The sequence below is a fragment of the Malania oleifera genome, chromosome 9 (assembly GCF_029873635.1).
Source record: "Malania oleifera isolate guangnan ecotype guangnan chromosome 9, ASM2987363v1, whole genome shotgun sequence".
Classification (NCBI taxonomy): Eukaryota; Viridiplantae; Streptophyta; class Magnoliopsida; order Santalales; family Ximeniaceae; genus Malania; species Malania oleifera.
In genome coordinates, this window is record NC_080425.1 from 22,831,884 (window position 1) to 22,976,062 (window position 144,179).

Genomic DNA, 144,179 nt, shown 5'->3' on the forward strand with positions numbered 1-144,179 from the left:
GTAGCCACTCAAGTGAAGGAGGCCATTTTAATAGGAGCCTTGGTTTCCCAAGCAGCCCACCAGGGGAAGTTATAATCTTCCCTATTCAAACAGGCAACCTCCTCTTGTGACATGTGAGAAACTTGGTTTCCCCTGTGAGATATGGATAAACTTTACTCCACTATCAAAATGCCCTTAGGGCACTTGTCACACAAGCAACAGTGCGCAGAATACCACTTGGTTGCTCCAATATCACTTGGCTGTAATGCCTCAACCAAGGTTAGGCTGGGAACATGATAACGCTGCGTACCTGGGATCTAATCCCACTTACATGCATGGGTAAACTTGTTAAAAAATAAGCCAAGTTTCTTGTGGGACAAAAAGGGTACCTGTTGAAAGGATATTTGGCCTTGGTAGACTTTTAGGGTTACCAATGACATCTTATGAGTTTGGACTCCAAACGGCTAACAACAAGAAGCACCCTTAAGTCTGCTAAGTGGGGTCACGTATCCAATCAAGGGCATTTTCCTCAACTATCTTAAGAACTATTCCTTTCTCACAACCTCATTTCAAGTTAATTTAGATCTACCCCTACCTCTTCTAATACCATTAACAATAACTAGCTTGCTCCTCACTAGCACACTTCTTGGTCTTCATTTCAAATGCCCAAACCATCTAAGCCACACTCCCTTATGTTATCTTCTATAGTGTTATTCCTAGCTTGTGGATATGTTTATTCCTCAATTTATCCTTTAATGTTTTACCGCTCATCCATCTTAGCACTTGCATTTCGACAACTTTTACTTTTTGAATATGTTGTTTCCTAGTTGCCTAGCATTTTGATTTATATAGCATGGCTGATCTTATAGTTGTCTTGTAGAGCTTTCCTTTTAATTTCAACGGTTTCCGATGATCACACAGCATGCCTGAAGCACTCTTTCATTTTACCCAATTTTCTTTAATTCTATGTACTGCATCCTTTTCAATTTCTCCAACGCTTACATAATAGATCCAAGATATCAAAATCTATTAGTGCTGTCGATTTCTTGATTATCAAATTTAATACATCTTCAACACTCCTCCTTACATGGCTGGAACTACATTTCATATATTCAGTCTGGTTTCAACATATTCTAAAACCTCTAGATTCTAAGGTTCCCCAAAGTTCCAACTTAGGTTCTACCTCACTCCTACTCTGATCAATCAGAACAATATCATTTGCGAACAATATTGTGAACACATTCTCTTGGATCCGCTAATTTAAGCTGAATCCTGTGGGATGCTATCTTGGATGACTTTGTGTTATATTTTGATTCTCGAATATTGTACAATGCATCTCTTTATGGAAAATTGGATGATGTTATGCAGTTATATGCTTTCCATTTACGGAAAATTTCTCAATGAAGAATCATATATTACTGAATTAGCTACAATTTCGAGAAATAAAATATTGTAAAGGTTCCTGGAATTGGTGATAGGATGTCGGTTTCTGGTATTCCATTGATAATAAAATTACCTTGTTGAAGTTTCCCCTTGTGTTGGTATTGGGCTCTGGTTAATTATATTTTTTTAGGGTGTGAGAGGCAGTACAGCTGTAATTTTTTTGTAATATCATTTCTCAATGTCCAATTGCTGCTTGAATTGTATCCCCTTTTCCCCCATTTTTATGTCTCACATTCTCACATTGAATTTCCTTGGCAGAATTAGAGGATTATTCTGGGTCCTTAATAAAGCTAACTGTGTTCACTGATCTAGTAATTTGTGGAAGATTCTGAGACATCTCCGAAATACTTGCCAGTTCCTCTTGAATTTGTCTCATCCTGAAGGTTGATTTTGCAGGGAGTTCTGAGAGATCTTCCTAAGGTCTCAAGTTTGGGGGGCCTGGATCCTTCTGTGAAGGCATCTGAACAGGTATACTACTTGCAAAGATTTGACTTCTGGTTAGCTTGGTAACTTGAGTTGGGTTGTTTTTGTTTCCCCTTCTTGTAAGGCAGTGATATTTCCTAGATGATTAGTTGCTTCCACCATGATTTTCTAGGCAGGGTGAGCAGCCCGGGAGCAACCAAAACATCTCTGGCAGTTCATAAATAGCCACCTTGTGGGTATTTATGCATATTGTTTATCACTTTGATCATTTATGTTTTTTTTTTTTTCCTCATGAATCTTTGTCAGAGTGATGGTGAAGCTAATTCGTTAGATGCTATAACCACCGCCACTGACATTATCAATGGTGACAACTCAACCTCAACCGTGACTGCCGAACGGGAAGTGAAAAGTCAATTTCCAATTAAATGGAAAATTTCTATGTAATAGTTTTCAGCTTGCCATAACTGAATGTACATATGATTCAGATTGCTCTTACCAACTGTTTACATTATCATATTCTTTGTTTTCATCACTTTTTAGTTTGAGGCTGGTTTGGACGAATCAATGTTTAACTTGTATTGCAGTTGTATCTGGAAATTTTCTTGACGTCTGTTCAGCATGGATATGTGAATATATATTTTCCTCTAAACCCTTATTTTGATGGATTTGAGTGTGTGCTTTTGTTTGTAGAATGAATTTGGGAAAGGTTGGGAATTGGGGAGAGGAAGGAACAGGATATTGAAAACCTTTCTGTTAGCTTGCCCAGTCTCAAGCGCAATATGAGTGGTATTGACCAAGAAAATTTTATGAGTTGTCATTGTTTCAAAGGTAGTGACTGGTTTTGGGACCTGTTTGAAGTCGTAATTTCAGAATTAATGGATTTTAATTTTCCCTTGGGGGGTGGGTTTGGGCTTAGGGCTTGTTTTGGTGTACATTGTTAAGCCGCAAATTGCACATATTATCTTTGAGTGAAAGAACTAAGGTGATTTTTGGTTCTGGGTAAAGTTCCGTAAACTGTGACGTCCTTCCTATTATCCTTACAAAGTAAGGCGGGCGTCGAGCTCTCTAGTTTGGGGATGCTATTTTATTATTACATGCACAAGAAGGATATTTTGATAATCATATTGAAACTTACAGATTTTTATGTTTGAGCAAAACGTGTATTGCATTCCCAAGAATGTTAATTTGAGGGCAGTATATATGTAGATCTTGTGAGCTAAATGACGCTTAAAAGTGCGGTATAGCTGATGAAGGGCACGTGCGCATGGCACCTGCACTGAGTTACTTCGATAACTAGTTGTGTCGTGTTCAGCGCGAACAAAATATCATACCATGCTACTATCTTATTATTTGTTATTATAGTGAAGATAAATATATTTGTTTAATTGTTTCGAGAGTAAAAGATGACCAATTTAATAATATATATATATATATATATATATATATATATATATATATATAAAGAGGAGAAACACCCTTAAATTATGTCCTCTATTATAAATGTCTTCATGAACTTTTGAATATCGTGATATGCTCCATAAATTATTTCTGTGGTTGTAAAAGTTTCTTCTATTAACAAAAAAAATAGTTAAGATAACAAATTAGTGTAATGGTATTACACTTGAATGGTTAATACTGTTTTTTTAGATAAAATTATCCTTATAAGCTTGATGAATATTATTGTTAATAAATTTTATTAAATGAGTGGCAAAAATGCCCAAGAGAGGGGGGGAATGACATTATTTTTTAGGCTTCAATGACATAATAATAATAATAATAATAATAATAATAATAATAATAATAATATATTAAAAATATAGAAACATTAATTGAATTATAATTATAAAAACTTAATTTTGAGAAATTAAAATAATTAATTCTATAAAGTAAAATATGGTATATCTACATTACATGAGTAATACAGAATACATTAATAAAATAATGTTGTAATTTTTACTTATATCTTATAGAATTACATTGTACTATTCAAAAACTCAAATCGAAGAAATAATTTAAACTTAATAAATTAAATGTTTTTTTATTTATTCATGAAAACTAATGCATTTTACACTAAGTGAACAGAAATGATATTTGAAAATTTACAATAATTTGGGCTGTCCTATGGTTGTTTGATTATTGTGGGAAGTTGTTATCCAATTAGGTAAGAGTAAAATTAAAATAAAAAGGTATAAAAGTATTTTTATATTTTAGTTAATAAATATTAACTATATAATCCCTTTAATGGTTTAGGGATCGTTGTTAAGAGTTTAAGGAGGTATTTGTAATGTGTGGTATATTTTAGGAGGATTTGTTTAAAAAAAATAATTAATAAAAAATTAGGAGCCTTTGTTTAAGAAAATAGTATGACAAATCATTGGTTACTAGGTTAAAACAATAAAGAGAGATTTGTAGAAATATGTGAACTATTTTCATTAAAATAATTTTTTAAATTGTATATTTGTGAATCCCCTCCCACCCTCTCTCTCCCCACTCCCCAAACACACACACACACACACACACACGTAACAGCCTAACTACTTGTTCTCATAGTAAGGACCGTGGCTGTTTAATTTCTATTGCCACCATGTGACCTATGCAACATTTTTTTATAAGCAATTTTTTCCCCATATAAAATAGTAAACTGCAATGCATGGAGTTCTAAATTTTATTAAAAAATATATATGAAAAAAAATATTAAATTGATTAAAAAAAATTCTGACCAATTTATCAATATATAAATTTCATCAAAATCAGAAATAAAAGTATACTTTACAACTAGAAAAGTAATTTTTTTTTTTTATTACATAGGAACTCTAGCCATCAACAAATCCTTTGGACCCCCTAGTGCCGCACCAAACTTACGAATCAGCGTCCTCCCCCTAAGTCTCGTTGATCAGGTAAAGTCTGAAATGCGGACACGATTTCTGTGCATCAGTTGGATGTTCGGCCAACTCGATTCTCGAGACACATCTCCATTACCATTCATGGTTCTCGTTGGCTCACAGAAAACTCTCACCATTCATGATTTCTGTTGACTCACAGAGTAAACTTTCATCATCCACAGTCTTCATTGGCTTACAAGGTAAATTCTCACCATCTAAAGTAATATAACATTACCCGTGCCAAAGTAATTCAAATAAATAGATGGTGTTCATATTTCAATGAAATTAATATAATCATAAAACTCTCATACAACAATTCGTTCAAATAAATATCGTACAATTAAAATTTTCAAAAATATAATATGAACACTGAATGGTAAAAGGTGGTGACGAAGCAAGGAAAACAAAGAGATAAAAAAATTCATATTGTTGGGGGATGCAAGTTTGGATATTAACTTCAATGTACATTTTGGTAAAGGAAAGACTAGGGTAACATTTGGTTCACAGTTAGAATTAAAATCAGAATCAAAATTCATTGGAATCGGAAATGAAATGTTAGATTCCTCTCTCATATTTGATTCGACATAACATCGGACTCAAAATTATATTGTAGTGTTTACATAGAGATAGGAATCTGTATAAAAATTTTATTCAATTAATTTAATACAAAATAATAATATTATAAAATAAACACCATAGCATATATATACATATAATTATTTTTAATTTATTTTTTAAACTATTCTCTCTCTCTCTCTCTCTCTCTCTCTCTCTCTCTCTCTCTCTCTCTAACTTCATTAATTTGCTTTATTATTTTTTAAACTCCCTTCTCTCTTTTATGAGACTAAATTTTAAAATGCAACATGAATCAATTTTAGTAAAATAATTTTTAAAATGGGATTCAACTCAACAATTTTCAATCACTTTCTTTCTGGATATTTTTATTATAAAACTAATTTAAATTATTGGTTCATACTTTCTTTATCTTTGGTTTATATTTACATCCACTAAAATCATAAAATTACTTTTTATTTATATTATTTAAAAATATAAAAATGTATATACCGTGTTACATTTTTGTTTATATACAATTTATACATTAAAATTAGAATAAATGATTAGAAATATTTTTAAAATATTCAATAAAATATATACAATACAATAAATTTTCTCCACTAAAATACTAAAATTCTAAAATTTATTTTAATTTATTTAAATCAAAAATATGAAAATATAAATATCATCTTACATTACTGTTTACATACATTACATACATTAAAATAAGAATAAGTTTCGTCTCCACTTTTTTTTACCCCCAGGGTGTGGTTCAGGTGGTAGTGCGGACTGCGGGAGTGCCTTTCACGAGGTCAGGTGTTCAAACTCTCTCGGATTCATTTCCGCCCCTGGATTCCTGAATTTACCCTCCCTTTGGAGTTGTGGGGTCAACTTCAAGGGGCGCAGGATTAGTCACGTGGACCGTAAAATGGACACGTGGATATTCTGTGCGTAATCCAAAAAAAAAAAAAATAAGTTATTCGAATTATTTTTAGAATATAATTTTTCTCACCTACTTTCCAACAAAAGTTTCCAATAACATAATATTACAATTATAGATAAATATATATTTATATATATGAATACATAAAGTTTTCAACTTCCTATATGTTACAAAATAAAGTATTTAAACTTTACTCAAATTTTACATTTTTAATTCTTATTCAATATTAGCATGATCTATGTATTTTATTTTTCTCAATTAATTTTACATTTAGATTGGTATGCTGTAAATAAATTTATATCATATGTATATGTTTGTAACATTTTTGAATTTTATTTATTATATGCACTTTTTATAAATATTAAATTATTTATAAATATTTCGCAATTCAGTTGAACAAAAAATATAAAATAATGTGTTAAGCTCTGATATTATTGTTAAAACTAATTATCAATGCATATATGTATGCACTCGACGCAAAGCTTGGATTGGTTTTACTAGTTATATTTTATTACACAATAGTATTTTATTCTTTTTTTTTTTTACTTATTATATAATTAGTAAAATTTACTATTATATATTTGTATTAATGATATTAATAATATTAATTTTATCTTATTCTAAGGTTCTACATAATAATGTAATAAATAAATAATCATACCACAATTACATCATAGTATTTTATAATTTAATACTCTTCTATTATAATATTATGATATGTAATGTAAATATTTATAAAAATGCTAAAAATATTTTTATATTGTTATATATATATATATTATATTGTTATATATATATCTATTATATTATTATATATTTATATTTAATGATTTCATTATTGTTGGAGTGTCAAGCCTGTTGAAGAATCTAGGCCATCCATTTCTTTTCTCAGATCCAATGGCTGGTGTTATTTCTTTTGCTATAAGGGGCAGTGATGTAATTTACATGAAATGAATTGTAAATAATAAAAGAAAACACAGCAAGGGGCAGGGGTTTTCATCTTCGGGTCTTGGTAGCTTCAAAGAAAAAAAGGGCAGCGTAGGAGATCTTCCCTTTCCAGCCGCGAGTCTTCACCAACGCAAGAGACACCTGCAGCAAGTCTCTTGCAGAGCCGCAGCGAGAGTCTTCTTCACCCGAGCGCAGGAGGGTTTCCGTTCCACAGTTGCGAGGGCACTTGCAGCCGAGGGTTCTTCAGCTGCGCGGGAGAGTGAAGCCGCACGAGAGAAGGAGACGGTAGCGGAGGTTCGGCATTGGGGGGATCTCCAACCTCCAGCGGAGGTACGCGCAAGGGTAAGACAAGGTAAGCTCATATTTGGTTTCTTGGGGAGGATTTCTTGTAGGGAAATCAGGGAAGGATATAGGGAGAAATCTAGGTGCGAAGAGGGGATTTCTTGAATTATTCTTGAGCTGATTTCCAGAGGAGATCGGTAAGACAAGAAAGGGTAAATCTATGTGTACTTGTATTTATTTCCACCGATTTAATATAGTGTCTCTGGAGGTGAGTTTCTGCCGTGGATGTAGGCCAATTTGGCATGTTTATGTTTTGCTAAATATTGGATTGGTGAATGTATATTTTTCTTGTTCAGGCTTAGCATACACGCACACGTTAACATAAACATGTTTTCGTTAGGTGTGATTGTGGTTGATGCTTAGGTAAAGTCAGATTGTGGATTGTTTATAATTAATTAAAATCTGAAATTTAGAATTAGCAATCAGCTGAATTACACACAACAAGTGGTATCAGAGTCTGGCTATGTGATGGAGACTGCTAGGTTTGAAATAGAAAAATTCACCGGAAAAAATGACTTTGGTTTGTGGAGAAAAGAAAGGTGTCTCCACTTCACAAGAGGGGAAACTAGATTTTCCCTCCACCGACAAAGTGAAGCCTGAAATTCTTCAAAAGGCACATAGTGCCATTATCTTGTCCCTAGGAGATAAAGTGCTTAGGGAAGTTGCCAATGAGGATATGGCAGCTGGAGTTTGGTCAAAATTAGAAAGTTTGTACATGACAAAATCCCTAACAAATAGACTCCATAAGAAGACTAGACTCTACACCTTTAGAATGACCCCTGGAACATCGATTGATGAACATTTAGATGAATTTAATAAAATTCTTTTGGATCTTGTTAATATTGATATTAGTATAGATGAAGAAGACCAAATAATTCTTTTATTGAGTTCTCTTGATTCCACATATGACCATATTAAAGAAACTATGATGTATGGGAGAGAGAGGTTGACTTTAGAAGATGTGCAAGCTGTTTTGCACTCTAGGAATTTGCACACTAAGTTTGAGTCTAAATCAGGGTCAGGGGAAGGGTTAAATGTGAGAGGTAGGTTTGAAAAGAGGAACAAGAAAGGAAAAGACAAGAGGTCTAAATCAAAGTCTAAGAGTAAGGCACTAAAATGTTTTGCATGTCACAAGGAAGGACATTTTAGGAAGGACTGCCCTGAGACGAAAAATGGTACAAATGCCACCACCTCTGAATCAAAGGGTAAGGCAGCTGTAGTTTTAGATGGGTATGATAGTGCGAAAGTGTTGAATGTCTCTGATAAAGATTCAGGAAAAGAATGGATATTAGATTCGGGATGTTCCTTCCATATGTGTCCATTGAAAAATTGGTTTGAGTCCTTTACATGCTTAGAAAGAGGTCATGTTATCCTAGGAAACAATAAATCATGTAAAATACAGGGTATTAGGACTTTGAGACTTCTAATGCATGATGGGATGGAAAGAGTGCTAAGAGATGTGAGGTACATACCTGAGCTGAAGAGAAACTAGATTTCTCTGGGTAGCTTAGATAAGACAGGGTACACGTTTAAATCTGAAGGAGGTAGCCTAAGAGTTTGTAGAGGTTCACTGGTAGTGATGAAAGGGGTGCTAAAGAATGGGTTGTACACCTTGGTAGGAAAGACAGTGATTGGTGAGGCTTCACCTATCAATCACAGGGTAGACAATCAGGTTTCCTTGTGGCATAGGAGGTTATGACATGTTAGCCAACAGAGCCTAAAGGAGCTGGAGAAACAGGGGCTCCTTGGAGATAGGAAACTTGAGGAATTGTCATTCTATGAGGAGTGTGTCTTGGGTAAGTCTACTAGGGTTAGTTTTAAGAAGTCCACTCACACCACAAAACAGACTCTTGATTACATACATTCAAATTTGTGAGGGCCTGCTACGGTTAGTTCTCATGGTGGTTCTAGGTATTTTCTGTCAATTATAGATGACTTTTCTAGGAAAGTATGGGTTTATATTCTAAAACATAAAAGTGATACTTTTGAAAAGTTTAAAGAATGGAAAACCTTAGTTGAAAATCAAGTTGGCAGAAAAGTTAAAACACTGAGAACAAACAATGAATTAGAATACTTGTCAAATGAATTTTCTGAATTTTGAATTTTGTAAAGCTAAGGGCATAGCTAGACATAGGACTATTAGGGATACTCCCCAACATAATGATTAGCTGAAAGGATGAATAGGACCATTTTGGAAAGGGTAAGATGCATGTTAGCCACTTCACGTCTGCCCAAGAACTTTTGGGCAGAGGCAGTGACCACTGTTGTATACCTTATTAATAGGTGTCCTTCCATAGTTTTAAATTATAAAACCCCTCAAGAAATTTGGATGGGTAAGCCTATTGATTATCAGGGTTTAAAAGTTTTTGGGTGCGTAGCCTATGCCCACATTAGAACTGATAAATTAGAGCCTAGGGTTATTAAATGCATTTTTTTGGGAAACCCAGAGGGGGTTAAAGGCTATAAGCTCTAGATTATAAAACTTGGAAAACAAAAATGTATTATTAGCAGGGATGTAGTTTTTAATGAAACTATAATGGGGGGCAAACTAGAAAATTCAGATGAAAGTGTTAGGCACTCTAACACTAGTGACCTGCAGCTTGAGGTGGAGCAACCCTCCACTTCTCATAACCATTTAGAAACAGATGCTGCAGTTTTTGAGGAGCAAAATTTAGAAATGGAAACCTCTGAATTAAGTAAAACTTACCTTCTAGCACGTGATAGGAAGAGGAGAGTCATAAGACCTCCTCAAAGGTATGGGAAAGCTGATATGACAACTTTTGCTCTTTCTGTTCTTGAAATAGAAATTGAGGTGGAGTTTAGGGCTTTTAGAGAGGCCATGGATAGTAAAGAGGCTGAAAAATGGATTTTTGCAATGTAAGAAGAAATAAAGTCTCTAAACAAGAATGAGACATGGTTGATGGTACCTAGACCGGAAAAACAAAAACTCATAGGATCCAAATGGATCTTTAATAGGAAAGAGGGAATCCTTAGAGTTGAACCACCTAGGTATAAAGTTAGGTTAGTGGCTAAGGGATTTACACAAAGGGAAGGGGTAAACTATAATGAAATATTTTCCCCTGTTGTGAGGCATATTTCAATTAGAATTCTATTATCCTTTTTTGCTGTACATGACTTGCATTTGGAACAACTTGATGTTAGAACTGCTTTCTTGCATGGTACTTTAGAAGAAACAATTTATATGCAACCTCCTGAGGGCTTTGATACGGAAATGAATAAAAAATCATGTATGTTTATTAAAGAAATCTTTATATGGGTTGAAACAATCACCTAGACAATGGTATAAACGATTTGATTCTTACATGATTCAAAATGATTTCTATAGAAGCAATTATGATGGTTTTGTTTATTTTAAATCATGTGATAAATGTCATATACATTTGCTATTATATGTTCATGACATGTTGGTGGCTTGTGGAGACATGGATATGTTAAATTAAGTTAAGTACATGCTTAAATCTGAATTTGAAATGAAAGACTTGGACCTGTTAAAAGGATACTTGGTATGGAAATAACTAAAGAAAGGAATAAAAAGTTTCTCTACTTGTCTCAAAAGTCTTATATTTCAAAGGTATTAAAAATATTTGGAATGAGTCATGTTAAATCTACTTCTATTTCTGTTGCATAGCATGTTAAGTTGTCTAGCAAACAGTGTCTTGAAACTGAAAATGAGTCACTGTTTATGAATAGAATACCTTATGCTAGTATGGTTGGTAGTGTAATGTGTGCTATGGTATGTTCTAGGCCTGATCTATCTTATGCTGTAAGTCAAGTGAGCAGATTTATGAGCAAACCTGGAAAACCACATTGGCATGCTTTGAAACAAATTTTTCAATACTTGTCTGGAACAAAACAGTAAGGATTAATGTTTGGCAAAAAGGATATGCATTGTGAAATAGGGTTAAAAAGATATGTAGAGTCTGACTATGCTGGAAATCTAGATACCAGGAAGTCTTTGTCTGGTATGGTCTTTTCTTTTTTAGGTAGTGCTATTAGTTGGACTTCGGATTTGATGACTAAAGTAGTACCTAAATCCAAGTTTGAACATTGTTCGAACTTGGTTAACCTTGGAAGCTGTTAGTATTTTTTTTGCAGGAACTGCCATAGGAGATGCTAAGGAGGTGCAAGGATCACAAGCTTGCCAAGGTGGAGAATTGTTGGAGTGTCAAGCCTGTTGAAGAATCCAGGCCGTCCATTTCTTTTCTCGGATCCAATGGCTGGTGTTATTTCTTTTGTTATAAAGGGCAGTGATGTAATTTACATGAAATGAATTGTAAATAATAAAAGAAAACACAGCAGGGGGTGGGGGTTCTTCATCTTCGGGTCTTGGCAGCTTTAAAGAAAAAAAGGGCAGCGTAGGAGATCTTCCTTTTCCAGCCGCGAGTCTTCACCAACATGAGAGACGCCTGCAGGAAGCCTCTTGCAGAGCCACAGCGAGAGTCTTCTTCACCCAAGCGCAGGAGGGTTTCCGTTCTACAACTGCGCGTCTTCACCAACTGCGAGGGCGCCTGCAGCCGTGGGTTCTTTAGCCACACGGGAGAGTGAAGCCGCACGAGAGAAGGAGACGACAGCGGAGGTTCGGCATTGGGGGGATCTCCAACCTCCAGCGGAGGCACGCACAAGGTGAGGATGGTAAGCTCAGATTTGGTTTCTTGCGGAGGATTTCTTGTAGGAAAATCATATAGGAATATAGGGAGAAATCTAGGGTTCTTAGCAGGTGCGAAGAGGGGGTTTCTTAGATTATTCTTGGGTTGATTTCCAAAGGAGATCGGAAAGACAAGAAAGGGTAAATCTGTGTGTACTTGTATTTATTTTCGCCGATTTAATATAGTGTCTTTGGAGGTGAGTTTCTGCCGTGGATGTAGGCCAATTTTTAAGTCGAACCATGTAAATTTGTTCTTGTGATTGTGTGATTGACATGTTTATGTTTTGCTGAATATTGGATTGGTGAACATATATTTTTCTTGTTCAAGTTTAGCACACACGCACACGTTAACATAAACAGGTTTTCGTTTAGGTGTGATTGTGGTTGATGTTTAGGTAAAGTCAGATTGTGGATTGTTTATAATTAATTAAAATATGAAATTTAGAATTAGCAATTAGCTGAATTACACACAACAATTATATTATTTTAGATTTATATATATATATATATATATATGTTCCTGCGTATATTTAATATATAGTAGTATTATATTTTTTAAATTATGTCATTATTAAATTTTATTATATATTTATAATTGATGATAATAATAAATATTTTATTTCTGTTATTTTCTTTAAGATTATAAATAATAGTATAATAAATTAATTATCATACCATAACTACATCATAATATTTTAACATCTAATATTATTCTATTACTTTGTATATGTTATAATGTAATTATTATATATTATACAAATATTAATAATGATGTTTTAATATTTATATTAAAATATATAGTACTATTTTAAATATTAATAATGATGTCATAATATTAATATTATATTTTAAATTTATGTAATATATATAATATCATACTATATCATATGAACTATCATACTATAATAAATACTATATTTATAGGAATCAGGATTTAATTTCAAAGTAAAAGTCATGAATCAAAATGTAAGTAAAGGAAGAATCTCATTCCTATATAGAATAGAAATCTTACTAAGATTACCGTAAAACAAACATTAGGAATGGGAAACAACCATTCTCATTCCAATTTTTAGAGTTAATTTCCAATTATCAAATACCATCTAGGTTATTATTGAAGTAAAAGTATTAGGTTTCGGGCAAACATTGTTAGTATAGTGAAATTCTTTCTTGCATTTCCAAATGGGAGGATCCATTTGAGAGAGTGAACCAAAGCAATAAGAAAAGTACTTTGAAAAATTATAGACTGAAATATTATACTTATAAATAGATTGTGACAAGTATCAAATATAAGTAAAATAGAAAGTGAGTGAAATAATTAAGTAGTAATTAATTGACCATAATGAAATGGAAGTGATTACAAAATCAATCAACAGATTAAACACTACAAATTTTGTTTTAGATAAAACTACTAATTAATTTTTATACTAAGTATGAGAGAGGTGGGGTGACCATGTGTAAAAATAAGTAGTTGCAGATGGTGTAATCAATCTCTACTGCCAGTGATTAACTGAAAAGACTCTACATAGGCAGCATGCCTAAAGAGTTTTGTCTTCTCCTTTTATTGTTTCTTTTTTCATTTATTGTTGTTGTGTATCCCTATTTTAGATTCTAAGAGTAATTTGAATTGCCTAACATAATGTAGCACTCTTACTACATAAGGACTTAAACACTATATTGTTGATTTAGTTTTTAAGGTACATTTTCAAAAGAACATATATCTTGTCACCATTCTTCTTTTAGTTTTATTCTATTTTGAATTTCACAAAGAAGATCTAGCGTTTATGTTCTAATCTTTTCTACACACAACCCATGCAAAGTTAATTTAAAAAAATATATGTTGCATTAAATAACTCACGACCAATATTAGATCTTTTCTTGAATCAATTAACTTGGATTTGAAAATAGAATGGAATTTCTATATTTCTTGAATGAATTTTGTACAGACTAATTTACAATATTTATAATACAATCGGAAGATCTAAATATGGAAACAAACTCTTAATAGAATTTCTCTCAATAATATACAATCCTCTACATATATACTTCCCCAAATTACTCCAAGATACTCTAAGATATTCGGGATTTCTACACTCCCCTTCAATTTGGATCATAGATATTGATCATATCCAACTTGCAAATGAAATCACCAAAGCTCTGTCGAGCTAACCTTTTAGTAAAGATGTCTGCAGTTTGTTCCTTGGTAGGTACATAAGTTATACAGATGGTTCCTTCTTTAACCTTCTCTTTGATAAAATGTCGGTCCACTTCTACATGCTTAGTCTTGTCATGTTGAACTGGATTGAGAGAGATATTGATGACTGTTTTTTGTCACAATAGAGTTTGATAGGGAATTTCACCAGGATTTGTAATTCTTCTAAGAGTTTTCGTAACCACAGTCATTCACATATCCCTTCTGCAACTGCCTTGAATTCAGCTTCAACACTACTTCAAGCCACTACATTCTGTTTTTTGCTCCTCCAAGTTACCAAATTTCCTCATACAAAGGTGCAATATCTAGTGGTAGACCTTCTATCTTCCACTAATCCTGTCCAATCTGCATTTGTGAAAATTTGTACTTCCTTACTTTCACATATCTTGAAGAAGAGTCATTTGCCCAAAGAGCCCTTGAGGTACCTGAGGATCTTGTACATAGCATCTAGGTGAGTCTTTTTCGGTGAATGCATGTGTTGACTTACCACACTTACCACAAATGCAATGTTGGGTCTAGTATGTGATAGGTAGATTAGTTTACCAATCAATCTTTGATACCTCTCGTTTTCAACTAGTATTCCGTAATCTTCGACCCTCTTTACTGTTTCAATCGAGGTTTCACTAGGTTTGCTTCCAAGCATGCCATTTTCGGTTAGGAGATCATGGATATACTTTCGTTAAGAGACATTGATACCCTTTTTTGATCTAACAACTTCCATTCCCAAGAAGTACCGCATTTGTCCCAGGTCTTTAACTTCAAACTCAGCAGCTAGGACTTTCTTTAATCTTTCCATCTCCACTGCATCATCTCTTGTTAGGATTATATTATCAACATAAACTATCAGAATTGTTGGCCTAACATGGCTTTCGAATCCTGTTTTGATGATAAAAAATAAAGATTAATTTAATTTAACAAGCTATTGTTTAAGTGATGATATTTCAGGAAACCTAGTATAACAAAGTTCAAAAGGTTCAAAGAAATGAAAGTCCAAGATCACAAGTACCATAAAGCTATACTTCATCAACAAGGTGATCAAAAGAAAAGCTCAAGAGGACCAAGATGTTTAAAACATGTGGAAGCTTAAAGAATACTCAAGCTCAAGGCAAAGATAACTCAAAACAAAGAAATACATGAAGACTTCAAACTTAGAGAGTTTTTAAGTCTTTAGGAAGTCTTATGTAAGTACCTCATTATAAATATCATTTTGAATGCTTTGAAGCTCATTAGGGGTTGATATGGACTTAGAGACCTTACTTTGAAAACCTCGAAAAATGCTTTTTAAATGTATCAAAGCAAGATGGCTAAGGATTTTGGAAACAAACCTCAAAAATAGTTTTTATAATTGTTCAGGCGACTAAGCTTTAGACCTCAGGCAACTGAAGATTTTCCTGAATTGATTTTGAACAGGCAGTGAAGGTTCAAGCAACTGACCCCTAAATTTTTAGGCGTCTGACCTTGTTTTAAACTGAAATTTTGCAGTGTTCAAAAAGATCTAGCGACTAACCCTCGAATGACTAGTTTTTAAAACAACTTTTTAAATTCAAATTCGAAGTTGCTTATGCCCTAAATTTTGTATAAACTTAGGAAACACACCAAGTAACTTAGGTAACATGAATTTAATGCTTTTTGAGCCTATAAATACATGGTTTCTCAAATCAAACCTATACCAAGAATTGAAAATAAGTTTTCAAGCTATATTGCTCACTCTCTCTCAAAGTCCTCTTGCACACATACTCTTGCTAAGAATTTTTTGAGATAAACTGAGTCTTTGATCACTGATCTGAAAGCAAATCTTCTGAGGTTTGATACAAATCAAAAGAAGAATCCCAGTGACATACTTCTTTGAGCTTCAATTCAATTCTCTTTGATATTTACTTTAAAGTATTAGTTGTGCTATATTTGTACTAACCAGCTCTATCTGAGTGCATCTCTTGTGCACAAGAATTTTTTCTTATTTCCTTGTTTTCTTTGACGGTTCATGGTTATTGGATCATTGTACTGAGCGTGGGGTATGGCTTGGAGAGGAGACTCCACCCTAATTGAAAGAGGAATTGTAATGGTTTGTTTCACCTGTAAAGGAACGCTATATTGGAATCCTTAGGTGGTCTTGCCTAAGGTAAGGATATAGGCTGGGTATAAGCCGAACCTTGTAAAAACTCGGTCTCACTCTCTACCCTTACTCTTTAATTTTTCTGCATATATAAATTGTGTGGTTGTATATCTAAGTGCAGGAAGCTGAAAGTTCGGGATTGAGAAAACTTTTAATTTAAGAGAGTACATTGATTAGTCTTTTGCGGAAACCTTAAAGGGAGTACGTTGATTAATCATTTGTGGAAATCTTGGTTAAAAGGAAGTGCATCAATATTCATATATACATGGCTTTATTTAAACTCTAAGTTGAGTTTTTCAAATGCTGAATCAAGGAAGTGTTGCAGCTCATATAATTGGTTAAGTATCTTGTGGTTGATTGGTTGATTGATAAACATTGTGGACAACATCTCATTAAGAATCATTGGCTTGTGTTAATATTGAGTGTGGATTGTAGTTGGTATAATTAAGCATTAAAAAATTATTCTTGCGTGTTTGCTAAATTTACAAAAAGTTGTGAATCAGTAAAAAGATTTAAAAGAAACTTTTAAAAACCCAATTCAACCCCTTATTGGGACTACACCTTAGTTTTCAATTGGTATCAGAGAGGGGTTATAGACAATCTTAATTAGAAGCTATATAAAGACATAAATGGCACACTTAGGCGTAACGCCCTTTGCCGAGGGTCAATCCTCAATTAGGCCTCCTATCTTTTGTGGACTTAACTATACTTTTTGGAAACAAAGAATGAAAATCTACCTTCAAACCATGGAGAGTTGTCATACATGGTGATCTTATCCCTACCAAACTTGTAGATGGAAAAGAAATGCCCAAAGAAGAAAAAGACATGACCGAAAACGACCATAAGATGTTGCGAGTTAACTCAAGTACTATAAATACTTTATATTGTACACTTGACATAAATGAATTCAATAGAGTCATGGCATGCAAAACAGGAAAAGAAATATGGGACAAGTTAGAGGTAACCTATGAAGGTACCGTTGATGTGAGAAATAATAGAATTGACATGCTTACTAGTGAATATGAAACTTTTAGAATGAATCCGGATGAATCCATCACGAATATGTATACTAGGTTTACTCATATCATAAACTCCCTTAATGCTTTAGGGAAAACTTACTCTACTTATGATACCTTACCTTGATTTAAAAGTATAAGTTTGTGCATTAGTTTGGCATTGAAAAGAAATTAGGTGATTAGAATTCCAGGGAATGTTTGGGAGTTTATATAATTTTTACTTAAACGAATTACAAAGTTATACTGAGAGTTTTGAAGTGCCTTTTATACAATCGATCTAATAGGCAAATGATTACGCATCCTGATCTGAGATGTCCCAGCAGGTATGGTCCTTGATGAGTATGAGTTAACATTGCAAGTTTTCTGTTTAAAGATGAGACTAACCATTGGTAGTTATTTATTTATCATACACCTAGTTCATTGTTTCCCAAAAGAAAGTAGTACTCAGAGATCCAAATGGAGTGATGGTTTCCTTCCAACTAACAAGCTCTCATATTTGACATCTTGAGTGCTTGTGAAAGGATGATATTTGGCCGCATGTCTGGGGATTGTAGTAGCAACGAAAGAAATAGACGAGTTAATGAATCCCTACTTCTTTACCCATAGGTGATGAATTTTTAGATATTCTTTCCAGATGATTTATCGAGACTATCTCCAAGAGGAGGTTGAATTTAATATTAATTTGGTACTAGGAACAGAGCTCATGTCAACTGCTTCATATAGAATGACGCTAACTGAACAAAGGCAACCTAAGGTGCAACCAGAAGATTTCCTCAACAAGGAATTTGTTCAACCTAGTATATAATTATAGGTTGCACCTGTGTTATTCACTAAGCAACATAATGAGACCTTGAGGTTATGCATTAATCATTGGAAGTTGAATCACCTTACATTAAGAATTGGTATCGACTTCCAAGGATTGGTGGATTATTTGATTAAATGGTAAAACTCGAAAAATTTTTAAGATTGATTTGCAATTAAATTATCACTAATTAAGATTTGGGAATTACACATCCCAAGATAGAATTGAGTACATAGTAAGATCACTATAAGTTTCTGGTGCTACCAATTAGGGCTACCAATGCACCTTACATTTTCATGGATAAGATGAATCAAGTTATTCAACCATACTTGGATTAACTTGATATAATTTTTATGGATGATTTTTGGGGTATTCAAAGACTTAAGAAGAGTGAACAACATTTGTGATTAATTTTACAAACATTACGAGAGTATCAGTTATATGCTAAACAGGAAATGTTTGTGTCAGATCTTTGGAAGAGTGGAGATAGGAATTGAAGTTGTTGAGTGTTGGTGCTGAAGTAAGGTGTATTAGGACAAGATGTATAATCCATCGACTTATGTTAGTTATCAGTTCTAATAGGGTGGTTTATAAGATTAACTCAAAACTTGTTAGGTTAACGATGGATTTTACAAGGGTTGTATTCAACAAATTTCGAGGACAAAATTTTTATAAGAAAAGGAGAATGTAACGCCCCAAAAAATGATATGTTTGGGAATGTAAAAAAAAAAATTTAATTAGTTAATTAAATAAATTAAATAATAGTAATTATTAATCAAATTATATAATATGATATATTAATATATTAATATAATATAATAAATTATTATTATTATATATGTTTAAAGTTATTATATGTAATGAGTGAAGATTTCAATTGAAATCTTTCTGCTTCTAACTCTCACCCCCCCCCCCCCCAGTGGCATTTCATCTCTTTCTCTGCGCTCTAGTCTCCACCTCTCTCTCTCTCTCTCTCTCTCTCTCTCTCTCTCTCTCTCTCTCTCTCTTCAATTTTTCAGGCCTAACGAGCTGCCGATCAAAAATCAAAAAATACCTCTTGGCTCCATTCTCCGTCACCGACATTTCTACCGCAGCGGATTTGTCATAGGAACGACATAAGCATATCTCCTGAGGTAAGGTAAATTTTCACTCTTACCTCAATTTTTCTTAAATCTTAAGTTGAATTGACAATCGGACATCACCACGAGAATCTAGGGATGATTCTCTACAAGTCTAGAGGAGCGGATTTCTCATGAGGTCGTCATAAGTATAGCCCCAAAATTAAGATAATGGGTTATTTAGAGATTAATTTTTATTTAATTATTGTAGATTTGGAAATGTTAAAATATTGGGCATTTTGGGATTGAACTAGGGTTATTGAATTCAGGGTTCGAGTGAGCGTCGCGGGTATGATTTTGAGATCCCTGGAGGCGTAGTTCAAGAAACCAGGTAAGGGAATAGATTAAGTCATGTTTTTCAGAAAATTTAACATTTATTATAATTCAATATATATTTCAAAAATGATATGTGATATAATTGGTTTTGGGAAATACTGATGTTGACTTGAGTAAAGCATGATTTTATATTTAATAATATTTTGTCAATAAGTATATTTTCCAAGCCAGATAATATTATATAGAATTACTCACTCGTGTGGCATGAGTATGAATTGAATGTATTAACAGTATATCAGAATATGTTTATATTTCATGGAACAAACATGATCTTACAGTGATTTTAGAAAAATGATAATCAGTATAGAAATTTAGATACTTTTCAGTACATTATGATATGATAGTCGGTGCAGATGCCAAGATATGATAGCGGTGCAGATGTCGTGATCAGTATTATTATGATGATATGATTCAGAAGTTATGAAATGACAGCTTTTATTCAGAAATATGTAAAAGTCAGGTTCTATTGCAGGAATATGAAAATGTTATTTATAAACAGAAATATGTATTATGTGAAATGTATTATACAATATCAGAACCTGAATGGTTACTTTTGTTAAGAGCACGGTACCGTAGCTAACTAGTCAAATCGATGTAGTAGGTATACCCGCTGAGTGCCGACCCCAGTGGTTTTGACGGTGAGTAGGTTGGGTGGATCAGATTGAGTATAGCCGACAGTGCAACCACACTATTTAGAAAGTGTGGGTCGGTGGCCGATTAGCCCGGAAGTGTAGGCGGTGTAGTAGGATACCCACTGTGTTATTGACCCTTAGAGGTTGTCGGTGTAGTAGGCTGGGCAGGCCAGGTTGGGTGGGAAATCATGCATAGTATGTTATGTTTGACTTAACCTGGTAGGCCATCCAACGTTAGGTCCAACCTTCGGACCGCACAACCAAGATCATAAGTGGTGGAGTCATGATACATAGACATCCATGGTATAATTTTCGTATTATACAGATTTAGCATATGATTTAAATGTTATGTAAATTCATTATGATTATGTTTATAAGTACAGATTTCCATGTATAAACAGCTACAATTTAAGTTATACTACAATTAAATTATTTGCAGTATATGTTTATAATATATCAAACTCACGTTGCCACACACTGATATTAGTATATTTCCCTTACTAAGAGGTGTCTCACCCTAACACTACAAATATTTCAGAAAATCCCAACAGACATGTGGAGCAAGCTCCGTGACTGAGGAGTTCGTTGCTTTTACCCAGTAGCAAGGTAAGTAAATGAGTCGGGGACATGATGGATTTGTGGGGTTTATATGTTTATATGTAGAAATAGTGAAATTCTGGTTATTGTATATATGTAAAGTGTATTTTGGTTCTGCTGCTTAGGCGATATATATATATAAACAGGTAAATCTCCAATACCTATGGGTCCGAGTTGAATTTGACTATATATTATAGTGACAAAGTTTTATCAGATTAATAGTGTAAAGAAAAAAAAATGGTTCTAAATTCAAGGCGTTACAATAGGTGTATATCAAGGATCTGCATTGAACCCTTATCTTTTTGTTTTTTAGTAATTAATGAACTAACTAAGATGATTTAAAATGAGATTCCATGGTATATGTTGTTTGCAGATGATATTGTTTTGATTTATGAAACTAGGGGTGGAGTAGAAGTTAGAATCATAGAGAGAAACTTTAAAATCTAGAGGCTTTAGGATAAATAAAAATAAGATAGAATATATGTAATGTAATTTTAGTAAGAGTAGGAGGAGTATTGGAAATAAAGTTAAACTTGATGATGAAAAAATCAATAGCAATAATAGATTTTGATACCTTCGATCTATTATGCAAGTTAAAGGAGAAATCGAAGAAGATGTAATGCATTGAGTTAAAGTAGATTCAATAAAATGAAGAAGTGTTTTAAGTGTACTTTGTAATCGTAGAATATCCTTAAAATTAAAGAAAAAGTTTCACAGGATGGCTGTAAGATTAGCTGTTATATATAGATCATAATGTTGGGCAACAAAGAAACAGCATATCCAAAAAGTTAAAGTTCTCGAAATAAGAATGCTTAAATGGATGAGTGGTATAATATTAAAAAATAAATTAAAAAATGAATATATTCTTTGCAAGTTATGCGTAGTTCCTCGAAAAGATAAAATAAGAGAGGGATGACTTAAATTGTTTGGACACTCGCAACTTAAGTCACATAGTGCACTAATGAGAAATAGTGAATTAGTTATTTGTAAGGGGCAGTAGAAGAGAGAGGGGTAGACCTAAAATAACTTGAAATGAGATAATGAATAAGGATTTAACATTCCTAAATTTATTGAAAAAAAAAATTGTTCCTAATTGCATAAATTAGCGGAAAATGATTCATATAATTGACCCCACCTAGTATGACTTTAAAGCTTGGTTTGTTATTGTTGTTGTTATACGGCTGATTATTTCTAAAAGTATGGTTGATGAAATATAACAATCCTGAGTTTAATGTGCACGTAAGTTTGTTCTACATTTAATTGATATCTTGCAACTATATTAATTTACAAAGTTTGTATCTTTCTTAATGTAGAATTTTTTATTTTATATACTCAAATTGTGCTATCTGTATTCTTACAATGGTAATGATAAAATGATTAAATTTTCTTCTCTGATTATATAGGTAAGAAATTAATTCCTATTCTCTCTTATTATTTTCTCTCTCCTCTCAACGTTTGCAAATCAAATGCACTTTTTAATTACACTTGATTTGCTTAGAATAGAACAATGTGGAAAGTGAATATCTATAATACTATAGTATCTAGAGTGTTTTTTTTTTTTTTTTTTTTAAAGTCAAAAGAAAAAGACCACGTGAATTTAAAATGTAATTAAGATAAAAATATACATAAAAATTATCAAATTTTGAAAAATAATAAAAATCACTAGAAATATATTTTAAGAATTTTCAACTGGCATATAAAATGGGCATGTTCTTAGATAACTAAAGAGTGAGTTTTAGAAAAATAATTAAGTAAAAGTAGCTATAATCACTTTCTATTATTTATTTCCTAATCAGCGTTCATTTGAATTTTCATTATTTTAATTATATTTTTTGTTATCATTTGATTTAAAACACAAAAAAGAAGATATGTTTTATTTTAGTTTTGAAAATATTTACTAAATGTTATACTAAACTTGTTTTTGATGTATGTTTCTAATTTTTTATTTTATTTACGATATTTATTTTGATAATTTTAGCAGACATGAGATGGCTCCTTAATTATAATTTTTTATTTTTTTTCAAAAAAATCTTTTACTTTTTCCCCTTAGTTGTGTTTTATTTCATCCTTTTTTAGCTTATGATTATTGAATTAATAATGCTATTGCTTGTATCCATGATCATCACGAATTCACGTGACAAAATGAAGCCGGATGAAGTAGTAGGCCAAGCTCGCTCACTTCATCCACCTTGGTCTTGCGACATAAACCCATTATGTCATGTGGTCGTGACATTCAGCCTTTTCTGTTTTGAAAAATCCTCGTCTGTGGGTATCTCTTCAACCTCAAGGACTGAGGAAGAGTCTCACAGCTATAACAGCAATTTCTTTTGCCCCTTGAACAATGTGAAGGTGAATTTTGAATTACTCTTGTGAGATTGTGGCCTACCGTTTTAGACAATTTTTGTTTCGTGTTGTGATATTATTTTATTGAGATTGGAATCTCATTATTTTAGAGATCATTTAGTACCACGTAAAAAATTATAAAAATAAAAATTAAAAATTAAAAGCTAAAATCTATTAACCTGTTTGCTAAATTTTTATAAAACTAAAAAAATTACAAACTTTTTGACAAAAATTTGCGAATGATTTTACTGAATATTCGTTGTTATAAAAAGCAAGTACGAAAGTTGAATGGACACCCCATTTTTTTTTTCCAAAATAGTTTGCAAATTTAAATTATCAAAATAGTAGAGGTAATAATATTCATTACAAAATAGAAGGAATAGAAGAAATACAAAAAAATTATATTATATTGTCTAACCATGTCACATTTTGATAAATAAAAGTATCTTTAATTTTGAATGAGTTAAAAGTAATCAATTGAAATCAAACTTTTCTAAAATCACTCAATTTCATTGAAAATCCAAAGGTGTAGTTGCTTATTAAAATGTGACATAGTTAAGCAAGCCAACTAAATGTTTTTCTTAGAAACAGGCCTACATATTTCTCCATTCTCTTGCTATCCCTTGAATCCATGTGGGAAGCATTTTGAAAACAATAAAGATAAATTTGGGACAATCCCCATCTTAAAGTTGGGGACAACCTAATTTGTGGTTGGCTCAGTTGTAAGTCATTTTGTATGCTCGAATTAGGCCAGCTCTTAGTAAGGTCAAATTACGTTTGGTAAACTACAGTGGGCTTATCTAGCCTAGAAATAAAGATTGTTTGGACTCGACTCTTTAGCCCAAATTCCACAAACTAAATACAGTTTAGAGTTCAAGAAGATTGAACTACCGACACAGAAACTTAAGGCAGTGTTAGTCTGTCTCCGTCACCTTATACCTAACAAGACCCTAAAATTCTCTTGCATTTTCTTGATGAAAGGTCCCAAAAAACCAAACCATCCATGAATAACTTGCTACCTGGCTCAATAAAAGTTTGTTCATTTGCATAAATGACAAGCTTGAACAAGAAGTGTTCTACCAAGCCTTATTCAATGTACAACTCTACAATTTTCTGAATTTGGATAGCAATCCAAATGCATAGTATGATTGTACTAGACAATGTCATGCATACTCTGACCATCAAAATAAAGGCATCCTAAGCCTATGATTTGCGAATGCCTATTCCTAAAACAGATTAGTTACAATAGCTTAATTATATATATATATATATATATATATATATATATATATATATATACACTATAACAAGAAAAAACTATTCTCAAGTTTTCACCATGTAAATGTTATTCCTTTCTTAATACATTAAATAAAATAATAAACAAACAGAACATATCTATTACCTGCATCCCCAAAATTGTCACTATATTCCACCTTAAAGAAATAGTTATTTTGCAAACCAAATGAATTGTAAATGTTTCCTCGACTCCCAAATCCAACTAGAATTTCTTCAGCCCTGCTATATTTTGGTCCAACATAATGCACTCAAAAACAAGAAGCACAAAAAAAAAAATATCACTTCCAAGGGCTCAAACTGAAGAAATTAAAGAATTGAAGTCCCAAAGATGCAATAAACAACAATCGTATCGGTTTCAATTACAAAGCCAACTCCTTAAAAGCCCATACTATATACACTGACATATGCCAACTTATTTAGAAAAAAGGTTACACTTCAGTCTTTAAAACAACTAAGAAAAACTGGATATTTAACCAAATAATTTAAGCTTCGGCATTCAATTGAAACCAGTATATACGAATTGTTTTAACTCATCATCCAACCAAAAAATGTGGGGTGCTGGTTACTTGTCATCAACTGATGTCAACGAGGATAACAATGATGGTGATGTCTTTATACCAGTGCCAGCCAACTAGCTTATTACCAGAAGAATCCTCCAAAAAATACTCTCAAAGAGAACTAATCAAAATAAAATATACATAAAACTAATTGGTGCTTCCATTAAAGGGAAAATGCTCGTGTTGTTCCTTCTCGGAGCATCATGAAACAATGCAATTATAACCTATTGTATAGGTGGAGGAACAAAAGCAAATATACGGCGACAAAACAATACCCATTTTCTAACTCAAACGTGATTGTCGAGGGGAATACTACCTCCCATCCAGAAGCTCTGTAAAGCAGATCCAGATGAATTTAGATGGATAGAGAGTGATAAAAAGAGCATAATGAGAGCTCCTCATATTAAGGAGAAAAATGCTTGGACTCGTGCTATTTGAGACGCTTCACAAATCAACCGAAGGATAAAGAGTTGGCATGGAATTGCGTCCATTTCCATTAGAAGCTGCATTAGCATATAAAGGACTCTGTAGCTCACCTGAGTGCGAGCTCTTTCGGGACCTTAAATTCTTAGGGGATGCTGTGTAGGAATCACTTGAACCACTGCTTGTATTGTATAAAGATGATGTTGGTAACCCGTGGATTTTCGGAAGCCCTGTTGGATCAGTACCTAAACTGTAACCTTTCTCAACTGTTTCAGCTTCCAGTGGCAATTCATTCAATGTCTACAAGAACATAACAAAATTCAGAAAAATATCATAAGAAAACAGTCTGTCAACAGTTTAAGGTTGCAATATGGAGGCTGCAAAAGGAAACTTGGGACAGAAATAAAGCAGTTTGGGGCATATATGCTTAGTAACAAAAGAAGTCTCATAGCCTCAAGCATACGAGTGTTACCGATGTGAAAATAAATATACACAAAGCCCAATAAAATTTGCACATGAATAATGCATCTTGTATATTCCTTATAATGAAAAAAGAAAAAAGCAACCTACAGCTTACATATGCGCGCACGGGCAAAAAAAAAATATGCACAAAGATCCCAAGGCCAAATCAATGACGCACAGGACAATCATGCAAGTCATACATCTTCTAGATGGGGTGAAAAAAGTGACATGGATATTTTAAGCCAGCTGTGTGACTGGCTGTTATGAGCAAGCATGCCAACCCCCTTTTAGATGAGCAAATATTCATAGGGTCTGCATAGGTCCACAAAATGGGATTTGGATCATGTTCAGAATTAGATCCCATGGTCATAAATGAAAGCAGATCAAAATAATAAAAGTTAAGACTGCCTTTTGTTTTTCAAAACTTTGGTCAATATTGAAAACGTTGTTGGACTGCTTTGATTGCATCCTACCGAATTGAGATCCAAACTCCATTATCAAGCTTCCAATTCAACAGCGGAGATCCCCTTGTCTGTGGGACTCTGAATGTTCGTACATATAAGAAGCCTTGGCTCACTAGCTCATTATCACTTTCATACATGACAAACTGGTTAGTCCCACCACCAAATTAATAGAGGCTATTCTATTTATTTATAATTTGTATTATTCAGACTCTGATCTTTCCACCAGCAGAGAGGGGCGAAACACATGACCTTTGGGATAAAGCAATAGCTGTAAATGGCATATATGTATGCATGTATGTATGTATAATTCAACACTGGTATAAAAAAACCCAGAGAATGTCGGAGGAATGGAGGAAAAGCATGTTAATATCTAAATATAAATTATAAAAACAAATGCGATATTCAAAATTATAATAACTATCGCGGAATTAAGCTTGAGTCGTATGATGAAACTATAGAAAAGGGTAATTGAACCAGTAATAAGATTAAAAACAAGAGTTTTAGAAAATTAATTAGGTTTTATGCCTGGGGGATGGACAGCATAAGCTATTTATCTTTTAGGAACATTAATGGAAAATTTTAAGGAAAAGATGAGGGACTTGCGTATGATTTTTATTGACCCAGAGAAAGCCTATGATAGAGTACCTCGGGAAGTTAATTGTTTGATTTTAGAAAAGAAGAGAGTATGTGGTAAATATACTGAGGTTATTAAGGATATGTAATGATACAATAACGACTAGCATTAGGATTATAAATGGGTAGTCTAGAGAATTTCCAATCACAATAACCTTATGTTTGGAGAAACCTTGGTTTTGGAGTTGTATTGGGTTTGGATAAGATATAATATAAACTGTATTGAAATTTGTCCAAATCAACCTAAATCCAAATTCAAAATCCAAAATTCATGCTCCCAAACACTACCTAAGTGTACATCAAGGTTCTACTTTGAACCGTTATCTTTTTACTCAAGTAATTGATGAACTCACCAGAAATATCCAAAATGAGATCCCTTGGTGCATGTCATTTGTAGATGATATTGTCTTGATTAATGGAAGTAGGAGTGGAGTAAAATCCAAGTTACAACTATGAAAAACAACTTCAGAGTCTACAGGTTTTAAGATAAGTAGAAATAAGAATAAATATGTGAAATGCAATTTCAGTAATGTAAGGAGAAATATTGGAGGTAAGATTAAACTTAATAATCACGAAATTAATAGCACTAGTAGATTTATATACCTTAAATCTATTATGTAAGTGGAAGGAGAAATTGAAGAGGATGTAATAGACAAAGATAAAGCATTTTGCCTAAAATGGACTTCTTCAGGCATGCACTGTGATCATAGAATACCCATAAAATTAAAAAGCATGTTCTATAAGACAGCCATAAGACCAATCATGTTCTATGGATTAGAATGTTGGACAACTACGAAACATGTCCAAAAAGTACAAGTTGTTGAAATCCAAACATTAAGGTGGATGAGTGCCATAAAATTAAACGATAAATTAAGGAAACAACTTATTTGCAATAAACTAGGGATAGCGTTGGTAGAAGACAAGATAAGGGAGGGGCAGATTAAATGGTTTGGGCATTTGAAACACAAGCCAAGCACTACACTTGTGAGGAAGAGTGAGTTATTTATTGCACCTAATATTAAGAGGGACAGGGATAGACCTACAATAACTTGAAATGAGATAGTGAGGAAGGACTTAATAGTTCTTAAGTAATAGAGGAATATGCCCTCAATTGGGTGAATTTGTGAAAAGGATTCATGTAGCCACCCCCATTTAGTGGGACTTAAGGCTTTCTAGGAATGTTTGCTCATATGAAAAGCCGAGGTTCACTTCCTCATTAAGAACCCAACGTTCACTTGCTCATCAAATCAAAATAAGTTAAAATAGAAAGCACAAAGCAAAGCCAAATGAATCTCTATTGTTTGCTCATTTAAAAAGCCCAGGATCACTTGCTCGCATCCGCAAGCAACAATGCAAATTGCACATTCGACTTGCCGATTGAATAAATCAAAATCCCATATCCACAAGCAACAATGCAAGTTGTACATTTCGAAAAGAAAAGAAAGCAGCATGGATATTTTGGTCAATAGACTCCACCAATATGCTAGCAACGTGTGTGTGTGTGTGTGTGTGTGTCACCAAAGTATGCATTAAACAAGAATGAGGTCAAACAAAAAGCATTAAGCAAAGACAATAGAACCTGCGAAATTTGATTAGAATTAAGAATACTCAGAATTCCTATATCCTCCACCAGACATAGATGTAGGGAATCAGGAACCTACCCGAACAGCCTGTTGAAGAACTTTAAGTTTTTCAATGATGCGTTTTCTCTTCATAGCCACCTCCTCTGGTTCCTGCAACATCTCCTCAAACAGGTTGTCTCTGTTTTGAATCACAAAACAGATACATAGGATCACAATCCACACAAGAAAATGTTTTGAGAAACATGTCTGGTTGAAAACAGTAGCTCAACAGTCAAACATATGCACAAAAAGAGAATGCAAAATGCCAAACTTAAACTAAAATGAGTAAGCATTAGATATTACACTTTCTTTACCTGTAAAGCTTTTTAATGAAGACATTGTGTAGCTCACGTTTCGTGTGGTTTACCTAGAAATTAAGAAAGCCTATCAATATTTATGGAAAACCTTGAACAAGAAGGAAGTTGAGGACAGAACAGCAATAATAAAGAAATAGCACCAACATATCTCATACCATCAAGATACACGCTAATGAATGAGTGAATACAAGGCAGGTCAAAATCAAAATGGTTTTTCCAGGTTCAGCTTTCCACTTTTTTCCTAATTTGTGTGAGCACAAATGCGCAAGTCCCAACACATGCAGGTTACAATTAATAAATCTAGTATCTCAAAGCTGTTAGGTAGGTTCAATTTAAATCTTATTGACCAGCAGTTTCAAGCCTCTTGCATCATAAACCCACCCAACAGGCTGCACATGTCCCTGTATCTAAATAGGTAATTAATTGATCATTCGTTAGACATTACTTCTTGTGCAATGTTTAAAGCTTCAAATCTGGTGTGTGACTAATAAAATATAACAATATTCATTTTCATACTGGAACCAAAAGTTACTATTTAAACACTAATGCTGGCTCCAACAGTACTTTATTTAAAAAAGGAAAAATAAAAAGCAAAACAAACAATCTAAATAAAAAGTAGAACACAAGTCCAAAGACAAAAACAATTACCAGAAAGTGCATAATTGCTTTAGGTACAGAGTCCTCAATATTCTTCCTAACAATGTCATAATATGACCTCAACAGAAGCTTCGTGACTGCAATTTCAATGGTCTCCTGCTCCGAATGGGTTTCTGTGGACCTCAAGACGGTTGGTGGCTTAAATATGTGCAAACAAAAGAATGTCACTACAACATAAGCAAAATGGGTGGATACAGAGCTGTAGTCTACACTGAAGACTTTACGCACATACCTCCCTCAAATGGATCATAGCAAAGGCATGCTCAGTAGTGTGAACAGTTTCCCCATATGGCTTGCTTGTTGAGCTCTCTTTAATGGAGCTACGGTTATCTGTCCCACCAAAAATGGATGAAATTCCCCAACTTGAACTGGTTATGCTTCCTAATTAACCATCAACTGTAGCCAAATTAGAATATTTAATATTTCTAATGCTGCTCGTCAGGCTAAAAGAAAGGTGCTGTCAAGAGACTTGCGCCAAAAAACAATTTGTTATAGGGTGTGCTTGGGAGTGTGGAACTATGGATTTCAAGGATTAGATTTGGATTTGTATGGATTCCAACAAAACTCAAAACAATTTTACATTGCATTTTTATCCGAATCCCACAAATTAAGATCCAAGGTCCAAACTCCAAGCTCCCAAAATGGAAACTTTGGTATTTAACTGCATTTAACATCATGTTCCAAAAATGGTCTGCATTCCCCAAAAAAAAGGCAAATTCAACCTCAATTAGAACTATATTTGACATATACAGAATAGTGTTCTTCAGGCCGCACATTACCAGAAGAATTAACTTTTTCAGCATCTGCCACAGGTCGAATACCCTATGAGTTCCACACATGGACAAAGAGAAAGAGTAGGCAGTCAGATGGATTAAATTGTGATAAATGACTGCAAATTTTCAGTCTATATTTGCTTGATGAGGGAAAAAGGGTAAAATTTGAAAATATATGAAGTGGCCACCTGCTCAGCAACAATGCCATTTACTTGTCTGGCAAGAATAGCTCGAGATTTAAGAGTTCTTTCAGATGCTAATGCCTTATCAGCATCTACACCATCCTAATTGGCATGTTAAGGAGGAAAAAAAGGAGATTAATAAACCAACTATAGCAATATAGATAGAAACCACACTGGATTACAACATGCAGCAACAGAGACTGTATATACCTTCTGCCTAGCAAGGGGTACCGGCAGTCTGGATGACTTGATCTGCTGCAGTGCAACCTCCACAGCTTTGCTCCCACCAATAAAATTTGGGTGAGAAGTATTTATGTAGTCCATCTACAAAATGGAATTACGTAAATAGCCGAAAATCAATGTTGAGAATCAACATAATTTGAAACCAACAAGTAAATCTGCCACAACAAAAATACAATTGATTGGAAGACTAAGGAAAGCAAGGGAATATACTCTGGAATGCAAGGCAATATCATAACCTCACAGCAAAATCATGGCGGCCGTGCCAATAAAACCACTAATGGTAGCAAACACAAGAAAAAAATAAAAATAAAAAACAACTTACGAGAAACATTGATGGGAAATGAAAAGATAAAAATGTCTTCATCACAAATTTAGATGATGCAAATTTAGCACCCAAAAAAAAGAAAGTATTGCAGGACAAAGAACAGAATTCTACTAGCAGATTTAACTTGAGAAACCATGAGTTTGACATGAATGGAGCACATGATCTGCATTTCTTGAAAATTCTTGTATTGCATTAGCTTGTAGATCTTAACTTTAACCCAAGGCTCATTGAAATTAAAACCTAACCACCACAAGAACATAGTAATGTCTTGTTAATATTTAAGCTTCATAATATTAATATGGCAACAAAAATATGTCAACAAATCCATATACAAATAAATACATCGATAAACTCTATGCACTATGGACCTAGAATGCTTCAGAAACTACTGCTCTCAACCCCTGACTATAACTGCTCACTCACTCAACAATCTTGTATGATTAAGACCAGTCATGGTATACAACATATATTTGGCTGGCCGGAGCTAGGCCTGACCGAAGTCCAGTAATAAGTCAGACCTGAAGCTTAATATTTCAAACATAGAAAAAAATAAATATAAAATATCAACCCAATAAGAAAATAATTTAGTAATTATACTAACAAGAACAAAATCAACCATCAAAGGTTAAAATTGCATTCATGTAATTGAGAATTGACGAATGTTGATCAAGTTTAATCAAATACACATCCCAAAAATTTTTTCCATAGACAAGCTTTGTCTTCCTATGCAAGCCCCGTCAAGAAGCTTTTGAAGAAATTTTGAAAATCTTCAATCTTTGAATCACATTTTTTATGATTTGTCAACCATTTCATTACTTCGATAGACTCTGATGACTATTTTTGAACCCAAAAAAAAAATCATTATAAAAAAGAAAAAAAGAACATAATAAACTGGGACAATAAATCCTCAGCAAGTAAAAAAAAAGAAACCAAAAAAAAAAAAACCATGAAAAAATAGGAAAAAGCCTAACCGAGATAACTAAGGGGATGTTTGACAAAATTAAGCATTAAGCACTTTGTACTGAATGCAGTTCTGAATCTTTGAACCAAGTTCTGAATATAATTAGAACCAGTCTTTGAATCTGGATGTTGAATTATTTTGGTTGTTTGATAACTAACTTTTGAATATGTGTATTTTTTTTTTATTTTAACCATAATAGCTTTCAAGGGAAAAACTGTTCGTTAAAAATAACAAGCATGTTCAAAAATCATAGTTTTTTATTATAGCAAAAATATTGTCTTAACTATAAGACATAAAAATATCATTATGTTAAAACATTCTTTAATACAAATGCTATGAAAACTAAAAATATTATATATTTAATAATAAATAAATAGATATAAAATAACAAGAGTCACAAATTAACAATAAATAAGAACATAACATCTACCATAATAAATAATATTTTCCTTTAATACAAATGCTACATACATGCATACATTCTTTTTTTTTTCAAAATGAAACAAAAAAAAAATGCTTATGATATATGTATATATATATATATCCATTTGGATCTCTTCAATACAAGATAGAAATCCCACAGAGATGGTAAGAAGGATTTCACTGAATGGAGCTCAAATTTACACCTCCAAGTCAGATGTCCTGCGATTTTCTGGTAGACACTATCAGCATCAACAAATAACTTTGGACCCAGCATCAGCTGCTAGCATCCGAGTTCGATATGTATTTCACAGCAAGTTCCTAGCCATCGCTGATCTCACCAGTAGAGTGATCGAGGAGTTGTGCAACTGTGCATGAGGACTTTGTGTTGTCTGGCTGTGCATGTTCTTCTGCATGGAGAAGAACACAAGGAAGAGTAGTTTGTGCTTTGTTTTAGGAGCAAATGGGTCAAAATAGGATAAATGCCAACGCCAAATCAGCAAAGTGCCCAATGCTAGTTCGTTCAAAGGGAAATCAGCACCTGTTCAAAGCCCAAAAAACCAAGTAAGTGCAAACAATCTTCTCCTAAATAATACCTTTTTCAACCTCATGCCATCATAATAATAGAGTACTGCAAATTTGCTAATTCTCTGTCCTTTTTTTGCATTACATTTGCAGCCATAAGAACATACTTCTTTGCCTGCCGGGTGGAACAACCACAAACCAATTCTTTTCCAACAGCTTTCGAGCCTCTAAATCCTTCTCATTAGATTCTCCCACATGGGAACCCGGGTTGGGAAAAATATCAGCCTCAGTTTGCTTATTCATCCGTCTTCCTGACTCTTCCTGACCTGTTCCATCGTCCACAAACCAAGAAGCACCCTCTAAACTATCCAACGGACATTAAGGCACATAAGAAATATTACCCAATAACTCAGAGGAAATAAGGAATTTGATACATACCCACATCAATCACAAACTTCATCTTAAAGTAGACCTCCATCACCAAAAAACCACTATCCAACACATTGCCATGATCAGATGCATTGCCCCGTTTCTTCAATTTCTTAATAGAATTTTCCTCACCAATCTTCTTTACTGAATCAAATTTTGACAGCTCAACCTATTCGAATGCTGCTCACAATAAAAATTGACATCAATCTCTTTTCAACAACTTACCTGCCTCCAATGTCTTAAATTTCAATTTCAAATAAAATTTCAAAGCTCCAAAAGTACAGAAATTACTATTTCAAATTTGAAAAAATGGGGTAAATTATTAGAAAACCTAGGAATGGTTTAATGAAACTTTATAAATGGTTAGTAGACATAAAATATAAGTTTTAAGACTAATATATTATAAATTAAATACGTCTATGTTGTATAATATATGTCTTAAACATATTTGTAACATAATTTGTAATAAACATGTTCGGTTAATATAAATGAAATTCATAAATTAACTAAATATTATCTATTATACTAAGACTAATATATTATAAATTAAATACGTCTATGTTGTATAATATATGTCTTAAACATATTTGTAATATAATTTGTAATAAACATGTTCGGTTAATATAAATAAAATTCATAAATTAACTAAATATTATCTATTATAAAAATTAGACATGAATGGTTAAATAAAATGTTGTTAATTTTAATTTTTCAAATAATTTCAAAAGCCCTTGTACTAATTTTTCTTTCTATAAAAATAGGATAAATGATGAGAGAAATTTCACTTTGCATCCAAATCGCACATTTGAAATTCCAAGGAAATTTCATTCTACAGCTGAAATCTCAATAAGTTTCGCTAAAATTTCAAGATTTCGATAAATCTTGGATAATTCTTTGAATTTTCAACGTAAATTATGTAGGTTGAAAATCAACTGCCGTTTCATTTTCAAGGGCTATGGAAAGTGGAAATTTTGACAGAAATTTCAACAATTTCGTGGACGTTCATGGCCGTGCCCGCTTCTGAACTCTCATCAGCAGAGGCACTCCTTTCCATGCCCTTCTGCTGCAGTGTCAAACGAGAATAAATATTTGACATTGCTGTTTTCCCCCACCCAGAGTTTCGCTGCCCCATCTGACCCCACCTTTTCATTATTAAAACCCTTGCTAGCTTGACAACATCCCTGATCAACATCCATAATAGCCTCTGTCTCCCTTGCCTTTCTCAAACTTCTGCACAATCTGAACCGTCAATCTCTCTTCCCCCTTCATCCAGAACACTTGCCAAAAGTTACATGATCATTCAAAATATTATCTCCTGCCAGATAAGGCCTTCGACAAGCCTCAAGCCTTCTCCTTCTTCACATGCACGCTGAGCCTGATGCCAAAACTCCTACACCCATTCCCTTCAAACACCTTTGCCCATAAGCCATTACTGAATCCAACCCAAGGGATATTGCCCAAGTCTCTTTCTACTTTCCCTGTTACAATTCCTCTTCTGAAGTCCCCTTCCTCTTCTTTATCAAAAAAATAGAAAGTCCCCTTCCTCTTTGGCGAAGCATCATCTACCTTGGAATGGTCCTTTAGCTTTAAATCCCTAACATTGACCTCAGAATAAGCTTTGAATGGGTTTTGAATGGATCGCACTACTAATAACATTTGCAAGCTGAGCCTTAATCATGGCCTTACCCACACCCTCAAAAGGATCGAAATCTGTAGTACTAAAAATTTGGCCCAGGTGCAGAGTGATTAAATAATTTCACGCCCAACGCATTCCAAGCCTGCACCAATCTTGGGCTCTTGTACACCATCTTCATCACAGAAATCCCAGCTGCCTGAGACTTGCATGCCCTCACCACCATTCCACCACACAGCAACCATGACCCTCCACATTTGTTGCACTGGAGCACATCCTCGTGGACAGTTGGCTGTGGCTACCTAAAAGCTCCTCCTTTCAGTTCCACAAACCAAGACAACGATTTTGTAGGTGAAGATTTATTCTAGAAACACAGCGCCCGTCTAGCACCATGCATCTTCTCCATCCCATCCCAACCCCCAAGAATGAAAATAGCATACCCCTCACCCAACAATCATAACCACGACTCCAAAAAACTTGCCATATCAATTTGCCTTTATCGCAACCCTGAACTGGACCCTGCCAAACTTCCTATAACAAATAAAGTGGTTCAATCTCAAGAAAGGCAGAGGCAAACAATTCCATATCCAACGTGCCACAAAAAAAGTAATCTAATCCATCAATTCCTAAACTTAAATTTTTCTTCCAAACAGACAACCTGCCTCCCCAACTCTTCAAAATTTCCTTTTGATCTGGACAAGAAGATTCTCCTTGTCCAGCACATGTTAGACATGGTACATACTCCTAACTGGTGTGTCCTGCTAAATATATTGGGGCTATCCATAGTGGATAGATTCCATTTGCTTACAAATACTAAGCACGTTAAAATGTTAAATACAACAGATGTGTCTCAGAAGCAAACTAATGTAGAGTACAAACTGTTTCAGAAATAAATGAATAAAAGCTTGTTAAAATGTTAAATACAACAGATATGTGCAGAATGATTGCCATGAAAACTAGGCAACTTAAAAGTTCATTCATAGAAACCGAAAAAGAGTCCTGATTTTGTCATATTACTACAGTAAATTGATGAGCAAAGAGGCTTTGTTGTGTCATATTGTCACGGTGAATTTATGAGCACTGAAATAATTGAGGATTCTAAGAAATAAAGAGGAAGGTCAAAAATACGTAACTAGAATTAAGAATAAAATTAAATTTCCATGCAATAAATAAAGAGATGCATTATACAAACTAAAGCACAATAATTCATAGTAGTGTTCTCTTGCCTAAGAGCCTAAGACACCAACTACTAATTGAAGGCTTAACCCATTCTTGCAACACTTTAATTTTTTATATGCAAGTCCAAGGATTAATATTCATATCTACAGCCTAAAATCTTGCAAAGTCAACCACCCAAGGCCCATCATAATTTTTTTTTTCTTTCAAGCATTAAATAAAATAGTTGTGTTTTCACCAGCTAAGCAATAATCGTGTTGCCATGACACTGAACAAAAATAAAAGGGAAAATAAGTTTTCAACTGATTCACATTTTCTGCATTCAAATTTCAAAAACAACAAAATATATATATGTATATTCTGATTAAGAGGGTCTGTTGATTCAACCCCAAGACAAAACCCAGGTTTCATCGTCACATGAAAAATCAAACAACATTTCATCAATGGAAGCACAAAAAATATTTAATCAACTGACTGAAAATATCTTGATTATGGATTACCTCCATTTCAATAATGTGCCCAATCATCGTTTCTGATGGTTCAAGGCCTTCTCGCAAAAAATTTCCTGTGACTTCGTCCATGCGCTTTCTCAAAACAGGAAACCGTTGCAGTTCGCTTACCATGCAGCGATGGCTTATCTGCAGTGAAAATTACTTGTGTTCCAGACATATGAATAAAGGTACTTTATGATCAGAAAGAAGCCCAGAAAGAGTTCTCCAAACCTTTATTAATTCATCATATATGAACCTAGCACATTGAAGGCTTGGATCTAACAAACGAGCTATTTGTCTTCGAATAAGAACTTCAAATGGCACCTAATTATTTTGAAATTTCAAAAAAAAAGAAAGATCTTTAAATAAAGAAATGACTATATATATTTTCAAATTTGAAAACAATGCAAAAACAGAAAGTAAAGTATGAACTTAAAAAACTTAAAATAAAAGATAACCTACTTCAGGTACAAATAATGCAGATTTAGGACCAGTTGCGTTCTGAATGGCAGTTCGGATGTCTTCATCAGTTAAGTCTTCACATGGATCCACTTCCTATGCAAGAGAGTCAATCTTATCAGACTTCAGACAAAAATGGGACATAGTCACAATAAGTTAGGCCTAGTACCGATAGACGATAAGATAGGGAGAGGCCACATAGATGCTGTGTGCCTTTGAAGCACAAACAAAGTAGTACACTAATGAGGAGTGAGCTAGTTATTGTTACTGGTATTAGAAGGGGTAGTGGTAGACGTAAAAAAACATGGTGTGAGATAGTGAGGAAGGCTTTAATAGCTCTTCAGCTAGCTGAGGAAAATTCCCTCAATCGTGTTACTTGGAGGAAAAGGATTTATATAGCTGACCCCACTTAGTGAGATTTAAGGCTGCTTGTTTGTCTTGTTGTAGACATAAATGGGACAAGCTGCACAAACGTGACGAGAAGAAAATCAAGCATCCAAGAAAGCAAGTGCTTTAAGAATGGGAGTAACAAAAGCCTAGAAAACAGCATCAAACATTGATATTTTAGTTGTTCATGCAATGCACTGCATCAGAGGAAGGAAAAAAGAAAAAGAAAAAACACCATTATCCAACTTCTAATGCTGAACTAAAATGTCAACACAAACAACATTTCCTGAGGAATTTAGTCTAACAATAGGAATACGCACCTCCAAGCTCTTCACAAAGATTGATTGAAAAATATAGTGAATTCTTGCTCCACCAGAAAGCTCAGATGTTGACATTTCTTCATTTTTCCCCTCTAACATTGAAGAAAATGCTGTTTCCAACATAGATTTATAAATTATTATATCAGCAACAAAACTCCAGCACAAATACAAAATATGGCCTCAAAAGAGAACTATGAAGACTATATAGACAGCAAATTTTATTTTATTTTTTTACCTTCAGAGAACTTCGAAAGAATGTTCAGAAGAAGAGTTCCTTGAGCCGGCTATTGTTTACAAAATTAGAAAAACAAAACAAGGGCAATCAGAACAAACGAAATAATTATATTAAAAAAATAAAAAATAAACAGCATGTAATCAAAAATACTTAATAGGCAGCACAATGAAGTGCAACTAAAGAGAAGTTGCCAACTTTATAAATGAAAAGAAACCTATTCAGTAACCTCAATGCACACAACATTTCATGTAAAAGGAGTGGGACAACTGTTTTGTAGGGCCCATACAAAGCCACAAAAAATGCTATTAACCTTTGGATTTAAAGTTCATCTCATGCCTGAATAATATTGAATTTAGACCACGTCAGATGTCAGATGGGGTAGATCGACTCAGTCAAACATAAGAGTAATTTCAAGCATTTAAAAAAAAAAAACATACACGTAAAATTTTGATTGCAGTGATGGGGGCCTACCCACAGCTGAAATTTGATTACCAAACTAGAGATAAGTTTTCAATCCATCAGCAATGATCATTTTCAATAATGTCACATGGGCCTCAAACCAATGATATATGTAGGAACATTGTGCAATGGGTGTTCATTTACACACGCACACACACAGAAGCGCTTGGTTGTCAGTGCCTAGTGTTTTTTTTTTTTTTTGATAGAAAAAGAAGATTTCATTAATAGGAAGCGAATTTACATGAGGAAGAATGGAATATCTCCGAAGAAAGGCCTGGAACAATCCAGTAAAAAACAACTAATAAATTCCAAAAAATAAAAATCAACATGCCAATAAGTTCCTCCAATCTCTATGTAACTCGTGGAAACTAATTCCTCTGAAAATTCCAAAGCACTGCACCAGAGTGAGGCCAAATACTGAATTTTGTCCCAAACCAAAGCCCATTTAATTTCTTCCCATTGAATATCCTTGCATTATGCTCCAATCGTAACCCTCATAAAACTGCAAGTATTCCACACTTCCATAAAAATTTCTTATCCTTCCACCTACCAAAGCCTATGAAAGAAATAGCTAACAATTAACCAACCAAAGAAAGGTGTACCCAGCTCTCTCCAAAACTACCAAAAAGCATATTCCAAATCCTCCAAGAAAATTCACAGTGCAAAAGTAGATGAGAAGCCATTTCAAAATTTTTTTAACAGAGTACACATACATCGGGAGAAGGGGAGAGAGCTTTCAAGGTCACCTAATTTGCAGCAAGTTACTAGTATTAATGTTTTTGAGCACAACCAACCAAGTGAAAGCCTCAGGGCACATTTGGTTTCATTGTAAAAAACTACGAGAATGAAAACCAGAAACGAAAAACTGGAGAAAAAAAAAAACCAGAAACAGAAACTAAAAACTATAACCTATTTGGTTAATATTTGTAAAATTAAAACAAATTAATATTTTATTTCAAAAAATGCTCATTTTCTTCATTAAATCAAATAGTATTTTTAAAAACATAATTGAATAATAAAAGTGCCAAATAATACAAATTAAAAATACTACAATAAAAATTACAATGACAAGCTTATTGTACATGATGATTAAAAAATAGTAAAATATTTTTGTAATTGACTTTTTATTTTTATTTTTTTTAAATTTATGTGTATTTTTATTTTAATTATATTTAAATTCATATGATCATTTCATTTTTTATTTTAATTCAAATTTATAAAATGAATGATTTTATAAATAAATAATAAAAAAAACTATTTCTAGATAACTAATTTTTTTGGCAACAACAATTTTATGGTTTTCAATTTTTTCGCAAAAAGCTGAAACCATCAATAGGAACATAAAATTGACAACATAAACAAACGTACTTTTAAAAACAGAAAACATCAACAATAAAGAAGCCCTTAATTTTTAAGAAGCCTCGGCCTTCTAGATGAAAAGATAGAGTGGGAAAGACAAATTGGAGTGCATCAAGAATTCAAAAAAAGTGGTAAGCAAACAGTTTCAAACATGATATTTAGATATTTTGTTATATATTTTTATTTAATAAACAAATTGATAAAGTATTATCATATTAATTTATTATAGTAAAAAATCTTATAAGTTTAAATCCAAAGGTTTGAAGTTATCATAGGAATTTATATTTTATTTACTCCTATAAAACTACAACAATACAATACAAAATTTTATTTACGCCTATAAAACTACAACAAAACAATACAAAAATAATATGACATTTTCCATTAGAAACATCAATAGGTTTATTTAATCTTTTCAAAAACCCAAAGTGGTAACAATCTTCTTGTATAATTAAGATTTTTTTACGAATAAAATAAAATGCCAAAGAAGTTTCAAGCATTAAAAATGCAAATCTAAAATTATAGATTTGCTTACAAAATGTCATATGCATGTTGGAGAAGCATGCAAAGAATCTTGATATTATGGTTACGACATCAACACCAAAAACCACTCTATAGCAGTGTTGATGTTAGATAGTCTTGTAAAAACTATAATATGCTAATTATAAAACATATTACTAAAATCATATTTGTTGGCCTTACAAGGCTTAAAACCTTGTTATCTTATTTTGATGCTAACAAACAAGTGAAATTTAATATATTTGTGTGAGTAATGATATTTCAGGGCTCATATATGAGAAAGCAAAGGTCAAAGTGCTCAAGAGGATCAACTGAAGCTTAAAAGAGTCCAAGCATGGATTTAAAGATGATATATTAAATCTTGAAGAATATGAAGACATGAATGAGTTGTTGAAAGCGAAGGAATACTAAAAGATCCAAAGGAAGGCAAAGTGATAAAGTTCAAAGAATATGAAAGTTTGAAGAAAAGATGGAAGCTTGAAGAAACAAAACATGAAGACTTAAGAATAAGAAAAGTTTTAGAAGTTTTCATGTAAGTACTTTAAATGTTAAAATATCGTTTGCAATATTTTGAAGCTCTTAGGTTAACTTCTTAGACCTAAATACATTTTAAAATATCTGTAAAATAATTTTATAAAGTCAAAAATTATTTTAAAAAGGTTAGAATCATTTTTGGAATAAAAAGCACCAAAAAGGGTTTTTCTGTTTGCTGTCAGTTTTTATACAGCCATATTCAGGTGTATTTTTCACTATCAAAACTTCATTATTTTAAAAAATGATGAACACAAAAGTTGTAGGATTTTCTCTTAGTTTTCATTTGACACCAAGAACACCTAATTTGGAGTTATACAGAAAAAGTTATGGCTAAAACACTGAAGCGGGGTCACTGCTGTCAGTCAGCTGAACACTGTTCACGGGAGGGACTTCAGATGACTGAACAAGTGACTTCAGTCGACTGAAGAATAAGTTCAGCTGACTGAAGCATTTCCAGAACAAGCAGAAAGTTGCAGCAGTGAGTTCAGTCGATTGAACTTGTGACTTCAGTCAACTGAACTTGTGACATCAGTCAACTGAACCCTACTTCAGATGACTGACCCTGTATCCAGCTCTATTTTAAAGGGGTTTAAGGAACTTCAGTTGACTGACCACGACACTTCAGTCAACTGAACTCTGTTCAACGGGAAAATTTTTTAAATTCTAATGTTTTAAAATATAGCCGTTTGAGCTCCAAACTTTCTAAAATTTTGAGAAACACTTAAAAGAAACTTTTGCAACATGGAAACAAGTTTGAAAGCCGATAAATACATGGTTTTGCAAATCAAAACATATCCAAGAATTGAAAAATCTGCTTGTAAAGCTGAAAGTATTCTTGTTCTTCAAAAGCTCTCTTGCTCACTCATTGAAAAATTCTTTTGCTGAGAATTCTGAAGTGCCAATCCTTCCTCCTTTGGATTCCTACTATTAATTCTTATCTAAGAAGGATATTGGTGAATTCTACACTTGAGCTTCATTGTATTTCATATTGGTATTTTACATTCAAAGTACATAGTGCTGAAATTGTACTAATTTGCTTTTTGAGAGAGTCTACTTGTATGCAAATCTTATCTTGTGTTTCTTATAGTTCTTTGACGTTCCAAGGGTTGTTTGGATCGTTGGCTAAGCAAGGGGATATTGCTTAGAGAGGCAGGCTCTAGCCTATGTAAGGAGTGACCGAACGAGGTGATATCGTTTGGAGAAGGCGGGCTCTAGCCTTAACCAAGGAGTGTTGTAATCGGTATTGTTCCACCCGTCAACGGAACTAAACTAGTGAATCCTTTGGTGGTTTGCCAAAGGCGAGGATGTAAGTTGGGTATAAGCCGAACCTCGTAAAAATCTCCGTCTCATTCTCTCTTTCCCTTACTCTTTATTTTCAGCATATTTAAATTGTGTGGATGGTTTAAATTTGAAAATCATATAAACTACATATATTTGGAAATCAAATAAACTTAAGGTTTAATTTTGATTTGGGTTGCGGAAACCGAAAGGGAGTACGTTGGTTACACCATATCTTGCGGAAACCTTACGGGAGTACGTTACTTGGTTAACATCTCAAAGATAAATTTACCAACAGTTTATTTGAGTTCTAAATATTTGGAAAGAGTGATTTAATTCATCTATACAGGGCTTTACATCAGCAAGTATAAATTTTCATTCATTATAGGGCTTGGTTCAAATTTGGCAAATATAAACAAACAACCATCTTGAATTGTTATATTACCAAAGTGTTGAATACTTTATATCTTGGTATGGTTGTTTGTTGTTTGACTTATACTTGGAAAATAAATTGATTATTTGGCTTGAAAATATTGTTTAATTGATTGGTTGTTTAATTAAGTTGTCGTGTGATTGGTGAAATTAAACCAACAAGTTAAAGAATTGGTTAAGTGTTTAAAGAAGTTAAGGATTCTTAAAAGAAGTTAAAAGAAAGTTTTAAAAGCCAATTCACCCCCCCTCTTGGGAAGCTATTCCTAATTTCAATATTTATAAAATTAAAACCATTTAAATATTAAACATTTGTTTATCTAATTTTTAAAAATATATATATTTTATTGTAAAATAAAATTTTAAAATTTTTCTCCTCCAATTAATATTGGCATGGGATTATTTTATTTACTAATAAATTTACACCGCTCCCAAATTAAAATTTTAAAAGAAAATTTTAATATAGCATAGAAGAAGATTTTAAATGTCCTTATCAAAAATATAGAGCTATTATTGAACTATTATGTAACTAGTATAAACAAATAGAGTGCACTATAAGAAAAGAGACCATATTTTAATTTTTTTTCTTTTACAATTAATGTCGATGTTAGATATTTTATTTGCTAAAAAAATCACCTTGTTCCCAAATTAAAATTTTAAAGGAAAAATTTTATACAGCATAAATAAACATTTTGATGTCCTTTCTTTAAGTAATAGAAGATATATTAAGAAAGAGAGAATAAATGATCAGCATGAGGATTTGAAATCATCAAAAAGAAAACAGAAAAACAAGAGTAAAAAACAAAATGAAATTAAAGAACCAAGAAAACTCCTCTTTAAGATCTCCACATCATAATTCACCAAACCCTTCAAATTAGCTAATTAACTCTGACCCTTCTTCACCTTAGATTTACCACCATCAAGACAAACTTCATTTCCTCCACAATGAGACAATTGGAGGCCCAAACTATCCAATAAAGTCAAAACTTGAAGGTCTTTCCCAGAAACCTCTTGAACTAGGGTGGACACCATGCCATCACAACCTTTTGCTCTTCAACTGAACTATTGTATTTAAAAATAGTAATTCCCTACAATACATCCAATGGAGGCGGCGGCACATAAAATAAGTCCCCCCACCCCCTCCTCCACCTCCACCTCTTTATATCCTTGCAAATGTTATCCCTATTAACTCTAGAATAAACTCCTTAACCAGAATCCTTGCCCTTAGCAACTTCAATTAATCATTAATGCTTCATGCAACAAAGGCTTCACTACTTGCACCTTTCCCACACCTAAGAACCTGCTAAAACTCTAGCCTCTAACACACTCTTCGAACAACCTCCAGCAACATCAATTCTTCCTGAAACCACCTGACTCTCCAATAGTGGAAGCAATTATCACAAATCTTTTTTTGACACATTCACCATCAATGCCAGGGATGAAAAAATCTGACTGACACACTAAATTCTTTTCCAAATCAAAGCCAACCACCACCTTTCAACTGTTAACAAGAAAGAAAAACCTCTTACCTCTCCATCCATGCCCTAATTCCAAAAACCTTCCTACCCTCACCACACGAATCGCCATCCAATAGTTCACCTAACCCACCCAAAAGCTTCAAAAACCCTTATCCAACCTTCCAATAAGTGACGAAAAGCCATCCAATAGTTCATGCAACCCACCTATTGTGATGCCGATTTTGCACAAGAACAAAGAAAGTGATAACCTCCCCCCCTTTATCCAATCTCACATCGAAGGATTTCCTTTTGATCCGGACTTAACAAAACCCCAAGAAGAACTAATGCCACCATTGGGAACAGTGAGAGTGAGATAAGAAGAAAAGAAAGCTTCTCAAGAGAGAGAGAACTCATCTAAAACTATTGAACTATTATGTAATCCTTATCAACATTAGCAAAAAAAGGGTAAAAAATAGAGCAACTAGTGAACTATTATGTAATAATATAACTAAATATGGTGGGCTATTCGGTATCCTAATATATGTTAATATATATACGCACACATATATATATATGTGCTAGTTGTCTAAAAGATAATATCTTGCTGTAATTATAATTATTCAATCTTGTATTTATAATATGTTTACTATTTATCACATTACTCTTAAAATTAAAATTTTAAATAAAAAAGTTATGCTACAAATATGAAAATATAATATGTGACAGTCATTATTAGTTAGTATGAACTAGTATGTAAAAATATAGTAGCCCTGTAAATAGATGTGTAAATACAATGTGTTTTAAAATACATGTATAAGCTCTAATAGGTTGGTACTTGATAGCCATGCGTAAAGAATTTTAATATTTTGAAGAATGATGTATTTTTTTTGCAAAACATTTAACATTTTGGTTACGTTTGATTTGTAGAATGTCTATTACTAGGAGTAGATTAGTTTTAGTATGTTAGTTACAATTAGTTATAAAGCATGTGGGTCGCATGTAAAATTTTCAAATATATGAGAATTAATTTTAGCTAAAATGACGTTTTACTAATTTATTTTGATCAAAAAAGACGAAGCATATTAATAGAAAAAAGTGTGGACAAAACAGGAGAGTAAGGAATCCCCCTGAAATTAACAGAAAAACTAAATTAAAATAAAATAAAAAATTTTAAATTAATATAAGACAGCAAAACAATCACATTGCACATCTTCAAAACACATTCCCTGAAAACAACCAACAACAACAGCCCATAAAGAAGCCAAACATTGAATCCTATCCCAAACCAAAGCCTAAGAAGTTTTCTTACCCTTAAAAATGTGAACTTTCCTTTTCATCCAATTATCCCACAACACAGCACCCAGCCCACATCTCCATAGGGCTCACCTGTTTTGCTCTTTCAGAAACCCAAAAACCAAATCGCCAGCATATCCTCCACCAACTCAAGACAAACCCAGCTTTCCCCAATAAAACCAAAAAGTTTGTTCCATATCCTCCAAGAGAAGAACAATGCATAAACGAATGAAAGGCCCTCAGAACTATCAATGTAACAAGCATACATATCAGAGATGAGGCCGTAGAAGGCCTCCTACTCTGCAACAAATTATTAGTGTTGACTCTATTAAGAACAACCAACCAAATAAAAGGTCTTAATTTTAGGGAAATTTGTCCTTCCAAATACAATAATAAAAAGAAAATGACATGTTCTCCCAGATCAAAAACTAGAATTGCAAGAAAATTCTCCCAAAGAATCGAGTACCCACTTCCTCACATCCTCCTTACCGGAAGTATAACCACCCTCCAACAAAGTCAACAATGAATTCAAAGATCTACAAAAACGGAAATCCAACAAAAAATTCTCCCTGCTGGAGAGCAAAACAGAAGAAACAGCCCCATTATGTAATGTGAAAAGACAGTACAAAAAAGGAAAGCACACAAAAAGAACCAAAACCCTGATCCAAGGGTCACCCAAAAAACAAGAGTGATGCCCATTATACACCCCAAATTTGGTATTAGGAATAAAAAGTGGATAAAGATGAGATGCACATCCCAAAGGACCCTCAAAAGAAGATCCAAAATCCACATTAGTATTCCACCCATTTTCTTGTAGGCTAGATTTACTTTTCATTATTTTATGCCAAAGTGATTTCTCCCCTAAAGAAGACCTCCATAACCATTTATACGTCAAGGCAATGCTTTTAGACACTAATTTCCAAAGACCCAACTCCTCTTTCTTTTTTGACCTATACACCACCTCCCAACTAACCATGATCCTTCTTCTCCCCAAGCCTAGACCAAAGAAAGTTACCCATGATTTTCTCAATAGTTTTAAGATAATAAAAATTCAATAAGAAAAGAAATAATTACGAACGAACGAGGACAAGACATTGAAAGATGAATAAGTGGTATAACATTGAAAGATAAATTAAGGAATGAACATATTCGTAGTAAGTTAGGTATAACTCCTATAGAAGATAAAATAAGGGAGGGACGACTCACATGGTATGAACACTTGCAACGTAGGTCTTACAATGCACCTATGAGGACGAGTGACTTAATTACTGTGGGGGGTAGTAGAAGGGGTAGGGGTAGACCTAAAATAACTTGGGAGGAGATAGTAAGTAAGGATTTAATATCCTTGAATCTATCAAAAGAAATGGTCAATGATCACATAAATTGGCGGAAAAGGATTCATATAGCCAACCCCACTTAGTAACACTAAGGCTTGGTTTTGTTGTTGTTGTTGTTGTTGAACGAGGACAAGACATGATTCTCTCAATAGTTATAGTTACCAAACATGAATTTTAAAAATGGGCAAAAAATAACGCAGTACATTAGAAAGACAAAACTAAATAAGAGTGACATGAGCACTAAAGAAAAAAAAGCACCCATCCAGACACTTAAGGGGCATTTGCTTGCACTTAATAGCCTCTAAATACAGGTTTTATTCTTAATGGATCAAAATTAAGAGAACTATTATAGTTTAATTAACCTATGAATGTCCACTTAGTAGCCTTCTAACTGAACCACCAAATCCCATAATGCAGATTCAGGCAGCATGTAATTTGGGGGCAGATTTGGCAATTTAGCCCTTAAAAACACAAATCACTCTATCCTGCCATCTGTCAGATTCTCTCTAGAGCCACCACCATCCTAGTTGTCTTCTTCATCATAGTGGTGATTTCAGTGTAGGTCAGCAACCTCCACCATGCAACCTCCTTGTAGATCCTTCAATCAATCTCTCAACTATCCTCACTTGGTATCTGTCCTTCAAATCTCACAAATCTAGGCATTTGCTTTTAAAGTTCAAACCTCTCAAATCACTTGGCTGCCATCATTTGATAGGCAAGTTCAAATTCTTTATCCACAACTTTTTGATAAAAAAAAAGAAAAGGTTGTAGATTAATGGACGCCAGATGTGTTAATTCATAAAATTTTAATCATTTAATTATATAAACATGATTTTATAAATTTTTTTTGTTGACATTTCGAGATTATATTAGGCGCAACAGTAAGGTTGTCGCCGTGTGACCTGGAGGTCACGGGTTCAAGGCGTGGAAACAGCCTCTTGCAAAAATGCAAGGAAAGGCTGCATACTATAGACCCATTGTGGTCCGCCCCTTCCCCAGACCCCACATACACAGGTGCTTTGTGCACCGGACTGCCCTTTTTTTAGAATGCCCAATATATATTAACATATGCCAAAAATGTCTTGAGGTATGCAGTTTCAGAGGAATACTCTAGAAATCTGTGATTACTTATGTTAATTTGGGAACTTTGAGTTCGAGTTCCGAGTTTGAGTTTGAGTTCGTGTTAGTTTTGGGTGCATAATGTTGTTATCCTTACTAGAGTCCCGCTATTCTAGTCAAGGAATAGAGTAAGGGAGTACCGATGCCTTGTATGATTGCACATAACTTCAGCTGCATTCAATTGAGCGTGGGCTTCTCTTGATAGAAGCCCAAGTGGATACCTTCATAGACTTAAAGGCAAACTAAGGGACTTCCTCTTCCCGCCATTCCTGATCAAGGGTAAGGGAAGACTTAAATAAGTTCGAGTTTGAGTTCTGAGTTTGAGTTCCGGACTAGAGATCCTGCATTCCGGTTTGACTCTCCTATGAGAGTAAAGGACTATAATATCGAAGGAAGTACCCTGAGGAATCCTGCTTAACAATCGAGGGACGAGAGCCTTTGCTCTACTTCACCACCTGGTTGTTATGGAGCAAGCCGGAGTCAATTTCTGGTATAAGAGTATTTCGCTACTAGAATCCTTCTTTAACTCAACACACTTTCTTTTTCCTTTAGTGAAGTGCCTTTGTTTCTTCTTCTTTTTTGTTTAGAAAAAATCAGTGAAATGTTTTGCTACAGCCTACAGTTGACCATTTTGTTTTTTCTCAATCCTAGTAATAGTGTTTTGTACAAGGATGAGGAGTACAGTACAGGGTAGGAGATGGGCTATCTCACATTGTGCAGCTCAGGCCTAATGTGGGCCTCCAATGAAAAGGAAAAATATTTTTTCAACTAATATTGATATATTTTATATTTGAGAGACATAATCTTTAACAAATAGTTTTGCTCTTCACTGTTTAAAAGGCTTAAACAGAAAAAACACATTCAGAGGTTAGTTACCAAACTACTAAAACAATTTGGAATTTAGATTTACAGACTACTCCAGATATATTCAGAACCCAGTTCATGGATTCAGAATTGCATTCTATAATCAGCACTAAATGCTTAATTTTATCACACCTTCTTAGCCACCTTCTCTATCACCAGAGTCCAAAAACCCACAAACCTAGGATTACCACCCAAAAGGAACCTCTCGAGTACAAAGGTCAATCTAGCACACCCACTAAAGAAGCCAACTCAAAAGATTTATCATATCTCAAATTAAGAATTGCTAAAACATTTTCCCTAAATTTACTTTTAACCCTGAAAAACACTCAAGAATGTGTAACATGGTTAAATAAGCCTCTCTATGATCCCCTAAGAAGAAGGTCGTACAATCGGCAAACTAAAGACAAGACATCATGACCTTTCAAACAAATCCTATATCAATCTCACTATCTATCAATCTACTCAACCAGTCAACTATCAAGACAAACAAAAACAGGATGAACAGATCTCCCTGTCTAATACCCCTCGAAGACATAAATCACTATTTACACTCCCCATTAATATCAATGCAAAAGAAAGCAATAGAGGAACAACCCCTCACCCATGTCCTCCACCTATACCCAAAACCTTTCCTCTCGAAAAACCCTATCAGGAACATCCATGTCTCAACCATAAGCCTTTTAAAATCCAATTGAGGTGTTTCGCAGCCTCGCTTCCACTTTTGATACCGTTGCATTGTCTTAGGGTATCTGTGACTTACATCATTTTTGCAAGTCTATGGAAATCAGAATTAGCGATTTCAGGTCATCGGAAACCTGGGAAACAAAGTTGAACTTTGGCTCTATTTTTGTATGAAACACAACTCCCCTCCTCTTACTCCTCTGCACATCCTCCAAAACCTCATCAGCTACTAAAATAGCATACACACTCTGCTTACCCCCTCCCCCCAAAAAAAGCACACTCTGAGCCTAAGAAATCCTATTTCCTATATTAAACTCTATCTATTCGAAAGACCTTCACAATAATCTTGTAACACTGATAAGCTGGTAGCCAAACTAATATGCCAAAAATCAGCAAAAAGAAAGATATACTCTTCTTAAGCACTAGAGAGATGAAAGTCAAATTAATGCTCTTTCTCTCCATTAAAGAAGAACTCCTCCAAAATCTTCATTAATTCCACCTTAACACATCCCAACAATCCAGAAAAATAAAAGTCATTAAAACCAATTGGACCTGGAGCCTTATTCCTATCCATCTTAAACACTACCTACCTAACCTCACTTCCTCATAAGTTCTCTCCAATCAACACTACTGACCTAAAGATATGGAATTCCACTCCAAACCCTCAATCATTGGCTTTCATCCTCCTTTGAAAAATTTTGAAAAATAAAAAGATACGCAACACACTTGCTATCACAGCAGGATCAAAAATAACCCCTCCCTCCATGACCTCCAACTCCCAAATAACCTTCCTCTGCTTACCATTTGCCAAACTATGGATAAATTTAGAACCGCAATCACCCGACCTAAAATGACATTAAATGTTTTGTATAATGTAAATTTTTATAGGACTAATATGAAATCTGTGCAGTGTGTTTGTGAGTCATGCTTTTGATTTAAAAAATATTGAATAATGTTTCATTTACATTCTAAAGTGGTAAAAGATGACCAATGAGCAAAATTCAACAGTTCTAGAACACAATATCTTTATGAATCAACAGATTTGCAAAATATTGAATAATATTTAATTTACATTCTAAAGTGGTAAAAGATCACCTAGAAGATAATTTCAATAGTTATAGAATACAATATCTTTATGAATTAATACACCAAATATTCATACAACCAAAATCTTTAAAGCTGCTATTTTTAATTGCTTAATGGTCAACTGGTGAGTTTATTCTAATCTCAAATAAGTTTGGCCTTCGTTGTTTGGAAACTACTCCCAGCAAATGATTTAATTCTTAACACTGATCTTTTACAAGCCAAATTATTGTTTATCCAAATAAAATTGGACAGTTTATAATAGTTTCAGAACATGTTAGATGAGTCTACTTGTTCTACATTTTTTTAAGATATTCCTTTTCTATTTAGTATTTATGAATTGGACTTAGTTAAAGTTCCAACCTTGACCTACCTAATATAAACTCTCTGGAAATGCAATTTTCCATTATTCTAGTCGAATGAATTTATTTTTAAAAATATATATCTTCTAAAAAGGAAGAATATTTTTTTCCCAAAATGCACACTATTCGTAATTGAGAGAGAACTGGACGTATTGGGGCTTTCTTGGTTGGGGCAGGTTTAGGGTATTAGGGATATGGCTGTAGCTCAAAGTAGAATGCAATACGTCACAATGACTACTTAAAAAAACAGAAACCGATTCATTGCAGTTATCTTAAGAAAAATATAGAGAATATCTTGATAAGAAAATAAAGCATGCCTTTGATTCAGCAATTTCTCCATAGCTGGCGTACTCCTTTGCAACAGAAACAAGATCAGTGCTTATGCGTGATTTTAATCCTGGAAGTACCGCCTTAATATGCTGTACCAGAATCTGCATATAAAGCAACAAAAAATACATTGTAGATAAAACTTGTGCAACAGTATTGTCATCTTAACAGTCAAGAGAACCTGGGATTACCACAAAAATGCTAGATGTTACCTAAAAAAATTCATGAGATCCAAAAGAAAAAATCAATTTATATTAAAAAAAAAATTATTTTTTTCAATTTTGAAATTAATGTGTTTTTTTTTTTCTCTATCCCAATTTTTTTAGGTTTTTCTTTGCATGTGTCATGGGGGATTTACTCCACGCAAGAGAGCAGGAAAGTATCAGATACAGTAGCTAATACTTGCCGTAAAAGAAGCGTAATAAGCATAAGCTGAATGTGGAGGGTTTTTTTTTTTTTTTTTTTCTGCATTTTTGAAAGTGCAAACCATGCTCTGTGAAATAATATTGCCCTACCTGGTTCAGCCTTTTAGCCAACTGAGGAACGCCACAACGATCAGTAAGACCATTATATACCTATTCAACAACACAGAAAAGAGATAAAAGTTTTGCAGATGAAATCCAGAGGAATAAAAACACATATAAAGGCAGTATAATTATACTGGACGACTGCGAAAAAACTTCTCCTCTGCCACAAGTGCATCTTTAATACTTCGGTTGAGCAGAATATCCTGTATCAAAAATAATATCAAACAGTTGGATCAGAATCCTAACCACAACTTTAAGAAGTAGAAGAGCTGCCGCTAAGCATAAGGTATGCATGTAGGACAACAAATAAAATATATCCTCATGGCAAGCACCATCTGATTGAAAAATTAAGGATTCTAAAAATAAACTAAATAAGAAAATGTCAGCCCAATGCACAATGGTGCAGGATTACAGTAGCAGGATGTATAGAAGGTAAGAACTATTTATTCGGAGCTATAATATTTTATTTCAGAGTTTGATACCATATTCTTTTTACACCTATAAAAAACCACAAACATAGATAACAATACTACTTAAAGGGAACATTTGGGTTTCTATAAAACTAAAGTTTCTTAACAATCCATATCTCCTGTTTTCTCCCCCCATTCCCTCTTTTTTCTCCCCTCCTTAACTATCACATGCAACCCATAACACATGTACAATCCAATGTGAATCTAAACCTATTTTATCACTGATACTAGAAGAGATAGCAACACCATCCCAAGTCCCAACCACCATGATCAGTTGTTCCATCGCCAGAAACCCTTAAAAACCTATCAAGGGAGATGGATAAAGAACGATAGCATAAGATAATCTCTGGAAAACACACTGCCCTCTTCATTCCACACAGCTGCTGATGTTTGTTGAACCAGACTCCTCCCAGATTTCTCTTTGTCCACTTCCCTAGCAGTGGAAAGCACAGACAAAGCCTTCCAAAACTTCCACCAACCTTCAGCTTCTTTACCTTCAGGAATTCAGACTGAAAAATACCACCTCTTTCCTACACTTCTTCCAGACGAAGGAAACAATCCCCTTGGATTTGGACAGCAGCTTAACAGTAATAAAACCCACTTCATTTCATTGTTCCTTGCGTACCCTTTTCAAATTCACAATGTTCAGAGCAGAATTGATTCATGCAGTTCAGTGGCCAGTAAAATTCCTTTGCATCCAACAGCAAGAAAGAAGAAAATCTACGAGAAAACTTCAATCTGTGCGCCAATCCATTCTTCAATTAATTCAAATTGAAAATTTTCCTATCTGCTTTAAAAAAGTTATGAAAACCCATGATCAATTAACAGATTTCCATAACAAATAGTCAGACAGAAGTATAATAAAAAAGATCACTCTCAGACAAGAGAATTGCCGGAACAAATGGTGGTTGCTGGCAGTCTGGCCCTCCAATGATGATTGTGTCCCAAACACCACAAACCAGAACAAACATAAGGTGACAAATCAAAAAACCAGATGACAACAAAGATTGCTAGCCCAAATCAATGGCATACTCTGGTAGATCTCTCTCCTGTTCGCCTCTCTCACGTCAGCTCTCTCACATCAATAGCATATCAACCTGAATCACCACACACCATTTATATGTGCTAAAAAAGCCCTCCAAAAAAATTAAATATAAAAACAAATCAGCTAACAACATAGCAAGCCAACCATCTTGACCATCTTCAAGATATATTCCTCTGAAACAGCCAGCAGCCACAGCTCATAAAAAAGTAAAGTACTGAATCTTATACCAAACCAGAACTCAAAAGTCTTCTTCCCCTTAAATATGTAAGTGCTCCTTTCCATACAAATACCCCACAACACACAACCCACATCTCCATGAAGCAGACCTGTCTACGCTCCTTCTAAACCCCAAAAAAGAAATAGCCAGAATATCCTCCATTTCTCCAATAAAACCAAAAAACTTGGTCCAAATCCTCCAAGAGAAAGAACAATGTATAAGCAAATGACAGGAAGATTCAGAATTATCAAAACAACAAACATGCACATCCAGAGATAATGCTATAGAAGGCCCCCTACTCTGCACCTGGTTGTTAGTGTTAACCCATTAAGAATAACCAACCAAATAAAAGCCTTAATTTTAGAAAATGTGAAGGGAAATTTAGCCTTCCAAATTCAATCATAGAATTAAAAATACATTTTCCATGATCAGAAACTCAAAGAAATAAATGCAAGAAAATGCTCACGAAGAATCCAGCGCCTACTTCCTCACATCCTCTCAGTTGGGAGGACAACCAACCCCCGACAAACTCAACAAAGACGCAAGCTTCTCCACCTCTCTTATCATTCAGAGATCTACAGAAATGGAAATCCCTCCCATGAAGTCCCTCAATTAGAAAGCAAAAAAGAAGAAACAGCCCCACTATGTAACGAAGACAGATGATACAGATAAGAAAAATGATTCAAGAAGAGTTTAATCTCCCACCCAAAGTTCTTCCCAAAAACGAATGCGCGACCCATTTCCCACCCCAAATTAGGTATTAGTGACAGTGCTGATAAAGCAAAGATATACAACTCCAAGGACTCAAAAGAAGACTGAAAACCCATACCAGTATCCCACCTATTTTCTAATAAAACAAATTTACTTTTAATTACTTCATGCCAAAGTGATTTTCCTCTTAAGGAAACTTCCATAACCATATTACTCATCAAGGCAATGCTTTTAGACACTAACCCTAAGACCCAATCCCCATCTTCAACCTACACAAACACCACCTCCCAACTAACCAAATATCTTTCTTCTCCCCAAGGACCCCAACCCCAAAAACAAAAAAAGTCTCCCATGATTCTCTCAATAGTCCTTGCTACCCCAACAAGAACTTTACAAATGAACAAAAACTACAGGCATAGCAGAAAGAGAAGACTGAGTAAGAGTAACTCAATCACCTAAAGTAAACTGAGCACCTTCCACCCATCCAAATGCATAGCCACCTTGTCAACCACAGGAGCCCAAAAACCCATAGATCTAGGATTACACCCAAACAAGGTCCTAAATACTTTGAAGGCCAATCAAGAATAGGACAACCCGCTAAAGAAGCCAACTCCAAAGAGCTACATTTCTCATATTTATGTATGTATCCCTAAGCGGATTTAAAATAGACTCCGTATGGTCCACTAAAAAGAAAACAGTGTCATCAAAAAACTGAAGGTGAGACACTATGACCCTCTCACTACCCACCCAATACCTCTTACAAACCTTTTATCAACCGCGCTATCTATCAACTATCAACCTACTCAAACAATCAACTAACAAAACAAACTAGAACAGGGGCATCGAATATCCTTGTCAAACACCCTTCAAAGTCGTATACCATGACTTAGGCTCCCCATTGATAGTAGCAGAAAACGAAGCATAGACAAACAACCACTCATCCAAGTCCTCCACCTAAATCCAAAAAGTTTCCTCTCCAAAACCCTATCCTAGAACTTCCAACTAACTCAATCATAAACCTTTTCAAATCCAATTTAACCACAAAACCCCTCCTTTAATTTTTCTATGCACACCCTCCACAACCTCATTAGCCACTAAAATAGCATCCACAATCAACCCAACCCCCCCCCCCCCCCCCCCCCAACAAAAACAATTTGGGCCTAATAGGCCAAAATCAGCAACGTGACTAGAATTACTATTCTCAGGCACCAAGGTGATGAATGTCAAATCAATGCTCCTACACAACACACCATTAAAGAAGAACTCCTCAAAATCCTCATTAAAACCACAGCAACCACACCCCAACAATCCAAGGAAAAAAAGCATGCTTGAACCATCCTGACTTAGAGACTTATCCCTGTCCATCTCAAACACTAACTGCCTAACCTCATTTCCCTCCATCCAAGATTGTCGATCCAAAGATATGGAATTCCACTCCAAGCCCACAATCATTGTTCTTCTCCATCCTCTTCTTTGGGAAAAAAAAATCAAAAATACTATAAAATCACTAGCAACCACACCAAGATCACAAATAACCTCTCCCTCCCTCACCTACAACTCCCCAACAAGATGACCCCTTCTCTTGCTATGAGCCAAGCTATCAAACAATTTAGAAATACAATCATCCTCCCTAACTCACTTATATTTAGTTATTTGCCTCCAACTCCTGATTTCCCAAAAAACTACTTCCACCTAACTCATTTTTGAAACCCACCCTCTACCTCCTCATCCATCAAATCCATCCCTTCCTCCTCACCCATCATCTACTATTTTTTCTTGATTCTATTATCTCCAAAAACCTCCACATTCCACTTCTTCAACACTTCCTTAAATGTTTTCTGAGTTTTCTTATAACCTAAAAGCCTCCCAAACCCTATCAACCTCCTCACTCCAAGAATCACCCACTAAAGAGAGAAAAGATTCGTGATCTAGCCACATATTTCCAAACCTAAATCAAGTAGGACACATCAAACCTTTCTAGAGTCTATAAAAATAGTTAAGTGATCTGAAACAAGCTAGACAAAACCATTTGAGAAAGATTCGAAAATTCATCTTCCCGCTCACCACAAAACATGAACCTATCCAAGCGACTCGTACTCTCCTTATCCAAAAACAAACAAAATTAAAACATTATCTATTTGAAAGTCTCCAAGCCCACATTTCCGTTTTTTTTTTTTTTTTTTGGATAACAAAAGAAGGGATTTCATTAATAACTGAAGAATTTACAAGGAAAAAAAATTAACTGATAAAAACACAAACTTGGGAAAAAAAAATTAGAGCAAAATATTCATCCATTCTCGCTGAATGTCCAAAAAAATTTATCAAAATTTCTCATGCTAGAAGAGAACCTCCCTCCCCTCTTCTTTTCCCCAGTGAACTTAATCACATAAAATTCCACCACCACCACCAACCCCCACAACCACCTAGGCATACAAAACCTAAGAGTTGCATAAAGCTCCTCCCAGAAAAATGATCTAAATGCTGGCCTAGACCATACATAGATGAACCCACCATTCATCCATACCTTTAATATCTAACAAAACTGATAAAGAAAAGAAACCCTCTAGACTATCAATCTTACAAATAAAACGAGTTCCCAAATGATCAATATCCGCCCTGTCACCCCATGGAAAAGGAAGTAAATCCCACTCCTTGCACCTTCCCTCCCAATACTCCTAACCACTCCCACATCCACCGCCGCCAGTTTACTTTCCTATTTCCTAAATAAGAACAATATTAGGGGCAGTTCTGCTCATAACTTCCAAAATGAGCCCTCTCTTCCTCACACCTAAAAATCCTCAGATTCCAACTAATTATCTTCATAATTTAACTTACACCGCCCCCCCAATACCACCCCACCCCCAACCCCCCCTCCCAAAAAAAACACAAAATAATTAATAGAACTAGCTAACTCATCCAACTCCACCTGGAACCCATTTTTTCCTTCCTCTCTAGGGGTACTAGGAGTAATCATCACCTTCATTTCCTTCCCTAAGGATTCATTACCATAACACTTGTACCCTCGAGAAGTTCTTGCAGGTTGCAATTCTCCTTCTCACTCCCCAAAGAGTTGATGACTAAGATATCCCCTTATTGGATTCCTTCCTGTTAAACAAATTAATATTAAAAATTTCAGCATATTTGAAATGGGTAGAGTACTTTTTCCCTATGTCTAAAAAGGCCTTGGATTTGGATTTGTATTGGATTTGGATAAGATATAATATAAAATTGTATTACAATTTGTTCAAATCCACCCAAATCCAAATCCAAGATCCGAAATCCATGCTCCCAAAAGCAGCTTTTGCCCTTTTATTTTCCTTATTTGATTCATTCATAGCATCATCCACATGAATACCGAAGACAGACTTATTAGAGACAGCAGTAGGACAACAAGCCAAATGAGAAATAAGGCAAAGTTCCCCACCTCAATATGCTTTTACCTGATCATCTGTGTCCTTTAAATGGTAAACACCAACGTGTGTGAGGAACTCCTAAGTCCATTATCCCCTAGTTCCTCTTGCGTAGACAAAACACCATCTCCCATTGTCACTGCATCCAACATCATGAAAGTACTCCTACATGCAAACTCCGATATACAACCAGAACCCTCCTTCAAATTATCCAAGTTAAAAATATTCATTTCTGCTCTTTTATAGTTGTGAAAACCCATAATCAATTAATGGTTGACTAGACAGATTCCCATTTTGAATGGTTAATAGGGAATAAAAGCAACAAGCAATATCTGCTAAACATTACCCGGGTTTGGTGTCACACCAAAGTGTCCAATGTGGCACGATGGTGGCAGGAGTCCCCGGGTCATCAAAAAAATAAAAGCAACAAGCAATAAACAATGGTGGTCTCCAAATCAGTTATCATGCGTTACTCATTCGGGAAAAAAATCCTCAGAATCTATGATGATACGATCCTCTCATGCCACCTCACTTCAATAAACTCAAGCTGAAAGCTTTTTGGAATGAGGAATGGTCTCCAAATCAGTCATCATGCGTTAATCATTTGAGAAAAAAATCCTCAGAATCTATGATGATACGATCCTCTCATGCCACCTCACTTCAATAAGCTCAAGCTGAAAGCTTTTTGGAAAGAGGAATCAATGTTGTTCTACGAGTCTCTGGCCCATCTCTCCCAGATTCTTTCTATTTCCACTCTCCCAAATTAAATTGTTGAGTCCATACAACAACAAGAAAACAACAAACCAAACCTTAAGACTCACTAGGTGGGTCGGCTACACGAATCCCTTTCTGCCAATTAATGCGATCATGCACAATTTCCTTCGACAAATTCAAGGCTATTAAATCCTCACTCACTATCTCATTTCAAGTTATTTTGTTATTTTAGGTCTACCCCTACCTCTTCTACTGCCCCTCACATTAACCAAATCATTCTTCCTCACTAACACACTATGTGGCCTACGTTGCAAGTGTCCAAATAATTTAAGTCGTCCCTTCCTTATCTTCTACAAGAGCTACATGTAACTAACCGCAAATATGTTCATTTCTAAATTTATCTTTTAGCAATATACCATTCATCTATCTAAACATTTTCATCTCGGCAACTTTTACTTTTTGGATATGCTGTTTCTTAGTCACCCAACATTATGATCCATATAGCATCGGTAGTCTTTCAGCAATTCTATAAAACTTCCCTTTTAACTTTAAGGGTATTCTACGATCACAAAGCACATTCAAAGCACTTCTCCATTTTTACCCGACCTACTTTAACTCTATGTGTTACATCTTCTTCAATTTCTCCTTCAGCTTACATGATATATCCAAGGTATCAAAATCTACTAGTGCTATTGATTTCTTCATCGCCAAGTTTAACTTTGTCTCCAATATTCCTCCTACTATTACTAAAATTACATTTCATATATTTTGTCTTATTCCTACTTATCTTAAAGCCTCTAGATTCTAAAACTTCTCATAATTCTAGCTTAGACCATCCCCAGTTTCATCAATCAAGACAATATCATTTGCAAACAACATGCACCACGAAATCTCATTTTGGATACTCCTAGTCAATTCATCCATCACTAAAGCAAAAAGATAAGGGTTCAAAGCATATCATACACCTATTGTGATTGGAAATTCTCTAGTCTCTCCACCTATAGTCCCAATACTAGTTATTACTCCATCATACATATCTTTAATGAAATCAATATACCTATTACATATACCTTTTTTTTCTAAAACCCACCACAGAACATCCCTAGGTACCCTATCATATGTTTTCTCTAAGTCAATAAATATCATATGCAAGTCCCTCTTCTTTTCCCTAAACTTTTCTATGAATCTTCTTAAAAGATATATAGCTTTTGTAGATCTCCTAGGCATAAAACTAATTGATTTTCTAAGACTTTCGTTTCTAGCCTTAATCTTTGTTCAACTACCCTTTCCCACAGTTTCATTGTATGACTCATAAGTTTAATTCCTCGATAGTTATCACAATTTTGAATATATCTTTTATTTTTGTATATAGGTATTAAAGTGCTTTTCCTCCATTCACTTCCTAGGTTGTCCATTACTTGCACAAAGTTATAAAAGACAAACACCAAACTTATAATGCACTTAGTTTATTTTCAAAACATGATGTATTGTAGAATCTTACGATCTCACCAAGATCCTACCAACTTGTGATTCCATATAGGATAAGGATCATTTTAGTAAAATAGGATTGTAGGAGCATACATTCTTATGATCCAGATGACAACTCTAACAACCATGGTTGTGCATCATATAACCAATTGTTGTTCAATAGTTCTAGGGAGAATAAATTAATCTATAAGAATAGACTTAGGGTATTTCCTATAAAATTTGGAACAAAAAAAACCAACTATTTTTCCTATTTTCCAACATTTGTATTGGAAACTTGGAAAAAGAAAAGAAGGTGGCATTTTGGTAATGCTATAGAAAACTGTAAATGGAAAACAAAGCTATTTTTTCCACAACTAAACTTGCCCCAAGAGTCTCGTTTGACATACCAAAAATCTTGAAAGTAGTACCCACCATTTCCATGAGATAAACATAATGCATGTGGCATATGGGATGCACAACTAGCTCAACTAAAAGAAGGATACCATTAAAAAAATAAATTCCCGATCATTCAATATCGAATAAAAATTTATTAATAAAATTCAAAAAAAATGCAGTAAATTTACCTCTTGACTACGATTCACAACACCTACGTAACCAAGTCGAAGGGGGATCACTTTTCCGAGCAATAAATTGCGAGCATCGGTACCTCTGTCCATAATATCCAGCTGAATCCACAGAAAAATATGCCAATTGTGGTGAGTGAGTGATAAAATCTCAAAGGCTGTTGGTACAGAAAATTATATGCACCAAAACTTCAAGTCAATATAAATACAGCACCTTTGTGATAACACCAATGGTTCGATAACCTGCCAGCAGAAAACATCATATAAAAAAATAATCAAAATTACAAACTATATGGATATCACATTCCAGTTAACCAAACAATATAAAGCACTAAATCATTTTAGGATGTCTTCAGCAGAACTTACCATCAGGATCAGCATTTCCTGCTATCTGAAGAGCATCTGAATTAGCTAAATCTGAGTTTGCCGGTGTAACAGCTAGTATTAAACAGCTTGGAAGCTTGATGTAAGACATTATCATTGTTCTAATTCGTGCTTCAATATCAGAGGGCTGGTCACCAACAGGAACCTTTGTTATACCGGGCAAATCCACCAGTGTGATATCAAGAACATTTGGCGAAAAAATCTTCAGACGTATCTGCTTGTCTGAAACCCCTTTGTTTCCTCCTGCTTCCCTCTCTGTCTCAGCCTAAAGTCAGTTGGCGATAATTAATCAGAGTTTTTTAGAAACCATTCCATTGTATATATTAACATGCAAGGCTTTGTAAAGACAAACGTAGTAGGTGATAAATATTCAGAAACAAAAGTATCATCTTTAATTTTGTGGTGGTAAACCTGATTTTTATTTTGTGCTTTATAATTCATCTAAAGTGATTTCAGAAAGTATAAATCAGTTTATCCTAGCCAGTGATATGGATGGCTTACTCAACAGCCATAATATGGAGAATTATTAGGTTAGACTGTCTAACCACATCACATTTTAGACAACCAATCAAATACTTCGATTTTTGGTGATTTTGGAAAAGTTCAACTCAAAATAGATCTTCATGAGTTGAAAAATGCCCAATGTTCAAGGATTTGATTGGTTGTCTATGTTATGGCATGGTTATGCAGCCTAACAGCCCTAACCTAATAATTTCTCCACCAGGGATTTTCTATATATTAATTGGGCCTCAGTGCACCACAAGTATCTAAAATCTGTTTTGATGGTTCACCCATCCTGCCATCATTTCTGCTGCTGTTGGTTTTTTTATTTACAGGTATAATAATAACGGCTGATGCTCGTAAGGGTGGTGTGGCCTCTGTTCAAATTATTGAATGCAAAGGCTTTCAGGACATCGCAACCATCCATATCCAGGTGGAAGGTGATTCTAAATTGGTCATTGTCTTCATGGAAGAAGCAAGGCACGAAGGAAACTTTGGATGCTTTCGAGGGATATTCACTCTTCACTTTCTAATATTCAAACTGTTAATATCTCTCATGCATTCAGGGAAGCAAATTGTGTTGCAGACTGTTTACTAGTCTTGGTCATTCTGTTGAAGGCTATATATTCGGGAATACTGTTGTACCCCTAAATGTCGCTCATTTAGTTCGTGAATAAATAAGTATATTGACTCTTTCTGGTTGTATTTCTTCAAGAAATTAATGTATCTATCTGCTTTTACCCAAAAAAATGATAAATCAAGTAAAGAAATATAAAATCATATAAACAATTTCAAACAGCAAGAAGAATTCAGTGCTGTTAATCCATTACATAATGTTTCCATCTAAGCTTGAAAGAGTAACTGCATGCTATGTTAAATTTATTAAAGCTGCAGTAAAGGATCAAAAAAGCATATCGTTTTCTTTATTTATTAGATAGAAAAAGAAAACTTTATGAGCATTTCTCTCAAGACAAATCACCGACAAGATATCCAAGACTGTGCACCACCATAATCCTCCTTGATTACTTTTTCATCCTAATCCTCAAGAAGCAGTTGACAGAAAAGCCACCAAAGAGTTAGGACATATCCAACCAGTGTTTTAAAAGGCTCAATCGAGGCTCGCCTCAAGACAAGGCATGCTTAAAACACCTCTGAGCTCAATATAAAATAACAATTTCAAAAAAGGCTAACGCATTACATGCTGAGGCTTACGCATTTTTACAATAAACACACCTTTTGCACCTTTATAGTTGAGGCTTACGCATTTTGGGTGTGTGATTCTCAAGTTAGAATTGGTTAGAAAATTTTAACTAAATGTTTGTACAAAAGGAATGCCATAATATGTGTCTATTTCTAAAACTCTTGAACCTCAACATTTCCAAAATAACTGGACTTGTATCTTACGTTGTGCAAATAGTTTGAACTTTGTAATGATATAACTATCTCTTGTCATGATTTATGTCATGTATTCAAGTTAGCAATTTTTGAATGGCCAACAAATATTTTGCAAAGTACATCTAGTTTTTCTTTATTACATTACATTTGTGATTTTCTTAATTTTTACTTTATTTTAAATATATATAATTTATTTAACAAATTTTTATCTTAAAAAACAAATTCTCAAAAGGCTTACACCCCAATGCCTTAAGGCTTACGCCTCGCCTCTGAGGGTCAAAACGCCTCACTTTACGCCTTCGCCTTTTAAAACATTGTATCCAACAATCACCAAATAAACCAGCAAGCTGGTTCCATAAAGTCCAAGCACCAGCACAATAAAACAGATGAACATGAGTCCCACCACCAGCAAAGCACATTACACAAACATCAGAACTTCAGGAGACAACCCTTGTGAGGCCATCTAGTATGCAACAGATTGTTGGTGTTAAATTCTATTAAGAATGGTCATCCACACAAAAGCCTTAACTGTAAGGAGGACCTTAGCTTGCCACCAAAAATTAACAGAGGAAAGGAATACAAGAACAAATCAACAAGAATAAAAAGATCTACAAGGGAATACACAGAAATATCTAGTGCCATTACCCACAATGAAAAAGGTGAGAGGAAAGAACAGAAGAACATGTAAACAAACTTCCAAGGGCATGCAAGAGAAAAAATGACACTTCTTTTTAGTATTCACCCATTTGATGAACCACATACTCAATTTTTTTATCACCTTGTGCCACATGGGGAATTAACCTTAAAGGGAAACCTCCACAATCATTTTCCAAAGAGACGTTTTTAGATACCACATTGCCAAGCCCCAGTCCGCCCATTAAGGTCTTCTAACCACCTCCCAGCTAACAAGATGGTCTCTCTTACTCTCTCCAAAACCAGACCAAAAAGTCACACATCAATCTCCTACCACAGAATCCCAAAAAAACCATGGAATTAGGATCACTTACAGGAGGGAGAGCTAGATAAATGAAAGTAGCCAATCTAAGAAACACAGCCTGCCAAAGCAACTCCTTTAGATCCCTACCAACCATTACCAATTCCAAACGCTCAACTCTTGTACAAGTTGATATTTAATCCTAAAATCTTCTTGAAAATTTTCAACAAAATAATTACCTTTGGAAACAACATAGTATCATTAGCGAACTGAACATGTGACAACACCCATCCTTCTCCCTCCCAATAAACCTCTAATCACCCCACAGGGCATGCGGGATCCTCCTACTTAAAACATCTCCCACGAGAACAGACAAAAACAGGGACGACAAATCCCATTGCCTGAGCCCCTGAAAAGCTCTAAGCTGCTCTCCAAGTTGACCATTAACAAAATTCATCAAGCTCAAGCAACCTCTAATCCACTTCCTCCACACTAGCCCAAAGCCTTTTCTAACCGTTAATCCGGGAAAAAAAAAAAAGAAACCCAATTCACCATATCATAAGCTTTTTTAAAATCCAACGAAAAGATTAACCCCCTTCTGACATCCTCAACCATCTCATTAGCCAACAAGACAACTGTTGACTCTATGGGTCATACCCTGTTTTGATTATGACAAATACTCTGGTATTTAACGTTTGCCAAGTTTGTGTGCACTATATTAGGAAGATCATATTAATGGCATGCGTCAACCTAAAGAGAAGTGAAGACCCCAACACATTTATTAATTGTTATAATGTTATTGGGTCTATAATAGTAATTAGGATATGGTCTATAATAATCTCTGCATGTCATGCATGTAGGTTTCTGTAAGCTCAAAAATGCCATAGACTGACCATAGAGACCGAATGACCTTAAGGCGTCCTTCGGTCGACCGACGCCAGCTTTTTTGGTGTACTTGAAAAGACCCTAGGTCCCCACACAAAATGCACAAAATAGTCCCCATTATCATGCACTATATCAGGGGAATTAAAATTGGATAAAAATGGACTTAATTGAAAATATTATAAGTGTTCGGGCGACCGAACCCTAGGCAAGTCAACTTGTTGACTTTTGTTCGGGCACCCGAACCATTTTGAGCGTATCTTCCTCAAGCACCCGAACCCTTTAAAGGGAACTTTTCACCAACCCGAGCGACCGAACCTTTTAGTTCAAATCAGACCCTAGGCGACCGAACACAAGAGTTCGGGCTACCGAACCCAGGACCGGGCACCCAAAGTCACGAACAAATGTTTCTGACTTTGATTCGGGCTGCTGAAACACGACACGGGCGACCGAACTCAGTTGAATATCTTTTAAAGTTGTGTCTGTTCGGGCGACCGAACAAAGGTTCAGCCACCCAAACCTTGGCGGGTTAAAAATATTTTAACCGTGGTAAATTTGGGTTAAGTTGGGTTAATTGTATTTAAGCTTTTTGAAATTTTTCTAAGAATACCCAATAGGTCCCAAATGGTTATATTTTTAACCTTGTCTATAAATAGGAGTTCATTTGCGAGGATTAAGTAGAGATTAAGAAAAATCATTAGCCAAAATCCTCTCAAACCGAAAATTCCATTTTGCCTATAATACTTCCAAATACTCTCACACCTTCATCCCATTGATTATTTTCTGCTTTGTGAGAGTTCTTTCTTGGGTTATTAATTAGTAGAGGTTGCTAATACTCCCAGTGCTTTTGTTTGATTAATTGATTTATTTTTGGGGAGTTAGCAAAGGTTTTCCCACAAATTTCATTTAATAAATCTTGTGTTAAGAAAAACCTAGTAGCTTAAGGATCTTTGCATTGTCATTACAAAGATTCCTATAGCTTGATTTTATTGTGCAAAATATTTTTTTTAACAAGCTATATTATTCTTTCAAACAACTCTTGTGCTTGATACAATTTGAGAAAATATTTTTGATTTCGTTTGAATATTTGATTAGCATCTTTGAAACCCTAGTTTATTATTGAGATTTGATATATACTATTTGAAAGAAATAGCTTGATCAGAACACTCTTGAACATTATTGTGATCATATCTTGTCGAGTGTTATTTGCACAATATATACACATCACCTAGCTTACATTTCCTACATTGTTATGTGTGGTTGATTAATTATACTGTGCGTAATTGGGAACATATCTGCTTTACATGAAAACATAATCATTGTACCAGTTGATTGTAATACTGTTGTATTTCCAAGCGTGACCTAAAGAGGGAGACTAGCCCTGTGAAATAGTCCCGGATTGGCTAGACCCGGTTAGGAAAGCTAGGTACACCATCCTGATAAGGCGTGTTGGTTGAGGTCAACCCCTTAATTGACCTGGTTAAGGTTGAGGTCAGTCCTGTGGTATTTGACCCGGTTGTACTAGGTATCGCTCCACCCGTTAAGTGAGCCATTAGTGGAATCCTTAGGCTTGCAAGCTAAAGGCGGGAACGTAGGCACAGTTGGCCGAACCCCGATAACATATCGTGTGTCTATTTATATTTCCATACTTTATATTTACCGCACGTGTATGTTATTGTGTGAATGATGCGCGTGATTTAAATTTTGCATATTACACTTATCTGCGCGTTTGGGTAGATAGACCTAGGTTGTGAATGTACTATCGATAAAACCAGTTAACCTAGGAGAAAAAGTTTAAATACCCAATTCACCCCCCCACTCTTGGGAATACACCAAAGCTAACAACAACATCTAAGCGGATCATCGTCATCATGTCCCCCAAAACTCCTCTCAACCTCTTTTAGATAAGACCTTCAAAAGAATCTTAAGGATGGTGACCAAGCTAATAGGCCTAAAATCATCCTCTTTGATTTCTCTTTATTTGGGAGTAGGCTACAAAGGTAGAATTTACATTATTTCCCACAAACCATTACAAGGAAATTCCTCATAAAAAACCTCAAAATAACCTCCTTCAAAAACCCCATCAATCTAACCATCAAGGCGAGTCGCTTTCTCCCTACTCATATCAAAGACCCTTTCTTAAATTTCATTAGCTCCAATAAAGTTCCTTCTGAAGTTCCTTCCAAGATAAAAGTATTTATTTGACTATTGGCACTTAATAGAGTTAAGATCAACAATCTGCCACATATTAGGAGGCTTTCTAGAACCCCATCTCACAATACGTGTCTCATGAATGGGGATCATTCTAAGAATGTGCCTTACTTGTTTCTACACTGCTCTTTGGCTTGTTACTCCTTTTGGTATTCTTTGTGAAGTGTGGGTCTATCCAAATTGGTGAAGGAGCTTTGGACCATATCTTTTACTTGATTTGGGAGAGGTACGGGTAAAAAGACATTGAGAGGTGTGCTCTTTGCACAGTGTCATGGGAAAGTTGTACGAAAGAGATTATCAATGGGCTTTCTTTGGGATAACGTGAGGTGTTTTGGGGTTTCTTTGGGCTCATCGTGCAAGATGTTTTAAGGGATGTTGTTTTCAAGATGTCAACCGAGATTGGGCAACTTTGCTAAATTAATTTTCTTCTGTTTTATATCAAAAGCAATGTTTTAAAAGGCGAAGGCATAAGGCAAGGCATAAGCAATTTGGGATTGTATTTTTTAAAATAATTAATAAATAAAATCAATTTATATAAAGTAGAAAATGAGAAAAAAATTAGAATAATGGAGAAAAAAATAAAAACATAATTTTAAATATCATATAGGCCAATTTTAGCCAACAAACACAAACAATACATATTAAAAAATAAGCATGAGCCATAACATTACAAAACGAAGAGAAAAGACCTTAGACAAAGAAGTGAGAAGAAATCTCAAAGCAGAGAGGTAGTAAGGGGTCGCGGGGAGAGACGAGAGGCTGTAAAGGGTCACTGCAAAGAGACGAGAGGTTCGAATGAGTCGTCGGAGAAAGATGAGATGTCAAGAGGGTTGTCGGAGGCAAATTGAAGGTTGGAAGGGATCATCAAATCGACAGAGAGAGACGAGAAGCTAAAGGAGTCTTCGAAGCCAGACGCAAGCTTCGAAAGCAGTTATCAAAGAGAGATGATACGTCAGAGGAGTCGTCGGAGGCAAATCAAAGGTTAGAGGGGATCGTCGACTCATCTGAGAGAGACAAGAAGCTTGGAGGAATCGTCAAAAGTAGTCGCCGAGTCGTCGGAGAGAGATGAGTTGGAGGAATCATCGAAAGCAGTCATCGGAGAAAGAGGAGCTAGAGGAATCGTCGAAGAGAGAGGAAGCTTTGAGGAAAGAATCTTCATCTCAAGAGACGGGGGTTTTGAGGAAACAAGCAGTCGCTTGTTTGTTTTTTTTTAATATATTTTGAATCAGGTGCTCCCGAAAGGCATACGCCTTCCCAAATGAGGCGTGACTTTTTGCCTAAGGCATACACATTTGAGGCTTTACGCCTTTCCAATTACACCTTAGGGTGTTATATGCTCAAAACGCTTCAAGGCGCGCCTTATGAACGTCTTTTAAAACATTGGTCAAGAGTAAGGACTTCTTGTTCTACTTCATTTCCTTCTAGTCCAATAAAGCCTCTTTATATATTGAATAAATAAATTTCCTCAACTTCAAAGGGCATCTCAAGCCACCAAGCGAAGCTCTCCCCAATGGGATTTAAATCAAAACCCTCCTAGATCAATCTATGTTGGCACTCCAAAAAACAAAAAAAAAAAAACACAAACAAACATCCTTAAGCCACAAGGCTCCCAGCTTGCGAGAATAAGGGCTCATCACAAACAAGACGAAGTGACCTGTAAGAGCCGCAGGGAGGCGGTGTGAGGCACATTGATGCGCCAAACGACGTGAGTCGTGCCTGGAACTTTTCCAACCTATTAAATAAAGAAATAGCCAGAGCAAAACGAGCCCTAGCCCTATTCAAATCGAACCAACATGAGAGCCAGAACGAAACCCTCCTTCTTTGACCCTTTGAAGCCCCACAACCTTTTGCGAGTTCATCTTTGATCGTTCGAACCAGCAAGAGCTTCGTGAGTTCGTCTTCCACACTTCAAACAAGCGGGAGCCCTTCGCGAGTTCATCGGGAGCTTCGTTAGTTCGTCGTCAACCCTTCGAACTAGTAGGAGCCCTTCGCGAGTTCGTCAAGAGCTTCGTGAGTTCGTTGTCAAGCCTTCGAACCCGCAGGAGCCCTTTGCCAGCTCATCTTCGAGCCTTCGAACCAGCAGTGCCAGCTCGTCTTCGAGCCTTCGTGAGTTCATCTGCTTCGAAGTTCGAACTAATAATTCTTCCTCTTCTTCTTCTTCTTCTTCTGCAGCTCTGCTTCTTCTTCTTCAGTTCTTCTTCAACTTTTTCAGTTCTTCTTCTTCTTCAGTCTTTCTTCTGCTGCTTCTTCTTTTTCAGTTCTTCATCAGTTCTGCTGCCTGCTGCTTCTTCCTCTAATATTACATGTAATTAATTATGTAGTTTAATGCAAGTTTATAACTAATATATAACATTTTTTTCTGAATTTATCTACTGTTTTTGTAGATTGTTGGAAATGCAGTATACTAATGAAACTATATATTTTTCTGCAATAATTTGTTGGAAATGAGTGATGACTGATGATTGAGGCGGATTTTTAGATTTTATACTTTGAAATCTTTTATTGTACTCTTTTCTTTTGATGTTGAACTATGTTGAATTGTAGAAGCTTTTGGCCTTAGTCCTGGCAATTTCATTAAATTTCCAATTTTGGTATTGAATGTTTTGGCATTTTAAATTATAATATTACTACATATTCATATGTTCATATATCAATTACCCCAAATAGGCATTTTACACCATTTTAATAATTGTGCACACACGCCTTCGCCTCGTGCCTCAACTCGCCTTGCACCGCTGACCACTATGGCTATGACGAATCAGTCACAAAGGAGCAACCTTACCATTGACCCAAGGTCAACAATCTTTGGCACTCCTCAGGAAGATGCATATAAAGCTAGTCTTGTATACCCCTTTTCGTTCATCGTGGTGATGAAGGTGTTAAGCCTCGTGTTAATAAAAGCTACAGGAGAAGGGATGCTCAAAGGCGTTAGAGTTGGTAGACAAGATTGGTCTATGGAGGTCATACAACCAAATCAATTACTTACATACATAATTGCATCATTACGTACATATTCAAATTCTTGATTTTAGCCTTGTATCTAAAACTTCATCTCCATAAATTCTTGATTTCAAACAGGAGGTTTTCAACTCAATCACCATTAAATTCTTGACTTTATTTAGATTTAATGAAATTTGCGGGATCATGAGGAGAAAAATTTTCCTCAAGAATATCAGCTTGTTTGTATTGGTCTCTTGTTAACTGATGACACCATCATTTTATGTGAGGATGATCCTCTCCACATTCTGAATCTGAGATGGATCTTGGCAGAGTTTGAGGCGGCTTCGAGTTTGAAAGTTAACCTTGGAAAAAGTGAAATCATTCCGATTGGAGAAAATGTAGATGGGCCTTTCCTTGCTAGATTCCTAGGTTGCAAAAAGGGTACTTTCCCTATTAACTACCTTGGGCTACCTCTCGGCACCAAATTCAAAGACAAAGGAGTGTGGGATCCCATCATTGAAAATTTTGAAAAAAAGGTTGGTTGGATGGAAGAGGAATTTCTTATCAAAAGGTGGCAAACTCACTCTCATCAAAAGCACCTTGACAAATCTCCTTGTTTACTTTATATCTCTCCTTCCCTTCCAACTTCAGTTGCCAAGAGACTTGAAGGAATTCAAAGGAGGTTTCTTTGAGGGAACATCAGGGTGGAATTCAAATTTCAACTTGTCAAATGGGGCATGGTGAAACAAACCTCTCATTTAGGAGGCTTGGGTTTGAAGTCCCTCCACAATTTCAATAAAGCCCTGTTAGGGAAATGGTTTTGGAGATTCATGATTGAAAAAAGACCATCTTTGGTGGAGAATCATTGCTGTAAATATGGGCTTGAACATAACAATTGGATCTCTCATGCTAACAAAGGACCACACAGTGTAGGGGTGTGGAATTTCATAAGGAAAGGCTGGAATGATTTTGCTTCCTATATCAGGTTTCAAGTAGGCGGGGGGGTGGGGGCAACATTTATTTTTGGCATGATTCATGGTGCGATCAAGAAGTTCTTAGTGTCTTATTTACAGCCATTTATAACTTGGCATGTGATAAAGATGCCAATCAGTCAACACCTTCAAACCTCAAATCAGGGGCTCTTTGGAACATCCCCTTCCTTATGTGGATGATTGGAAACTCAACCAGCTCACGGATTTCTACAGCTTTCTTTATAGCTTCCAACACCATAATACAACTAATCACCCTATTTGGACCTTTGCTGCAAAGAGAGCCTTCACTGTTCGATCCTTTTGATATGGATAATTTGCAAAGAATGGGTCTGTCAGCTGCCAAAAAATGTCCCCTTTGCATGGCTGACGCAGAATCAGTTGAGCGCATCCTCTTTCACTGTTCTTGGACAAGGAATTTCTGGAATATGGCACAAACTCCAATCGGACAAAGGTGGGTTGTCACTAACCCTATGGGAGGGGAACTCTGGGCCTAGAAAGGGATTCGGGCAACAAAGGAGGAGAAAGGCTATGTCCCTCATTCCCCTCACAATTTACGGGTGCATTTGGGAAGAGAGGAATAGGCAATTGTTCAAAAATTCAAACCCCACAATCTAAAACAATAAAACCACTGATTTACTGCAGTCAATAGCTCGCATAATTGGACTGTTGTTAATGATTATGATGTAATCTTTGATTTGTGTGACACCCTTCAAAGTGCTTGATTACTGTGCCATGGGCGGCATCCCCTTGATGCTTCTTCAGTAAAGTTTCCTTTCTTTACCAAGGAAAAAAAAAACTTGCCATCCGACCGACCAACCAACCTGTTTGCACAAAATGACTCCAAACAGAAAATATATTTTGGTATTTCTACTGATTTCCAATACTAAAAAAAAAAAAAATTGTTTACATAGACTAATACTCAATGTTTAATGTTTATTCAAGAAAAAAACTAAAAATTTATATAATATATATAAAATAATATTCTATAATATAACAATACCTAATATTTAACAATATTTTTAGGAATCGAGATTGCTCGGTGACTATAATTAAGAATTCATTAAACTTACTAATAAATAGTTAAAAAATTTTCCTCACAATACTAGTTGGGGCAAAATACACTAACCTCACTTGAGTTCTCACAAAAAGATATGGATCTCCTTTGACATTCCAAAAATACAGAACTCCATCAGCGTTCATTTTTTTGTTACACTAGCTACACACTGTCAATTTGACGTTAGTAATTTTTACTGAATAAGATGATATCATCTCCCTTTTCAAAATGTAACTTTTACCCTTTTCAACAGCTGTTGATAAATATATTTTAAATCAGACACCTGCTTCTGTGCACAGGTCCAAAAATACTGCACACCCTACCCCCTTCTATCTCATACCCCAATCATTACCAACTAAAGCACAAGTCCATATTTGGTATCATTTTTCTGCTTTCTGTTTTCAATTTTCGCTCTATAGAGTGAACAAGTACTCTAACACACATTTGCTTGCACTTTTAGTTTTCGAAAAAAAAAAACTGAAAACCAGGGGCTATTTTGATATTACTGTCAAAAATTATGAAGATAAAAACTAAAAGTCAGAAACAAAAATCTAAAATCTAAAATAAGAAAATATTTCTGGAACTATAACAAATTAAAGACTTAAATTAACAACTGCTCAAATTTATTTTTGAATCAAATAGCAATTAAAATAGTAAAAAATATAAAAACAATACAAATTTAAAAAATATTATAATAAAAATAAAAATTATTATAATTGTTTCAATCAATTCTTATATTTCAAAAATCTTTCTTTAGCGCTACCAGAACACTCTTATGTACATGACAATAGAAATTTTCTAAAGATATATTTTTTTTAATGACTTTTATTTTTATGATCAAATTTTTAGAAATTTAGTGCATATTTTCATTTTAATTGTATTTTGAATTCATATGGTTATTTTATTTCAATTTTAATAAAAGGTTATGTACAAAATGAATAATTTTAAACCACAAAAATTAATTTGAGATATTAAAATATCCTTATTAGTTGCCACAACAACTGAAAACCATAAAATCTCCTCTTCATTTTTTACAAAAAAGCTAAAAAAAGACAGCAAAAGCAATGTAAACAAACACATTGTCATAATTTGTTGCTTAACTACAAAAATGGAAAAAAAAAAAAAAAAAAAAAGGAACAATACCAAACAAATCCTAGTGTTATTGTTTTGTTGTTGCTAGAATACTTTAATATCCAAAATTAACTATTGTGAATTAAATCATTCATTTTATGCTTCATTTTTTATTAAAATTAATGATCGTGTGAATTGAAATAATAATTAAAATAAAAATATCCATAAAATTTATAAAAATTTTGGAAAAATAATAAGTCATTTATAAAAAAATCACTATTTTTCACTTGTAATGTAGAATAAGATTGTTCTTGTAGGACATGAGTTTTGAAATATAATGAATAAATGAAATAATTAATAAGTTTCATTTTTATCATAATATTTTTTTAATTTGTGTTTTTTTATTATTTTAATCATATTTTTTAATTGTTATTTGATTCAAAGACAAAAATGAGCATTTGTTCAATCAAGTTTTTAATTTTTTTCAATTTTAGAAATACTAACAAAACGTGTTGCAGGCTTTCATTTTCTAGTTTTTTTTTCTATTTTAGGAAGTCTTTTGGCATCACTATCAAAAATTATGAAAACAAAAATGAAAAATAAAACTAAAAACCAAAAATAGAAACTAATAACTAAAAACCAACAACCTATTTGATTAATATTTCTAGAACTAGAACAAATTAAAAACTTAATGGAACAAATGCTCATATTTGTCCTTGAATCAAATAATGATCAAAAATTATCATTAAAATAATAAAAGTGCAAAATAATATAGATAAAAAATGTTACAACAAAAATAAAAATTATTCTAGTAATTGATTTTATTATTATATTTTAAAATTCACTTTACAATGACAATCTTCTTGTACATGACAATTGAAAAACAATAAAAAATAAATAAATTAAATGGCTTTTATTTTTTTATTTTTTTTTTAATTTATAGATCTTTTTATTGTAGTTATATTTTAAATTCACATGACAATTTTACTTTAATTTTAATTAAAATTATGCATAAAATGAATGATTAAATCCATAAAAAGTTAACTCTGGATATTAAATTTTCTGGCAAAAAGTTGTCAAAACAGCTGAAAACCACAATCTATTTTTTTTCCAAATTTTTTATTTTCAAAAACAGCTAAAACTGACAATAAAGACAACAAATTGGCAATATAAACAAACACATTTTCATAATATGTTCTTCAATATACAGAATCAAAAGCAAATAATAGAAATGATACCAAAACAGACCCTTAATTTTCATTCTGGTTTTCATTTCCATAATGTTTTACAATGATACCAAATGGCCCCTCAATTAACAAGATTAATTTTCTCCTTCCCCTGCTTCACGATTTTTTGGTTCAATAATACTTTAATTGCAATACTGATGTAGGGCAGCCAAGAGAGGGAAGGGAGAGAGTGAATAGGAGAAAAGAAGATACTAGATAGCAATCTGAGAAAAGAGAAGTGAAGAAAGAGAGAGAAGGGACAACAGAATGTAGAATGTAGTTATAGAGAGGAAGGAAGGACACAAGGGAAAGTTACTTCAAAGCAACTCATTCTGACCATGCAATGTGCATAATAGACTATTTATACACCTCACAGTAAGAGCAAAACAAATAATTACAGAACAAAACCTAGAGAACTAAAATACCCAAAAAAAAAAACCTAAAAAACCAAACTTATAAATAATCAAAATTTCCAAACTAAAATAAAAATTATAATTTCTAAATTTACCACACTAATATAAGCATCTAAACTTCTCAATAGGTGATCCTGCATCAAATGGCAATATTGGCCACAGGTGCGGAATTTGTGCTATTTATGGTGGTTCTGATAATTGTTAGAATCATACAATTCTCAATTTGAATCATGTTCAAGTCATACACAGTTCATACCGATTAAGGCTCAAATCAGCTCAAATTCTATGAGAAAACTGCAGAAGGCTAGGAATTGACGGTTCACATAGTGAATGAAAGAATCAAACCCGTCAAATCTGGTTGCGTTTTAATATCGATTCTTAGCGGTTCTCATAGTTATTAGTATCACAATCCTACATTCAAATCATATTTGAATCATGCGATTCATATCAATTAAGGCTCAAATTGGTTTAAATAACCGGCAAAGGCTATGAATTGAAGATGAATCGAATGATTGAATTGAAGAATTAGACGGTTCTAAACCCGTATAAAAGCCTTTTAATTTTTTTATATTTTTTTTTGCATGACGGCATTGTATTTGCTGTTTATGTGAGTTCTTTCCTATAAGAGGGAAGAAAAAAGTGTGCTGGACTTCTCGTCCTGCAAGTCTGCTCCCTGCTGCTCTCTGCCAAGACTGCCACTGGGAAGGAATCCAGAGTCCGGAAAAGAAACCAGTCTACATTCCGCCATTGAGAAGAAAGTTGGTCCCAATTCTCAATTTTGAAACTTTCCAACTCCACTGTCTGAGAAAAATCAAATAATGCCATACCCCTAGTTGGTCTATAATAAAATGATAAAAATAAGAATATGAAACTAAGATAGATATCAAATACAATATTTTGAGCGGCTTGATCCCTAAACATTAAACGCTTTATCAAGCCAAATACTTGAGCTAGATTCACTGGAATGGGGATTTTTTGTTTCCCCAATCTCAGTAAAAGAAAGTCTATAAAATTTTAGTATAAATCTCGTTTTCCACATTCTCCGGTTTTCTAGAGAAAGGAATTCCACTTTTCTCTATCTCAAATAATCCAATTTCCGATATCACCTTTTTTTTTATTTTTCTCTTGATTTTCTTAGCCCAGCAGAGCATAAATATATAACAACACCGGCAAACAAATAAAACGAGCAAACAAAACCACACCAAAAAATTACCTGAATTTCGCGGCGAATTTCTGAGAAATCATGGAACCTCTTGCCCGGCAAGTGCAAGAACTCGCCGTACTCCTCCTCAGACCCATCGGGCCTCCGCTTAGTCTGCAAAAGCTGGAGAACCAGGGGACGCCGAGTGCAGATATCGTTGCCACGAGGCAAAAAGTCGCGGCCGACAAGAGATTCGAGGACACTGGACTTGCCACTGCTTTGGCTGCCGACGACCGCCACCTGGGGGAGCTCGATGGTACTCCCCACCTGGGCGAAGATGTCCTGGAGCTTGTTGACGATAGGTATTACGGAGTGCCCTAGAGGAGCCGCGGCCGAAGAGGAAGACTGCGAATGTGAAGAAGAGGCGTGAGATGAAGACAGCAGTTCCTCCGCCATGGATTTGGTGGAGATTTTCTGAGATCGATGAAACCCTAGAGCACCCGGAGTGGTGGGAATTGAGCGAGAGAACAAGAGGTGAGGGAAGGAGTGAACAACGCGAACTATAAAAGAGTTGAAAGAGCCGTAGCTACAGAGGGATCTTGATGCAGGGAAGACTATTGTGCGTTTGATTTTTCGAGTAACACAGGGAACAGAGCTTGAATGAGCTTGGGGTGCGCAGCGACTAATGCTACGCACCTTGAATGGGAAATTTGGCGCATTTTTATTTTTATTTTCTTCATGGAGTGGAACAATTATGGTTGTCACATCATTCCAAAACCGCTCCCAATTTTTTATGGCCGTAGCTCGCAACCTTAATTAATAGATTTTTTAAAAAAATTCTAAAAATTTGTACTTATTCTATAAAAAATTTTCAACTTTGTGACTCTTCCAATCACAAATAATTACTTTTTGGACTAACTCTTCAATTTGTATTTTGAATTTGAATTTAAAATAATTAAATTTATGTAAAATAGTCCTCCTAAAAGACAATATATTTAAATTTCTCTTTCGAAGAGATAGACCTCCTAAAGAGGTTGTGTATATGCAAAAGAGATAGTAAATATTTATCTCCTGAAATATATTTTTAACTTCCAAACAAAATATTAAATTCTACCTTCCGGAGATGTGAAACAATTATCCTCCAGATGAGGTAATATATTTAACCTCCAGAAAATATGGTAAATTATTATCCAATTTAATATTGTAAATTAGAGTCATACTCCTAAATAATACAAATTGAGAAAAATAAAAAAATATTCCTGAAAAGACATATTTAAGTACCCCATAAGGTTGGAAATAATATTATATTATTACATCAATTTTATTTCAGTTTTTACATTTTGTTTTCTAAATTGTCTTATTATTTTTAATTTATTCAGATGTCGAACCTAAACAAAGTTGAATTTGTTTCAATTATTTATCATGAATTCTTGATGTTGATATCAATTTAAATGCAATAGACTTGGGAGATACTATTTTAGATAGAAATATTGCATCCTTGTAAAATCGCGTAAAAGTTATTATCTTCCTCTGTCATCATTAGATGAAAAATTAAAAATTGAATACCTTTCTATTAAAGACCCACTCCTATGGAAAATTTTAAATGATAGATTTTGTAACAACCTGCCCATTTTACCATTTTTTTTTTTGCACATAAAAACATAGCATCATTCTTAATTACCTCGTTTTCCTATTATACTGATATAAATATGATCCACCCAGACTCGTAGGTACCAGTGACATACCTGTCAAACAACTTTGACACCTAAGCAGCAAGAAACGTAATTTACATAAAATCATTCAATAAATCACAATACCAAAGTTCTATTAAATCTGCTAATTATATATATATAATTATTTACCAAAAGACTGAAAGTGTCCTAGGGTCAATTCCCAAAACAAATCTGACCCTAGCATAACAACTCACCTTTCTGATAGGGTAACACAGTCCAATTCTACTGTCGCGGAACTCTATCTACTCCTCTACCTGGTTTTCCTAAAATGTTTTAATATTGGGATGAGACATATCTCAGTAAAGAAAATAAACTAGTATCAGTGTGTATCAACATGAGCATTTTTGTGTTGTACATATAAATAATACATAAAACATAATTGGAAAAGTTTGACTGTACTAAATTGAGTAAAACATGATATGTCAATTCATGATATAACGTACTGCATGTTGTACATGGAAAACATCTTATATAACTTTATTATACTAAAATAACACTCAGGATGTACTACAAAAAATCAAGGTATTAATGAAATATCAAATCTATCACTAATACTTATAATTTCGTCATTAATACTATTAGTGACGATTTTAAATTAGTTGTTATATCTACAGTTACTACTAACTATTAGTGACGAATTACAGTCGTCACTAAAACCCTAATATCGTCACTATAAATTCTACATCGGTTCTACTGAAATTCGTCATTAATAGTGAAGTATTAGTGACGGTTTTTAGATTCATTACTAATAGTATGCTATTAGTGAAAGATTCAAATTCGTCACTAATAGGAGGTATTAGTGACGAATCTAAAAACGTCACTAATACCCTACTATTAGTGATGAATTTGAATCACTCACTAATAATTTAAAAATTAAAAAAATCTTTAATACTAATTTTTTTTAATCATCAATTCTTGTAAAAGTCTGTAATCACATTTTCGCATACATAACTTGAAACCATAACTACTACAAAATTCGTAAATCATTCAAAATTTCGAGTTTAAATACAAATTCAATTAAAATAAGGAAATGACATCTCTTCAGATAACAAAAAAAATTTCAAAATATTCAAAATTCAAATACAAATACTAGTACAAATTCAAATTAAAATACAAAATTTTCATTTGTTCAAATAACAATAAAAATTACAAAGAAATAATCAAAAGTTGCATTCAACGACTGTAGTGCATGCATGCATGGCATCGTACTGATGTTATGACAGTCGCGAATCCTACAAATTAAAAATCATTAAAAAAACAAATTAGTATACAAATGGAGAGCTGGCGCTCAATATAACCAGGAAATAAAATATAGAGAGTACGTCATACAATAATTTTCAATCCTAAACGAATAACTGAAATGAATGTGAATGGCGTACATATGAATATATATAATTGCATGCATCAAACCATGCACGTAAATACTTTAACTCGTTCTCAAAATAGAAGGTGGTTGACAAATGATAATGTTTATCCATAATTAAAAGCAAATGATTTGTCATGTATGTTAATAAATGCAAATTTAGGGCTTAATGAAATAACTTTTCGTTTAATTTTCACTCATCATTTCAAAAATATTTGAATATTCATTTTATTATAATTATCTTTGTAAGTGATTTTTTTTTAGAAAATTTTAACAAAATTTCGACAGTATGTCGTATGTAAATTGGACATTTTCCCATAAAATCTGTACCTAATAGGTTCAAATAAGTCATTCATAATTTAGTTCAAGATATACGAGAACCTATATCCACTACCAGCATGCAATACACATCAACTGCATCCGCCATGCAGGAGACATTCTAGACTAACATGCAATCAGGTAGCAATCAACAAATCACAATATATAATCTATCTATTAAATTAAAAATATTAATAGCAAAGAATAGTGGATAGTATTGAGTTCAGTGTAGTATTGTTATTCATCTAGGCATATGGACATGAATGTTATGAGATGATGAGAGCATTTAATTTAAAGAATTATGAAGATGATGCTCCATCTGAGTTATGTATATATTCAACTTTTGTCTTTTTCTAATTTCCAAATCCTTAGCCAAGTGTTTTTAAGATTTTTAATGATTTAGGCTCTGCAATGAATGTTTTAGGCTTACCGAACAAAAAATATAAAAATGAATATTTCTTTAAATGAACTAAGCCTACATTGTCTCATTTCTTATGATTCATAACTTTCACTCATCATTTCAAAAATATTTTAACATTTATTTTATCATAATTATCATTATACATTGTTTTTTTAAAAAAAAAATTAACGAAATTTCAGCAGCATGCCGTCTGTAAATTGGACATTTTTTCAATAAAATCTGTACTTTATAGGTTCAAATAAGCCATTTATAATTCAGTTCAAGGCATATGAGAACCTATATCCACTACGAGCATACAACACACATCAACTACATCCGCCATGTAGGAGGCATTCCAAACTAGCACGCAATCACGTAGCAATCAACAAATCACAATATATAATCTATCCATTAGAGAAAATAAATAGCAGAGAACAGTGGATAGTATTGAGTTCAGTGTAGTATTGTTATTCATCTAGGAATACGGAATAGGGTGAGCAACCACAAGCTCACTACACATCCTTATTCAAATAAGGATTTCAATACTTAACACATGATGTCTTACATGTATGCATGATCATAAGGTGCACGAACACACTATTTATTCAAAACAATATGCATGAATACACTCTTAATTCTAGGCAATTTATTCATCTAAAGTGACCATCACATAACATTCAAATAACATACATTTACGCTGTCTTTTTTTCAAATATAACAGTGTTATCCCAACTAAGTGCACATTTTATCTCAAACAAGTGCCAAATTTCAGCTTTCCTAGCCACCGCTTAATGCAGAAATGCCAACAAGTAAAGCTATCATCCTTACAAGATGAATATCTATCATATGAAAATTTTCCAACTAAACAAAATATACGACTATGATAACAATAAAATAAAAATAAAAAAAAACATCTATGCATTATGCAACCATATCAAGTAATTAGAGATAACAACATCCAAAAGCAGGATGGATCCATAAGGAGGGTGCATTTAGAAGGAGGACACATCCAAAAGGAAGACGCATTCAAAAGGAAGGTGCATCCAAAACGAAAATGCATCCACAAGGAGGATGCATCCAAAAGGAAGCTGCATCCAAAACGAAAATGCATCCACAAGGAGGATGCATCCAAAAGGAGGTTGAATTCGCAGAGAGGATACATAGGCACATCCACAAGGAGAATGCTTTCACAAGGATGATGCATCCAAAAAGATTCATCCACAATGAGGACACATCAACTAAGGGGATGTGCAACCCATTTGCAAGGAGAATACATCCAAAAGGAAGACACATTCAAAAGGATGACATATCCATAAGGATGCACCTGCTAGGATTAACTATCCAAAGGGAAGATGCATCTAAAAGAAGGATGCATCCACAAGGAGGGTATGCCCAGAAGGAGAACACATTTGAAAGGATGGCATGTCAACAAGGAGGATGCATCCCAGGTGCATCCACAAAGGGGACACATCCACAAGGTGGATGCATTACAGGGCACCCATAAGAGGGGAGGGAAGCTTGAATCTTAAAAGGAATCTAAGGAATAGAAGAAAAAGATAAATGAAATGAGAAAAGAGATAGATTCTCGATTCTATATAATTTAGAAAATATTTTAAATGAACGATTTACTACCTTGATTTCTTCTCTATTATTTATGTGCAAGCTTTGGCTTTCTAACTTGTTGGCTTTCTTTGTGTGTCCTCCCTAGGTTGGCTGGATGGCGATGAATGTAGGAGTCCTACATCGCCATTCATATAATAGAAAAATCATTGGTTTGCGCTTGACCCATTATGTTTGGAGTCCATTTATCATCCGATGAACTTGTATCATAAGCCATTCTATTGCACCTGTGGGGTGATACTTACATCTGACTCACATAGTCACATAGGCAATTGCTTTTTGTATATTTTCCTTTGGGAGAGATTCAAAGAGTGTGCCCCCGTACCCATCTTTTTTGTTTTTTTGTTTTTTCCTTTTCATACAAAACAAGGTGATATTTCAAGATGGACACAAAGATGTATGCTCCAAGGATGAAAATTTCAATACTTCACCTATTCAGCTATTCATTAATAAAATTTTCAATGGCCAGTCCTGTCACCTTCCTTAGTTGGATAGCCTCCAAGGCTTCAACTGTTTGGTGAAAAACGCTTTGTTGTTGTCATTGCCCATTGTTAATATGTTTGATCAAATTGAATTCCCAAGTATGAAAAAGGCAATGGACTGTGAGGTTCAATATTAGGGGCATGGATGGATTTGAAAGAAAATCTTTTTATAGTGGACAAACAATAGGCAATGTCCAAAAGTTCTTTAAGAGCTTCGAGAATGCACTTCTTTAAGGACTTGGTCAACCTCCGTAGGGGAAAGACACATAAGATGTTCCTATGTTCCAAGTTCGTTTAAGGACTTGCTAGTAAGCATTCCTATGTTCCAAGTTGCTCATCCAACCCTAGTAGTAGTAGAACATTTGGCGACATTGAATTGGTCAAATTGTAATTCAATATGGGCAAGGTGTTCGATGAGTAAAGCAATTTCAAAGAACCCAAAACCTAAAGCAGGCATTTATTTATTGTCAAAAGTCTCAATGTTTCTTTTGGTTCAATTTATTGACATCATTTAAAAAAGGGACCATATGGTAACTTGAATAGGATAGTTTTCCTCGCAATAGGTATCCCATCGTGAATAAACAATGTTGTGTGTACATGCGCGCACGCATGTATAGGAGAGACATGTGATAATAGGATGATTTTAAAGAAGTAGATAGAGATTTTTCAAACCTAGCTAAGAGACTTCATCACCTAATCCCTACTTTCGTTTATTCCCTCCAACTTGTGTTTTCCAGCCATGCAGGCTGCAGCTAGCTAGCGCAATGGGTTGATATTGTCCTTTTCTTTAAAGATTTTGTAATTGGATTCCTAGCTACTTGCTAAGAATTAGATGCTCACTGTTGGTCATCTTTTCTAATTTTCAAATCCTTAGCCAAGTGTTTTTAAGATTTTCAATGATTTAGGCTCGACAATGAATGCTTAGGTTTACCAGACGAAAAATATAAAAATGAATGCTTCTTTAAATGAACTAAGCCTGCATTGCCTCCTTTCTTATGATACCTAACTTTCACTTATCTTTTCAAAAATATTTTAACATTTATTTTATCATAATTATCTTGTACATGGTTTTTTTTAAAGAAAATTTTAACGAAATTTCGACAGCATGTCGTGTGTAAATTGGACATTTAAAACCTGTACTTGATAGGTTCAAATAAGTCATTTATAATTCAGTTCAAGGCACATGAGAACCTATATCCACAACCAGCATGCAATACACATCAATTGCATCCGTCATGCAGGAGGCATTCTAGACTAACATGCAATCAGGTAGCAATCAACAAATCACAATATATAATCTATCCATTAAATTAAGAATATAAATAGCAGAGAATAGTGGATAGTATTGAGTTCAGTGTAGTATTATTATTCATCTAGGCATATGGACATGAATGTTATGAGATGATAAGAGCATTTAATTTAAAGAATTATGAAGATGATGCTCCCTCTGAGTTATGTATATATTCAACTTATGGTGAATATATTTTTTGAATAATTTTCTTATTTTTTGAAGAAATAATATGTGATGCTTTTGTCATAAGTTCCACAACACAGAAGCAGAAGTAAGCAGCAGAAAACCAAATTAAGGAAGATGAAAAAAAAAAAAAGCAAAAGCATCAGCAATACTGTGACGACCTACTTAATTTCCAAATTTTTTTCTATAATATAATAAAATCAATATCATAAAACTCAGCAAATCATAATCCACCTGAACCTGTGGGTACCAGGGATACATCAGAACACATAACAGAAGTCTAAGCAGCAGGAAACATGCAATCATAATATCATAAATACAGAATCATCCAACGCAATACCAGAGTTACTATATCCACCGTATTTATATACACATAGTACCCATAAGATATCTAGGACCATCCCACAAAATACATTTGACCCTATCAAAACACTTACCCTTCTGGAAGGGCAGATCAACAGTGCTAGATCAGCGGGGCTTTACTCGCTCTCCTATCAGAGGCTCCTAAAATGTTTTTAAAATTTGGGGTAAGACACCTCTCAGTAAGGGAAATAAACTAACACTAGTGTGTGGCAACATGAGCATTTATGTGATATACATATAATCATAAACATAACCAGTAAAATTATATATACATCATTTATAGGAAAACATGTATAATCAACATGGCAGAACATAATGGTTTCCATAGCATAATTCATTTCGTATAAATAATAATATGAAAACAATCCTGGTAGGTTAGCTGGCTGTTGTCATGTATTACCCCCATATGACTTGGTTGTGTGGCTCGAAGGCGGGACCTGACAATAGCTGGCTGACCACTGCCAAGTCAAAAGTACAATCTGTAAGTCCGATGGGTCTGCCAGACCTAGTCCGTATACCAGGGGCGCTCACACACTTCTTAAAAACCACATCGACCATCCAATCTCACACCACTCCGTACAACGGCGTTAACACAAATATCATGATCATGATGACCATGGACACATAGCAATGGTACGGTGCAAGTACTAGCCTAGACCAAGCCAACCAAGTTCTGATACATATAACATATACTGAAACTATGATACATGGATATTTTATATCATTAATTATCAAAACAATCATATCATTTTTCATATATACGTATATCATTTTTCATATATACGTATATCATGAAAATCATCGTCCCGTACGCCGGTATTTCACATTTTACCATAACTTGGCCCGTATGCCGGCAAATCATATCCATAGCATAGCTCGTACGCTGGCAAATCATTTCCATAGCTTGGCCCATACGTCGACAAATTATATCTATAGCACAACTTGTACGCTGAAAAATCATTTCCATAGCTCGGCCCGTACACCGACAAATTATACACATAGCTCGGCTCGTACGCCAGCAAATCATATAAAAAATCTCGGCCCATACGCTGATTTTCCATTATAAAAATCCATATCATTAACACATTCCCAGAAAACAGTATTTCATAACAATTTCAACTCATGCCACACGAAACAGGTTTTTCACATATTTAACAAACCATTATTTTTAACAGTATTTTCCCAAATATAAATCATATAAAAATATATTTATTTATTTCCCTAAAATCAAATGCTATAATATTATACAAATTTTTCGTAAAATACTAGCTTAGTTTATCCCCTTACCCGATTCCTGAAAAGCCCCTAAATCAAACACTCATACACCCACAGGGTTCCCTATTCAACACCCTAAAAACAACATTCCCCAGAACTAAAGTTCAGTATTTCTACGTGTATTACACTTTCTACAATTGTCAAATAAGCAAATACTAAGTAGAAAGCCTTACCTTGGATTTGGGATGGTTTCCAACTCAGCCCTACCGACGATTCGCTCCAGTAGAACTTTCCCAGGAGCATCGTGGTGGCTTCAGATCGTCGAACCGTCGAGAATCAGGCCCAAGATCGTAGAGAGAAGGTAGGAGGGGCATAGAGGAGAGAGAGAATGTGAGAATTTCTTAATTTTGTGCGTTTAGACGAAGTTTTAGGCTATTTATACTAAGGGATTCGTCGATGAGCCACGTCACCTCGTCGACGAGTCCTATAAAAAGTTCGTCGACGAACCTGAACCCTCATCGATGAATTTTAGGCTTCCAAAAATCCTCTTTCTATATTTTTTCATTGATGAGATGGAACTTCGTCGACGAGATCCTGAAGCACCTTCGTCGACGAAACCCCTGTATTCGTCGACGAAGCCTGAAAAATTCCTTAGGATTATCCCATCTAAAATGCAACGTCGTCGACTGCCTCATTCTGTTTTTGTTTCCATTTCCCTTTCTTCTTATTATTTAAATATCATTATTCTTCGGGTTTTTACAAGTACTGTAGCTCTAATATGCCAGAAATTTCAAATAACAAAAGTAGATATGCAAAGAAAAAGAAATATGCCTAGGAAAAGAACAACTTAGTATTCAAATAAAATAGCTGAGAATCAAATTACGTTTTACATACCTTCTAATGAGAGGAGCCACCCGCATTATTTGGTCGAGATTGGCACATCATTTGCTCGAGCTGTGCTTGCCTATTCATCATGTCTTGCAACTGGGCTTGAAAGGTGGACAACGTGTCTTTCAATTGCTAGTTCTCCATTTCCACCATTTGCATCTGTTGAGCCATCTCCTTCGCACGAGACTCGGCGTCTCTATGCGCTCGTTCCATGTCTGCACGAGCCACCGCACCCATGGATGATGATGTTGTTAGGGCGATGTATCCACTTCCAAGACCTTTCACCCAGCCCCTTGCTCGTTCCCCAAGCACTTGGGAAGTTATCTGGAAATCTGTCATTTGCGGACTCCCCTCTGAAACAGGTGCATCCCTCAGTTCGACCATCTGTGCCTAATTTCAGTCATGAAAATGATAAAAAGGAATAAGTAAGAATACAACTTTGATGTTTTGAATCAAGTAATAAACTAAATATTTTCTTTCACTTACATGCTTGCCCTACACACCCTCGCACCACTCCCCAGATCGTCGTTGGTGTGTTCTCTGATAAAGATCCGGCAGCGACTCCTCTGCGCCAGTCTCGGGATCATGCTACATTATCATATAAGACATCATTAGTATTAATTCATGTAATGGTTAGATAGTTTTATATATAATAATTACCCGCCGATGATTTACGAATAACCTCGATCCACCGCAATGCGTCGTAGGGAGTTTGCTGCGGTTCGCAACATTTGTTTCACATATAGCCTACAAGAAAGATGTAATGATGGTTTATTAGCGACATCAATGCGAAAAATTAGTGATTATAATACAAACACATCACCTAATAGGGTGCGTCACGGAAATGGCTACACACCACCTGCCGATCCTCTTGGGATATCTTATCATATGGTCGCACTTCTGCTTGATCTCCCATCACCCGAAAATGCTTGCTCATTTTGAAGCAATAGCTCTTAAATTTACTGCACAATTGGACGTCCACCACCCTCTTCACATGGTCAGCCTCGAGGATGTCCATACTGAACTCCTCCTGCATAGGTAATATAATTTTGAATGTTAGACAGTTGTTAATTGACTAGTATATTAAAAGTAAAAAAAAACAAATAAAAAAAAGGGTTTGGGATTACTTACCAAAATGCGCATGTAAAGAACCATACGCTACTCCTGAGTCACCTGCGGCTAGCTGAAGGCCGTAACTGGAGCATATTGTTGGCATATAATGCCGAGGTCTCGGGTCCACGAGGTGCACCAATCATTAAGCGGGGGTATGTAGCCTAGAGGAATGTTGATCCAAATCCGCTACTTAGTCCTCTCCAGGTGCTTCTTCAGCGATATGTTCTTCGCTGCACCACGACCTGACCTCACCGTGGATGTAGATGCTGAAAGCAGAGTTAAATTAAGAACAATATTATAATCATACACGTGAATAACTAACATCAATATTTGAAATGTAAATAAATTAATCGTATCCTTACCAACACTTCTCATCATGGTCGGCAACTCACCCTGCATATCAGTCACATCTGTGGTATCCATGTCTAGCTGAGGTCTAGATGGCTCAAACAATGATGGTGCCGCAGCACCACCGACGTGCTCCACTGGTCTCAAAGCCGCCGGATCAACCTCGTGCAATGATGTAGTCGATAGCGTGGAAGGAAGTCGACGCCTCCCGGTACCATGTCTGCAAAATATTAGACAAGTAAATATAAAAAAGTATGAATATTAGATGTATGTATAATAAATATATTTTTAGTTATTTACACATGTCAGATACATGGCGACAACCTTCACTCACTTACCCCCTACATGTCCTCAATATCGGTATCATCCTCACTTTCTAAACTGTCTTCCTCTTCACTACAGTACTCGACCCCTGTTTCATCTTCCCCATCAGTTTCCTCATCATCGACGAAGTGAATGTCTATAAAGGGTTCAATTGTAATGTTAGCAGTCTCTACAGATTCTGCCGTGGCACTAACCCTATGCAATGGTATACGATTGGGGCCTTCTTCGACAACATTGAAAGTAGATTGCGGTGCTGCACTGATAGATGGCTCATCTTCTTGGAATGCAGCCTCACTGGCACTCATCTCCCTTTCTACAACTTCTGTAATAGCGTACAAACTTTGGGGAGGAATCTTTTGGGCCATATGCCATTCACCCTTCAATTTTGTGTCTTTAAGATAAAACATTTGTTCTGCCTGCGTCGCTAACACAAAAGAGTCATTTTGATACCATGTCTTACTAAAATTGACGCTAGTAAAGTAGGCATCTGTGTTGATCCCTATCTTTTTATTGTCAATGTCCCAACAGGTACACTTGAACAGGTGGACGAGTCTGTTGGCTCCATAGCTAAGCTCTATAATGTCGTCCAACACATCAAAGTAGTCAATTTCTTCATCTCCTTCTGTGCCTAGCATCGCAGCCCCACAATTTTGGGTTCTTCTATGCAATTCGAGGGACTTTGTATGAAATCGTAACCCATTGACAATGCAACCACTATAGCGATTAACTCGTTGATCGGGGCCACATGCCAATGCGTACAAATCTTTACTTGTCGTTGGTTCCTTATTGTAATACATGACTTTCATCTATTAAATAAACAGGAGTTTAGAAGAATAAGTCGTCAATAGTAAAAACGTACATTGCTTCTAACTCAAGCAGTATTTGTTACTTACACGACTCCCAAACTAATTGATAAATTCCTTCTTATGTCTTTCGTCAACATTCCGTTCATTTTGGGCTAGAAGTTTAGCTTTATGTTCGCTATATGCAACAGTAGTATATGTTAATGTTAACTAAGTATATAAATATGCATATGTAAATACAATGCAAAGTAAGGAGTTTGGAACCACGTACTCAATATATGAAACAGTTTCATCACAATTATTGAGAACGTAAAAATGAGTCTTTTGTAGGTCGTCCATATCAATGAAATTGTAAACTCGTGCATCGAGAGGCCGAACATTTTCTCAAAATATAGAGCTCCTTGGTTCTTCCTCTTCAGCATTAATAGCATGAACGTATGCATTTCGCTCCTCACGAGTGAACCTTTTGTCAATAACATGTAGATACATTGAGCAAAATGCAAGACATTCATTGTCAATGTATGCCTCAATAATTGAACCTTCCGGTCGTGCCTTATTGTGCACATACCCCTTCAAAGTGGACAAGAACCTATGCATTTTGCATAACATTATAGACTTGTAAACACAAAAAAGAAAAAAAAAAACAAGGAAATCACGTGACCATTATACAAGGACTTTATAATTTACCTATCAATAGGATACATCCAACGATATTGAACCGGTCCTCCAATTATGGCATCCCTTGGTAAATGGACGGCTAGGTGGATCATCACATCGAAGAATGCTGGTAGAAATATTTTCTCCAGCATGCATAGTATGATCATGATGTCATCCTCTGACCGTTCATGTACGTTTACGCTTAATTTTTTGGAGCACAATTGTTGAAAAAAGATCTCCAGCTCAATCAGCACCGAGCAAACATCTTCAGTCAAGTGTCCACGAAGGAAAATGGGTAGAAACCATTATAGAAGGACGTGACAATCATGACTTTTCATTCCTAGCATCTTCCCTTCCTTCGTGTTTATGCATTGAGTTATGTTCGATGCATATCCATCAGGGAACTTCACTGATTTCAACCATTCGAAGAATTTATTCTTTTCATCCTTCGAAAATGTGTAACCAGCTGATGGCATGAGACTTTTGTCCCCATCATGAAACAGGTGCAACTCAGGTCGTATTCCCATATCTTCCATATCCCGACGAGCATTTGCGGTGTCCTTTGTCTTCCCATTAATATCCAGCAATGCACCAATGACATTATCACAAATGTTTTTTTCGATGTACATGACATCCAAGTTGTGGCGTAATGGAAGATCTTTCCAGTATGGCAACTCGAAGAAGATGCTTCTCTTTGTCCAATTCAACTCCCACTCAGTGCGTTTTTTTTTTTCTACTAGTTTGTGGTTTCCCAAATTTCACATCTTTGATTAACCTTAGTTGGTTTAATATCTCTTCCCCACTTAGTCGCTTTGGCTGCAACCTTCGTTCAAGTTTTCCATTAAAGCTTCTGACGCCACGAGTCCTCCAAGGATGTCCAGTTTGTAGAAAACGACGATGACACATAAAGCATAACTTGCGGCCATGCTTCAAGGATAAGGACCCATCATCCTTATTATATACTGGGCATGCTAAGTAACCTTTTGTGCTCCAACCTGATAGGTTGCCGTAAGCAGGGAAATCATTAATTGTCCACAAGACTGCAACATACATTCGAAATATTGTCCCGGTTTCCACATTGAACATCTCCACTCCTTTTTCCCATAGTTCTTTCAACTCGTCAATTAACGAACGCAGGTAAATATCAATATCATTACTAGGTGTCCTTGGTCTGGGAATGAGCAAAGACATATAAATGAAAGGTTGTTTCATACATCGCCATGGCGGCATATTGTATGATATCATCATAACTGGCCACATGCTATACGAGTTGTTCATTTTACCAAAAGTATTGAACCCATCTGAAGCAAGCCCAAGTCTGATGTTGTGAGGATCACTAGCAAATCACAAATGCATTTTATCAAAATTGGCCCAAACTACAGAGTTTGCTGGATGGCTAAGGGTGTTTCCATTTTGAAAACGTTTCTCTTGATGTCATCTCATATCTGTAACAGTTTTTTTGCACATATTCAATCGTTGCAGTTGTAGGATTAATGGACAATATTGCAAAAATTTTTTAGGGATCTTTTTACCCTTCTTCTAATTAGTTGTATACCTCAATTCACCATATTCTAGGCACTCGTTCGCATTTTCATGTTCACTATAAAAAGAGTGCACAATCATACCTACACGCGTGTATTAGAGTGTAACCGAGACCTAATTCACGCATGTATGTCTTTGCCTCATAAAAAGACTTCGGAAGTGTTTCACCATCAGGCAGTGCTGCCTTAATGAGGCAGTGCTGCCTTAATGAGGCTTAAATGCATGTTAAATGCGCTTTGAGATAACCCATGCATTGTCCTAGCATGAAGCAACTTTATCAAAAACTCTAATTTTGAGAACTTTTTATTGTTTGGATGTAGGGGCACCCGTGCATCCATCATGAGATTAGCAAATCGTTTACCGAGTCTATTCAACGTACTAGAATCGCAAGGTACGGTACCTGCTGAAGTAGATTCATCACTAGTACGCGACACACCGACATCACCCGTGTCCATTGCAATCCCCCTTTGCAAGTCACCTAACATTTCAATTACCCCTTTCGAACATGTATTGCCACCTACTATATTTGCCCCCTCATCTTCATCGTTATCATCATCGCTCTGAACTGCGTAATCTTCACAATGGAACAACCATGTTGTGTACCTTTTCTCCATTCCAAAGTCTAATAAACGTGAATGGACCAAATCAATGTGTTTGAATGTTATGTTTTGACATTTCTTGCAAGGACACCTTATTCTAGTGGCTTTGTCTACACGAGGACGCGCGAACTCTATAAAATCATGTACCCCTTTCACTTATTCTAGCAAAATCCTACCCCGAGCATTCTGGTAAATGGTGTTATTATTCTGGTTCTCATAATGTTTATAACAAATGCATCGTGAATCCTATAATCAACTATCATACTCTAAAGGGTACGAATCCTATCCCATTTAGGAATGTTGCATTTACACTGCGATCAATCACTCAAATTCCTTCGTCATGGTCATTATAAATTTCGACAGCATCTCCCCATGTCTCTTTAAGTACACGAGATGGGGGAAGTAAACATGTTGTTAGTTTTTCATCACTAACAAATTGTCACAACACCCCATTATGCACCAAGAGAACACAAGTAGAGACACGCTTGAAATATATAATGACAATTGAAAAAGCGTGAACGATGACAATAATGTAAATACAGCTTCCTAAACTGTCCACATTGAACAATCTAAGAATGGTTGAAATATAAACATTACTAATCGTAAGTAAAACAAATAATTAACATGTTCAAGTGATTATTAGTCAACATAGTATGACTAATAATCAATTGAATTATAACAATTGATTTGTCTCACATCTACGATTAGGTATGAATGTATAGTAAGCGTTCTTGGACGGGCCTAAGTTTCAATGAATACATGAAATGATAGTAATTAATTTGGCATTTTACTTCATATGACATTTAGTTCTTGACCTTTTACTGTACACCTAAGATTGTTGTTCTTAGCCAAGTATTTTAGATTTTCAATTATAAGCCTAAGATCGCCTCTTTTCTTACGAATTTCAACACGTGAGAGGCGCGAGTTAGAATGACTTTAAATTTTAACTGATTATGCATACATTTCTTTGTACATAGTTTTATTATGGAAAAACTTTAATGAAATTTCGGAAGCATGTCGTCTGTAAATTGGACATATCCTAAAAAATTCCTGCTCTAAAACTTGATAGATTCAAACAAACAAATCACAATAATATGCATCATGCAGATACCAGTCAGTTTGAACATGCAAGAACCTAAATCCACTACTAGCATGCAATTCACAATGTACTACATCAGTCATGCAGTTGGTGTTCAACACAAGCATGTATTTCAGTAGTTCAATTTACAATGGAGATTAAATTAAATGAACTTAATTCAAATTGAAAATTGTAAGAATAAATTCACCTAAAATATTAAGGGTCCATTTTATTAGATGGTAAATATTTAATAATGAACAGCTGCCAAAACAATCACATTCACAATCTAAAATTGCATATGAACTTTGAATCTATAAGCCATGTTGGATCAAGAAAAAGCTTGTTCAAAACAAGCATGAGGCCTTGATTATATGCATGAAGTAGATTATGTTCCAGAAGACGTCTAGTTCCTCAAATCAAAAATCTTCAGGTCACAAATCCGTGCTATGTCTATGATAAGACAAGTATCCCTTAAACCTCTTGATGATCACTGGCGAGACAATTGACCATTTTGTTTGAAATTTCATCTGATGCAGTTGGTATTATACTATAACTTTGTCAGTGCAATGGTCATGGTATTAAGTAGGAGTATTCATAGGTTAGGTGAGTGGGTTGGGCTTAAAATTCTTGTCAATCTAATTTTTTTGGTTTTGGAAGAAGTCAATCTTAAGTTGAGTTGTTGAGGATGCGGTTTTGGTCGGTTTGGGTTGGCTTGAATATTGGGTGGTTTCGTTTAGTTTGATAGTTTAACTTGTTTTAAGGCAAAGTAAATAATAATAATAATAATAATAATAATAAAACACACACACACACACACACACACAAAGGACACAAAGGAATATGTATTATAACTTTTATCAAATATAATAGAATATGTTACATTGAAAACACCAAGTAAAATAGTGTCATTCAAGTTAAATATATTAAATTAATAGGTTTTTACTAAAAAAAAATCAAAAGTATTAATGGAACAACATAAGTAACGCACTAAGTACCTTATAATTTTTAATTATAAGATAATCTCACACCCTCTGTCCCTCCTATTCCTATTATAGGATGCACCTCCCTATCACTCATACACTGCTATTCTCAAAAAAATTTCAACCACTTCCCTTACTATTTTTTTCAAAGCTCTCTCTCCCTCCCTCCCTATGGCTAGTGGTTTAAATTTTTGTTTGTTTTATAATATAATTTTTTTTGGTCCCTAATGGGTAGTCTGTCACACTGAAAATTATTGCAAGTTGGGTAATGGCTAATATTAAATAATATCAATACTCATAAATATAGTGTTTAATGGAAACTATAATTTCTTTAATGATACAAAATATAAATTAAAATTTTGTTGACATTCAAAAAATAAGTATTAAAATTAAGATTTGCACTTGGGATTATAACACTGATTATCACCAATAATAAATATATATATAAAAAAAACCATACCCGACTTGGAAGAGGATAGTCAGAGGCGGGGTTGGGAGGCAGAGGACTCGACGGCGACGGTAGCGGCGGCGGCGACTGCGGCTCCGAGGGCTCAATTAGCTGGGGCTTTTGGGCGAGGGTTGGGAGGCGGAGGTGGTAACGTGCTTGAAGAAGGAAGGAGGGAGGAGGAAAGAAGGGAGGAGGGAAAGTAGGGGGATCGGAGAGAGGAGAATCCGGAGGGGAGGATGGGGAAGGGAGTGGGAAATATAAGGGAAAGGAGGGAAGAGAGGAAGATTGAAGTGAAATTAATAAAAGAACTAGTAGTAACAAATCCATAATTGTTACTACCAATGGGGCAATAGTGAGAATAAATAAATTCGTCACTAATACTCTGAAGCAAAAATTTTTATTTATTTTAAAATACCGAAAATATTAGTGACAGTTCTCAAATCCGTCACTACTAGTGAGACAATAGTGACGAATAAATAAATTCATCACTAATACTCTAAAACAAAATTTTTTATTTATTTTAAAATACGAAAAGTATTAGTGACGGTTCTCAAATCCATCACTACTAGTGGGGCAATAGTGACGAATATATAAATACATCACTAATACTCTGAAACAAAAATATTGAAATTATTTTTAAATACTAGAAGTATTAGTGACGGTTCTCAAATCAGTCACTAATATTGAGGCAATAGTCACTAATATATAAATTCGTCTCTAATAATTTGAAACAAAAATTTTTATCTATTTTTACATACGGGAAGTATTAGTAACGTTTCTCAAATCCATCACTAATATTGGAGCAATAGTGACGAACATATAAATTCATCACTAATACTCTCAAATAAAAATTTTTATTTATTTTTAAATACAAGAAGTATTAGTGACGGTTCTCAAATCTGTCACTAATATTGGGGCAAGTGACGAATATTTAAATTCGTCACTAATACTCTAAAACAAAAAAAATTATTTATTTTTACATACGAGAAGTATTAGTGACGGTTCTCAAATTCGTCACTACTAGTGGGGCAATATTGATGAATATAAAAATTCATTACTAATACTCTAAAATAAAAATGTTTATTCATTTTTAAATACGGGAAGTATTAGTGACAGTGATCAAATTTGTCACTAATAATGGTCAAATAGTAACGAATATATACATTCGTCACTAATACTCTAAAACAAAAATTTTCATTTATTTTTAAAATAATAGTAGTGACGGTTATTTATTCGTCACTAATGAATATCTTTTAGTGACGGATCTAGTTCGATTCATACCGTACAAATCGTCACAAATATTTTTCCGACATAATTTTTACGCGAAAAATTATTTTCCACAATTTTTTTCGATTTTTAGTGACAAAACTATTAGTGACAGATTCAATTTCGTCACTTATAGTTCTGTATTAGTGATGGTTCTCAAATCTGTCACTAATACCCACCTTTAGTGATGAAATTGAATCCGTCACTAATAATTTTGTCACTAAAAACCAGTTTTTTGTAGTGATGGATGGTTAGCTGATGTCATGTCTTACCCCCACATGACTGGGTTGTGCGGCCTGAAGAAGGGACCTAGCAATGATTGTCCGACCATACTAGATCAAACATAAGTCTGTAAGAACGATGGGCCTGCCCTACTTGGTCCCAGACTGCTAGGGGAACATCACCACTCTACACTAAAGCCACATCAACTGCCATCTCCCACACTACTGGTCGTGTGGTAGTACTATCATAATTTTGAACATATAGCTACGGTACCGTGCTCCTGAAAACTGAACTATACCATACCATCCGAGTTCTGATAATATATAATATGTTTCATATACTAAACATAATTGTTTCATGTTTCATAATAATATCTGACATAATAATATTTCATGAATTTTGTAATATCATACATGAATATGATATCTGCGCCAACATGAATCACGACATCTGCGTTGGCATATCGTAATATACTAAACATGAATTTCTTGCACTATTTTATGTAATATTCATAAATTCATGGTTCCTATACTGTTTAATAATTTCCCTAAAAATCGAAAATACATGATAATTCTGGGAAAACATGATATTCTATTAACATAATTTTTATGATAAATAATACTCATGCCACAAAGAAATGGTTAATATCCGGAACATAAAACCTATTCTAAAATCATATTCTCTGGTAACGATTAAAATCATATCTCTGTTCAACTGCGGTATTTTCCAAACATAATTATACAGTATACATATTTTCCTGAAATTAAATGCTATAAAATAATGATTAATTTTATGAAAAAAAAATACTGAATTAGTTTATCCCCTTACCTGGCTTACTAAGATGTCTACACAGTTCAATCCTGAGCTCGTGGCATTTTTAGCACAAAATCTACAATTTTCATTTCCCCAGAAGATTCAACAGAATTCCAACATAATTTCTATAAAATATTTCTTGGGCTCTCAATAACCTAAATAAATTGTTAAACTCCAAAATAATTAAATTACCTTGGTTTTCCTGAACTATGCCTGTAAGGTCTTGAAATTACTCACGCGGCACTTAGCCGAGCCCTAAATTCAATGACTCTAATTCAACTTCAAAATGCCTAATATTTAACATTTCTAAATCTACAATAATTAAATAATAATTAGCCCTTTAATAACCCCCTTAGTTTAATTTTGGGGTTATACTTACGACAACCCCACGAGAAATCCGCTCCACTAGACTTGTAGAGAATCATCTCTTGATTCTCGTAGTAGTGTCTGATCGTCAATTGGGCTTAAGATTTACGAGAAATTGAGGTAAAAGTGAGAATTAAGCTTACCCTAGGAGATATGCCTACACTACTCTTATGACAAATCCGCTTTAGTAGAAATGTTGATGGCGTAGAATAGAGTCTATCGGTATTTTTTGATATTTGATCAGACGAATATCAGCCGAGAAATTGAGGAGAATGAGAGAGAAAATGAAGGAGACGAAAGAGTGAGCATGAGAGACACAAGGAAGTGTGCCTGCAGGAATTTTGAAATCCTGAAATGAAATCTTGAAATTTGAAGCTTCAGGTAATTGTATAACATATATAATGTAATAATAATAACATTTAACCTTTATGTGTATATATATTACTTAATTCATAACTCTTATTATTTAATTAATTAATTTATTATTCAATTTAATTTTAAATATTAAATTATTTATTTATTTATTTTATTATTATAATTTTTTTACATTCCGAAGCATATCATTTTCTGGGGCGTTATAGATTTGACCACAAAAAAATTGTGATTTTACCAAAAGCTCGATATGAATGGTTGCACCTGAGGTTACAAGATTTTAAAACAGTCGATGAATATAACTTAGTCCTACATAAGATTAGCTCAAATCTAAAATTATGTGGTGAAAATATTACTGATGAAGACATGCTAGAAAAAAACTTTTACTACTTTCCATTCCACTAGTGTGCTCCTACCGTAGCAATATAGGGAGAGGAAATTTACTAAATTTTCTGAACTTATATCATGTCTTCTTGTCACTGAGCAAAATAACAAACTTTTGATGAAAAATCACCAAACTCGTCTAACTGGTTCGATCCCATACCCTGAAGTGAATATGATTACATCTCGTGGTCGAGGACGAGGCTACAGACATGGTCATGGCCGTGGTCAAAATAATCACTGGCATCAATGTGAGGCTACAATCAACGCGAGGTTGCAATCCCGCAAAAGAGGGATAACTCCCAAAAGAGGGATAACCCCAAGAAGTGGGTTAATGATCAAAATCAGCAACCCAGACAGCATGAAACTAAATGTTACAAATGCGGAGGAAAAGGTAATTGGTCACATACCAGTCGTACGCCCAGGCACATGGTAGATCTATACCAAGTCTCTATAGAAGAAAAGGAATAAACTAAAGAAATAAAAACAAATTTTGCTGATAATGTTGTTGCAATAAACCTTAATACTAGACCATCCAACTCTGTTTATTTTGATGTTGCTGATTTCCTTGTAAATTAAGATGAAAATAATGATGTAATATTTTAAGATATATAGTAAGAAATATTGTGTTTTGATTTAAATAAATAAATTACAGTAATTATTATTGCTATGATCAATTATAAAAATGAGTTTTTAAAATATGTTGTAGTGTTAATTGTCTTAAAGCTTTGATTGATTCTTAGATGTCTTTGGAAGAAATTTGTTTAACTGACAATGCTACAACACACATAATTCTTCGAGATGGGAAATATTTCCATTACTTGAATATATATTTAACAAATGTTAATACAGTATCTGGTTCTACAAATTTGATTAAAAGTTCGGGAAGAGCTAATATAAAGTTACCCAATGGTATAGATGAAGCTTTATATTCTAGCAGGTTCAGAAGAAATCTGTTAAGTTTTAAAAATTTAAGACTCAATGGATATCACATTGAAACTACAAATGAAGATAGTAAAGAATTCCTTTATATTACTTCTATTGTTTTTAGGAAGAAACAAATTTTAGAAAGGTTGCCAACTTTATCTTCTAGGTTATATTATACAAAGATTAAAACAATTGAATCATATAATGTCTTGCACTAGAAGTACAATGACCCAAAGTTATTTAGACTTTAGCATAATCGTCGTGGACATCTTGGAGATGTAATGATGCGAATAATCATTAAGAATTCACATGGTCATACACTAAAGAACTATATGATTCTTTTATCAAATGATTTCATGCATCCTGTTTGCTCTTAAAGGAAATTAATTGTCAAACCATCTGTTTCAAAAGTAAGTCTTAAATCACTCAGTTTCTTACAGAGAATTCATGATGATATACATGGACCAATACATCCACTATCTAGATCATTTAAATATTTTTTGGTCATAATTTATGCATCTATTAGATGGTCACATTTTTCTCTACTTTATATTCGTAATATTGAATTTGTAGACTTCTTTCTCAACTGATTATATTATAAGCTCATTTTCCCAATTATCCAATTAAATCAATTCTTTTAGACAATCCTAGTGAATTTATGTCCCAAACTTTTGATAACTATTGCATATCACTTGAAATAAATGTTGAACATCATGTTGCTCATACACATGCACAAAATGATTTAGCTGAATCTTTTATTAAAAGACTTCTACTCATTGCTAGACCTATGATTATGAGAACCAAATTATCTTTATCTGTTTAGGGACATGCTATTCTTCATGCTACATGTTTAGTTCGTATAAGGCCAATTGGTTACAATAATTTTTCACCCATGCAATTAGTTTATGGTCAACAACTTGATATTTCTTATTTAAGAACTTTTGGTTGTGCAGTATATGTTCCTATTGCCCCTCCTCAAAGAACTAAAATGGTCCTCAACGTAAGCTTAGTATCTATGTTGGTTTTGATTCTCCTTATATTATTATATATCTTGAACCTTTAATGGGTGATTTCTTTAAAGTATGGTTTCAAGATATCATTTTGATGAAGCAGTATTCCCTACATCAGGGGGAGCAAAATCAGTACATGAAGCACAACATGAAATCACATAGAATGACATGAGTTTATCTCATTTAGATTCTCGCACAAATCAAAGTGAACTTGAAATTCATAAGAAAATGCATTTGCAAGGGGTTGCAAATCAATTACCAAATTCTTTTGTAGATACAAAGGTCATATTAAAATCTCATATACTTGCTACAAATATTCCAGCACGTATTGATGTCCCTAAAGGACAAGAGTCGACTAATGAACTTAAACCATAAGCTAAGCATGGAAGGCCTGTTATATAAAAGATAAAACTCCCAGAAGGAGAAAATTGAAATCTGTAAATACTCCAGAAGAGGTTATAGAGGTGGATAATCCATTCGACATTCACAAACCCATTTCTCCTAAAAAATGAAATCCCTATTGTGGAACCTCCTGAAGTGGAATCTCTTGAAGAGAAAAACCTTGAAGAGAAAACTCTTGAAGAGACATCCCTTGAAAAGGGACAGGTATCTGGAAATAATAGTAAGATCTCAATTCATTACACGAGAAATGTGGGATAGAAATAAAGTTGTTAACAACACATTTGCATATACAGTAGTTACTAACATTACCAAAAGTAATGAGAATCCTGAACCTAAATCTATTAATGAATGTCGATATAGAAGTGATTGCCTAAAATCAAAAAGAGGCTATTGCATAAGAATTAAATTCTGTATTAAAAAGAGAATTTTTTGGATCTGTACTCCAGACACTAGAAGATGTCCAACCTGTAATGACCCGAAATTTAAAATAATTAGGAAATACAATAAATGAAATGGATCAATGGGTAATAAGGAAAAAATGAAAGAGATTAGAAGAGGAACAGCAGGCCTCGTCGACGAATGTCCTGTTCTCATCAATGAGTGCCCTTCTAAGATCGTCGACGAACACCAGTTCCTCATCGACGAAGGAATCTTGAGAGAGTATGTTAGCTTTATCGTGATCCCAAGAGGGGGGGTGAATTGGTATTTTTAAAATCTATCCCCTAGGTGTTTCTTGTAACAGCAGTATGTTCACAACCCTATGGTCAATCTAGTGCAAGTAATATCAAAAGTTACATAAAACAGTTTAATCAATTACACAAGCACCAGAAAGCAGTAAAGAACAGGGCGACACACAGATATGTTATCGAGGTTCGACCAACTGCCTATGTCCCTGCCTTGGCTAACCAGCACAAGGATTATCACAATAACTTGCTCACTTAAATGGGTGGAGCAGCACCTATACAAACCAGGTCAAATTAACACGGGGCTGACCTCAATCTTAACCAGGTCAATTAGCACAGGGCTGACCTCAACCTTTACACCAATCCTTACCAGGTTGGATTACTGCCCCCTCAAGCCACGCCTAGAATCTCTCAGATATACAATCAAACGGTACAATATAAGGGTGCTTTCACATAAAGCAAATTTTTACCACAAATGTGCACAATCACAAACACCACAGATGATTTAAAATGTAAGCTCAGTGTGGTCTAAATAGTTCAACTCTCAAATATGTTTTCTATCAATGTAATGCGTACGTGAGAGTGTCAACTAGCAATCTTTGTATTTTAATATGTTCTTAATCAAGATGCTCAAACAAAGATATCACGCAAGTCTAAAATATTTGAAATAGTAGTATGTGTCAGTTACTTCAACTAGTGTATATGCTTGGTTTGTAAAAGCTAAGCAATCTTTGTATTCAACAAGTGATATGAACTTGAATAAATATTGCCACAAAGATTAGTATATCAAACACAAATATCTTTCCACAAAATGTCAATATGAATACCACAAGATATTTGAGTAAGTTTGAAAGTATTTTTGCAAGACAAAAACAAATACAAACTTCCTAAGTTATTGCAATGAGAATGCAACACTTGGAAGTTTAAAAAGTCTTCTTAGCATAGGCTTATTAGAAAAGCCTCCTAAGAATACTTAGGTTATGCTCTCGTTAGAAAAATTGATTCAAAACACTTCAATCAATGAGAGTAAAACCTTTTTGAATTTACACTCAAAGCTTTTACAAATGATTTTCAACTTGAGAAGAAAAGCTAGAGTGTTTGTAGGGGAAATATAAGCAATAGGAATCAAAAGAGAGTATTTTTTCTTGAGAGAGGAATTTTTAATCCTTTTGCTAATCGATGCTTAATTCTCCCAAATGAAGGGTAATATATAAACATACCAAAATATTTGACCGTTGGGGACCAATTAGGGATTGTTGAAAAAGTTTAATGATATTTTAACCAATTTAACCCTATTTAAAAAATATTAACTGCAGTAAAAAATCAGGACAACCCGAGAGGTCTGGTCGACCAGAAATGTTTTGGTCGACCAGGACTCAAATGGTTCGGTCGACCAGGAGGTTTTTGAACTGAGGGCTCGGTCGACCGGGAGAGGGCGATTTCTCAATTTTTCGAGGTTCGGTCGACCAGGCCATTTTGAACTGGCTGGTTCGATCAACCAGACCACTGGAAATTTTCTCGAGGACCCTCCAGTCGACCAGGTAGTTAGAGAACAAAAGTGCTCGGTCGACCAGATGGTCAAAATGTTGACCAGGGAGGGTTTCGATCGACTAGGTCTTTTTGAACTACCTGGTTTGGTCGACCAGGTGGTCAAACTTTTGACCCAGGGAGGTTTTGGTCGACCAGGCCAAAATGAACTTACTGTGCTGGTCGATCGAAAGTGCACCATGTGTGCATTTCAGTCCAATCTTGAAGCATACAAACCCTAATGAAGTGCCTAACAAATATATGTGTAAATGTGTGTGTCCTAGGGTCACTTAAGATCCACTTTGAAGACACCAAAAAAGTCTGGTGTCGGTCGACCAACCCTAAGGTAATTCTAAGGTCATTTTAAGTTCGCATTTGGTTTGAGCTTACAAAATAAACCATGCATGTGATGTGTGTGCTTATTACAAATCGAATACCTTAATTACTATTACAAACAAATTTCACCACAAAAATATTACAATCAAGAGTATGAATTTGTCTTCAAGCTTTGAGCTTTCACATGCCATTAATGATCTGCTAATATGGACTTACACATGAACTAGATATTCATTAAATATAGGAGTATTTGTCATTATCAAAATCGAGCATGACCTATAAGGTCAACAGAGTATTTTTGGAACTCTGAATTTCAGCGACGAAGGTATCTTCTTGTCGACGAAGTCTTTTCAGTGCCTCATTGACGAATCCATGTGTCTCGTCGACGAAGCCCTGTCTATAAATAGGTTGTTCTTCATTTTCCAGCATGAACTCGTGAATTCTCTCTCCTCTTTCTCTCTAAAATGGTCTCCCAGCCTTCTCTCTTTGATTTCGGGCTGAGGTTTGTAGGATCATTCTCTGCAAGGCTGTAGGAGCTGATTGTTGGATTGAGGGGTTTGGAAAATATCCCAAAATCAGGGTAAGTGAGTTATTTTGAAATTTCCTTAATGAATAATGTTATTTGGAGCCTAAGAAGTAGTAAATATGTGTTTTTCTTAAGATTTGAGTTAATTAGAATTTATTTAATTAAATAGGATTTTTGGATTCAGGGTCCAAGTGAACATTGTGGGTATCAGTTCAGGGAGCCTATCAGCGTAGCTCGAAAGTCAGGTAAGGGGGAAATTTATGTATTAAATCAGGCTTTTCATGAATTAAAATGGATTATGTGTTATATATATGCGTGTGTGTGTGTGTGTGTGTGTGTGTTTATGTAGATTTAAAATGCTAACCATGTAAAACTATGTTTTCTGAGCCTAGGAATGCTTATATAGTTATGTATATGTGAAAGTGAAAAGTAATTTTTCTGAGGAATTTATGTAAGAAATAAAATGTAATTTCAGCATATAAATGTTAAATGTGGGTTGACCTATTTTATAAGAATATGTATGAAATTACTGTTAAATTGTGTGGTATGAGATTTTGTGCAAATATATATATATTAAATGTATGAGATGCAGACTAAGCAAGTAAAGTATTGAGAATAAAATATGATATGGACTATGTTGCCTATGTATGTTAAATGCAACCATGTAAATGTAAGACAACTGAAAGACAACCGTGTTAGTAGATTCTAGCACATTTCTATGTGGACTAACTGTTAGCATATTCTAGCGCATTTCTATGTGGAGTAACTGATGATGGCTAAAGACCAACTGTAGTACGAAGGAATGAAATGAAAACGTTATGCAATGAAATGACAATGCAATGAAATGAAATGTGAAATGTGAACAATACAAATGGGAAAAAGTCTCTTAAAGTGAAATGCAATGCAATGTTAAGTTATGAACATGAATGGATGTGTATGATTAAATAAAGACAGAAATAATGATGTATGATGATATTAGAAGTATTTATGTATGTAGAATATGCTATGATTTGGGTGGGGCGTACTCTGCACAGAAAGGTGAGTGCACTAGTAGCTTCAAATGTGACAGTAGCTGCATAACGTACTAGGGCAGAGGAAACCTACTTGTATGGGCGGGTAAATTTCCCTATCCTTAGGGCCTTTGCTGGTAAATTATTGTTGAACTGTGTGAGTACAAGATTAATCTAATATTGGAGGGCTTACTAAGCAAGGTGAGTGCCCTGGTATGCTTTAGTTGTGACCTTAGGGTTACCTAAGTATCAGGGCAGAGGGGTGCTACTTGTATGGGCGGGTAATCACCCATATCCTTGGGTAATCTCGTGGGTTAAATATTTGCATGTGATTGTTTAGGTTTAGAAAACGATTTCAATGTTATGATAATAATTGTAAATGTGTTTAAAATGATATCTTTATACCTCATGTTAGCCACACGCTGTTTTAATATATATATATTTCTTCCCTTACTGAGATGTGTCTCACCCGAATATGATTATTTCTTTTTCAGAACATCCTTGAGGTCGGGCTTAGGGAGCTCGAGGGTATTTAGTCTTTTTGAGGAATATGAAGAAACAGGGTATATGTTGATGACGTTTTGGATGTAAATATATATGTTTTATGTCGTTATGATTTTAAGGATGTTGAGTAAAGAATGGTTGTGAAAATACTAAAATGTTTTGGGAATTATGTATCTATGGAAATGCAGGTGATGGTTGGATTTTAAGGATCTATAGATAGAAAACAGTAAACTCTGGTATTACAATATAATGTTATATGGAAATTATATTTATGTTTTCTGCTGCGAATGTATTAATTTAAGGATTATCAGGATTTTATCAGGTATAATGCATTGGACCCGGGTTTAAGGGTTCGGGGTGTTACACAACCCGTTGGATACAAATGGGTATTTGTACGCAAGCAAAATGAAAATAATGAAATTGATCGATATAAAGCAAGGCTTGTGGCACACAGTTTCTCGCAGAAATCCGAAATTGACTATAAGGAGACATATTATCTCATAATGAATGAAATCATTATCAGATTCTTAATTGGGCTAGTAGTCACTAAACGACTGAGCATGCATCTTATGGACATAGTAACAACATACATATATGGATAATTGGATAATGAAATTTATATGAAAATATTTGAAGGATTTAAATTGCCTAAAGCAAAACCTACAAATTTATATTCAATTAAATTCCAACGTTCTTTATATGGATTAAAACAATCTGGACGCATGTGGTACAATCGATTAAGTGAGTACCTTGTAAAAGAGGGATTTATAAATGATCCAATTTGTCCTTACATTTTTATTAAAAGATTAGAATCTGAATTTTCTATAATTACTGTTTATGTTGATGATTTGAATTTAGTCAAGACTCCTGAAGAGCTCACTAAAGCTACTAATTATTTAATTGCGGAATTTAAGATGAAAGATTTAGGAAAGACAAAATATTGTCTTGGCCTATAGATTGAACATGTAAATGGCGAAATTCTTGCCCATTAATTTGAATATACAGAAAAGGTATTAAGGCAATTATACATGGACAAAGTTCATCCTTTGGGATCTCCAATGACAGTGCGATCACTTGATGTTAAGAAGGATTCATTTCGACCTCATGATGACGGGGAAAAATTACTTGGTCCTAAAGTACAATATTTAAGTGCTATCAACTCTCTAATGTATCTGACCAATTGTACAAGACCTAATATTGCATTTGCTGTAAACTTACTAACAAGATATAACTCTGCTCCTACTCAGTGACACTAGAATGGAATTAAGCATATTCTATGCTATTTGAGAGGAAAATATGATTTGGGTCTATTCTACTCATTTGATTCCAAATCTCAACTAGTAAGATATGCAGATGTTGGATATCTATCTGATCCTCACAATGCTAAATCTCAAGCTAAATGTGTATTTCTTTACAAAAAAATTGCTATATCCTGGAAATCAGTAAGGCATACGATTACAGCAACATCCTCCAATCATTCTGAAATTGTGATGCCCCAATTTTTCATTCCATTTTTTTATATAAACAATATTAAAAATTAAATCATACACATCACATCGGCCACGTCAACACCTCTGATACCACTCACATGACCCGACCCGCATTGGGCACCGGGTAAATAGGCATTTCCTAATAGCGGAAGTCATTAAATACAAACTATCCAGAATACAATACTCAGCGTATCATTATACATAAACATATACATTTCTATCATACCCAAAACAATACAACCCTAGGGGAATTACACCTCCTTAGTCCAAGAACTCACCTTGTATATCAGGGTCTCAGCTCCTTATTGTCTCGAAGCTCTATCACCTAACTTATCTCTGTTCCCTTAAAAGTTTAGATAATTTGGGTGAGACACATCTCAGTAAGATGGAATAAATTATTTACAGTGTGCAACAGTATGAGTTTCCTGATACGATAATATATAAACATATCAGTGATTGTATCTTCTGAGAAAATACACCATTCCATATATACAGTCATATAGATATACAACACAAGCTTTCAAAAGCTCTTAATTTCGATTCCAAAACCATTAATACACAACTCATGTTTACCAATGAAGTTCCTGAGAATAGGGAAGCTTACCCGTCCATACAAGGAGCTTCCCTTTGCCTTGACATCATTTGTATTCTTACCCAAATAACTCGGGTTCGGCCACAACTGATACTTATCAGGGCACTCCTACCGTTCATTTTATTCAAAAATATCATACAAAATATCCTAAGTTTGTAAAATCGATTTCGAACGGTTAGTTTTCAAAATAACATTTAATTTATGAAATAAATAAATAAATAAACAAATATATAACAATTTAATAAATTCACATTTAATAAAATCCCGACTTAACTTAATCCCTCTTACCTGATTCCTGAAAAACCCAATAAAACCCCGACCTACGTCCCATGACATTCAAAACCCCTAAAACCTTGAAATTTAAATTTTATCACATTATTCATCACAATTCCCAAAGTAACTTTCCTTAAATTTCCCCTAGGTTCTAAATACCCTAAATAACCTATAAAAGCCTAAATTGTTAAACTTACCATCGATTTAGGATTGGTACCCCAGAGCACCATCTCGAAAACTTGCTTTAGCTAGATTGTAGAGAATCTCCCCATGAATCTCCTGACAATTTTCGTTCATTAATTGAGCTTAGAATTTAAGAAAAATTGAGGTAAGTGTAAGAATTGACCTTACCCCAGGAGATATGCTTATGCTACTCCCACGACAAATCCGCTCCAGTAGGAATGTCAGTGGTGGAGGTAGGAACCCAACGGTATTTTCAGATTTTCGAATAGCCGAATATTGGAGAAAAAATTGAGGAGAGTGGAAGGGGAGACGATGAGGGAGACGGAGCAGGAGAGAGACGCTGAGACGTCTTAGGATTTCAGAAATCCTGAAGCTTTAAAATGAAGCATCGGGTTACCTATTATATATATATATATATATATATATATTTGTTAGCTTTGGTGTATTCCAAAGAGGTGGGGTGAATTGGGTATTTAAAAATTTGTCTCTAAGTCAACCAATATAGTAGTAGCATTACACAAACCTAAGGTCTTTCTATTTAATTATAAACACAATCAACACATGTACTACATATAATGAATCAAACATACAATATACATGTGCTAAAAATAAAAGTGCGGCAAATAAATTTGCGAAAATATAAAGTACACGCACGATATGTTATCGGGGTTTGGCCAACTGTGCCTACGTCCCCGCCTCTAGCTTGCAAGGCCGAGGATTCCTCTAAAACTCACTTAACAGGTGGAGCGGCATCGGTTACAATCAGGTCGATTCATGGGGCTGCCCTCAACCAACACGCCTTACCAGGATGACGCACGTAACTTTCCTAATCGGGTCTAAGCCAATCTGGGACTATTTACCAGGGCTAGTCTCCCTCTTTAGGCCCGTTCCTGGAATACAACCAATGTATGTAAAATTTGCGTACATGGAAATATGCTTCTCACATTAAGCAGATATGTACTACAATATACACATGTAATAGTCAATCCACACCAAACATGTAAGAACTATAAGCTCAGTGTGTATATGTGCAATTGACACTCAAATTTATGTTTATAGTCAATCAAGTACAAGAGTGTTCAAATCAAACAAGCTATTCTTGAAAACCAGATAAACTAAATCTCAATATCAGATTAGGGTTTCAAAGATGTTAACAATAATATTCAAATAAATTCGAAAATATTTTCTTCAATGTAGCAAGCACAAAAGTTGTTTGAAAACAAGCTTTGAAAATAATTTTTGCTCAAAAAAATATAGGCTTAGGTTACTTGCAATGACAATGCAAGAACCACAACCTTCCAAGTCTTCCCATACAAGATTTATCAAGTTAAATCAGTGGAAGAACTTGATGCTTCTACTCTCAATAAAATAAAACAATCAATATAATCTAATGATAGTATATGCAAGTATGAATAAAGCACAAGCACGCAAAATATACTCACAACACTTGCAAGATCAAGAAGGATGATGTGTATAAGTGTTTTGGAGTATTATAGGCTAAAGAAAGATTTTTGAATTTGAGAGAGTTTGGTCATAATCAATTTTGCTAATCCTTACTAATTATGACAAATGAACAAATATTTATAGGCAAGGAGGATTTTTTGACCATTGGGGACTAAATGGGGATTCTTCAAATTGTTTTAAAACGGTTTAGGAAAATTAACCCATTTTACCCCTTTTAAAAAATCAATAAAAATATTTTAACATGCGAGGTTCGGGTGCTTAGCCTGAGGCTCGGGTGATTGAACAGACTCAGTCAAAAATCTAATTTTTAATGGTTCGGGTGCCCAAATTGAGAACCGGTTGGCTGAACCAAAGTCAATAGCCAAATGTCCGAGGTTGAAGTGCCCGAGGCTACATTCGGTTAACCGAACCAAGCAATTCGGTCGCCCGAGCCCTTTTTGAACATGATCGTTTGGGTGCCTTAGTAGTTGAAAAGTATTCTGATACAGGTTCGGGTGCCCAAGGGAGATACACTCAAATCAGGTCCAAGTGCCCGAACACAAAGTCAACATATTGACTTGTTCAGTCGCTCGAGCTGTTTTACATGACTTGGGTTCGGTCGCCCGAGCCCCCTCAACATTTCAATTTAAAGTTCATTTTAGCTTTGATTTGATTCCCCTGATATGAAAAGTGATGTTGGGGACATACTTAAGTGATTGTGCAAGACCTTTAACGCCATGTTAAGATAGTGACAAAAAATTTGGCGTCGGTCGACCGAACAATAAAAATGATCTTCAGGGTCTTTAGGCTTCAAGCTTTCACGTGCCATCAAATATGAACTTGTTAATAAGAACCTGCACACAAACTTGAAAGCCATCAAATACAAAGAATATTTGTCATTATCAAAATCGGGAATGACCTATAAGGTCAACAATATTAATATTATAATATAATATAATATTATTTAATTAATTATATTTTTTAATTTTAATTTTAATTTAATTAATTATTTTTTTAGGATCATTCCACTAATCTTGTTTAACTATTTTTTGGGTTATTACATATATATATATATATATATATATATATATATATATTAGTGAGACACGTGTCACCATGTGGACGGTGACATGTGACATAACTAGGACCGCATATTCTAGGAGCAAGGGGGAGCAATTTTGGCCATCCAATGTGTGTTTTCTCTAGATGGCTAGATCGCTGCCACGTCAGCAATCATTGTTAAATTCGCAAAGCCAACCAGGAATTGCCACGTGACAAGTGACGTTATGTTGATGTTACCTTGTTGTAGAAAATTTTAAAAAATAGAAATAAATTATAAAAAATATAGCAAAAAGCAATGCCACGTGCCACCATTGCTATCCAAGACGTGGCAAGCCTTACCCAACCATGCCAACCTGAGTTGATTCGGGTCAACTTGAGTTGACCCAGCTCAGATTGGTGTAATCAGTTTGATTAGTCTCGACCAGTCGATATTTTTATTTAATTTAAAATTAATCTTTTTATTTTTTTAAAATTGGAAAAAAGTAAAAATTAGAAAAAAAATATTAAAAATTAGAAAAAATAAACAAAAATGATTTGAGTTATTTTTCTTCTTTTGTTTGGTTTGATGCATGGTGTGTTTTTTATTTGTTTTTATGTAAGCTCCAAGTATCCTTTTGTTCCCACGATATTCCTCCACCATAAGTGAGAGTTATTAACAAAATTAAGAAAGGAGATGCCGCCCTCTTTTACTAAAAATAAAAAAAGAAGTATTTCAAGCCTCACCTATATTAGTTTTTAGAGAGGTTTATCTAATAGGATCCTTTCCTTTGGCAGTCTTATTAGACATTCCTAAATTGCACCTGATTTGACATATTTTTTTTAAATTTTAAATATTTATTTTTATTTTTAAGGAGTTAATTAAAGATCATTTGATACAATTTAAGGATAATTCATGGTTAATTAGGTACCGTTCATAGAATGGGTGTGTAAGGGGTGTTAGTACCTTTCCTTTGCATAATTGAACTTCCGATCCCAACTTTAGTAAATGGAGACAGAAACTATTGGTTCCTTGGCCTTAAGATCAGTCTAGAGATCAATCAACGAGTAGTAATTAGGTGAACTAATCGCAACTAGGAAAATAATAGGTTAGTGGCAACTACATCAATATTTTAATATTATTATTCCTCGCCATTCTAGACTTTTCTCTAGGACAATGCAAGACTTGGAAGATGACAAATTCTTAGAATTTTGTTACGAAAAAGGGTGAAAGAAACTCTTACTAATACTATTTTGGAGTATTTTTGCCCCTGCCAACTCAATCTATTAGCCTTGGGCATTGACCCTATAGTCCCTATCGCTAAATTAAGATTATGGAGTCTAAACCATAGAAACACATGCTTATACAGTTCCTACTTTTAAGCCTACTATGATCTTAACCTTACTAAATGATCCAATGAATGAGCCTAAAATGATTTCCATATAAGAAAGTATACAAGTTCATTTTCATACTCGTATAGATATACATCACAAGCTTTTAAAAGCTTTTAATTTCATTTCCAAAATCATTCGTACACAACTCATGTCTACAAGCGAAGCTCCTAAGAATAGGGAAGCTTACCGGCCCATACAAGCAGCTTTCTTTTGCTCTGATATTGTTTACAACCTTACTCGATTACTCGGGTTTAGCTGCAACTGATAATTATCAGGGCACTTACCTTACTCAGTGAGCCCTCAAGCAGAGAGTTTTACTTCGCCTCATTTATTTATATTATTAACTCACACTATTTCTTCCCTCATTTTCTTTCATTGCATTTCCATTTTCATTTCATTTCCATTTTCATTACTTTTCTGCTTTCATTTCATTTCCATTTTCATTGCATTTCCATTTTCATCTAACTCATTAGTGTCCTTGTTAACCAATTTACTCGTCTCTATAACTCATGGCTACCCTGAGGATATTCACTATGTCATGCTTCGCCCCATGGTCAGGGTTGTGCGGCCCGAAGGCTGGATCTAACCGCAGTTGGCCAACTCGGTTAGATCAAATATCGTATCACATAACCTGTATCTGTAGTACGACTGGCCGGCCTATAGCCCTGATCCGAACTCAGGAGGCACAACAACTCTACTATACAACTCAGTCGACTGTCACGCCACATGCTCCACGAGTCCGTGTGGTTGCACTAACACCACTAGCAACGGTACCGTGCTCAATATCACAACCCATCATTAGGGTTTCCATATCCACCCATCAGGGTTATCATTACCACATACCTGAAATCATTGTGCGGTATTGGCATTTCATTAATCATATTTCCAATGATCCCATTGCAGCTTTCGCACTTTGCAATGTTCACATTTCCCAGTATACTCATTTTCAATATTTACATTTCAATATTCATATTTCAACTCCCATATTGCAATGTTCATATTGCAAAATTTACATTGAATATTCCCACATTTCAAAAGTCATTTCATAGTAATACATATATATATCTCTTTTCACATTCATTTCATTCTCATGTTGGCATATAACTTATTTCACGTTTTTTAATACTTCTCAACATACTCAAATCAGTATTCATACTTTCCCATTTTCATAAAAATCATTTCTATACACGTATTTATATATCATTTTCATCATTTCCAGCAAGCATATCGATAGTTCTCATTTCATCATTTTCTCAAAAAATACTCCTCATCAAATTTCTCATTTTTCAATATACATCATAAGCCACACAATTTTCATATAATATTTATAATATACTAATTTCATAGGGAAACATATCATAACTTCATTTTTCACATATTCATTCAATCAATAATATAAAAAATACTGCTATAATTTATTCCTTTTACCCGACTTACTGAAAATCTTGCTAAAACCCAGATCCTATGCCCTTAGCGCCCGAAACTCAAATCTTGCAATTCACATTTTTTCCAGATTAATTAACTCATTTCCCAAAATAATACCCATATAACCTTCCCTAGGCTCCATATACTCCAAATTAACATTTAAACTAACATTTAACACCCTTACTTGGTTTCCTGAACTATGCCTGCAGGGTACTGAAATTACACCCGCTGCACTTACTCGAACCTTGAATTCAATAACCCTAGTTCAACCTCAGAATGCCCAATATTCTAACATTTCTAATTCTACATTAATTAAATGATAATTAGCCCCTTAATAACCCTCTTATCCTAATTTTGGGGTTATGCTTACGACGATCCCACGATAAATCCGTTCCTTTAGACTTGTAGAAAATCATCCCTAAATTCTCGTAGTGGTGTCCAATCGTCAATTAGGCTTAAAATTTGCGAAAAATTGAGGTTAGAGTGAGAATTTAACTCACCCCATGAGATATGCCCATACCGCTCCTACGATAAATCCGCTCCGGTGGTGGAGAATGGGGCCTAGTGGTATTTTTTGATTTTCAATGAGACAAATATCAACCAAGAAATTGAGGAGAGTGGGAGAGAGAAAGGAGGGGACAAAAGGAGAGACGGCGTGAGAAGCAAAGTGGGGGCGTTCTTCTTCTTCAAAAATTTTGGAAGCTTCAGTTAAAGATATATATTTAAATAATATAATAATAGTAATAACTTTTAACCTATATGTATGTATGTATGTATGTATATATATATATATATCTATATATTATATTACTTAATTCATAATTCTTATTATTTAATTAATTAATTTATTATTCAATTTAATTTTAAATCTTAAATTATTTTATTATTTATTTATTTTATTATTTATTTATTTATTTTTATTTTTTTACATTCCCAAACATATCATTTTTTGGGGCGTTATAGGGATGCTCATAAGGTCTTCGTCTAGTGTGCTGATTTATGGATATTCTCCCCTTATCTCTAGATCTTCAATGGTCAGGGTCTCACGTGCCTCACTCTTGCTTTTCAATGCCATTATGTAGCAATTTTGAGCTGGCGTCTAGTCTCCTTTGATCACCCTAGCCCCGTGGGGGTAGCGAATTTCACCTTCAAGTGATAGGTGGAGGTTATGGCTCGAGCTACATTGAGCGTTGGGTGGCTCAATATGATGTTGTAAACCAATGGCCGATTGACCACCAGGAAGTCCGTCATCAAGGTAATTTGTTGTGGGGATGTCCCCATTGTCACGGGGAGTGTTATCGTACCCATTGGATGGACCACGTCTCCTCCAAATCCAACCAATGGGGTGGAAATAGATTTTAGGCATTCTCTACTAATTTTCATCTCTTGTAGCATCGACCAAAATATTATGTTAGCCGAGCTGCCATTGTCTATCAGTACTCTTCTTACCTTGTAGTTGGCTACCAGTAGCGACACCACCGGGGCATCATCATGAGGCCGTTGCACCCCTTCCTCGTCTTCACTGTTGAAGGCGATAATATCTTCTTGCTTATATTTCTTGCCCTTTGGCTCTTTTCCTTGTGTTAAGAGCACCTATTTGGCATACCTCTTCCGAGCACCTCCGCTATCTCCGCCGTTGGTGGGTCTGCCGAAGATTACGACAATCTCTCCAACAATCTGCTCTTTTGCATCAGGTTTTTCTTTTTTCACAAACTTCCATTCGGTGATCTCCCCTTTTCATAAACCTTGACAGGTGCCCTCTTTTTATTAGGGCCTCGATTTCATTTTTGAGGTGATTACACTCCTCTGTATCATACCTGTGATCCTTGTGGAACTGATAGAACTTTGACGTATTTAGCTTATGCGAGGGTGTCAAGCCCCGAATCTTGGTAATGGGACCCAGGGGTGAGTTAGTAACCTAACATATCCCTGTATCATACAAAACAGTCAATGAAATAATAATGAATGAGGGTCCAACCCTGTAAGATTCTCGTACACCCTATACACATTCACATACATGACATACGCACAGCGGAAAATATTTTTTCTATACATACATTGAACCATACTAGAGTTTATACAAAAAGAGTCTAAGCTCCATAGTACAAAACATAAAGCCGGGTGTCAGCCAAAACCCAAAATGACAACCTAATATAGTCCTAGTACTTACAAAAGTACTTTATGCAGTACACCGACCACTACGCTTCCAACACAAGGATGCTAGTTCCTGTTACTTGAAGGACCTGAAAACATGTACGTACGATAGGGGTAAGACACCTCTTAGTAAGGAAGAATTAGGTTATATCGGTTTGTGGCATATGAGTGTTATCATGACATAAAACATACACAGTTCAATGCAGTTTCAGTATTTTCACAAAATAGTTCTAATATACCAATGATACAAAGCAATACGATCTGGTGTCGTCACACCCTTCGGCCTAAGTTGGACTGTCTGGTGGTATTTCATACCCTTCGAAAAAAGCCGGATTGTCTGGTGGTATTTCACACCCTTCGAAAAAATTCGGTGCCCCCGGTAACCTGGCATAGTATAAGCCCACAGTGTTGAACCGGTGCAGATCTGGTGTTTTCACACATCACACCCTTCGATAAAAACCGGCCGATCCCTTCTGCAAAAGCCGGACATCAAAACCTCGAACAATTCAGAACCCCGTTCCTATTTCATTTCATCAATAACACAACTCATGCATTTTCATATAACAATTCATTCCACACTCGTTTGATAATTTAAAAATCATGATTTCCCAAAATGCAATTTAAACAAGTCAAGGCACGACTACCCCCATAACACATATATATCACAATATATCCATGGTTTTCCAACAAAACCAGAGATGCAACCTAATGGCCCATTTTTCCTAAAATTGTAATATGAAAATTCTGTAATTTGCCCCTGTTAGATTCTCCCAAATGAGTAGTCAAAACACACACAATACCGTGAACCACAGTTCTATAGAATTTGATTTCAAAAATAACCAATGTAAATAGAATCCCCTTACCCCAAAAATCCAAACTCGAACTCTACAGCTCCTAAATAGCGAACCGAGTTCCCAAAACCTATAAATTACAGTGTAAAACATAATTCAATTCCATTCCCTATAGAACTACCAAAATGGAAATGAAAATCGAGCCTTACCTCGATTTTTGGGTCAAAACCCGAAAACGCTTGAAACGAAGATCTGTTCCACAAATCTCAAAGAGAATCCTTCCATGATCCTCGTAGTAACGTTGGATCGTCGATTCTAACAATGTACGATGAAGAAATCTAGAGAGAGAGATAGAGAAAACTTGATTTCTTAGTTAAGAAGCAATCCAATGGATATTTATAGCACCTTTGACTCGGGCAACCTCATCGACGAGGCGGCGTCGTCGTCGACGAGTCAACGAAGGGAGTTTACCGACGTAGTGGTGGCCTTGTCGACGAGCCTGAGATTTCTAGATATCCTAAAACCTCTTGGCTTCTCCTCGTCGACGAGCCTCTGCATTTTGTCACTGAACAACAGAAGGGCCCTCGTTGATGAATTCTGGCTTCATCGATGAAGCTTGCTCAATATATCGTTTTACCCTTCTCTTATTTATTTATTTATTCCGTATATCACGGTTCAGGTTCTTACAGAGGGTGTACGCATAGGCTCAGGCTATGAAACATATCCTTTTTCTCTTATATGCATTAACACATTGGTTCGAGGTGCATTTAGAGGAGTATAGGACTAAAACTTTTTTGTGTGTCCTGACCCCCTGGAGCTGATTTGTAACTTGCTGCTCTCCTGTCTTTTTCCTCCTCTCGAAGCTTTGCCGATGTCTCTCGCACCCTTTCTTTTCAACTCGACCCGATCTCTCCTTGTATCCATCACTTCCTCCAAGTTGATATATTTTTGTACCCTTGCCATAAGTTCTCCCATGTCAGCTGGGGGCCTCTTTCCCAGTGAGTATAGGAAGTCTCCAGGTTAGAGGGCTATGGTTAAGGCCTCCAGTGCTACCTCATGATCTAGGTTGTGAATCTCTAGAGTTGTCGTGAAGAAAACGATGTATAAACTTTTTCAATGTCTCTCTTTCTCCTTGGACCAGGCTCATCATATGGGCCGAAGTTTTGGTTATCATGTGACTACTGATGAAATGGTCGATAAACTGCCGCTCCATCTTAGAAAAGGAGCTGATTGACCCAGGTTTTAGGGTCCGGTACCATACCCTGACATTATCTTTAAGGGTGGCAGAAAATGCATGGCACATGATGGCATCAAGTGCACTTTGCAACTACATCAATACCTTGAAGGTATCCAGGTGATCAATTGGGTCAGGTCGATCCTTCGTACCTTTCAAAGGTTGGCATTTTGAACTTGCCTGGCAGCGAGACCTCCATCACTTCTTTGGTGAAACATGGATCCGATGACATCAACGAGGCTTCTCCACAAGAGGGGTTGGTTCGACCCTCTTTCATCATCTTTTCTATTTGGTTGATCTTCTTGATCCTTTCCTCCAGCTCTTTTGATCGTTGTTCATTGATCCCCACGCTGCTGGCGTCTTCTTGCGGGGTCAGTTTTTCCATTGCTCTCTTTCAGGTTTTCTGCTTTCTCATGTGAATCAAGATCAACAAGTTGTTGGTGGGGAACAAGTTCTCCATAACCCTTTTGTTGTAATAGCATGTTGAACATGTCCTCCATCTTCTTCTGGGAGGCTACCATGTTATCCATTCTCCTTTGGAAGATAAGGAATTCCTCCCTTGTCACCCCCGAACAGTCTCCAGGTGTAGAGTGAACAAACTAGGGTGATTGATCACCTGTAGCAGGATCTGACGTTGATTTTGTGGTTTTTGTCATGATTTAGAAACTTTCCCATAGATGGTGCAAACTATTGCGGAATAAAAATGTCGAATGACCTCGAATGAACTTTCTGATTTCGATTACCTGAAAAAGGATGAAAGAAGAGTGGCTTGGAGGACCTTGGGTGTACTCCGGGGGATCACCCCGATGCCTAAGTAAAGGATTGCTCCAGAGAGGTTGTAAGCAATAGTAAAGATGAGTTTAGAATGAGATACCTTAGCCTCTTCTTCGAGTCCCTATTTATAGTGAAAGAGTTTGACCCGAGAATGATATGCCATTTATTGGTGAATTATGGTGCGGGAGTGAATCACTCCGGTTATTACCCCATTGGCGTGGATTGCTTTGGTCATTATAAGGCGGGCGTCAATTGCTTCGGCTAGGCGATTGACTTTGGCAGTAACTGCCCTCATTAATGCTATGTTTTGGTTTCCTCTAGGTAGGTGACATTTTTTGGGTATATCAGGCTCAAAAGAAGCCTACTTGGCACAGATGAAACTTGTTGAACCCAAATGAATTGTGGGTGGCTTGGATGAAGCCTGGTTGGCTAGAATGAAGCCTACTCAACCTAGATGAAGCCTACGTGGATCGAATAAAACTTGGTTGGCTCAAATGAGTCTTGGTCGGCTCAAATGAAGTTTGCTTGGCTTAAATTAGGCATGTTCAGCTCGAATGAAGCATGGTTGGCTCATAAAGGCTGTTTGGGACATATGAAGCTTGCATGGCTCAGATAATGTCAAGTCAGCTTGGTACTGGATCATAGAGTGTTTTTACAAATCACTCATAACTAAGAAAATTAATCATTAGACTTAAGAGTGGGGGACTATTGATTAGACATAAAATATTAGTCAAATTAAAGGACACCAATGAGGCTATTTTGCAAGATTAATGGATACTAATAAGGTTTTACGAAATCAAAAGAATATGATTTAAGGTATCTTAAATGGAGTCAATAATGTTGACCTTATAGGTTACACCCAATTTTGATAATGACAAATACTCTAATATTTGATAGTTTTCAAGTCTGTGTGCAGGTTTATATTAGCAAATCGATTGATGACACACGAAGTAAAGCCTGAAGACTCTGAAGATTATTTCTTGTTGTAATTTATTTTATTTGGGTCTGTAATAGTAACATAGGGCAAATGTCTGTAATAATTTGCATTGCATGCATGTAGGAATTATAAAGCTCAAGACCTTAGAGACCTTAGGGATTCGGTTAACCGACGCCAGATTTTTTTGGCAAGAAAAATGGCCTTAGAAATGACCCTAGGTCCTTACACAACACTTGAGATTGTCCCCATAATTACATATATTATCTGGGGAATTAATTGAAGTGAAATTGGGCTAAACTACAAAAATTGAGAGAGGTCGGGCGACCAAACCCCAGGTGAACAAATCACCTCAGGCACCCAAACTGTTGGGAAGTCAACAGTATGACTTGGGATCGGGCTGCCGAACCAAGAAAAACTCTATCTCCCTCGGGCGACCGAACCCCTAGATGTGGTCTTTTCACCAACTTGGGCTACCGAGTAGTTCAGTTCAAAATAGGCCTCGGGCGATTGAACCTCTGTGCTCGGGCTATCGACCCACTGACCGGGTACTCGAATCTACGAACAAATGCTACTGACTTTTGTTTGGGCTACCAAACCTACACGCGGGCTACTGAACTATTTAAAATAAGTTTTTCAAGATGAGTCTATTTTGGTGAGCGAACCTAGGTTCAGCCACCCGAATCTCTCGGATAAAAGTACTAAAAATTAAATGGGGGTAAACTGAATTAATTTTCTTAATGGCTTTTAAAACAAATTTAATTTTCCCTATTGAGTCCCCAACGGTAAAAAATTTCCCCTTGCCTATATATGCATGTTCATTTGTTGTAATTAGCAAAGATTAGCGAAATTGATTAGAGCCAAACTCTCTCAAATTCAAAAATCATTCTTTAGCTATAATACTCCTATACACTTCAAAACTTCATTTTCCTTGATCATTCAAGTGTTGTGAGTATATTTAGTGTGCTTGTGCATCATTCTAATTTGCTCATACTCTCATTTGCTATATTGATTGTTTGATTTTTGTTGAAAGTAAAGCTTTAACTTCTCCCATAAATTTTATTTGATAAATCTTGTGTGGGAAGACTTAGTGGCTTATGGTTCTTGCATTGTCATTGCAAGTTACCTTAGCCTTTAATTTTTTGTGTGCAAAAATATTTTAGAAACTCAGATTTGAACATCTTATTGTGCATTGTTATTGAGAAAATTATTTTGGAGATATTCTAGATTTCTATTAGTTTGAATCTTTGAAACCCTAAACTAAGATTGAGAGTTTATCATTGTCTAGTTTTAAAGATTAGCTTGTATAAACACTCATGTGCTTGACTTGAGATAGTCATTATACTAAGTGTTGATTGCACACGTAGAGCACCAAGCTTATAGTTCCTACATTGTTGAGGTGCATTAATTATATTGTGCGTAGTGGTACATATTTGCTTGTGTAGGAAGCATTTCCGTGTACAAATTTTATACACATTGATTGTATTCCAAGTGTGGTCTTGAAGAGGGAGACTAGCCCTATGGAATAGTCTCGGACTGGCTTAGACCCGATTAGGAAAGTTAGGTGCGTCATCCTAATAAGGTGTGTTAGCTGAGGTCAGCCCCTTGAATTGACTTGGTTGTAATTGGTGCCGCTCCACTCGTTAAGTGAGCAGTAATGGAATCCTTGTGCTAGTGTGGCCAAGGCAGGGATGTAGGCATAATTGACCGAACCCCAATAACAAATCTGGTGTTGATTTTATTTTTCACAATTTACTTTCTACACATGTATGTTTACGTTTATCATTTAAATATTTGACTGGGATTGTGAATACATAGAAAGACCCTAGGTTTGTGAAATACTGCTTGTTAGATTAGTTGAACCTAGGGGACTAATTTTTAAATACTCGATTCACCCCCCCTCTTGGGAATACACCAAAGCTAACAATTGGTATCAGAGCCTCATTACACTAGACTTAAACGTTTTTGCAAAAAGATCACAATGACTCAATTTGGTGTATCCCCATTCGGTGAGGGACAGTCACTGTCTAGGCCTCCTATATTTTGTGGTGTCAATTACACCACCTAGAAAATTAGAATGAGAGTATTTATAAAATCAATGAAATGGATGGCCTGGAGGGTGATTGTTAATGGGATTTGTATGTCCTTGGATGAACATGATATTAGGATAATGCATGCAAATTCATATGTCATGGACATGTTATATCTTGCATTAGATTATGATATTTTTGTTGAGTTTGTGGCATGTTAGATATCTGAGATGAACTCACAAGAAAATATGGAGAATCCCGGGAGAATGAAACCACCACTCAGGATGTGGTAAATGACAGGGTTAGTGCATTAATAGGACATGAGGTATATGATTCTATCTCTGCCTCTATTGATGATTCTTGTGCTGAATGTTATAATGTGTGTTATGTTGAATCATCTATTGTATATCATGATCATTCTGTTAGTGATGCATGCGATGATTCTCATGAAAAATATTGCAATCTATTGTATGATGAATCATCTGGTATTCCTTGTGAAAATACTATTGTTGTTGCATGCAATGATTCATGTGAAAATTATTGTGTTAATTCTTTTGATGAATCGTGTGCTGAATTGAATAAGGAAAGCATGCTGTCGTATGAAAAACTAGAAAAGACTTTATTGAAAATGAATAAATTTCTAGTTAAGTTATCTAAGCAGAAATCATTTCTGAAAAGTGAGAATAAAATGATAGCAATGCAATTAAACGAATTAAAAGATTATCATGCTATTCTTGAAAAGAAAAAGATTGAAAATATATTGAAAATAATCTACAAGAAGGGAGAAACGGGAGATGATAAATCCTTAGGTCTTAAAAATAAAAAATCTTTTCAAAAAAGGTTTATCTTACAAAACTAATTGTCAGGCCTCATTGAGTAAAAACAGATTAAATAAGCATACTCTTTTATGTATATTCAATAGCTGCTTATTTTGCAAATCTATGTGGCACGTGTGGTTTAACTGTCTATTTAGAAGTGCAAGAGGCCTAGAAAAGGAAATAAAATTGATAATCAGCAAGGCAAACCCCGTAGGACCTTTAAAGAAAAATGGATCTAAATTAATATTACTTAATGATTTAATGCTTCATTAGATCCTAGGTTTAGGTTTAAGGGGTGGTGATAACTAAAAGACTAGGAAGTGGTCTATGCTTAAAATATCAAATCTTAGTATATGCATTCACCATATAATATTGGTTTACTAAGAACTATTAGAAAACCATGCCAAAGTGGAAATATGTGTAATATATCCATTCTGAACTTAATGCATATATATATATATATATATATATATATATCATAATGATTGGTGAAAATGTGATAACATTGGTTATAGCTGACTAAATTAAAATCCGCTTCCAAATGGACAAAAGTATCCTTGCTTGGTATAAAATTCTTAATGCTTAATTCATGCTTGAATGTACAAATCTTAAATTAAGCATACATTGTCCATTGCACAAACTTGCGATTTAGGGAATTCATCTTTTATTATACATCATTATACCCTAAACTCACTTTTGAATATGAAAAGCCTAAATCAGAATCAAGTCATCACTCTAGGATTAAAGCACTATTAATCATAAATGACTAATATATATATTGAGTGCTTATCAGACGTCCCTTCTACTCACCGGCCAGTATGCTTACTTCATAGTTATAATTATATCTAAAGGATATATACCACTGTCGAAAGGGCTGTATTCAAAAATTCATACTCTCCTAGACGCTCTTTACACATACCTGGACATCATTATTAAGCACAAAAATATTTTAGAAAATGTCCACTCATTCTAAATACTCTTCTGAACTAAATGATAATTTGATTGTTAAGAGTATTTACTCTTTCTCACTTCATAAGCTCTCAAACATTAAATCAAATGCTTTAGGGCTTCATATGCTTAGAGATAAGATGAATGGCTAAGTTGGTTGCATTAGGTCTTAATCTAGATGAATGCATAAAATTTAAGTAGACCTATGCATGTGTATTTTTAACATTTGGACTTGAGCCTCTCACACGTATTGAAATTCATAAGAGAAGAGGCATTGGAGGCTTACGACTTTGAAAGAAATATTCATTGTGACCTTTTGGTCCTCTAAGCCTAAAGCATTCATGCCAAGTCCAAAATCCATTGAAAATCTTAGGAACCTTGGCTAAAATATTTGGAGATGAAAAAGGCATAAAATGAGTAAGTGCATAACTCAGGGGGAGCATTTCCTTTCAAAATTTCATGACTCTTTTGAATGGTCTCATTATTATATTTCGACATACCTTTATGAAAAACAATGCAGCACTAAACTCATAACTATCCACTGTTGTTTATTGTTCATATTATATCTTGATGGATAGTGATTTTTGATTATCTAGTATTGTGAACTGTTATTGAATATATTGATTGATAATCCTGGATTGCATGGAATGCCATTTGCAAAGCTGTTGTAGAAACTTATTTATTTGCATGCTTGTATGGAACGCTAACTGCATGGCTGATGTAGTATGTTGTGTATTGCATGCTGGTAGTTAAAATAGGTTCTCACATGCTAAAACTGAATTATTTTGAATTGATTGCTTGAATCTATTAGGTTTTGGTGCATGAAAATTTGGTAAATGTCCGATTTATAGACGACATGCTGTTGAAATTTCGACAAGATTTTTCCCAAACCAAAATCTTGTGTTAAAGATGATTATGATAAAATTAACGTTAAAATATTTTTTTAAAAGGATGAGTGAAACCAAATAAATAATTAAACTTCATCCTAACATAATCATCAACTGTTTAGAAAGGCTCAGATCCATCCCTATAGGAAGCGTATGAATGATCCATATGCATCACTTTCATCTACTGAATTATTAAGGCTCTTATGAAAACCCTGAACATTATATCCTGCGTTTGAAGGTTTATGGTTTGATATGGAATGTTCTTGAGTCATGAACGTTATTGCATGCCTTAATATATACTCTCTGATGCATTTATGGTCTATAGGGACAACTATAATAATTAAGTGACAAATGTAATTAACAAATACTCAGTATAGTTGATTTTAAAGATTTGGATTGATGGCTTATACTACTAAGCATAATGAAATTGATCTTTGATTAGTATAAGTAGTTAAAGAGTCTAAGCATGTACTCAAATTGATAGGGGGAGCATCTAAACATAAATTTCTATTTTGTTTTGCTCACAAATATGTTTAGCTTAGATTTGTTTTTGAATCAAGTGTGGCATATGCATAACTGAAATGATATTGTTGAAAATCTTTGTTTATGTTGCCACAGTTGTTTGTTCTTGCCATATGATCTTACATATGATTGTTAAATTTTTGGGATCATTGTGGTTGTATTTTTCTAGTTATATTTTAGCATGTGTTTCATTGATAAACCAGAAAATTTTTGCTTGCATGTGCTTTAAAATTTTTTTTTTTTTTTGCAAGCACCCCCAGCACCATTTTGCAAACATTACAAGGGAGATATATATATATATATATATATATATATATATATATTATATACATATATTTTATTTACATATACTTTTGGTAAGATCAAATTTCAAAACTAAACTCTTTATCTCTTGCCTTATTATTATTATTATTATTATTATTATTATTATTATTATTATTATTATTATTATTATTATTATATGTTTTTAAATTGCATAACTGGTTTGGTAACTTCACATAAAAATGCATGTGAACTAGTTAGGCTGTTTTATGCTCAAACCTTCTACCTGTTATCATATGTCGTGTATTTTAAACTCATATTTTCCACGGGTCTTATGATATATTTCAATTGAAATGGTTTGTGCATATTTATGGTCTAATTCTGTTTTCATGTCATTTAAATCTTTAAATGACCGGTTACATAGTTTGTGTGCTTAATTGCTAAACCTATCATTGCTTTAGACTTTATGAATTTGGTTGTGATTTGAAAGACATGTTTTTCATATATATTGCTTAATTGATAACTATCTTTATGTTTTATGTCTTGATCATACTGGACTGTTTGGGTTAAGTAGTTGTGAATAAACTATTATTTTTTAAAACTCCAAACAGGTCATTTCTATACAGGTATTTTTGGGAAAATGTCCTATTTTTAAACGGCATGCTGCCAAAATTTCTAAAATTTTCCAAACTTATCTTGTATATTAATGCATCACACCCAATACTTATGGATATTTATTTCATAACCCTTTTTGCTGTTGCCAAAAAGGGGAGATGGAGATGAGAGGCGAAAATTGGGTAGTAAAAATTGTTTGCATTGATAAATCTTTAACATTATACATATTGTCAAGGGAAGCCTTTCAAGGCTATACCCACTTTTTGCATGGTGTATTTGTCATCATCAAAAGGGGAAGAATGTTGACCTTATAGCTTACACCCGATTTTGATAATGACAAATACTTTAATATTTGATAGCTTTCAAGTTTGTGTGTAGGTTTATATTAGCAAATCAATTGATGACACACGAAGTAAAGTCTGACGACCCTGAAGATTATTTCTGGTTGTAATTTATATTATTTGGGTCTATAATAGTAACATAGGGCAAAGGTCTGTAATAATCTGTATTGCATGCATGTAGGAACTATAAAGCTCAAGAACTTAGAGACCTTAGGGATTCAGTCGACGGATGCCGAATTTTTTCGATAAGAAAAATGACCTTAGAAATGACCTTAGGTCCTTACACAACACTTGAGATTGTCCCCATAATTACATATATTGTCTAGGGAATTAATTGAAGTTAAATTGGGCTAAACTACAAAAATTGAGAAAGGTCGGGCGACCAAACCCCAGGTGAACAAGTCACCTCGGGCGCTCGAACTGTTGGGAAGTCAACAGTTTGACTTAAGTTCGGGCTACCAAACCAAGAAAGACTCTATCTCCCTCGAGGGACCGAATCCCTAGATGTGACATTTTCACCAACTCAGGTTGCCAAATAGTTCAGTTCAAAATAGGCCTCGGGCGACCAAACCTCTATGTTCGGGCTACCAACCCACTAACCGAGTACCCGAATCTATGAACAAATGCTACTAACTTTTGTTTGGACTACCGAACTTACATGTGGATGATCAAACTGTTTAAAATAAGTTTTTTAAGATGAGTTTATTCGGGCGACCAAACCTTGGTTCAGCCACCTAAATCTCTCGAGTAAAATTAATTTTTACTAAAAATTAAATAGGGTAAATTGGGTTAATTTTCTTAATGACTTTTAAAACAAATTTAATTATCCCCATTGAGTCCCCAACGGTCAAAAATTTCCTCTTGCCTATATATACATGTTCATTTGTCATAATTAGCAAGGATTAGCAAAATTGATTAGGGCCAAACTCTCTCAAATTCAAAAATCCTTCTTTAGCCTATAATACTCCTATACACTTTAAAACTTCATTTTCCTTGATCATTCAAGTATTGTGAGTATATTTAGTGTGCTTGTGCATTATTCTAATTTGCTCATACTCTCATTTGCTATATTGATTGTTTGATTTTTGAGCGTAAAGCTTTAAGTTCTCCCATAAATTTTATTTGATAAATCTTGTGTGGGAAGACTTAGTGGCTTGTGGTTCTTGCATTGTCATTGCAAGTTACCTTAGCCTATAATTTTTTGTGTGCAAAAATATTTTACAAACTCAAATTTGAATATCTCATTGTGCATTGTTATTGAGAAAATTATTTTGGAGATATTCAAGATTTCTATTAGTTTGAATCTTTGAAACCGTAAACTAAGATTGAGAGTTTATCATTGTCCAGTTTTGAAGATTAGCTTGTATAAACACTTATGTGCTTGACTTGAGATAATCACTATACTAAGTGTTGATTGCACACGTAGAGCACCGAGCTTATAATTCTTACATCATTGAGGTGCATTGATTATATTGTGCATAGTGATACATATTCACTTGTGTAAGAAGCATTTTCGCGTACAAATTTTATACACATTGATTGTATTTCAGGCATGAGCCTGAAGAGGGAGACTAGCCCTGTGGAATAGTCTCGGATTGGCTTAGACTTGGTTAGGAAAGTTAGGTGCGCCATTCTGGTAAGACGTGTTGGTTGAGGTCTGCCCCTTGAATTGACCTGATTGTAATAAGTGCCGCTCCACCCGTTAAGTGAGCAGTAGTGGAATCCTTGTGCTTGTGTGGCCAAGGTGGGGACATAGGCATAGTTGGCCGAACCTCAATAATATATCTGGTGTTGATTTTATTTTCCGCAATTTACTTTCTGCACCTGTATGTTTATGTTATCATTTAAATATTTGATTGGGATTGTGAATACATAGAAAGACCCTAGGTTTGTGAAATACTACTTGTTAGATTAGTTGAACCTAGGAGATTAATTTTTAAATACCTAATTCACCCATCTCTTGGAAATACACCAAAGTTAACAAATAAAGTATTCATAACCTCCAATAAAAGCTGGAATAAATCTCATCTCTCATGTAGCTTCTCCTAAATTGAGGACTTAAACAATTAGAGAGAGACCATAGCATTTATATAAAGGAGACCTTAGGAAAAATGTAAGTATCTTACAAACATATAACTCTTATGTTGTTGTCATTGTTTCCTTACCCTTCTTGCTGTTGTTGTAAGCATTGGAGCAATTCTCTATAGTACATCTTGGATCTTACAAATCATTTCTATTTTTTTTTAAGGAGTTGAGGTCGTGATCAAGTCAATAAGAGGTTATGATCAATATTTAAGGAGCAACAATTAATATAAGAAATCATACGTTCAACTAATCAATTGTCCCTATTTTGATTTGGTTATGCTCTGTTTGGAACAAAAGTTCCAAAATTAAGAAAACAATTTTCAAATGAAGTACAAGAATAATTTTTTAAATTGTTTTACAATATATTTTATTTTATTTTTGTCAACTTCTCTGATAAACAAACATAAAAATTTTGATCCATTCATAATTTTCTTTCTTTTTTCATATATATAAAAAAAAAAATTCAAATGGAATGAAGATGTTTATTATTTAAAATGAATGAGCTATACATTTTCATTATTATTTTTAGTTTATGTAGTCTTTCATTTTAAAAAAAAAGTAATCATATATTTTCGATAATTCTCCATTAAATAATTAATGGAGTTTTCATTCACTCTAAAAACAATAAATCATTACTTTGAATATGTTACATATCTCCTTTTCTCCTACCCTTTATTTATAGCTAAGAAATAATATGCATTGCATAAGGTGGTGTTTGATGAATTTAATTTTTGTATAGTTGGTATTTTTATGATTGATTATGATAAGTAGACATTTTAATGGGTAGGTATCAACCAAGGTGAGTCGGGTCATTATTGACCAATTTACCCATTTTGACTTTATTATTTAAGTGCGGATAAATTTATTTACCATTGAACTTTAATTTAACTTTAAAATAATTTATAGCCTCAAATTATTGTTCTCCCCTATAGCCATTTAATTTAATACTACATTAAATTAAAAATGTTAATTTAGTTAATAATGATGTATCATAAAATATCTACAACAAAAAGATGAAAAAAAAAAAAAAAAAAACATCTCCATGTAAAAGGGGATAGCTTTAACTCCTTCAAATTAAAGACACTTTGGTATTAAATTCAAGGTGTCTCTCACTATGAAAGGACATTCTTGAGGGAGGTAAAACAATTACAACACGCCTCAAAATCTACATTATTCACGTTATCTATACAATCAAAATACTAACTTGACCATGAAGAAGGCCGTCAGAGGGCATTGGGGGGGGGGGTTTCCTAAGTCTTTGTTATTATTTTTCTTTGATTTTAGGTGTTCGCCATGGATTGGGGACGTAGAGATCATGTTTGATTTTTGACATCAACGATTTGACGTCGTCCATGGGAAGTTTGCTCCCCAAAATTGAGGAATAATTTGGCCAAGGTCTAACGAGGCAAGGAAAAAAATGGCGTCTTAGACATCCAATTTCCATCATTCTTTAGCAAATAAAAGGTATGTTTCTAGTCCTTTTAAATTATTGTGTTACCTTCAAGTACAAAATACCTAAAAACCTTGTTGCGGAAAAAAAATTAAGGGTGTACTTGGTTTAGTTCAATTTGGTTTTAACCAATATAGAGAGTTACATCTAAGAAATCAATTTTTAAATACAAGAAATCATCATCAAACCAAAAATAATAGTTTGGTGCCCACCGTTGGACTAAAAATATATTCTTTCACTTAAGACCATGTCTGCACCATATATAGTTTCGTCCCCACTGTCCAAGTTATTAGACTTGACTATCAGTTAAGATAACTTTTCGTTTTGTTTATAATTAATTTGGTTTTAGTCAATATAGAGAGTCAAATTAAAGAAATTAATTTCTAAATCAAGAAGTCATTACTAAACCAAAAACAACAGTTTGACACCCACCGTGGGATTAAAAAGAGATTCTTTTACTCAAGATCATGTCTACACTTTGTTTAATTTCTTCTCTATTACCTAAGTTATTGTTTGTGATCAACTTTGTTTGCAGTTGCCCTATCTTAAATTGACAAAGGAGCATAGACATCTTCCAATGTTTCGCAAGGCGCCAAATTAATATCCTCCATGTAGTAACCCGGCCAAAAAAAAAAAATAATTAAATAAATATTATTAAATTGAATTCATTAAATAAATAATATGATATATATATATATATATATATATATATATACACAACACTATTGTTCCTAAAATCTAGAGAGATTTTCATGTCTCTCTTTTCTCTCTCTCTCTCTCTCCTCACTCTCTCACTCTGTCTCTCTCCCTCTCTCCTCAATTTTCTTCGGCGAATCGTGCGCTGATTGAAGAACAAAAAATACCATTGGGTTCTTAATTCGGCCACCAACATTTTAACCGGAGTGAATTTGTCGTAGGAGTGTCCTAGGCACCACTCCTGAGATAAGGTAAGGGAAATAAATTATGTTAGGAATTTTTATAATTTAACCGATTAAATGGTAATATGAGATTATAGGAATTATATATACGTTTTTCTGAATAAACTGGTAGATGGAAATTGGATTTTAGATTATTATTATTATTATTATTATTATTATTATTATAAGTTAATTAAATTCGTGTTTGTGAGCCTAGAGATTTTTATACTAATTGTATTTCAAAGTTTAACCAATTTAATTAAAGCATTTGATTTCTGAATTATTGTAGTAGATTTTCTGAATGATTTGACCAGTTAAAATTTTTGGGTTGATTTATTATATGTATTTTGTAAAGAATTAAAGTGAGTAGGGTTGGTTATCTCTGTTTTTCCTTTAAATGCATATTTTGAGTTAAATAAATGGTGGAGATAATTAAACCGATGTTTTTGGTAAAACAGGTATTGAAAAAAGAATGACTGGTTTTCTAGTAATTTATATAATTATGAGAAACACTCAAATTGTGTGCCATGAGAAAGAATATTATTGTTTAATTAAAATTATGAGTTTGTAGTATGATATATTGATATACTGAAATGTATGGGTATTATACTATTTTTGGAACTGTGGAAAAGAAAGTAAAGTATATAGTATTATTATTGTTAAATTACAATGTAGGTTTAAGAACTCTGATGAACCATAGCACGCTCAGTACCGTAGCTATAGTAATGAAGAATAGAGTGCAACCACACGTCTCGAGGAGAGTCTTGGTATTGAATAGTCGATTGGGCCAATGAAGTGTAGAGTTCCCCCTGGAGTCTAGACCAGCATGGGAAGGCCAGTCGTACTAGCAGAGATGGAGTATAGTTGACTTAGCCTGGTGGTAGACCGGCTAGGGTTAAGTCTAGCCTACGGGCCGCACAACCCGTCATGGGGGGAAGCATGTCGTTTATCCATTTGAAGAGAGTTCTTATATTCATATTTGTAGATTTAACTAGGGTACAATATAGTATAGTATTTGAAAACAGAGCATATGAAAGTAGAGTATAACAGAGCAGAGTATTCCAGAGATTATAGTTCACAGAGTATAGTTGCAAAGTAATTACAGCGCACAACTTAAAGTTGCAAAAGTATTAAGAGCTTATAGTTTATAATATTTATATAAGTGTGAGTTATAGTTTGCATGTGAAAGTTATTTATAGCAAAGTATTAAATGTAATTTATAATATGGTATTACGTGTGGTTGCGGCGAAGTAAACTCTCCGCCCGAGGGCTTGCTAAGTAAGGCAAGTGCCCTAATAGGTATCAGTTGTAACCACACCCAAACTAAATGGGCAAGGTTACATAAGGTATCAGAGAAAAGGGGCGTTACATGTATGGGCGTGTAATCTCCCCAATCCTCAGGAACTCTCACTTATAAAATATGTTGCATGTGTGAATAGAGTTTATAAGTGTCTTAATAGTTGTTGTTGTTGATTAACAAATAGTTATATTTTGTATACACTAAACTCATTGACTACACACTGATGATAATTTATTACATCCTTACTAAGAGGTGTCTCACCCCATCATTATCATAGCATTTTTCAGATGCCATGAGAAGTATAGCAGTAATCATAGTGCACAGTGGAAGCGTGGGTGAGATAGAAGATCTTGTCTAAAATTGTTTTTGTTATTATCTATTTATGTTTTGATGAGTTTAGATCTTTATTGTTCATATTATGATGGATATTGTAATGTATTGGGATCAACTAGTACTCTAGTAATTTATTATGGAGATCTTCCACTGTTTTATATTATGGTATCAGAGATTTATTTAGAATAACCCTCCGGACCCCACTTTCGGGTTCGGGGCGTTACACTCCAAGTCAATGTTCAACTTATGCTAATGTGATTTTACAAATTATTGCCTTTTGTCTATAAATGCGGATCCAAGCCTTCAATCAATATCAATTGATCCATCTTAGTGACCTTCCACATTGCTATAATCATTAGACAACCTTTTCTTCTTATTCTAATTAAAAAATATTTTTGATCAAAGTCATGAACATCAATGTGCCTGGAGACTACATCCTATTTTCATATTGGCTAGAAATCATCTATAAATTAAGGATGACCTATGATCTTCCTCTATATTTATTTAGGGAATCATAATGATCCTTAAAATTTTTCACTTTCTTGCACTCTCCCAAACAATTCAATTGAAGGATAAGTCAAAGTAAAATGGAAAACATTTTCTATATTACTACTAACACTTTCGTTGCATTGATGTAAATGTCTCAACTAGGAGATCAACAGTCCAAGAAAAAAAAATAAAGAAAAATATGCCTTAAGCACCAAGTTTCCACAAATTTCTTGCCATAAAGGAAAAACATGTTTCTAGTCATTTAAGTATAATTATCTTACCTTAAAATACAAAATGTTTATATACAAAGAAATAATCTATAAAAAATAGCACGCATTCACACAAGAACCTATTATTTATTTGTTAAAGTTCTCCTAGGAGAATCATGAGGTGGAATAAGTTTGCATCATTTACTTTACAAAGATTACATATATAGAATATTCACGCATGGTCATTGTAGAGACCCGGGAAATAATATTAATAAAATAATAATGAAAAAGAGGAATTTAGTTTCGTAAAGACCAAACCATCGACAGTTTTGTGGAAGCTCAGAAAAGCATCGACGGTTTCGAGTTACTACGGTTGGTTAAAAGGTAAAACAGTTAATAATGGTTTGGTTAAAGACCAAACTGTTGATGGTTTCATAAACCCCCAAGAAAACCATCGACAGTTTCGCTCTGGGAGAGAACACTATATATAGGCTGCAAGTCATTTTTTTAAGGAAAATTTGAAACTCTCTCTCTCCTCTCTCTAGGCTGCGAAGACCCTCTCCCTCTCTCTTCATTTTCTCACTCCAAAAACCTCAAATTGACGATCAGACTTTGTATCCAAGGTCTAGTGGCAACCCTCGTCAATTTAACCGGGGCATATTTGGATTTTGAGAATCTCAGACACCACTCCAAAACTACCGTAAGGGGGTTGTTTTTAAGATTAACTAGTTATTTGATTTGTGTGGACTTGGGAATGTCAGGATGTTAGGAATTATGGCATTGAACTAATAAAGTTAGGATTTGTGGAATACAGGGTTTTGTGTGACCATCGTAGGCACTGATTTGGGATCCCTACGAGCGTTCCCTTAGGAAATCAAGTAAGGGGAATAAGTTATGCTGGTTAATTTTAGAAATTTTACCGGTTAAAGTATAGTATCAGATTATGAGATATCAGTATATGATTTTCTAGATATTACAGGTTATGAAATTATGGGTATAGAATTTATGATTTATTATATGGTATGGATATTCAGGAAAAATTAGAAATTTGGGTTTCAGGAAAAAATCCCTATAAATGATATATTAGTTTCATACAGCATAAACATAATTTTCCCATACAGTAGTAAAATACAGTTTTCCCATACAGAATATAGTATTATGAGCATTACTTAAATTGTGTGGCATAAGAAATACTAGATTTAGTACAGAATTTTAATATAGAATTTTATAGCTTTTACAGAACCATGATATTATAGTTATTACAAAACCATGATATTATAACTTTTATAGAACCATGATATTATAGTTATTACAGAACCATGATATTATAACTTTTACAGAACCATGATATTACAGTTATTATAGAACCATGATATTATAGCTTTTACGGAACCATGATATTACAGTTACTTTTACAGAACCATGATATTACAGTTATTACAAGATCATGGTATTACAGTTATTACAGAATCATGGTATTTTATTTATACAGAATTTTGGTAAAACAATAATATACAGAAATAGTATTATATTGTATCAGAACCCTAATGGACCAGAACAGAACACAGAGCACAGTACTGTAGCTAATATAGTATAGATAGTGCAACCACACATCTCAGATAGAGTGTGGCGATGGTAGTCGATTGTGCCTCAGTAAAGAGTAGAGGAGCTCCTTGGCAGTCTGGACCAGGTTGATCAGGTCAATCGTACTACAGACGAGTTATAGTTTGACTTCACTTGGTAGGCCAGCCATGGTTAAGTCGAGCCCACGGGCCGCAGAACCTGATCATGCAGGGTTAATTCATGATTATAGTTATCCATTTAGGGAAATTTTCACAGTTGTATATATACGTAGATTTACAAAAACAGAAACTATGAATTACGGCTAGAAGTATACTCAAATACAAAATATGTATTTTAAATCGCATGAGTGTGAGTTATGATACGTATATACATTAAATTGTTATCTTAGTTACAATTTAAATTAACGGTTATGTTATTTGTGTAAAACTCATCTACCACACATTGGTATAACTTATTCCGTCTTACTAAAAGGTGTCTCACCCCAGGAATCTTAAACATTTCAGGTAATCCAGGTAGCCACACGAAGCGAGCTCCGAGATAGTGGAGGTGTAGTTTCAGGAATACAGGGTATGTGTTTATTTTGGGGTCTGGAGTTATGTTTGAAAATCCTTGGGATTTCTGATGGATTTTTGGGAAGTTTGTAGGTATATTTTAGAGACTCTAGCACTTTGGTATTATATATAAAGTTTTGGTGTGTTATGTTTTCTAGTGCGTAGTTAGAGTGTATTTATGATAGGTATATCCTTGGTACCCCACTTTGGGTCAAGGTTAACTTTTTTATAGTTTGTGGTATCAGAATTTGTTGGCCTTATAAGACTTAAAATCTTGTTTTGATGATAACAAATTAGAGGAACTAAACATATTTGGTTAAGTGATGATATTTTAGGACTTAAGAATGCGAATACAAGGTCAAGTGCTAACAAGGATCATTGAAAGCTTATACTTCAAAGAAAGATGATCAAATGAAGCTTAAAGAATATTAAAGCATGGATTCAAAGATGATCTAATAAAGTTTGAAGATAATGAGAGCATGAATATTAAAGAGAACTTTCTAAAAGCTTAAAGTATATTGAAGCTTGAAGACAAGATGGAGCCAAAGAAAGACAAGCATGACGACTTAAGTGCTTAGAATGTCAAAGTCTTAAGAAGTCTTTATGTAAGTATTTCAAATAATTTCAATATAGATGCATGAAACTCTTAGGTTAATTTCTTAGACCTAAATACCTTTTAAATTACTTGGAAAATATTTTTATAAGGTCAAAAATTGTTTCAAAAAGGTTAAAATTAATTTTGGAATGAAAAACACTAAAATAGGATTTTCCAAATGCTGTTATTTTTTTTTTATATCCGCATTGATGTGCATTTTTCTCTATAAAAAACTCCTTATTTTAAAAAGTGTTCAACATAAAAGTTGTGGAATTTTCTCTTAGTTTTGTTTTCTTTTGATACCTATAACGTATAATTTGGAGTTATATAGAAAAATTTATGACCAAAATACTAAATGGGGGTCGAAGTTGTTAGGAAGCTAAAATTTTTGTCTGCCCAGAAGACAGAAGTTTAATTTCAGTTTGCTGAAGAATTTCTTCAGAATACTGAAGAATAAGTTCAGTCTACTAAAGAATTTTTTGAAGAAATCCTGAAAAGGCAGCATAGCCTCAGAAGACTAAACTCTTCACTTTAGTTTTCTGACCCTGTTTCCAGACTGAATTTTTCAATGTTTTAAAGTACTTCAAAAGACTGAACCCGACACTTTAGTCCACTGAACACTGTTAATGGCCATATTTTTTTAAAAGTTTTTAAATTCAAATTTGTATTTCTTGTACTCCAAACATTTTATAAACTTGGGCAACACTCCAAGTCACTTGGAGAACACGAAATATACTTGATTTCTCGTCTATAAATGACCCTCCAAGGTTAAGGATTAATTACACCAAGAAAATACAGCAATCAAGCTTTCTTACTCTCAAATCTCCCAATTCTCTCAAAGCTCTCTTGTGCAATCAATTTCTAAATTTCACTACTGAGATTTTACTAATTTAAAGGTCACGGTTCTTGTGTTCTTAACTGAGTTTTACAACTAAGAAAGAACCCTGGTAATATCTTCTTAAGCTTCATCTTTCCATATTGTGATTTTGATTGAAGTATATAGATTTAAATTGTACTGACCAGCTCTCTATGTGAGAGTATCTCTTGTACACAAAGAATTTGTTCTTGTCTTGTAGTTTCTTTGATGATTCCAGGTTGTTGGATCATTGGACCGAGCGTGGGGTATCGCTTGTAACGGTTTGCCCCGCCCTAAAAAGAGTGTTCTAGTGGAATCCTTAGGTGGTATTGGCTTAAGGCGAGGACATAGGCTGGGGATAAGCCAAACCTCGTAAAAATCTCGGTGTCTCTCTTACCCTTCTCTTTATTTTCATCACATATATATATGTATTGTGTGTGTATGCAAAGTGCAGGTTGCTGAGATTAAAAACTGAGATTAAAGAAGACTCTTAATATAAGAAAGTACGTTTTGATTAAACTTTTGCGGAAACCTAAAAAGGGAGTACACTGTTTAATCGTTTGTGGAAATCTTAATTAAGAGAGTGCAAACAATTTCATTCAATACAAGGCTTACATATATTCACAAAGCTACAAACAAGCAAATATCTTGAATTCTTACAAAAGCTGAAATTGCCAAAGAATTGCATACTATATCTTGGTTTGGTATTTTGCGATTGATTACTTTAAGTTGTTGATTGGTTGGATGTTTGTTTAAGATTTGTTTACTTGTGGCGTGTTAAGTATTTGGTTGTGGATTGCTAATGTAACTAAGTTTTTGCTGTGTGTTTGATAAATCAACAAGAGGTCAAAGAATTCATAAAAGAATTAAATTTTTTAATAACCCAATTCACCCCTCTCTTGGGCTAACTCCTTCACTTTCAGAGTTTATTAAGTAAAATATAATATATATATATATATATATATATATATATATATATATATATAGTCAAAATTTTTGGGGCGTTATAGTCAATGATATACTTCCCACTTTATTATAATTACTTAGGTGGTGAAAACCACAGTTGTTGATAATATATATATATATATATATGTATGTATGTATGAATATATATATATATGTATGTATATATATATATATATGTATGTATATATAATTGAATGCATAGGCCATTTGGTTGTCATAGAAACCCTTTGAAATAAAATAAAATACTTGGATTTGCCAAAATTAATTGAAAAAAATAAAATATTAATCCTAATTATATGTGTACTAGGATGGTGAATCGGAGTAGCAATGTTAGACTAGCCTAAGAAAATGATTACTTAGTGATTATACAAATAAACACACAACAACTTTATTTTGTTGAATTATATTGTATGCATTAGGATTTTATAGTTTACTTGATTTGAGCGTGTTTAAAAATTTTACGCATGCAAATAATAATAATAACTCTCGTATGCCGCCTATTAGTACTAGTGGAGAAAGATTGACCTATAATACAAACCTATATCTAGGTGATGTAACCGTTTCGTATAATACTAGCTTTGCTAGACTTGTAGTAATTTTCATAATAATATTCTAACACACTTTAAAATACATGTTCTAACAATTTAGTACATCTCTCACTTACACTTAATTATACTAATCAATTTGTTAATTATTGTAATAGATCTTGAAATATGAACGAGATAATTAAACCAATACCCTTCATGTGTAAATATACAATGACAAATGGTCATAGAAATAACATATTAAAAAATTTTAAAAATCAAGTAAAAAGGTATTAGTAAATATATGCTATTGAAACAACCATTGTGCTAATGTTGTGAAAAAACAATTTTTTCTTTTAAAAACTCATGTGTAGGAAAATACCAATGAGGAGACTTCACTTAAAGGGGGTATCAAATAGGGTTGCAAAGATTAAACCTAAAAAGGTTACACTGCGATATCATAAAAACTTTAAGAGGTCAAATATGCCCATTTGGTGAAAAAGTACATGGGTAGTTCTTTGTTGATAAATGAGTCCTATTCATATTGACAAATGAACAATGCAATAAGCAAATCAGTCTTGCTCATTTTTCACAAATGAGTTATGCTCATAGATAGATGAGTCATGTTTATAGATAGATGAACCCTGTTTATAAACAAATGAGTCTTTTTTTATAGACAAATAATCCCTACTCATATTAGTGACAGATGAGCATTGTTCACAAATGAGTTATGCTCATAGATAGATGAGTCATGTTTATAGATAGATGAACCCTGTTTATAAACAAATGAGTCTTTTTTTATAGACAAATAATCCCTACTCATATTAGTGACAGATGAGCATTGTTCATATTCTTGATAGATGCTACCTATAATATTCATAATATTTTGATAGATGAACTCCCTCAACATTCTTTTTGACAAATGAACCATGTTCATAATTAACAAATGAAATTTACTTATAAATTTATATATGAGTTTTGCTCATATAAGTGACAATTAATCCCTACTTATAACTAACATATGAGCTTTACTCATGTAAATAACAAATGAGTACTGCTTATATTGACAGATTAACTTCATTCATATTTTGACAAATGAGTTTTGCTTATATTTTTTGATAAATGAGCCCTACTCATAATAATAGGTGAACTTTCGTATGTGCTTGACTCGTAATTGATATATGGCTACTCACAATCAACAACTGAACAAAAACGATGTTGTGAAAAAAATAAATACTCCAAAAGCTAAGAGTATCTTCAAAGGCTTGGGAGTGGGGGCGATTGGTGTAGCATAAAATATCAACATGAAGAAGTTGAAAGAACATCTTAACATGAAAGAGGATAACTCAAAGTAATTAAAGGCTTGTAACTCTCGAATAACATAGGGAGATGAATGGGAAAAATACCCTACAACTTATTCGAATTAAGGCACTTTGATATTTAATTCCAAGTGTGTCTTTCATTATAAAGGGCATTCTTGAGGAAATAAAAAAATTACAACACATTTTAAAATCTATGGTAATCATATTCCTTAGACAATTCCAATACTAACTTGAAAATTGAAGAAGGCCCCTAGAAACCATTAGGGGTTCCTCAAGTCCTTATTTTTTTTTCCTAAATTACAAGTGATCATCATGTTCTATGAATGCAAAGATCAAGTTCAATTTTTGACGTCAACAACAATATTACATTTAACATAAATTAATATAATAATCATATGTTATAGTTATATAACAATAACAACAATATTGTTAATTAAAAAAAGAAATCTTATATTATTTTACTTATTAAATTATTTAAATGTTAATTATAAAATGTTAGTTAGCTTAATTATTAGTTAAATTGTTACTAAAAAATATTAATAGTTTTAATTTAAAATATTCACAAAAAAGCATCATATAATCTTTTATTATGTACTATAACATATTAATTAATGATGCAATACAATAATATAATTCATATAACATTGGTAACAAAAGTAAGTATTCAAAAACTATTTATTTGATCAAAATAATAATAATTACTTATTTTTAAATACAATAAAAAATAGATTATGACTTCTAGCATTCACGCAGTAAGTCTTGAATACTTGGTTCTATTCCTATTTTGCCTTCTTTGACTTTATATCTATTAATAATTTCGTTTATATCAAATCCTTTGTTAATTTTTGGAGTTTTATCCTTTTCTAAATTCTTTTTTAATTGATGTAAATATTTATTTTTAATTTTTGGATCATTAACGTGTTCAATCATTTCAAAGATAATTTCATTTTCTTTTGAGACAAATATCTTGATTACATACATGAACATCTGAAATTTTATACTGTTTTTTTAAAGTTGAATTAGTTGCACTGTATAATTGCATCTTTGTTTTCTCATAGTAATAGGTTGGTATAAGTCCTTCTTGTATGCAGTTCATATCAACTCCTGTGTCTAAAAGGGCACGAGCTTCAAGAACAAATGATTTATTGACAACAATCTTAATTTCTGAATACCATTTATGAATATTAATTTTTGATAAAAATTAAAGGAATATTTCTTTCTTTGGGTCAATTTGATATTGAAATTCTTTTTCGTCTGAATTAATAATTTCTTCAATCTTTGATTTTCCTTTTGTATCTATTTTATCAAAGTTATTAATGAATCAATCTCTTTAACTACAAATGAAGCAAGACAGCAAAAGAGGCTTTTAGATAAAGAAGATCTAGAATCCCTTAGTTCAAAATATGATAAAATTCATATTGGGATGGTCCAAGTAGGACTATTCCTCCTTACAAGAGTAGGATTAAACAAACCAGTTTGTGTCATCCTTCGTGATGCAAGGCATCATGAATTCAATGATTCCCTATTAGGAATGTTAGAATCAAATATTGTTGAAGGACCAATATATTTTGAATGTTATCTAGACATAAGAGCAAATCTTCAAGATAAATCATTATACAAACTTTTAACCCTTGATATTCAAACCAAAGGTTATGATATGGATTCAAGAAGTTCAAACCTTGAAATGATTTATCGAGTTTATTACAAAGCCACAACTTCAACAGCTCTTCCAAACTCTCTTCAAACTAGTGAGAAAGGTGAAACAATTATGCTTCAAGCAAACTTTAATAGGCAATCACTTGTATCTCATCTCAAGAAACTCCTATGGGATGAGATTCAAGCCGGGGGAGATTAGGAATTCAATAATTTCAACGAAACTGATCATGAAGTTATTCCAAATATTCAAAAAACAGTCGCTACAAAAATAATTCAAGACAAAAATGGTAATGTTAAAATTAATTTTCAGTCATTATTAACAAGAAGTAGAAGCGTTGGTCAATCTTCAAAGCAAACAATTGACTCAGGAAGAAACAGTATTTCAAGCCTATACACTTTTACTGAACCAAATAAAAATCTCAAATTAAAATGAGTCGATTTTGGTCCAAAAATCCCTCAAGGATATTATCAAGAAGTATCTGAACCAACCTCTCCAACAGAATCTCAAATCCTAACTAAAGATCAAAGAGAAATCCTAAAAGAAGAACATCAAAGGAAAAACATAATGACAATTAACAAAGCCTTTGAACTAGATAGGGAGAAAATTAGGAAAGATTATAAGCACGAACTTAATAGAGAAAATAGAGACAAATTTTTTGAAGAATACAATGAAAAAGAAAGAGAAAAAAATTTAAAAAAAAATGGTTTAAAGAAATGCAAAGATGAAACAGGGATATTCCATTTTTCAACTTTGTCAAACAAAAATAATTGGTAAATGTTATTCATAAACAAAAGAAAAATTGGAAATTAATAGATAACAATTTTGTCTCATCAATTCATCCTCCTAAATCTCCTTCAAAATTCATTATAAAGGATCAGAGGTTATAACCTCACCATTCAAAGAAACCAAAGGAAACACAGAAGTTGATCAATTAATCAATCAAAACAATTATACAAATCAAATGCTTTAGACAATGGCTGATCAATCAATAAGAATTGAAAATTATCTTGAAAACCTTTCAGAATTAAAAAATAACAGCACTTACGAAATTGGAGAATCTAGCAAAACAAAACTTAAACTGGAAAAACCAATACCAATTAATACTTTAGACAAAAGCTTAAAAAATTTTAAGTTTGAAAAACAAAATGAATTACTTACTCAAAAGATTGATGAACTTATCAATAAAACTACAAATTTGAAAATTAATATGCTATCAAAAGAAGAAGCTATTAATTCCCTTGAATCAAATTTTAAAGATAATGAAGACTTAGAAGTAAATAAAATCAAGAATTGGAGAAATCAAAGTTAGAGGACTTATTACAAAAAACCAACACCTCCCACTCTTTTATATGAAGAATCAAATGACATGTTACCCCAAAAAATATTTCAAGGTGATGAAATCCATGAATGGAGAATTGATGGTTTAACAGAACATCAAATCCATGCCCTACTACATCAAATGTCTATTGCAGCAACAACATTCAGGTTGTATTCACCAGCAGTGAGTGAAGGACAGATAGTTGCCCTTCTAACTCATGGTTTTGTCGGAATCCTCAAAGAATGGTGGGATCATTATTTCACTTCACATGAGAAAGATCAAATAATGGAAACAAAAAAGGTTAAAGAAGAAAATGGAATTCAAACTCAAGAAAGTACTACAGTTGCAGCATTTATTTGGTCAATCTTTAGGCAATTTATTGGGGATGCAAGTAGTCAACACGAAAAAAGTAGTGTCATACTTTTAAATCTTACATATCCAAAATTATCAGATTTTCAATGATATAAAAATATCTTTATTGCAAAAATAATGAGCAGACCAGATGGGAGATCTGGATTCTGGAAAAAAAAATTTATTAGTGGATTACCAAAATTATTTGCTCAAAGAGTTAGAGATTGAGTCAAAGAAACTTTAGGATCAAATTATGAAAAACATATACATAAAAAATACAAACCATCAAAAGGATATTACAAGAATTACGATAAAAACTATTACAAAAGAAAAAAGAAGAAAATTTATGAAAGATCTCCAAAAACTCAAAACAAAGATAAAAGTCAAAACAGAGACAAGAGCTAAAAAACTTGTTTCAAATGTGGGAGAAGAGGACATTATGCAAGAGATTGTAGAGTTAAGCAAGAAATCAAAGAAATGAACATTGGAGGAAAACTCAAAAATTAAATGCTAAATCTAATAATCAGTAGTGAATCAAAAAATTCAGAAACTACATCATTATTAGAAACATAAAATGAATTCGTCAATGAAATACAAACAAGTTCAAACTCTGAAATTTTAAGTAGTTCAGAAGAATCATGTCAAGAAGATATTGGATTCCGTACGTGCAACAATTGTTCAATGTCAATTAACGTAATTTCAAAAGAAAATGAAATTATCTTTGAAATGATTGAACACATTAATGATCCAAAAATTAAAAATAAATATTTACATCAATTAAAAAAAATTTAGAAAAGGATAAAACTCCAAAAATTAACAAAGGATTTGATATAAACGAAATTATTAATAAATATAAAGTCAAAGAAGGCAAACCAAGTATTCAAGACTTACAAAGAGAAATAAATCAAACTAAAGAAGAAATTAAATCACTAAAAGAACAAAATGAGAAATTCAAACAAAACATGTTTCAATTACAATCAAGAATTGATAAAATAGATACAAAAGGAAAATCAAAGATTGAAGAAATTATTGATCCAGACGAAGAAGAATTTCAATATCAAATTGACCCAAAGAAAGAAATATTCCTTGGATTTTTATCAAAAATTAATATTCATAAATGGAATTCAGAAATTAAGATTGTTATCAATAAATCATTTGTTCTTGAAGCTTGTGCCCTTTTAGACACAGGAGCTAATATGAATTGCATACAAGAAGGACTTATACCAACCTATTACTATGAGAAAACAAAGATGCAATTATACAGTGCAACTAATTCAACTTTAAAAATACAGTATAAAATTTCAAATGTTCATGTATGTAATCAAGATATTTGTCTCAAAATCACATTTGTACTTGTCAAAAATATTCAACAGGAAATCATTCTTGGAACCCCATTTTTTACAATGATTTATCCTTTTAAAGTTGATTAAATTGGAATTCATACTTCAATTGGCGGACAAAATATTTCATTTGAATTTATTGATAAAATGCAAGAGAAGGAGGTCAATACTTTAAAAGACTTAGCCATCAGTAGAATTAATCTTATTCAAAACAAAAGTAAACATATAAAGTCTTTAACCAAAGATATCCATCATAAGAGAATAGAAGAACAAATTCAAAATCCAGAAATCAAGACTCAAATTGATTTATTTAAAGAAAAAATTGAAAAGGAAGTTTGTTTAAATTTACCAAATGCTTTCTAGAATCGAAAGAAACACTTTGTCAAATTACCTTATACAAAAGACTTTATGGAAGAGAAAATACCTACAAAGGCAAGACCTATTCAAATGAATAAAAAATTTCTTGAATATTGCAAAAAAGAAATACACGAATTACTTGACAAAAAATTAATTCGAAAAAGCAAATCTCCTTGGAGTTTTGCAGCTTTCTATGTTCAGAATCAAGTCGAAATAGAAAGAGGTGTTCCAAGACTTGTCATTAATTATGAACCATTAAATAAAACATTATAATGGATTAGGTATCCGATACCTAATAAAAGAGATTTACTCAATAGGCTAAATACAACTTCTATATATTCAAAATTCAACATGAAATCGGAATTTTGGCAAATTCAAATTGCAGAAGAAGATAAATACAAAACAACATTTATAGTACCATTCAGACACTATGAAGGGAATTTTATGCTATTTGGCTTAAAGAATGCACCCTCAGAATTCCAAAACCTCATGAATGAAATCTTTAATGATTATACAAAATTCACTATTGTATACATTGACGACGTCCTTGTATACTCCAAATCAATAAGTCAACACTTCAAGCATCTTAATACTTTTTATAATATTGTAAAAAGAAATGGTTTGGTTGTCTCTCAACCAAAAATTAGGTTGTTTCAAACCAATATCAGATTTCTAGGCTACCAAATTTATCAGAATAATATCACTCCAATTCAAAGATCATTAGATTTTGCAGATAAATTTCCAAACGAAATCAAAGACAAAAATCAATTACAGAGATTTTTAGGATGCCTCAATTATGTCGTTGACTTTATTCCAAATATTAGGATTTTGATCAAACCCTTATTCAAAAGACTTAGAAAAAAAGCTCCGGCTTGGACAGACGAGTGTACCCAAATTATTATCAAGGTTAAGACCTTAGTCAAAACTCTTCCTTGCCTTAGTCTCCCTAACCCTAAGACCTTTATGATAGTTGAAACCGATGCCTCTGATGTAGGATTAGGAGGTATTCTCAAACAGGGAATTGATTCAAGAGAAGCATTAGTTAGATTTCATTTAGGAGCATGGTCAGGACCTCAAGTTAATTATTCAACTATTAAAAAAGAAATTTTATCCATTGTTTTATGCATCCAAAAATTTCAAGACGATTTATTCAATAAAGAATTTTTACTTAGAATTGATTGTGCAAGTGCCAAAAGCATTATTGAAAAAGATGTTAAAAATTTGGTTTCAAAACAAATATTTGCAAGATGGCAAGCAATTTTATCTATTTTGATTTTCAAATTAAATTTATCAAAGGAACTTCAAATTCTATCCCAAATTTCCTTACAAGAGATTTTTTAACAGGACAAAATGCCAAGGATTACAGCTAAAGATCTTTATTCAAAACCCTAAGACTCAAAGGCTCAAGCCCAACCAAAAGCCCATCAAGCCCAGAAGGAAATTCCTTTTTATAATAGGTTCAACCCACTGTCAAGGCCTCAAACTATTCAAGCCCCTTCCTTTAAAGAAGTTATGGAAAGTCAAGTCCAAACTTCTTCGGCCCAAGTTCAAAAGGTCCCTGTTGCAAAAGGTTACTATTCAAAACACTTCGAAGATCTCTTTCCCGTTGAACCTGAATGGAAAGATTCCACTCCCTTCGATGTGATAAAAAATTATTTCTTTACCGGGTGCCATTTTGACACTCTGGACCCACTAAAGAACGGAAAATTTTATGAATTAATTCTTGTTGAATCAAACTCAGTCGTAATCGATCATAATTATGACATGCAAGATTCTTCAAAAATTAACTTTTCAAAATTCAAAATTTTCAAAGTCATTTCTCCCTCTGAATGGGAAACTCATCCAAGAAATTCAAAACGTTTTAAAGGAAATTTTATTCCTCAAATATACGATTATAAAGACTACATTGATGCCTAGTCGAATGTCCTTTTCCTTCGAAATTATTCACATTCATGGTTCATGCATTTCGACCCAAAAATCTGCAAAACCTTCTCAGCATGGTTCCTT

At 34.1% G+C, this 144,179-nt stretch overlaps 4 protein-coding genes across 6 annotated transcripts in view; 2 read left to right on the forward strand and 2 right to left on the reverse strand.

Annotated features, from left to right (window-relative positions):
* Window positions 1-2,494, forward strand: part of LOC131164188 (GATA transcription factor 24-like) — an 11,369-nt gene extending 8,875 nt beyond the window's left edge. For 2 of the 3 annotated variants that reach the window (XM_058121189.1, XM_058121190.1), the window contains exons 7-8: window positions 1,819-1,890; window positions 2,152-2,494. In XM_058121189.1, coding sequence (XP_057977172.1) covers window positions 1,819-1,890; window positions 2,152-2,289 — 210 coding nt within the window. In that variant the 3' untranslated portion in view covers window positions 2,290-2,494. Of the gene's footprint in view, window positions 1-1,680; window positions 1,729-1,818; window positions 1,891-2,151 lie in introns of those variants that run through there. The other variant, XM_058121193.1, reaches the window with a different exon arrangement.
* A 4,011-nt stretch (window positions 2,495-6,505) lies between these two features.
* Window positions 6,506-12,473, forward strand: LOC131163391 (uncharacterized). Its single transcript, XM_058119986.1, has 3 exons — window positions 6,506-6,510; window positions 7,197-7,525; window positions 11,632-12,473. The coding sequence occupies exons 1-3, from the start codon at window positions 6,506-6,508 to the stop codon at window positions 11,712-11,714; spliced, it is 417 nt and encodes a 138-aa protein (XP_057975969.1). The 3' UTR covers window positions 11,715-12,473.
* A 12,479-nt stretch (window positions 12,474-24,952) lies between these two features.
* LOC131164450 (dynamin-related protein 3A) lies at window positions 24,953-76,413 on the reverse strand. The gene is made up of 20 exons (XM_058121638.1): window positions 75,800-76,413; window positions 60,950-61,232; window positions 60,798-60,826; window positions 60,584-60,685; window positions 52,100-52,168; window positions 51,954-52,013; window positions 51,429-51,542; window positions 38,338-38,386; window positions 38,103-38,212; window positions 37,399-37,491; window positions 37,168-37,260; window positions 36,946-37,083; window positions 30,944-31,057; window positions 30,740-30,835; window positions 30,558-30,600; window positions 30,011-30,159; window positions 29,770-29,916; window positions 29,119-29,171; window positions 28,844-28,943; window positions 24,953-25,923 (listed from the first exon to the last, which is right to left on the reverse strand). Exons 1-20 carry the CDS (start codon window positions 76,181-76,183, stop codon window positions 25,645-25,647), a joined length of 2,505 nt encoding a protein of 834 aa, XP_057977621.1. The 5' UTR covers window positions 76,184-76,413; the 3' UTR covers window positions 24,953-25,644.
* LOC131164451 (uncharacterized) lies at window positions 32,910-33,862 on the reverse strand. Its single transcript, XM_058121639.1, has 2 exons — window positions 33,375-33,862; window positions 32,910-33,223 (listed from the first exon to the last, which is right to left on the reverse strand). The coding sequence occupies exons 1-2, from the start codon at window positions 33,508-33,510 to the stop codon at window positions 32,991-32,993; spliced, it is 369 nt and encodes a 122-aa protein (XP_057977622.1). The 5' UTR covers window positions 33,511-33,862; the 3' UTR covers window positions 32,910-32,990.
* Window positions 76,414-144,179: the final 67,766 nt, after the last annotated feature.

Bases quoted from the DNA above. Each gene is read 5' to 3' on its own strand.
- LOC131163391 (XM_058119986.1), top strand. The intron at 7,526-11,631 runs GTAAGCTCATAT...TTTTTTTTGCAG, and splicing joins ACGCGCAAGGGTAAGACAAG to GAACTGCCATAGGAGATGCT.
- LOC131164451 (XM_058121639.1), bottom strand. From the start codon at position 33,510: ATGAATAAGCAAACTGAGGCTGATATTTTTCCCAACCCGGGTTCCCAT. The intron at 33,224-33,374 runs GTATGTTCTTAT...GGCTTTGAACAG, and splicing joins TCCACCCGGCAGGCAAAGAA to GTGCTGATTTCCCTTTGAAC.
- LOC131164450 (XM_058121638.1), bottom strand. From the start codon at position 76,183: ATGGCGGAGGAACTGCTGTCTTCATCTCACGCCTCTTCTTCACATTCG. The intron at 38,213-38,337 runs GTAAAAAAATAA...TGTTGGAAACAG, and splicing joins TCTTTCGAAGTTCTCTGAAG to CATTTTCTTCAATGTTAGAG. The intron at 30,160-30,557 runs GTAATGTGCGGC...ATGGTTAATTAG, and splicing joins TGAAAAAGTTAATTCTTCTG to GAAGCATAACCAGTTCAAGT.